Here is a 103,136-nt window from a genome sequence, read left to right as displayed (position 1 = left end):
ATCAACACACCGAACAATGACACCAATTCTTTCAGAAGGAACAGAAGTGGGTGGCAGATGCATGAAAAGACAACAAGGAATGAAATTGTTTCCCCAGTAAGAACAGATATCGCAACAATCATGACTTTATCTCAAGCCCTTGCAAAGAAAGATGGAATAAATTCTCTGTATTGTATTGTACAGACTGTGGTAGAAAAATGAAAATAGGGAGGTGGACGTGACTCACTCTGTCCTGTTAAAAAGAAACCACACTAGCCGTATGCCTTCTGCATTTGTCAGATTTGTATGCAAATCAGTGCAGATATATATTGGTATCAGATAAGGCATTAGCTGCGTATTGCTGTAGGAAGGATGCAATGCTATTCAGCAGCCAAGAAGTTAAATTCCTCCACTGTAACCAATTTCTCGAGAAGAGAGAAGCTGTTTTGGCTAAACAGGGCATCAGACGACAGAAGATGGAGAAACATCTAATTATACTGTGTGTCCACAAGCAGCTCAACAATGTGGCTTATTTAGTTTACTTTATCATTCCATCTCGCCTGTCATGTCAGTATGTTCCTTGCGTTCACTTGCAATCAAGAACTGGTAGAAAGAAACAGTTGCAGAAACATTTTTGTCTCTCTGTAACCACAGACTTAACCAGCTTCCTCTGCTGTTGCCATCAACAGTGTGCATGTGTCTGTGATGCAAGACAGACCGTTGAGTGATGATGGTTACTGCACACATGCACAACTGCTGTTAAGGTAAAACACCTACATTTATTTGTATTTATTAACAAAACGCTTCGAATGCTTAGGAGTTGTGCTATTTGCTTTGGATTATATGTTTGAAGAATGTATCAATAGTTCATGTTTAACAGTTTTTAAATGTTTTCCTTTGTTACATATGGCAAATTTACATCTCATTTATACATCAAAACATTGTATTTATGCATATGCAAGATATATAGCTACATAATCAGCACCATAAAAAGCTATTTTGTCTGAGAATCTTTTCATTCACATATTTTAGAGAATGTAAAAGGTCTGGCTGTCAAGTTTCACATACATTTAAAGCATAACTCCCGCCCAACTGCTCTCTCTTTCTCTCGCTCTCTCTCTCTCTCTCTCTCTCTCTCAGCCTCTAAACAGCTCCTTTTTCTGCAAACTTCATTTGCTCTTGCAGCTGCAGGAAGTTGAGCAAATCAGCCCACAAGTGAGCCACAGAAATATACACAGGTAATCAATTGTCTAAATGTTTTGTTTCCTTTTAGAATTGTATTATTGTCAGAATAATGTTTAATTTAGTATGTGTTTAATGTGTTTCACCTTAAATCTTTTAAGGTTGTGTATGCAAGGTGCTTGTTGATGACTAACAGGTTAAAAAAGGCTTGTGCAGTTGCTGTTTTTAAAAGATGTCCTTGGCATTTCTGGTTCATGGTTTGCAAGATCCTAAAATTATGCAGTCTATTATGCAGCTGGTACTTCTGGTTTCAGTTGAAGCATTAGTCAATGCCAGTCTATTAAAAAAAAAAAATCTTCCTTTTCAAACACTTGCATTATCTTGCATACTATCTTTATCATTTTTAAATCTTGTCTTATCATTCCTTGCTGTTTTAACACTGCTTGACAGTCTTTAGGTCGTCAATGTTTGCCAACATCTGGCAACAATCTAATGTTTATAATCTCACATTTAGTCATATGTAGTGCTGCAAGTACTTAATTTCTAATTCTCGAATGATCTGTGATTAACATAGGCCTTACAAAAATAGGATAACTGCTCCTTGCCACAACCACGGTATAACATATCTCATTTACTACAGTTTTTACCATAAAGAACTTTTAGCAAGTAGATATGTACAGAGGAAATTAATGAACAAAGATGAAGGGTAGACAGATAGAGCGGATGGAATAAAAGCTGCTCGGATAAACTGCTGAGATATTTCTTCGCATTTGCATAACCTAACCCCTAATGCCAAGATTGAAAGGTGTGTTAATTGTTTCAAAGTGATATGTTAGTTATAACGTCATACTGGTTAATTGTCAGACTTGGTGCAGAAACTCATTTGTGACCCTGCACCACAAAACCAGTGATAAGTCGCACGCGTATATTTGTGGCAATAGCCAACAAAACATTGCATGGGTCAAAATTATACATTTTTCTTTTATGCCAAAAATCATTAGGATATTAAGTACAGATCATGTGCCATTAAAATATTTTGTAAATTTCCTACCGTAAATATATAAAGAATTTATTATTAGTAGTAATATGCATTGCTAAGGACTTCATTTGGGCAATTTTAAAGCGATTTTCTCAATATTTCGATTTTTTTGCACCCTCAGATTCCAAATTTTCAAATAGTTGTATCTCGGCCCAATATTGTCCTATCCTTACAAACCATACATCAATGGAAAGCTTATTTATGCCAATATAGAAATCTCAATGTTTTAAAAAATGTACCCTTATGACTGGTTTTGTGGTCCAGGGTCACATTTGAATATATTAAACACAACTGGGGAGTTTGTCAAGGTGGTGAAGCCCTGATAATATATATAATTTTTTTTTTAATAATTATTCATTTTAATTATTCTGTTGTCCAGTTAACATGTACATATGTTGGACAAGGCTGCGCTACAATCGTATTCCTGTTGGTCCAACTTCACAAAAACCAGACAGGTGCGATTTCAGTTGGACGAATGCATTTGCATTTAAAAGAAAACAAATTTTAATCTGACTGAAATTTACATTTTAAAATTCACTTGTCTATTTCATACAAAAGTCAGTCCTTCATTCATCCAATATCTGAACCATGTTCAGAATGCTATGACTCCAGTACCAGAGGATTGTCACAAACATTACCTAAACCCTTTAACACCTACTGAGTCACCAAGAAACCATGGACAAGGAATGTTCTCATTAGACATGAAGGGTGTACATGTTGACAGGTGTGCATATATGTACGAGAGACAAAGAAACTGAGACACAGATAGATGGAAGGAGAAAAAGAGAGAGGCAGACAGAAAGAGACGGGGGAGGAGAGAGAGGTAGGGAAATGAGAGAGGAAGGTACAACAATCAAAGGGGGTGGAAAAGGGTAAGCATGTCAAACCAGTCAGGCAAGTTCTTATTACAGTAGAAAAGCATCATAGAAAAATGACAGACTGCAAGGAGTGAGAGAGAGCTTCAAGGCACAAGGGAAGATGGGGAGGACCTGTTCTCTCAAACTTCTAAGGGACACAGAAGTCCTTTAAGGTACGTTTCTTCTGTTTGAAGAGCTAAAACTCAACATGTGTGGTTAGATAATGTGACAGGTAAATTGTGAGTCCATTGTTCAAGCGTGTGCCATGGGAGAACAGGTGTTTCTGTAAAATGACACTGACCTGTTTTTTCTTGGAAAGTCTGTAATGTTACAGTCATATGGGACCGGTAACCTTATTTTGCATTTATATCTGTGAAATACAAGGCACTTGTATATGAGCAACTTTATAACAACCTTTCCTATATTTGTTTTCAATCAGTTCAGGTTTATTTTCATATGCGCTCCTGGAAGGTGTGCGTCACACCTCCTCCTCCACCCACTCTGTCTCTGCTTGCTGTTTGCTCATGTCTTTTATTTTAAACATAACTACAGAACTCTTGACCTATATATATGTTCAGTTTAAGATAACAAAAGCAATCTTTACAACAGAATAAGGTGGGGCAAACAAATCTTGAATGGAGCATAACAAAACCTTGATTTAAGTTTCAGCTGTTGATTCAAGATTGTCTTGAAAGAGTTTAAACTGATTTGTATACAGATTTCTATATCGGTGTCTGATGATTGCATGTGACTATTATCAGATGTAACTGGAGTGTCTGAATGAATTTAAATGTTGTGCTTTGAATGAACGTGGGTGTGTAAGAGAGGCAGGGTGCAGAGTTCCTGCTAGACTAATTAACATAATTCACAGATTTGAGATACAGTAATTCATATTTTTTTATATTCCATGTTGTTTATTCATCCTCACCTAATCTAATTCCTTATTAATGCAGAAATTCGAAATTTGTGAAAATAAAAATGCTAAACTTGCATGAACTTAAATTTGTATTTTAATAAGTATTTTGTATTTAAAATACGCATAAATACATGCATCTGAAATACTGCCCATCCTTGTTTACTCACACACATCCATTGTAATGCATCCTCAGAAAGAATTATGTCATTTTAACTATGTGTGCACTGTGTAACTCTACGCACTGTGTAGCATATGTAGTGTTAGACAAGATTGTAGTCTGGTGTGTTTGACCTGTTATTTGACTGCATATCAGGTTTTGTAAAAGAGCTGAAGAGTGTGACAAGTAACATCAAGAATGTAGTAAGAGTAAACATGCAACAAAATGCACATACACTGGTTTACTGATTTTTAAACCAGACAAACCCTAGGAATGTTTGATTTTACAGAGTGAAGAATACAAGTAAGGTGTTTGTCCAGAGTTTCAAGATGTTTACATATGAGGGTATAGATGCTGTATGGCTGGAAAAGATTTATGGACTCTCGTTGTAATAAATACAGAGTTTCAGTATGTTGAAATACTGAGGTACTAAAATGACCCTGGGCAGGTGACTTGAAAATGCACTTTACGCATGTAGACTTTGTTGAGTGGGAGTTGGTATATCTTAGTGGTTAAAGGTCTTTGTTGCATGTTCAGACCATACAGGGTTGTTATCCATTCAGAACTAAATTGAGACTGCCTTTTACATTCCAATTAAATTCCTGAATTTTAATCAATGTAGCAAACAAGATGAATTAGAATTTGAATCTAAAGTACAATTAATTTATTTAACTTAATTTGTTTAAAGCTAACCTTCACATGTGGTGTTTGCCTTTACATGACAGAACAAGATAAGGAGCAGAGAGCACTAAGACCCATTACTAGCTCTTTTTGGATCCAGAAAAAGTGAAGCATCTGTCAGAAGAGCAACAAGCTGAAGCCAAAGTTAGCAGGTCTCCTCCGCCACCCTGGATTACAAACACATTTTTCCAGCTTTTATAACGATGGTAGGAAAATACAGCCCTTCTTGATTACTTCACAAATGCTGCCATTCTGAGAAAAAAGGAATAAACAATTTTGAACAAGCTGCTGAAAATATGTTTGCAACCAGCCTTCCATTCATACTGTAATGAATATACTGTGTGCCATTCAGAGACATTTTAAAGCATGAGTTTGCATACTGGAACTTTTGTACGTCAGTTTCCTGAATCAGACACAACTGGCGCCATAACTGAAGGTGCAGAATCATCCAATGGAACAGCGGCACAAAGTCATAGTCAGCCATCTGTAAAGCCTTTTGGCTCTGCAGCTGCTAGATTCAAAATCCGCTCTGCAAAAACACTTCAGCTAAAGTATGAGCCGACTACTAAGGACCTCAGGATGATAAGTGACATTTTTGAGGGTGGAAAAGTAGAAGACTCAAGCCAGAAAAGTGATCCTAGTACCTGTACCAACACTGACATTACTGACAAAAAGACAGGTAAACGTTTAGATAATGGCACACGTAAGGACTCAGCTCTTTCCATCGATTCTGAGAAGGGTGATGTGAGTGCTAAGCAGTCAAATACTCAAGAAGAAGAGAATCAGACAGCAAGTGACAGGAGCAGAGGAGAGGATTTGAGGAGATACCAGTTAAATAAAAGCAAAAGCTTAGACGGGAGAGGAACGAGTAGTAGAGCAGTACATGGGAACAGAACTGGGATGACTAGTGGGACCAAAGACTTGGATCATTTGGAGAGAACTGGAGCAAACAACAAGATAACTTCATACACACAAGAGAATCAACCCAGTAGTGTTTCATGGAGGATTCAGGCTTACAGTGGAGCCAGTCAGAACACTGACAGAAAGGTTTACCCTATCTCTGGATCTACATCTGTGAGAATGAACCGTGTAAATTTTGCTCTGGAACAGGCAAGCAGTGGCCAGTCACTTCCAACAAGATTGAAGCCAAGACTTAGTCAAGGTAGTATTGGAGAAGGTAGCAGTCTCTGGGCACAGCAACAAGGTGAATCAAGCCTTGATCAGACGGACAACAGAGTGGGATCGTGGGCCAGAGAGCAAGGACCTTCCAATACTGAGGAAGTAACTGGAAACCAAACAATAATGGAAAGAATTGAGAAACTGTTTGGGGCAGATGTAAAATCTGATGCACACTCAAAAAATTCAATCGGATTAAAACGCAACAATACTCTAAGTCCTGATAAATTATTTCCTAAATCTATGGACACTGTGGACTCAACTCTAAGTCACAGAAAATACACTACTGACTCTGTGTTTGGAACTTCTTCAGATTCTCCTGACAGCCAACGAGGCAAACATTCTTACAATGTAGAAAAAGCTAGAACATTGCCGAGAGGATTTTCAAATACATACATTAGTCCGAAACAAGAACCCTCTACCAACAGGGAGAACAACAATGACCAAAGGGACAATTCCTCTGGATTAAGTTTTTCAGTGTCATCAAAGCCTGCATGGAGTACAGAAATATCCTCTGTTAAAAAAGTTAAATCACTTCTGCCTGAAGACAATGAGGAGACCAGTAGAAGGTTTGTAGGGTATCCAAAGTACTCTATTCAGTCCTTAGAAAGGACCAGGAGCAGGGTGTTATCAACTGCTCAATACAATGCTCGCAGGAACCAGTCTGCATTTTTGGATAATAGTTCAAGCACTTCCAGCCAGGGTGTCGAACATTTATTAACCACTTCTGGAGGAATCCAGGAGGAAATTGTGAAAGTCAAACAATCAGATGAAGAGAGTACAATAAGATTGGACATAAATGAAAACAAATATCTTGGTGATTTGAAAGATGGGATCACCAAGCCCAAGTACCCACTAGCCTCAAAAGGTGCATCACACAATGAAATCCATAAAGAGGAAGATCAAGTTTTAACTGATAAAACTGAAGGAAAGAGAGGAGAAGGTGTACTAGAAAAAATGCGCGTACCATCCTTCGATTCAGTGAAGAATACAATCAGCATGTTTGAATCTTTGGCTCAACAAGGCAAAAGCACACCAGAGATTCATCTTACCAGGAGGACCTTATCTGTACAAGAGCACCCCAAACCCATGGCTCTTGTAAAGAAGAGTAATTCAGATAAAAATCTACATTTTGGAAGGGTTGTGGGAAACACAGGAAGCCTAAGAGCAGATTTATTTAACAAAAGTGATTCCAATGAGGAGACTGAAGGCACTATAGATACAAGTAGAACTCCTCATTCAAATTCCATAGTCAAAGTAAGACCAACATTAGAACGTCAAGAGACATACAAAAAGAGTGTTGAGCTTGTTCCGGCAATCAAACAAATGAATGAATCAAGAACTGACCAAGTTATCAACAGGAGGGATGAAGATGAATTGACAACAGCGAATAAAAAACACACGGATGAACCAGATTCTGCCATTACTGCAACCTCAGGGCTCAGAAACATAGGGGCAGTGGAAGGAAAAGCAGGAATCCCATCAATCTCTCAACAGTCGAATGTTAAAAGTTTATCAAAGCAACAGACAATTAATGTAAAAATAGATCATGATGACGATGATGATGACAACGTTGAAAACACACCGACTAACTCTCCTGATACAGCCCCAATCACAGTTAGCATGCAGAAGCAGATTAACCCTGGAGCCATAACTGTCAATGGTACCCATCCCAAACTGCTGCCCAATCTTTCTCAAAGCTTTACTTCTGTCCAAACAATCTATTCCTCACTCAACAATTCTAACAATAACAACTATGAAACAACAAGGAAAGATTGCTCCATATTGACTTCTAGTAAGGCCAGGTGGAGCTCTGATGAAGAAGACGATGAAGAGGAAGAAACTGAATCCGAAGAAGACTCTGACTCAGGAGAGTCATCTGTGACCATCACAAGCAACATGAGCCAATCAGATCGCAGAAGTTTTTCTCTAAGGTAATTGATATGAAAAATAATAAAGTGATACAACTGATTCAGCATGTAAAAAAAGAAAGAAAGACATTTAGACTAAAATAGAGTGTCAGCTTATTTCACAAGCACAAACCAGAGGGTTACCCTGTTTATGGCTATACCTTACCTTGCATTTCTTCATGCTCCTGCCACCCTATGCTGTACTGTACCTCCTTTCTTTTCCTCTAAAATATTTTTCATGCCCCCACTTCACACCCCTATTCTCTTTCTATATATTTACCCCTTACAGTCTTGTGGACCTATGTAATTATGGTGGGGTGGACTATAAACAGTCAGATGGCAGTTTGTCCGAGGATGGTGAAGATTTACCACCCACACGCTCTGCGTCCTTGAGCTCAGACATCTCAGCCTTCTCTTCTGTGACTTTGCTGAGCACTGGTGAACTGGATCGCTTACTGGACGATGTCCGGGGCTTGGGAGATGACACCCTGCAGGTAAAGCAAGTCACATAACTTTGTCCTGAAGCCTAAAATTTGACAATGAAAGACACTTAACCTGTCATGTCATGTAAATTGTAAGTATTTTGGAAAAAAAGAGACCATTTCCTTTTGCTAACTTGTACCTCTGACGTATGGCAGAAGTATGAAGACGTGCAAGTGGTTGTGTTACACAAGGAGGTGGGGAGTGGCTTAGGATTTACCTTGGCAGGTGGAGTGGATCAGAATAAACCAGTCACAGTGAGTATCACCAAATGCTGAACATGCTTTCTAACTAATAGAAACAGATACTGATGGTCAAACACAAAACAAGCTGAAAAGAAACTAATCTATTGTACATCTAAAAAAATGGCAGAAGAAGTTACTTCAACTCTGCATTTTATCGAAATACCAAGTTTAATTACTTTAATAACTGGTAAATGCCCATCTTTAGGATTAAATCCTATATATGTAACTTAAGTACACCATATTTCATTTTATACTTCAACACAGTGTAATTGTACAATGCAATACAAGTTTTTGGCTTTAACTGGAACGGGGTGTTTCACCCCCATCTCATCTCTTAGGTCCACAGAGTAATCCCAGGTGGAGTAGCAGCACAAGAAGGCTCTATCTTCGAGGGTGCTCGGGTGTTGTCGATCAATGGCACTGCCCTGCAGAACTCTACCCACTGGGAGGCTCTGCGTACATTGAGAAAAGCAAGGGGGCAGGGCATGGCAGTGGTTGTTCTTCAGAGTGGAAACGGCAGAAAAGAGTCCACTGAAAAACCAGGAATCACAGGTGGGTGACGGACAGATGAGGGGGGGGATCTGAAGGAAAGCATTTTATTACACTCTAAAAATGCTGGGTTGTTTCAACCCAAGTTTGGGTCAAATATGGACAAACCCAACTGTTGGGTTCAAAATGGGTTGGGTTTAAATTAAATTTTTAATCCAAAGGTTGGGTTTGTCCATATTTGACCCAAATTTGGATTAAAAGAACCAAGCATTTTTAGAGTGTATGTATGTGGTTGTCACTATGAGTGTGAAATAATCTGGAAATCAATCAAGATTTGACTGTATTAAATTGTTTGATGATAACACTGATTAAGTTGCCTTACCTTGTATACGGGTGAGACAAAAATGTGTGACAAAAGTCTCTTGTGCAATCCCATAATTTGTGTGTGTATGCCCCCTACAGGCAGGAGAGTCTGTGTGACTCTGAAAAAGTCCAGCTCAGATCTTGGTTTTAGTCTGGAAGGAGGGGTAGGCTCCAGCTCAGGAGACAAACCCCTCACTGTACAAAAAATCTTCCGTGGTAAGACCACTTTTTCTCCATTTAAAGCAATCATATTCTACACAACTATTTGCTAATGCAGATTATGCAAGAAAGTCTGGGGGGAAACAAAAAAATGGTTAATCTGATTCTACCGATTACAAATGTAAGGGCAAACTGACGCTTACATCACACCTTCTTGCTACTGGCATCCCTCCTGCACTTTAGCATAAGAGGGCAATTCTGAGTCTCATTCCAAGCTCTTTCATAACAAGCAATTATGTCAATTACTTGTTTCCAGGTGGACCAGTCAGTGAAGTTTTTCCTGGGGATGAGTTGTTGGAGGTGCAAGGTCAGAGTTTGGTGGGTATGATGCGGCTTGAGGCTTGGAACCTCATAAAGAAACTGCCCCCTGGTCCAGTGGAGGTCTTACTACACCGTCCTCACCAGCCACGCTGAAGACCTTTACTTTCCTTTTTGCACCTTACTTCTCAAAGCGCTCCGCAATTCAGTCATAATTTAAACACTGGTATATTTTTCGCTCTAAGGATTTTTGCTGTTACAGGTTCTGTGAAGTTGTATTTTTGCAAATGTTCAGTTCTGCAATCATGAAGTATCATTTATCATAGTGTTTGAAGTGTTTTTTTTTTCTTGTGTGTGTGTTTTTTTTAGATAACTATGAATTAATACTGCCAAAATAAGGGCATAAAAGCACTGGAACATTCTTTTAAATATCACTTATTTTATGCACTCACAGTTTGCAACTATTGATATGTTTTGTACAATCAGTCTTTATCAGAAGCCAATATATTTTAGTTTTTTATGCTACATGTATATTCGTATATGTTGTCTGTACTGCACAGATCCGTCCCAATTAAACTTTTGTAATATTAAAGACAAAAGCAGCAACTGCATTTTTTTTTCATAAGTGATATTTATGATGGCATTTACATAACATTTTAATGCACTTCTCTTTTTCATTAGTTTTGTTAGGTTTTATTTTTTACATATGATAACAGTAACAGCATATCTATTAAGAAATTGCATATTTTACAACCAATATTAAGGAAGCTAATTGTAGAGACTAATTGCAGTTCTCTTTAAAGATCCTGAAGTTAACAGCTTAATCTCTCAATCACAGGTTCCCTCCTTAAGGCCCTTTCACACCAAAGCTAAAACGAAAAAGTGAAATGAATTGGGATGATTAATTCTGTCATCATACTCACATTGTTCCAAACCTGTATGAATTTCAATCTTCTACTGAACACAAAATAAGATATTTTTAAGAATATGGCTATTGGCTAAGCAAACAGTTGATGGACCCCATTGACTTTGAAATATCCTATTACACTCTCCATTTCCACTCATGCAATCTTTAATCCAAACCAAGCAGAAAAGGGTTAAGGTACATTTACCCATCCATCCTGTAAGAATATACTTAATACTTTCAATCATAACTACTTAATTTCAATCTTTTCAATCAATGCTTGGATGAAACAGCAATATTATTACCAATGGTAATATTTAATGTGATTAAATGAGTTTAAACGAGCATGCTGGCTTTGGAAAAGAAATTCGACAGATATTTGAGCTACGTAATTGCAGAATTACCTAATAAATATGCAATCTAATCTTCATGTCAAAATGATTTGTTTATCTGGATGTACAGAAAAACACGATAAGTGTTTTACAGCAGCAGCTCATAGACCATTGAATCTTTCTTTTGCCTTCTTCTATATCTTTGTCCTGCTTGATTATTAATGATTTATACAGGGGTCATGGTCTAGATCAGACAAGCTGTGATGTGGATTTTGCCTGCCTGATGTGGGATGTTTGTACCCTGCGAGGATATTTAACACAGGGTTTAAAGGTTAGCTGAGCTAATAGACACAGACTGAGATCAGAGATCTTTGAGCAGCAGGGCAGCAGCAAGTTTTGCACAAATCCTGCATGCCAAAAATACTAAAAATGAATCCGGTAAAAAAGATAGTTAAGAGGATGAAGGTGAAAAATGAACTGGCGCGGCAGGTTATGGGAGAGATCTTGGGCACTTTTGTACTTCTGGTAAGTTTTTGCATAGTTTTCACTACTAAACAAACTGAGCATACCGTAGTTATTGATTTATAGATATTGTTTATATTGTTTGCACATGTTTTTCATTAATGAAACATTTAAGATGATTTAATTTTTGTCATTTAAAACTCATTATCACTATGAAAATATATATTTTTTTTAATATGATAAAATTTGTTAATGCATTAAGTATCATGAGATAAGGAATAACATGGGTTAATGTTAATTTATAAAAAACGCTATATTTTTTGTTGCTAATTCATGTTTGTGCACATTATGTTAAATAAAATTAATTTATAAAAATGTAAAGATGTAATACTATGTAAAAAATTAACGTGAACCTAGATTAATAAATGCTGTAAAAAAATATTACTCATAGTAAGTTAATGCATTAACTAATTTAAACAAAGCTTTACTTATTATATACTTATTTGCAAAGATTTCCTTGATAATATTAATATATAATTTAAGAATTAAATTAAGAATTCATAAATCTAAATACTGGGGTTATAAGAGTGATATTTACATAAATAAGAAGATGTGCAACCTTTTAGAGGGGTTTATGTCGAAAATGATTATGCTAGCATATGTGTTACACCAGAAGATAAGGATAAGTTTTACAATGAACGAATGAAAGGTTATGTTAGCCTGATGTTCTGTGAGCATGTGCTTTTGGTTATATGAATGTGTTTATGAATGTGTTTATCTGTGCAATTTAGCAGCTTTTTATCTTAAGTAATAAGCAGTCCATTTTATAATATTCCAGTGCAGGGTCAATTTAAGACTACTATCAGGGTTAGTAATAGCAATATTACACAAGAATGTTACAAAATTAATGAATATTACTACAGCTGCAGGTAATCACGCTCATGCCAACAATCAGACCAACAGCATGATTGTGACTGGGGGTGATATTTTTTTATTTAAAAGTTTGTGAAGAAGTTAAAATTTAGTAATTTGCCCTGTTAGTAATTTATTTAGTTATTCTCCACTAACAAAAATGGTTCCAAAAAGCCAAAGCATCAGTCTTTGCATGTATAGCCTAACAGTGGAACAACGAGAGCATAAAAATATCCCTGTGCTTTTATGCTAAATGTCAATGCTCTCATACAATCATAGGACCATAACAACTGTAACTGCTGTATACCCTACTAAAATTATTAATATGTAATCTGTGTTTCTCTGTTGTAGCTGTTTGGTTGTGCTGCAGCGGCTCAGGTGAAAACCAGCAGAGAAACTAAGGGGCAGTTTCTGTCTGTTAATATGGCCTTCTCTGTAGGTGTCATGTCTGCCATGTACCTCTGTAGGGCGGTGTCAGGTAAAATGGTTATAGATTGGGCTGTTTTGGGGCAGAAAGCCTTTATAATATTACTCTTTTTGTTGGATCGACATGCACTGACGTTTTATTATATATTTTTTCCTCTCTCTATTCCTCCCTAAGGAGCACATCTAAACCCAGCTGTGTCTATGAGTTTCTGTGTATTGGGAGATCTAGCATGGATAAAGCTGCTACCCTATTCTCTCGCTCAAATATTGGGGGCTTACCTGGGCTCTGGGCTTGCCTATGTCATCTACCATGGTAAGAAGAAAGAGAGAAATAAAGACACCCTTTCTTTACAGTTACATGTATCTTAAGAGTAATTCACCATTCTATTTGTGTTCGGTTTTGATGTTCTTTTTTTTCCCTTTTTTCTCAACCCTGGTCTCCTCCAGATGCGATCATGGAGTACAGTGGTGGAATTCTGACCGTATTTGGTCCAAATGAAACTGCCAGTATCTTTGCCACTTACCCAACAGATGGGGTGTCAGTGCAGACCAACTTCCTCGATCAGGTGAGAAAAAGGCAATGGCAGATTATACAAGAGCTCTGTGGTTAATTCAAGGCCAGTATAAATACCACTTATATAATAAATCAGTGTAGTTGAATCTAATTTGATCTAATACAAGTTGCTCTAATGCAATATAATGTTATGTAACATAATAATAAAAAGTTTGAAGCTATTTTCAAACATTAATCAATTATCAGTTTATCTTGCCAGCATTCTGGGTCTTCTGACTAAACCATAACCTGTCTCTTGTTTTGGTGTAGGTGGTTGGCACAGCCATGCTGATGTTGTGCATTCTACCTCTGAATGATAAGAGAAATGCTCCTGCTCCCGAAGCATTGCTTCCACCCATTGTAGCAGCTGTTGTGCTTGGGATATCCATGTCAATGTCAGCTAACTGTGGAGCAGCCATAAACCCTGCCCGTGACCTTGGTCCACGACTGTTCTCGTTTACAGCAGGCTGGGGCTCAGAAGTCTTTACGTACGTACTCAGATCAGCCTAATAAGTCTATTAACATCAGATTAAGGGCTTTGTTATCTCTGCCCTTATACCTCCTACCTTTTAACTTATCTCTCCTCTGATAAAACAAATACTGGGTATTTCCCTTACTTAACTCCAGTGTTCCAATCAAATTATCTCAGCACATTGCCACACTGGCATTTGCACTGAAGTGTGTAACCAGTGCTTCACTTCTGTATACATGGTCATTTTCATTCCCTTTTTTTTTTCTGACCCACACAGGTGCTATAACTACTTCTTCTGGATTCCATTAGTGGCTCCTATGGTGGGGGGCGTGCTGGGGTCCTTCATTTATCTGGTCTTCATTCAGTGGCATCTGCCTGAGCTCGAGGATGAATCTGAGTCTGAAGAGTGTAAAGATCAAACAAAGGCCATGGAGCACAACAACAAAAAAGACGAGTTATACCTTAAAATGTCTTCTATTTAAAAGCCAGGGGACCATTGAACCTGTTCCCCTCTTCTCACTGTTATTTCCGGACTGTTTTTTACTGTAAATAAAAATGACTGTAAATGCAACAACATAAAAACTGAGGGAAAATGTATTCGAGGTGGACTATTTATTTATAATTTCCAACCCCTCCTAAAATATTAAACTTCTTTCAACTATATGTAGAAAATCACTATCACCTCGACTGTTTCATACAGTAGATGGAAATAAAAAATGTGTTTATAGTATGTACAGTATATTAGTTATATGTATCTCTTGTTGGAAGATGGTGGCATCTAGATTTGTTTGATGTCTAATGCTCTCTCACATGCAAGTGAAGTAATATGTTGCAAATAAATGTTGTGTCTATAATACATTGGGATGTGTGTGTGTGTGTGTGTGTGTGTGTGTGTGTGTGTGTGTGTGTGTGTGTGTGTGTGTGTGTGTGTGTGTGTGTGTGTGTGTGTGTGTGTGTGTGTGTGTGTGTGTGTGTGTGTGTGTGTGTGTGTGTGTGTGTGTGTGCATATTTGCTGTGCATATTTGTGTGTATGCCATGTGGTGTATGTTAACAAGTTCACAAACAAAAAGTAAAAAAAAAAAGAGTGGACCTGTTTGAACCCCTTATTGAGCAAATATTTATCCGACTTTTAAACTTTTGAGGAAAAAATATATTGATTATATGTTTTCAGAAGGCCACTTTACTGGCATGGAATATCCCCTATTAAGAGAAATTATTTAATCTTGCAATAAATGAAAGACAACTGTTCAAAAGTAGTGTCAATAATAACTGCAACCATAACACAAGAATACAAGGATGTTAAATTAATATATAACAAATTTTCTGTCATAAAGGGTTCTGGTGATATTACTGATCAGATTAGAGCTTTTTAGGTCCTGTTTGGTTTGATCTGAGAAGAGACACTATGAGAAGGTGCACATCCTTGAACTTTTCCTTTGTGTTTTGAGGTCACTCATTCAACACATTAAAGGGTTAGTTCACCCAAAAATGAAAATTCTGTCATTAATTACTCACCCTCATGTCATTCGACACCCGTAAGACCTCCGTTCATATTCGTAACACAAATTAAGATATTTTTGTTGAAAGCTGATGGCTGAGAAAGGCTTCAGATAGGCATAAAAGGCACTTAAAACGTTGTTACAAAGTCCATCTCACCACAGTGACTCTACAATAATTTTACAATGCGACGACAATAGTTTTTATGCGCAAAAAAAAAATCAAAATAACCAACTTGTTATTGTCTTCCGTGTGTGCCTCCACGACGCATGCGCAAGAATATGACGCAGATCCGGCGTTCGGACACATGACCCAGAAGCGATTTGTTTACAAGCAGAGGAAGAAGCGCGTGTCTAAGCTGTTGGATTCTACATTGATCGTGCTTTAGGTCTCGGCGTAGTGCTCAAAATGGGGCTTAAGTGTGCATTTCAAGGATTCCCGAACGCTGGAGCTACGTCATATTCTCGCGCATGCGTCGTGGAGGCATACACGGAAGACAATAACAAGTTGAATAAAGTCGTTATTTAGATTTTTTTTTTCGCACAAAAACTATTGTCGTCGCATCGTAAAATTATTGTAGAGCCACTGTGGTGAGATGGACTTTGTAACGACGTTTTAAGTGCCTTTTATGGGTCTTGGGAGTGTAAATGTACTGAATGCCAATGGAGGCCTATCTGAAGCCTTTCTCAGCCATCAGCTTTCAACAAAAATATCTTCATTTGTGTTCCGAATATGAACGGAGGTCTTACGGGTGTCGAACGACATGAGGGTGAGTAATTAATGACAGAATTTTCATTTTTGGGTGAACTAACCCTTTAAAGGGTTAGTGTGGCGGAGGGGGCGTGGTTTCGCGAGGTCTGCAGCAGGAGAGAGAGGGCGGAGCCAAGTGGTGAGTAAGTAGGTCAAGTGCAGATCACAAACACCTGTGTCTCATTGCAGTAATTGGCGTGGAGAGACCGCATAAAAGCCGCTGCGGGACGAGGGAAAGGGAGAGAGAGACACATGGAAACTGGGACTTGAGAGACGACGACATATGCAGAGAGGACCTGCCCAAACCGACGATTGATCCAGAGAAAGAGTTTATGTGAACGTTTATGTTGTGCGATGTGCACACCCTTTTGAGTATTGAGCAAAACGAAATAAAAGAGAACTCACGAGTCCCAGTACGCCGACCCCGTCTTCTTCCTTCCCACACCCACACGAACCTCACTACAGTTAGTTCACCCAAAAATGAAAATTCTGTCATTAATTACTCACCCTCATGTCGTTCGACACCCGTAAGACCTCCGTTCATCTTCGGAACACAAATGAAGATATTTTTGTTGAAAGCTGATGGCTGAGAAAGGCTTCAGATAGGCCTCCATTGGCATTCAGTACATTTACACTCACAAGACCCATAAAAGGCAAAACTATCACCATTCATACGGATCCGCGAAAATGATTAAAAATGCTGTATTATGCTTTCAGGCCAGTAGTTGGCGATGTCACTTTGTAAAGAAACACTACACGCCTAGACTGAACATGTAATATATGTTTATTCATTGTTTCATCAATTAGAGCACACCTGTTTGCTTTTCATTTTGTTAAATTGTGTTTATAATGCTCTCAGTTTTCTCAGTTCTTTGTCTAGTGTTGGTTGTGCTATGTACTCTGTTTCGTTTGTTTAATCATTGTAGAAGCTCATCTTTTGTTTTGTAATTTGAAAAGTAAAGTTATTGTTGCTAAACTTAACTGCTGTGTCTCTCCTCATCTCCTTCTTAATCTGGAACTTAACTGAACGTGAGACCAAACAGTAAGGAGTATGGGTTATTACCCAGCAGTTTGCCTTATTCAAGAGGACAGCAGTATGGATTATTACCCAGCAGTTTGCCTTACTCAAGAGGACAGGATGATGGATTTACTCCAAGAAGGACATCCTCTGAGGATTATGTGAGGGAATTCCTGGACCTGTGTCAGCAAGTGCCCTGGAATGATGACACACTCAAGAGCTGTTTTTAGAGTAGGCTCGACGAGCACCTCTTATTGATGCCTGTGGGGAACTCCAGCTGCACGCTGCAGCAGTACATCGATCATCATGTGGTTGGTGGGTTCTCCCATGATGAGAGGGGTGGTTGAAGAGGATTGTTACATCTCCACGACCATTCCAGGATCCATCAACCTAGAGTTTGTCCTCATCCCAAAGCCCACACCCATAGCAGCTAAAGAACCAGAGCTCACCACAGACCCAGTGCCAGAGCTGATGCCCGCCTGGCAACCCAGAGCGAGAGCCAATGCCTGTAACGTGTGTGAGCTGGTTTCAAAAAACGCCCCAGTGGGAGTACTGGTGGAGCTGGATGATGAGGTGTGTGGTCAACCCCTTCCTCCAGCATTTGAATTATGTTTGTCACAGTTCAGAGAGATTAATTAAATGATCACTTTCTGTGCACAGGGCACAGGCCCTTCCTTCCAACATTCAAATACCCTTCATTTCCATTGTTTTTGGCCAGACCCAAGTCTTCCTCTTCTTCATCCCGTCCAGTCCAGTCCGTTTCCTAATCATTTTCGTCGCAAATGGTACTTTCCATCTTTAAGTATCCTTCATTGCGGTGGGTGGGTCCTACCCAGTTCAAAGCTTTCGTTGCCATGAATGATGTGCCCATCTAACCTCACTCTCCCACCTCCTCTGCCCAAGTCAGCCAGTCCTTCGGCCCTGTCTTCGCTGACTCTCTTCAGTCCACCTTGGGCTGACTCCAGTGCTCCACCTCAGACCTCCAGGCCCATAGCTCCACTTCAGCCTGTCAAGCAGTCGACTCTGCCTTGGCTCCTCCCTCCCTCAGCTCCACCCGGGACCGTTGTCCCCTCGGCTTCACCGTGTTTCCTTGTCCCACCGGCTCCACTTTGGTCTGACATCACTCTGTCTGCACCACAGACTTCCTAGCCTTCCGCTGCGCTTCGGCTCTCCACCCCTGTCCTGCTCCGCCTTCCCTCATGCTCCTCCAGGGTCCTTGGTCGCTCCACCTTGATCCCTGGCTCCAACTTGGCCGCTCATCACTGCGACTCCGCACTGCCCTCCAGGAACTCAGTTGTTGCATGGTCCTTCCAGTCTTTCGGCTCCACCCAGCTCTCCAGATCTCTCTGCTCCACCACTCGTTGTCGGACTGCTAACTCTGCCTTGGCTCCTCCCACCATTGGTTCCACTTTGGGCCTTTGTTGTAACCGTGCTCTGGATTTCCACGTGCCTTTATGTCCTCCCTGGCTCCACCCACCGTCTGATTTACCCTGGTGGCCTCTTCTGCTACCTGGCCTGACATTCCCCCCTAAAAGACTGTTTTTCTGTTTCCTCATTAGTCTGTTGGCATCAGGAGCCACCTTCTGGAGGGCGGAGTAATGTCACGTTTAGTCTGTTACTCATCATTAGTCGTCATGGTTATTCATTGTTTCATCAATTAGAGCACCCCTGTTTGCACTTCAGTTTATGTTGTGTTTATATTGTGTTTTCTCAGTTCTTTGTCTAGTGTTTTGCTTGTTTAATCATTGTGGATGCTCTTCTTTTGTTTTGTATTTTGAAAAGTAAAGTTGTTGCTAAACTAAACTGCTGTGCCTCTCCTCATCTCGTTCTTAATCTGGAACGTGACAATAATATATAAAAAAAAGCTTCCATATGCTTTATAATATTGTACTCACATCTGACTTTATATTACACTTATATTCCATACAGTTTACACTGTACCATAGTTTTTTTTAACCATATCACATAAATATTCTACCACTTTAAATGTTTTACTGGATCCATTGAGGATTACCTTATAATTATTGTGTTTGTACTGATTTTCTTCTTTTACTTCTCAATTTTGTACATATGGAACAAATCATTCTGAGCAAACATGCTTAGTTTCATGAATTTATGATGTGTGGGAGGCTGAAAGATGAATGCTGTGATATTATGTTCCCCATCTCTATCTTTTAAGCCTAATATTTTGTTTTCTATCGGTTTCCATCCCTCTGAATGGCAATAAATGCATTGATTTAGTTCATTTGTATAACTATGGTGTACTGACAGTATTTTATATAATAAGTGTACATGGAAATGTTATATAATTAGTGTACATAGAAATTAGTGAATAGTGTACATAGGATTGTGAATTTCTGAGCCTGGTTTCTCCCAAGGTTTTTCCCCCCTCCATTCCTTGCCACTGACAACTCTGGCTTGAGTTGGGGACAATAATATTTAACAATTTTATTGATTTGACAGCACTGACACTACTGGATGAGAACTACATAAGCTGGACGATGACATTTCTGTTTTTCTGCAGAACTGCTTTAATGATTAAATGAACTAATTTAATAACTGATTATCTTAACAATGGAACTGAATCAATGACACTATTTTCTTTTAGAGTTGCTGTTAGAGTTGATTACTAGTCATCAACGCCAATTTCGTTTTATTTTTATGTTTATTATATTTGTGGTTTCAAATTGTTTCGCCACCCTGAATGAAGAATCAAAGTTTGACCAGCAGAGGGCGCACACGACAAACCAAAACAATGAGCACATGGTAAAAGTCGGCACTGCCCCCATGCTGCACTGTGTGAACAAAGTTGCAGAATAATGCTGCATTCATTTAAAACTCTATGATAAACATTATTTAAAACCATACTAAATAACAGAATTAAGATGCGTGTAGTCGTCAGCAATTAATGTTTGACCAAACTTACTGAAATAAATCGAACATAACCAAATTGTATTCAGTTTTGTTTTTCGCTTTTACAGAAGACATTTGAACAGTGCAAGACTGAAAGTGGGAAAGGGCAGAAGCAGATGCAAACACCGCCCCTCCACCCACGCCTCCCTCATCCTATTACTATGAGCAGCTGCTGGCCTATCGAGTCCGATTCACTTTCACCTTTCAAGGATGTTTTGATCGTCAAGGATCGCGTGCATCCGATAAATAACCTATGTTGCCTTAACCCGACGGGATACCTGTAGAGAAGGAACAACAGAGATGTCTGGAATCAGCATTACTTACAGGAGGAGCTTATAAAGGTAATGTGGTCTTTGCTTGTATTAAAAGCTTTACTTTTAGTTCAGTATAAGGCTCTACATGCTAACAGCTTGATTTGTGAGAAAACAGTTAGCAAATTATTGCATAAATATAACCTCTTCTTTTTTTTAAACTGTCAAAATAGCTTTGTGAAACTCACTCAGTGGCGTTCTGCGCATTGTAACATCCTGCTTTAACATTTTATCTATTTTGTTGTCTATTTCGCATCTATACCACACAGCCACAACAATGTAAGCTAGTTAACAATATGGCCAACTAATGAATGCGATAAACTAATTATTTGCACAGATGAACGTATGCCAAGTTACGCCATGCGTTTTGAAGAGCGTTAAGCAGTCATTTATGAATGTCAGTTCACATGTGGTCGCATCTGAAACTGTGAAATATTTTTGAGCTGGGCATGTCTCAAACTTCAAATGTTACATTGGCAAATATAATGTTGATATACAAGTTATGATAAATTGTAATTATGTCCATCTTAGTTATGCCTTGAACAGCATGGAAACATATAACCATTGGTTGACGCAGACTAATTTGTAGGTTAGCCTATATAATAGGCTTTCTTTATATATAACTTTTTATAAGAACATCACCCAACATTACATTATGTAACCACTGCTTAAAAGTGTATTAGGCTAGAAGTAAAAAAAATAGTTAAGAGTAAGAAATAGGCCTTCCATGGACATTTAAGTTCTGTGTTTAGTTGCCATAGTTGCTATCTTTATCTCCACAGCCCCCTTCAGGAAAACCCAGTTGAAAACCCTGAGTTAAAACCTAAATGATTTGCTGTGTGTTAATATTAGACTGTTTATTTAGACTATACCAGAATGTTTCTTGTGGGTTCAGAATTTTCAGATTAGGTATTAGCAAGTAACTTGTAAACTTAATTGAACCAAGGATTTAAGCTAGTTCTTGAAATTCCTTTGAGGGTAAAATTCTGACTGACAGCCAAGAAATGTTTTGTTGTGCTTAGAGAACCAACAATGTTATAATTCCCTAGACAAGGAAAGCATATCAACAGTAGGGGCATGGCCAATTATATAGGCCTATATATAACTGTAATGATTAGTAATATAATTAAATGCATTTGGCCACATCTGTTTGTGTATATATGAATAGAGAGTGAGAGAGCAGACCCATCATTTTCTGTAGTCAATATCATTATTGTGGTTCTGGTTTAATGGTGATTTCCTGTTTGACCTTTTGAGGCAGTAAGCATGAAAAATGGAGATAGAAATGAAACAGATTGAAAGCCAATGAGGGTAGAAGAGCTATTGGAAAATAAACTAGATTAACATGTACAGGAACAAAATACAAAGGATGTAAAATTTGCTACACATAATTTATGGATCATAAAACTCAAAAGTGGACTTTTTTCAGCCTTACATGACACAATGTAAATAATTAAGAGTGTGTTTTCCTTTCGTTTAAAATGGAAGAGCCCCTCTCTGATTATTCAATCTGGTTTGCATTGGTTGACAGACTGTGTATTCTTTATGCATGCATGTAACATACGTGAGAGACTCCGTGCTGCATGATGCTTATTAGAGATGCTGAGTCAAATGACCTCCTTTACACCACTGCAGTCTGTTGTCAATCTAAGATGTGTACTTCTCTGACTGTGTTTATATTCAACATGGCTTCCAGATCTGGGATATTTAGTGTCAAAAGCAGCCTGTTTACTGGGTCTGTTCTTAAGTAGCTTTGTGCATATCAGTGCGTGCCCTTGCGTGTGTGTGTCTGTGTTGTTGGTCATTGGTTTTGACCTGCTGGTGTGTAAGCCTCCCAGTTAGATACAGTTAGACTGTAATCATAGCTGACACACATGTGTACCAGCTTGTCTGTCCGTGTGAGTGTGTGTGCAATATTCCATCTCACCCGAGTTAACCTTTAGTAACTTTATACTGTGCATTCTTGCATCTTTGGATTCTATTGTCTCTGGATGTTATTTTTGTGAGAATATTTTTTACCTGCAGCAGCATATAATTTTTTCCTTCATTTGTTCGGTTTTCAACCCAGAGATGGCCTCCTCCTACCCAACCCTACCCACGCTCTCGAACAGTCTGCTTTGATTGTCTACATAAAATGAAATCATATCTTTATTGTGGGTATTCAAAGCAACAGATCATTGTCAGTAATGTTCTGAGGGCAGCTCAGAGACAGAAAAATATCCCTCCGATGACTCTGCATGATGACCTCTGTTGGTTAAGGAAATATAAAAGTCAATATTTGCGAGCCAGTTGTGATGACTGAATTCCTTCAGGGAAAGTCAAAATGCCCTAATGTGCGTACTGGGTATGATCATGGACAAAAGCACTGAAACCAACGCATTGCTGTGTTGTTTGAGAAAAGGCATGTTACTAAACCATAGGGATGTGATTTTCAAATTATGGCCAATACTGACAAGCCACTAATTATTTTCACGTTATGGATGATATTATAAATCTACACTGCTTCGTAAAAGGAAGGGAAAATAAAAAAAATTAAAACAGTATGAATGATAAATATTGCTTTGGGGACCTTATATAGAAAAGTGAATACTGTTTGAATTTGGGAACATAACTTTTCATAAAAAAGGAAGGACCTCTGCAATGCTGGTAAGATTTAGTGCTTTTAAAGTGTTAAATCTTTGCCATAATTAATTGGTGCTAGTGATTCAAAATCTTAAAATTGGCAGAACAATTTCAATATCCAATATTGGCAGAGACAGTAAATAAGAAAAGCAGATAACGGCTGTATAATGATCATTCATATTAAACCAAGGTTTTTTTTTTAAATACAGTATTTGATCTTTAACTGTCTAATTATGTGATATAACACAGCATAGTATAGCACTACTTTCTGTTACTGTATCTGTTAAGGTTTCAGTTGTATCATATATATTCATGGAACCTGTTCTTTCATCATTTGTTTTATTGTATTCATAGTCAACAGAATCACACTAATATAGAAAAGAGCATTTCAACCTCCCATTGTATAAAATGTCTGAACATTTGAGTGAGGTGCTGCCTGCCTCTATATTCCTTGTGCATCAGGCATAGGAGACAGAATGCAGACAGCATGTGGCGTCTTCAGAGAGAAATTTATTGGTAACCAGACCCACAGACATCAATGTGTTTCTGGAACAAACCTAACCAGACCACTTCTATCACTTCACCATCAGCATTAGCATTTAGTCTTAATCTTAGTGATGTTTCCTGCTTGTTCTATAACTAATGTGTATGTGTAACAACCTTAAACAGTTGTCTTATTCATTATCTTAATATTATCATGATTAAAAAATAGATGGACAAAATGTTTTCTAGGTTTCACAAAAGTTAAGCATTGAGATTACGGCGACAGGTTCATTAGCAGTGGCTTAGTTTTAGCTGACTGATCTGCATACTGTCGTTGTCAAGGATTAAATATCGTTGAATTTCCTGAGTGAGCGTAAACTGTTGGTACGTCCCCTGTTTTACCCTTGAAATCCTGTTGACATTGTGGTTCTCTCTTTCTCTCTCTCCTCTCTCTCTCTCTTTCTCTCATTGTGTGTGTGTGTTTGCATGTCAGTGTAGATTTTCCCATGGGACGGAGCAGCGAAATATCAGAGGTGTGGAAATGTTCAGAAAGAGACCTCCCCCAGGTAAACAATTAGCTACTGTCCCTAAACACACACACACACACACACACACACACACACACACACACACACACACACACACACACACACACACACACACACACACACACACACACACACACACACACACACACACACTTTTAAATTGAATGACCATTCTGTGCTCTGAATTTCAAATACACACAGTCTTCACTCTCATGGCACTTTGTAACCATTTAATTCGGTGAATTGGTGACTAATTCGTATGAATTCGTACAACATCATTTGTATATACAATCTGCTTATGCCCCACTATTGGTTTCATTAGGAGCGGACCTTCATGCTTACTTTTTTTCTTAAAACCGCACGCTTCTATACAAACGGAAGCTCAAATATACTGTGTAATATACGAGAATGAACCTCATTGGTTTATGCGGAAGTTCAAACGTGCTGTGTAATATACGAGAATGAACCTCATTGGTTCTTGCGGAAGCTCAAACGTGCTGTGTAACATAAGAATGAACCTCATTGGTTCTTGCGGAAGCTCAAACGTGCTGCGTAACACGAGAATGAACCTCATTGGTTCTTGTGGAAGCTCAAACATACTGCGAAACACATGAGATACCCCTTTTCCACCAGAATGAACCGGGTGCTAGTTCAGGGCCAGTGCTAGTGCCAGTTCTGAGTTGGTTCAACTGACGAGTCTTCTAAGATCCGGTTTGCGTTTCCACAGGTTAGAGAGCCGCCACAGAGCCAGGTCTTACGTCACTGTATACATCTCATCTTTCTCAGCAATGCTAGCGAGGCAGCGGGAAACACAAACACACCAGGCTTGTTCGAGATGCATCGGCGCTGCGCAAACTGATCAGTGTATGATATCAAAACACAGCATGAGCGATTCAAAAGCATAAGGAGTCATGTGCTCTCGCTGTACTCTGATGTCACACGGTGATCGGTCTGCACAGCGCAGATGCATCTCGGACAAGCCTTCCATCAACAATGGTAAACATTGCATTACTATTGATGCACATGGCTTTACGATCCTACATCGGCATCAAAACAGCAAATCCAACGCATTCGTGCAGCTCACGTGATTTGTATAGACGGAGATTACAATCAAGCAGCTATTAGCTCCATTAGCTGCTATTTCAAAAATGGTGGTCACAAGTTTGTGTTCATCTTGTTGGTCACGGTAACCCGCCTCCAGCCCCTGACGCAAATGGTTCTTATTTCTAGACCAGCCATGTTTTGGTGCTACTTAAGAACCACTTTTCCAGGTTCGGAGCTGGTGCTTTGGGTGTGGAAAGACAAAGAACCGATTTGAAACTAGGCTCTGGCTCCGAACCAGCACCAGTACTGCCTTGGTGGAAAAGGGGTAAGAATGAACCTCATTGGTTCTTGTGGAAGCTCAAACGTACTGTGTAACACAAGAATGAACCTAATTGGTTCTTGCGGAAGCTCAAATGTGCTGTGTAAAAGTAACACATGAGAATGAACTTCATTGGTTCTTGCGGAAGCTCAAATGTGCTGTGTAACAGTACAGGCCCGGTTCTACGGGGGTGCTAAGCACCCTTAAACGCAAGCAAAAGCACCCTCAGTTGATGCTGTAATAATGTGATGCGAAACAGATTTGGCAGATTTGCACATTTGTTTCCTCTGGAGAGCGTCAAATGCATCTATTTACAGCGTGTTTTTGCAGCGGTGAGTAATGTAGCCACTGATTGCAATCACAGATATAGTTATTGATCTCTTGAACGCGATCAGAATCTCACCGCTCAAAACGGCAGCGTTTTTGGGCTATGCAGTGCTGAGTTAATGCAGGCTCGCGTAACCTCTCATTAACAAGACACGATGTAGGTAAGAAATTTATTGTTGACAACTTAATTTTTATAACGGAGCTTTGTGAGATCGCGATGAACTGACAAAGCAACAGCATTTTAGTAATCATAGCGATCTTGGCTCACTTTCGAGGCTACAGTCTGTAACATTCATTGAATAAAACTATTATTGCTAGGAGGACCGACGGCCAATCGCATGCTGCAAAGTTTAGGAAGTGACATCTAAATATAAATGCCACTCTGCACAAGACTGAAATATCCTCCTGAGACCCAGAATAGAGGTTTTAATTCTATTTTAGCGAATTTGACAACATGCACAGTTTTAAGTCTGGATATTCTTATGAAATATGAGACATTCTTATGAAAATATTATTATTAATATTATTATTATTACTCTGTCTTTTTACATTTAAATATTGTCCCAAAACACATTCATATGCAAATTATATACACTGTGTAGATGCATTGCATAGAATGTGAATGGCATATGGCCATGTTTACACACATATTGCATAGTAAATGGTATATCAAATTATTATTTTAAATCTTTCATAACATTGAGAATCATCTTTATACAAAGTTTGGATAAAAAATGCTTGAAGCATAAAAATTGACTGGTGAATGAAAAAAAAAATCCCATTGTTTTTGTCTATTCATGTCTTTTCATTTTCTCAATAAATAGATCTGGTGTCCTCTACAGAGCAGATGATATAGCATATAACATAGGATTTTTTTTATATCCATTTGTTTTTTTATGCTCCAAAAAATGTGATGACCTAAAAAAAAATCTAAATTCACAAAACCTTTTTTTCTGGTTCTCAGGAAGATGATGTGTTAAAATACCAGTAACGCATTAAAGCAATGTAAAGGCAGACTAATAGATTAATAGACAATTTGTAGCAAAATATTTGTGAAATTTCAATTATTGGTCAAAGTGAATAGTAAATAAATAATCATACATTTCTCACTGTACACTGCTGTGGTGGAGCACATTTACTAGAGCACCCTCAGTAATTTCAGAAGCACCCTCAGGGATTTGATTCTGGAACCGGGCCTGTAACAGTAACGCATGAGAAGCTTAAATGTGCTGTGTAATATACGAGGATTAGGGTTGGGAATCGTGAGAAATTTTCCGGTTCCGGTTCTGGTTCCGGTTCCGCCTAACGATTCCGGTTCCGATTCCGGTTCCATTAAAATTTTTAAACAAATAGTGGTAAAGGAAAAAGGCACAATACGCAACTCAAACAATCCATTTTGTGTTTATTACTTGCTCTAAAATTAATTTACAGGTTGGCAATGTCAAACAAAAATATATATATATATGTACATATATTACAGTATTAATTAAGCCATTCTTGCAACACTTTTTTGTTCAAATGAACACCTCTGAAATTGTCTTATTACATTTTATCTCTCTGTCTCTGAATAAAACCAAGTTATAAATTATATTTATTAGTTATATTTATTAATCAGTTGTATATTAATTTAATAGTAATTCAGTTATTCATTGAACTTGTAAATAATAAATTGAAATTCAGCATTACAAAGGTAATTGTGCAAAGGTAATATATATATATAGGCCTTTCACTATAAATCTGGTATAAGCCCTGTGGCACTCTGTGCTGTAGCAAATGTTTTGTCAAATTGCTAGTGGAGCCTCCTTTGCATGTTATTAACTTTTCACATGTGTTACATTTTGCATCATTATCATTCATTCTTTGGAAATGAATCCATACTTGTGACTTTCTCTTCGCCATGCTGGTGGTCAACGAGAAAATATCTGACGCAAAACCGTAAATGTGTAGCGCGAGGCCTTTCAGTGCTGAACTGCGTTGCACTCCTGGAAGCGGCAGGCAACGTAATTAATATTCATGATGAGGTGAGCCAGGGTTGCCAGGTTTTCACAACAAAACCCGCACAATTGCTACTCAAAACTAGCCCCAAACAAGCCCAATCGCGTTTCAGGGGGGCTTCTCCGGTAAAATTCGCATTTCTGGGGCTAAATATCACATAATTGGGGTCTCTTCAACCCGCGGACATGAAACACAGCCCGCGGCAACAGTGTTTAAGTAGCCCAATTCCGCGGGAAAACCACGGACTTGGCAACACTGGCTGTCACTCGCTATTAAAGGATACGCTTCCAGCGCTTCGCACACACATTGCACCAGAACCGTTTTCGGAACCGAAACTTAGGAATTTCGCGCGGTTCTGGTATTTTTCAAAAATCAGTTTCGGTTCTGCATAAGAACCGGTTCTCGGTTCCCAACCCTAACGAGGATGGAACTCATTGGTTCTTGCGGAAGCTCAAACGTGCTGCATAACACAAGAATGAACCTCATTGGTTCTTGCGGAAGCAAAACAAGCGCCCCATTTTTGAGAATTCTTTGAAAACGATATACCCAAATGAAAATGTCTGCAGCTCTTAAACCCTATGGTCTATATTCATAAACCTGGTCTTATTTTAAACTAGACACTTGAAATATTGCTACCCAAGAGTCATAATAACTCAAAGTAATATGGGAACAGAGTAATATACATGTAAATATACATGTAAGTGGCTCACTTTTTTTTTTTTTTTTCACTTAGGGAAAAAAATATTATAATTTAATGTTAAGAGCCTGAAAATAACTTAAATATAAAACTGAATGTCTAATCATGTCATGATTCAAATATGAGGATGATTCTCTCAGTAATGTGGCTTCTGTGAGCTTTTATGTCAAGAAAAGTCTAGGCGTCCTTTCAAAAAGGCCATTTATTTCAGAACATTTGCTATTGTAAAGAGTAGTTTTTCATTCAAATAAATCTGCAATAAACTGCAATAAACTACTAATTATAATGGATAAACAGTTACTGAAAAACTAAAGCAACTATTTACAGAGATTACAAAGTGTAAAAAACTCATTTAGCTGATAATAAGTGTCAGTAAGAGCAGCCAGCGCACAAACAGTATTCACCAAAGCCTACTTACGTAAACTGCGCAAGATAATGCCTTTTGATTGGTTACTAAGTCCATCAATCAAACCTTTGTTGGAAAGGCATTGGCTGGGCACCGAGTGCCTTTATCCAACGAAAACCATGGGCGCAATGATTGACAGCTCACCAAGCCTGTAAGGCACTTCCTCTATATGATGCATCCCAGGAGAGACTCTGATTGAAGGAGAGAGACGAGGGTTGAACCATTTCACGTGGGTGAAACTATTCTAGCAGGGGGAGTTTGCCAGACACGGAATAGAATCGATATTTCATTGAAAATGGACATGATTGATTACGCTAACTCAAAATTCTCTTGCAAACAACGGAGGATTTTTAGTTTTTTCCCTATTTTTTCGTTGTTTTGGACTAAAAAGTGGGATGCATTTTGAACAGTGGACTCTTACACAGAGATATATGCGGGTGTTTATTGGATTCGTCCGATCTGATCTGAACGACAGGAGATGAAAGATGAGTATCGCTAATATTATGCTAATGTTTACATGGACGGTCCTTTAGCGCTTCATTTAACCCTTTCCTCTCTGGTGTATTTATTGCAAAAACAAGTTCAGAACATGAATCTTGAGTGTTTTAGCTTTCAAATGATGCAGTTTGTGATAGTTGATTGAATATTTTGTATAAAACAAAAGTAAATAAAAGTACACACACGCCCACTCACGTCAACCGCCCCGCCCACGATCCGATGCGGGTTAAGAAGTTAAAGGGATAGTTCAGCAAAAAATGAAAATTCTGTCATCATTTACTCACCCTCAAGTTGTTCCAAACCTGTATAAGTTTCTTTCTTCTGCTGAACCCAAAAGAAGATATTTTGAAGAATGTTTGTAACCAAGCAGTTAGATCAACCATTGACTACCATAGTATTTTTTCCCCCTACTATGGTAGTCTATAGCCGCGTTTCCACCGAAATTACCCGGAACAATTTGTTACAGGAACTTTTTTTCCCCCAGACCTGCTACTGTTTGCGTTTCCACCGTGGTCTAAAGTACCGTAAAGATTAGGCAAATTAGTCCGGTGATGTAGGACTGCGCGCGGCTGCTCCTCCCAGTCAGCGACGGACAGTAATCATTTTTGCGCGACACTGTCTGCAACAATAACAAGTGTTGAGGAGATGCAAGCAGCGCTGCTTTTGCTTGTTATGTATTGGTTTACTAAAGAGGTCATTAACAAAACTGCGGAAAAGAGACAAGCACTGATACTAAAGCGTATGCTGGACGCTCGTAAAGCTAGATTTAAAATAAGACAACGTATGTTATTATCAGCTATTACGGACATTGGCCGTGCGATTGCTGAGACAAACGCGCGCCATCGGACAGAAAGAGAAGACTGATATTTACTGAACGCAGAACGAACCTTGCAAAAGACTTTTAAAAATGCCGGTTGAAATAAAATGCTGCGTTAGCTCAACCAATCAGCATGTTCAGCCCCCAAGTCCCACCCCCGAAAGTGCTGTGTAACACAAGAATGAACCTAATTGGTTCTTGCAGAAGCTCAAATGTGCTGCGTAACACAAGAATGAACCTCATTGGTTCTTGCAGAAGCTCAAACGTGCTGCGTAACACGAGTATTAACTTCATTGGTTCTTGCGGAAGCTCAAACATGCTGTGTAACACGAGAATGAACCTCATTGGTTCTTGCGGAAGCTCAAAGTGCTGTGTAACACAAGAATGAACCTCATTGGTTCTTGCAGAAGCCCAAACATGCTGCGTTACACAAGAATGAACCTCATTGGTTCTTGCACGTCAAGTGAACATGCTTGAACTGGTGTGAGTTGATGAATGTTTATATTTGAATAAAAGTCTATTTCATATGGATTCGTTTTTCGATCTCTTTATAAACTTTTTAAAGCAAGTGTTAGTTGCATCGCTGTCTATGGAGAGGTCATAAAGCTCTCAGATTTCATCAAAAAGAGATTAATTTGTGTTCCGAAGATGAACGAAAGTCTTATGGGTTTGGAATGACATGAGGGTGAGTAATTAATGAAAGAGTTAGTAAGTTTAAGAGGCATGGCAAATTTCAGATATAGCATGAACATTGTTTTTTGTGTGTGAATGGTTAGCCATGAGAGTGATAGGCCTTTTGTACCAAAGCTTGGATCTTATTTTCACTGTGGTGCAGCACAACATCAAAAGTTAAACACATACACGTGAGTTGGGAGGGTTCCTTCCTTGGCACGAGACTCCCCCTCTCTCCACACACTCTGAGATACACAGGCATGGCACGTGCACAGACACCTGACTGGTCCAGATGTCTTCCGCAGTGCCACCCCTTCTTAACCCCTCTTTGCCTTGGTATGACACTGCCTATTTTTCAGGAGCCATTTTGGCTCTGAATCGTATTACTGTATTTATATTCCATTGCCAGAGGAGCCAGTATGCTCGCTGGCTCATCGTGTCTTACATCGTTCACAGCTCTGCAGTGTAAGTTGCCCCGGCAACCTCATCAGCGAGTTCCTATTGGCCACATCCTTGGCCAATAGATCGGCTTTCTGATTATGTCATATAAAAACAACGTCGTAGTTCTAGTGGCGCCGCTCAGTGTTTTGGTGAGAGTGTGTTATGTCGTCGTCTGCGTCAGCCCAGTCAAAAGTCGATATTTTAGAGTTTTTTAGTTCTATGTCAATTAACGTTTGCTTATTTAGGAATGTTAAGCCATAGTAATAGATTAGACTCTAACATTTAAGAAAAAAAAAATATTATACAAGCATATCTGAAACGCAGAAAGTTACTGCGTGTACAATAACAGTCGTATATTTTTTTTTTTGCGAAAGTGTAATCGATTGTAAGATGACTCTGCGGCAAATGAAAAGGTAGAGGGAGCGAGCTGAAGTTTACCGCCGCGTCTGTAATTTGATGTCTTCCACTCACCACTCGTCATTCGGCGCCGGTCTGCAGCAGCCGCGCGCACGTTTCTCCGTCGCTCCGCTGGTGTGAAGTCCTACTGCTGTGTGCGCAGAGCTATGTAAATGAAACAACGGTGGGACAACATGACTATCCCGAAAGACATCCCAGAGAAGTGGTTTCCAATCATTCTCCCTCTAAAGAGGAAGAAAGAGGGATTAACCAACACGACAAAAATAAGAAACGGAGCAGGTACATTTGATTTGCGTTGTGATTTGTTTACCACAGGCGATCTGAATGAAGTCTAGCTGGTGATTTTTATTTTATTTTATTATCATTCTAAAGTAGCTATATGATATTCATAGTGGAATAGAGGTCATTTAAACTTTCAATCAATAATGTAACATTTATTTTTATTCTTATTTTTTATCAGTTTCATCCTCCTTGAACACTTCCCTGTCATGTAAATAAAAAGACTTTGTTTTCTCCCATAAGCGTGTTTATTCATTCATTATTTCACCCTAATGATTGTCTCACAAAATCACACAAATATCCAGTGAACACTGTGTGCGTGTGGAAGTTTGTGTGCTTGTATGTCTCATGACCTTGTGATCATATCCATCATGTTTTCCCCAGTCAACACTCACTAATATCGCAGTCTATTTACTGCATCTCAATCCATTTTAAATGGGAAACAGTCTGTATAGTCAGGCTTTAGAAGGGCTTGTTATTGAGATGATTGCATAACCTAATTTCTACGTTGAAAGTTAATATCTTAACTCGACTTAGAATCTTTCTCACCTGCATTTTTTCCCCATGCCTCATCATAGCAGTTGATTTCACAGTATGTTAAATGAGTGTGTAAACTGCTTATCAACATGTGGTCTGAATTTTTTTTTTCCCTCTCATTTAAATTAATTTATGTAATGAACACAGTCAACAACATTTGATTTGATTTGTTTTTGCAACAAACACAGTATATATTTCACTAAAGGTAGTAATTGTTAGAGCTGTTTTGGTAAACTTTAGTTAGTGAAATTATCTAACTGGATGGTGAAATGTATTTAGTTGTTGTAGTTTAGAGTTGAGCTGGACCTCTCAGATTCTGTGAAGTAGACCACAACTGAACAAGCATTGGTGCTTGTTTGGGGATTTTAAGTTCTTGACTTGATGTCCTTTTTGAGGTCTGGGGGATTTTTATACCTATGTTTGTGGAGCCATTTCCGTTTAGTATGTGGAGTCGTTTGTGGCGCATTGTTTTTTTACCTGTACAGAAGGCTCGAAATGATTGTGAATTTTCTCATCTCTTTGTTTCTGGTTAATTTATGTCAGACTTTTCTCATGACAAGATATGTTATGATTTCTGTCATGCCATATCACAGTGTTTGTCCCAATATAGACTCTCTCATTATCAGTCGCTAGAAAGATAGCGCCATTTGAAAACTCCCAGAATGAATCATACAGACAACAGGTATACAAGATCAGCAGTTTCATTTCAAATCAAGAAGAGGCCCACAAAATCACCTTTGCTGTCTTATTTGTAGTTGTTGTCAATCTTCAAATAATCCAAATGTGATTAGACAATGTGTTCCTGTTTCAGTTATTTAGGGGGGGTTTCCGCCAGCCTCATGTTCATCTTGAGTACCTATAGAGTAGTATTGCATCCTTCATATCTCCGAAGAGCCTTTAGTTTTATCATATTCATAAAAGACAGATACACTGTACAGATTCTTTCCGAAAATAGCCGAAACACCCACCTTTGACACACACACACACACACACACACACACACACACACACACTCACACATCGCTTTATCACATTATTTTCTCTCACAGCCTGCGGTTTCAACTCATGACTGGGAACAAACAAACACACTTGCAGAACTTCATTGCTGTTCCATAAAAACAAATGGCATCCTTTCCTTAACGCTGGGTTATTTGGGAAGCTGAACAAGGTTATCTTTCCCTCACAACCAGAAACACACTTCTTTTGTGACATTGTTGATTTTGAACCAGATTGAAGCTCGTTGACGGGTGCATGTGTTCATCCGGGAGAAGTGCTCATACAAGGAATTCCACCCAATTTGACATCATACATGGCCATACTTGAAAAAAACTTTCCAAAACTTGTTTGAAATTTAGTGTATTTGGAACAGAAATACTCCTTCATACATCCAACTCATTTTTTTGAAATGTTGGCCATGTTTAGCATGAGAATCCAACTTTTTAACTGTAAATAAGTCAGAATGCATGAAATGGCATTATACAACCCCCCCCCCCCCCCAACCACCACCACCACCCCTCTTTATAGGAACTAACCTTAAGTTGACCTTTTAAGGCCAAGAAATATCCGGTAGACAAGCCAAAGCTGCATAAAGAAATGTCTTGTAGTGGACTTTTCCACTTTGGGTAAGAATAGTTATTGCCTTAGTAATTACAGTAACCCTGTTCCTGGCCTTTTCAGTGGTTGATTTCTGAACACTGGATTTGTTAAGTGAATGTCTCCCAGCAGTCTATTCTTTCTGACACAACAGTGATCATCTCCTGCATGACTATCATATCTCTGTAGTGCATTTAACATTGCCATGATCATCATTACTTCCCATTAGAGGTAGAATTTAAAGGTTTAAGGGAGATAAATGTCTTTTTGTCATCTCTGTAGATAATGTATTCCATAAAATTGGATGTAACTGTATTTTATATGGCAGTGTTAGGTATAAGTGACCTCTGAATGTATTGCATATTTATTATAGCGAGTAATATCCTGGAGAATAAAAGGCTTAAAGGGAATTCACAACTAGCAAGATTGGCTTTTAATAAAACTTGGCTGTCTCTGCATTAGAAATGTGGAAAATTGACTAGAGAAAGCAGAGAATCATGGCATTCTCTGTTGTTCCGACAAAAATGCGGAAAAGCCCTGGAAGTGTGGAAAGTCTGCAGTTTTCATCATTCAGCAGACTTTCACTGACAAATTAAAGGGTGATATCTTGGTGCAGGGAAAATGGCGAAAGAGTACATTGTTCATTTACATATGCTACGGAAAATAAACAAACATCCTTAAAATGATATTTCTTCTGCAGTAAAATACTTTCAATCAGCTAGACTTACTTGCACACAGTACACACTCATTTTTTATGATGTACTGAAAACTCAGTTTGTTGATGCCTTATTTATTTGTATATTTTGACTAAACATTCTGTGTTTTCTCCAGTGTGTTTGAGTACAAACTTCTCTGGTTTGTTATAAGTGCAGTTGTCCAAGTTCTTAATATATTTTTTACACATGCACACGTCTAAAATAGCCTTCAAGAAACGTGTTTTTGCCTTTTTTTGCCATACTGAATGCATTTATATGGAGTGAAATGTTCTTAGTTGCAGTCAGTGGGTGTTAAGCCTGTCCTTATGTGAACCCCTGTAATTCCTTTACTCTGAGAGTCTGCTAACATACTCATAGACAGTCATATTGGTGGTTTGGGTGGATGGATTTGGTCAGTACAGCGAAGGTAAGAAGGAATAGGTTGGCGCGAGATGGAGGGTGTTTTTTTCGGTATGGATAGACGAGCCTGCCAGCTGGGCATCTGAATGCACATGGCGAAGAGGAGAGAGGGCAAAAGCAAGCAAATGATGCATAGAGACTGAGATGAAGTGAAGGTTCATGTGAAGGTCATGTGCATATTTTATCTGATGAATGAATGCCTCATGATGGCTCAGCATATGTTTTTGGCATTAGTGTGCAACATTCCCTCAACATACAGAACAATACAGGGCCTTCTCCTTTAAGGAAGATGTTTAGAAGTAAATAAAGAGTATACAAACAACTCTTTAGGCAACAAATGCAACCATTTACATGAATGCATTAGTGAGTGTTTTGCCTCTGTTAAGGATGGAGTCATGTATTTGGCTCGTTCCTCTGCTGTCTGTGCAAAAAGGTTGGAGCACAGTAGCAATTAGCTCACCCACTATGAGGCTAATTTGAGCCTGTGGCTTGTCTCTTTTAGACGTTAAATAAGACAAATGCTTTGAAATAGTGGAGACAACGGGCACTTCAATTGTGCTTTAGTGCTACTTTGACACATTGATTAAATGTGTGCTGTTTTTGTGACCTGACTGAAATTCCTTTTGATTGGAAGGAATTGATTGTGTTATTTTATAGGCATGGAGTAATGGCTGCTGAAAATTCAGCTTTGCTATAAATTGAAAACAATTGTAATAATAATTTACAATTACTTTGCTTTAAAATTGTAATAACATTTCACAATGTTACTGTTTTACTGCATTTACCATCAAATAAATGCAGCCTTGGTGAGCATAAGAGATTTAAATAAAACATAAAACAAATGAAGACATTTTAAAAAATAGTATTATTCCAAACTTTTGACTGGTAGTGTGAGTGTGTGTATCTACTATAGTGAAGCAGTTTTGTGAAAACGATTATGCTAAAATAATACTGGTAAAAATGAGCATCATGTCAATCACAGTGTCAATGAAGCTTTCCATGACTTTCAGAATAGTCCATCTATGCACCACTAGCTTACACGAGACACATGTACTGCAACATTGCACATCCATAACTTGCTGGTCTGTTTGAATTTGCACAGATTTGTGAGCTAGCAAAGCGGATGTCCTTGGCAGTTGTGCTGAATCACAGCAATAACTGCTTCTTCTCTGTCAACGACTGTTTTTTGAGAAACATCACACAAGCAGCGCTTCACTGCGTCTTTTGCTTGTCCTTGGCAGTATTAGTAAGGGCGCTGTGTTAAAAGTGCTTAATGGCCCAGTTTGCTGAGGTGCTGTCCGGATGGAACCAGACCCTCCGACTGCCAGAGCCATTATGTCATCGGCAGCCAATAGGCAATGCACTCTCAGACTCTGGCAACAGCAGTGTGGTTTTCCATTAGGACTGATAACAGAGATGCAGAGAGTACAACAGATAGCCACGTGCAAGGGAAAAGAAAGATGTGACCTTGAGGAAGAGGGGAGAAAGCTAAAAGATAGGGGATGAGGACAGAATGAGGGAGTGATGGGAAAGGAACGAGACAGTGTACGGACAGCTGAGAGGACAGATACAGATTTTTTTCTTTTTCAAAGGCAGGATGTAGGGAATTTAATGAATGCTAAGTCACCCTTCAAAGTTATTATTGTTAGTATATGATATTGCCATAGCTCACACTCTATAATTGGAGTTATTCCATGGTGGACATCAAAATGCTATACATTTTTAGAAAAATTATCATGAAATACCATTTTATAATGTTTATTTGTTGGAGTATACAGCTTATGTCATGGCGAGACCTGATAACCAAGAGAGTTTACTGAATAATACTAACTCAATACTAGCCTGGATGCCAGCTGAACTTAGCCCCGCCCACAACATTTGAGGTCGGGAAGTTCGGTCTGGACTTGATCCGTTGTGGAGCAACTATGCTCGAACCATAGCTGTTTGGGACCAATCAAATTGTCAGGTGGGGGGCTTTATACGATGATGGACAGATGATCTACAGTAACGTAATCATCCACGTCACCAAAGAGCAATTCGATTTGTTTGCTGTATTGTCGAGCTCTAATCCTAAACAGATAACTTGTTTGTATATGCATTCACCTTTACTATTTCTCTCAGAAATGATGATCGTGTTGGTAAGTACTCCGTGTATCCTTAAATTATTTTTACAACATCGTTTACACTCATCTCCTTTTACTTCTTCCAGCGTGCGTGCAGTTTTTCTGTTGACATCTATGCGTCGCTCAACACGTCACTTACTCCGTTGCTCTGATTGGTTGTCGGTCTATCCAATTGAGTGCAGAGGCATTTTCTTTCCTGGTTCGGTTGAAACACGCCCCATAATCACAGCCCAATGGAGCAGTTTCAGACTCATATTCTGACTAGAATCTAAGTTTGATGACGTCATGCTAACGCAATACAGCATTGAGTATAAGGACTAAACCTCCAACTCATGACATATGGAAAACAATATGTTCACAAGCAATAGATCAAACTTATAAATGATGAAAATAAATGTGTTAAGGCCCGTTCACAGCAAGAATAAGTGTAAAGATGCGTGTAACAATAACTATATTAGTATCCACACCAATAATAATGCAATAACACGCATTATAATTCTGTTTATTATAAGTATGCACTGCAGTTATGTTGTCTGCTGCTTTAAACAGTGATGGATCATGAAAACGAGGATCGTTACGTGACATTTTCTGATTATGTTAACGCAGCATTTTTGTATCTGAGGGCTGATTGGTTAGTGTTAGACAGCATACAGTGCAGACGGCGCAATAAAGTGAATCTATGGATTTGAAAGCATGCATTTATGAATTATTTTGATCATGAAAATACAGTTAAAGATAGGGAATGCTTTTCTCCGAGTGGATAGCTTGAAAGCATGAGATCCCACCCTCCCTTCAGAGCGTCTCCAAAGCCACGCCTTCTTCAAGTCACATGACACAGCAAAGTTTGAAAAGCGTCACGAGACGTGAGATGGCGTTAAACTACCTCATGTCTCAAAACACATAACAATGAACATAAACAACTTAAAGAGCTCTGACCGGTACCACCTGACTACTGCAGATTCATTTCGGCGTTGTCAATTAAATGCATACATTCGCATACATTCGGTTACATTACAGGTTTCTATCCCTTCCGAATTACAGTATTGGCGTGATTGCAGCATAAGCTCATTGTTTTGGTTCAGGAGGAACTTTAAAAAGTGGCTGCTGTTTCAGTTGGTGCTTGGTGACTGACGTCTACATGGCATGAAACGTGCAGTTGAAGTTTGATGTCTATGTGAGTGCAGAATTATGAAAATACATATATTGACAGGATGGATGAACATTTTATGATGTTTTATTAAAAAAGTTCAGGAGGAACACATTCAAATTGCCTATGCAATCAGTACAAGAAGGGGCCTATGTATAGATATACACAGCCGACTCACCTATGTTCCTCAACAGTTTTCTGCATCCCAGTTTTTCTGCATACCACCCCGTCTCCTCACACTAACCTGGTGTCCGCCATGATGGACACTCCCCGCCAGCTCGTTTTTAGGTCAGTAGGCTATTCAAAAGTTGACAAAAATGCCCATCCCCGATTTAAACGATTATTAAAACTCTATGGTTATTGCTATCATTATAGTTATCATCCTTGTGTGAATGGGCCTTTAATATGTACACATGGTGCATTATTGACCTTCATGACCATAGGAATGGTATTTATGAACTTGGATTGTTCATAAAAATGAAAATTTATAATTTACGCACCGTCATGTCATGGGGTCCAAGCAACATCAGAACCTTTTGACTTTTATTGTGTGGACCAAAAAAAAAACTTTTTTCAAAATATCTTCTTTTGTGCTCCACGGAACAATGAAAGTCATACAGGGTGTACAGCATGAGTAAATGATGACAGAATTTTCAGTCTCTTTAAAAGGGTTCGTTCACCCAAAAATGTCTCCAGTGGTTTAAGCTCAATTTTATAAAGCGTCGCAAGAGCTTTGTGCAAAACAAATTCATTTACCACTTAATTTACTAAATGATCTCCAACATGTGTTCACGCTACAATGTCTTCTCTCGCTTCGACACAGCACATAGGTGCCGTGGTGCTCTCGTGAAACTGCGTTGGAGATTAATTTTTGTTAATAAAGTGTTATATTGTGTATTTTTTTTTGTGCAAACAAAGCATTCAGGTCGCTTCATAGAACTGAAGTTAAATCACTGGAGTCACATGGATTACTTTTATGATATCTTTACTACCTGTCTGTGGAAATAAAATGTATGGATTGTGATACTGACCTTGTGTTTGCCATGTGAATAGCCCCGATGCTAACATTGCGTTAAAAATTTAATAAACAAACAAACAAACTACATATTTGGGGCTTGAAAGTGGTAGTTGCGTAGGCTGTCAATGGAGGGACAGAAAGCTCTCAGATTTCATTAAAAAGATCTTCATTTGTGTTCCGAAGATGAACCAAAGTCTTATGGGTTTGGAATGACATGCAAGGTGAACTAACCCCTTACATATTAGTAGCCTGACCTATTTAGCTTCAAGATATAGACACATATTGAATACAAAGGAGTACTTTTAAGGGTACTGTCCCAGTGACAAGGTAAATGTGCAGCTTTTGCTGACGGTGTAGATAATTTTTTTGTTTGTGTTTGTGGCAGCATAAGGTTGTTTTAATGTGTGTGCATATTACTGTTGTTGGCTATGTGGGCAGTGCAAACAAAGCGGCCAGAGTTGTTTTAACACAGGAAACCACAGACATTGAGAGTCTTGGTGACTGAGCAGAGGACCAGAGCAGGTGTGAGGGGCTCAGTGCAGGAGGAAACTGGCTACAGACTGGCTATATCTGTTTGCATGCATGGGTTTATGGGTTTGACCTTTTGATGCAAACATACAGTAAATGATGCAGATGCAGCTCTCGGCCATTCAGCAGACCTCTTTCTCTCGCTGTCAAGCAGGGAGTAAATGAGGTCAGTCTTTTTTTTTTTTTTTCAAAGAAGATTCTCATCTATATTACAGCAGCACAGGGTGAAATCAGACCAACCAAATGCTTCGATGTATCTTTATCTGCAAGTTACTTGCAAACTATCAAAGTAAAAGGTTTTGTTGAGAGTGAAGAAGAGATGTGAGATAAGAGTTTCAGTGCCTTTTGTCTTGAGATGAGAGGTTTGATGGAGATGTTTTGCTCAACACTGCCTTGGTCTGTCAGCTCTAGCCAGCAAAAACTAGACCGTTTGGTAATTCATGATGGTCTATGATCTTTTTAGCACACTAGAGCAAGGAACATGTCTCCTCCACTAAGTCACCCATGGATAATATGATGTGATGACACACACACACACACACACACACTTTCTGTCTCTCACATACAGACAATCTGTCACATGGAGTGGCCATTACCTAGCACAAAAAAACTGTGCAGCTGTGAGCACAGGATGTATATCAGATGCATAGTGAAGTGAATACGACAAAGACATTTCCATGTCCCCACATACAGTTTCTGTCAAAAATAGGAGAGAAAAAGAAAAAGGGCTTTTCTCAGAAACAAACTGGTATGATTGTTTACTACACACTACTGTGTTTTTGTATTGTATATCTCAGTCTGGCTGGAAACAGGTGTTAAGAGCTTAATGTGAGCTTCTGAAACTGTGAGTCTCGCTTTCAACAGAAGTGAAAACAACCGGTTTATTATGACTATATGAATAACCGCAGTCTATTCTGTCACAGGTAGTCCCGTTTTCAGCCTCATCATGCAGAAATTAATGTCACAGACACTGCAGTTAGCCATTGGTTCATTCTTCTTGTTGATTTGCACTTGACTTAGCAACCACAGCTCAGTCTCACTTGATGGAAGTTGGTGTTTAGCATTGACACGACCCTCTGACCATATAGTTTGTCTCATGAGGAACTGAAAATTACTGTATGCCATTGTCATTCGATGATATATTTGAGTGTGTGACTTTTATAGCTGTGGTAATGATCAATGAACTTCTTTTCACACAGAAGAACTGACCTTTCCCTCAGCAAACATAAAGTGCATTTTGCGTGTTGATTGTTGTCCATGGAACACACAATCACACACATTCACAACTTTAAAATGTTCTATTTCTATTTCATTTCTTTTTAAGGATTTCAGAAGATTCAGATGAGGGACATTAGCAAAATTTGTTTCGACCCTGCTAACAAATACAGTTGCAGATACAAATACAGTTGCAGTAAACAGATACAGTTGCAAGAAAAAGTATGTGAACCGCTTGCAGAATCTGTGAAAATTTTAATTATTTTTTAATTTAGTACTGTCCTATTTAGATAGATATTTTACTTTAAAAATGTTTTGTCATATAGTCCACAAGGCTGGATTTATTAAAATAACCCCGTTCAAACGTTTATGAACCATTGATTCTCAATACTGTGTGTCGTTACCTGGGTGATCCATGGCTGTTTTTGTGTTTTGTGATGGTTGTTCTTGAGTCCATTGTTTGTCCTGAGCAGTTAAACTGCCCAATGTTCTTCAGAAATATCCTTCAGATTTTGAGAATCAATGGTTCATAAACTTTTGAATGGGTCATTTTAATAAATTTGGCTATTTTTTTTGTCTTGTGGACTATATATAAACTTTTTTATGTAAAATATCTTATTCAGGACAGCACTAAATAAAAAATAACACCTTTTTTATGATTCAGATTCTGCATGCGGTTAACATACTTTTTCTTGTAACTGTATATTATAGGAACGTTTTTCAAATGTTCTATTTCGGATGTGTGAACAGTGATTTAAAATGTTGTAAAAACATGAAAATTTCCAGTTTCCTTAATGAGTGGAACATTATTTTAAGGTTAGCATAATGTTCCTTCAACATTCTTTTAACTTATTTTTTATCAATATTCTAGGAGTGTTGAGTTGTAACATTGCATGAAAGAAAAGCATGACCAGTTTGGTTAATATAACGTTATAAAAAGGTTAGTATGAGGTCCCTGAAATGTTCTTAAACTGCATTTTTATTAACATTCCAGGGACATTGGACACTTTTGTAATGTCTACTTTAAATTTTATCTTTCATCAGACTTTTTTTATTTTTTATTTTAGATATTTCAGCTAGGCCTGTCGCGATTGGTCGATACAATCGACTGCGTCGACGCTGTTAATTAGTCGACGTCAATATTTTTAGTCGACTGGTTAAGGGTACGATATTAAATTGTATTAGTACCGGTACTTTAAAAATGACAGCACTCTAAGAGCAGTATTTCTTCATTTGCGTCGATGTGTGACAGCAGGAGTGAGGACGTGTGTGAGCCCTGCTTCCACCGTTCACTAAACATTGGAAGCAGAACAGTCAATTATATACACGCAACTCAGGAAAAAGAAACCATCAGAAGTGCGGCGCGGCCGGGACGTGCTCGCCTGCGCTGCCGGACTCTGACCTGAGGCGCCCGCTACCGCGCAGGCGCGCACACGCCCTTCACTCAGACAGATCGCGACGCCAGTATCGCGGATTATTGGGTTTGAAATGTAAAAAAGATGTAAAAATACATGTCCTGGCTAGTATTCGGGTAAACGCAGTCGGATATGTCTTTAGTGAACGTATATCGGGTGTTACATTGAATTTGGTCCGTGCAGCTCTTAAAGGGCCGGACCTAATATTCTGTGTGAAGCAGGGCAGGGCAGGAACATGACGGCCAAGTGAGTTTTTAGGGGGTTTTAACCCTAAAACAATGATAAAACAATGAATAGTAAGTTCTGTCACATTATTCAATTACTTTTCCTGTTTTTTTGCCATGGTATCAATTCAGTATCAGTATTGAGGTATTTTAGTTTGGTATTGTATCGAAGTCATAACTTTGGTATCGTGACAACACTATTCTATATAAAAAGTACCTTTTTACATTTTTACTCTTTTAGTTTTACATTTTGTCAAGGGCTTGTTTACATTTATACTTTTTTATAGTACACTACTGAAGGCCAGCATTGCAAGTTAAATTAAATGTTTTTAAGTAAAATTGTTGAAAATTATTGTGATAAATTAGTCGATAGATTAATCGATATCAAAATAGTCGTTAGTGGCAGCCCTAATTTCAGCCTGTTTTTACATCTCATGTTTTGTTATCTTCACAGAGGAGGAAAGGAAAGTCAGAGCCAATGATAGAGAGTACAATGAGAAGTTCCAGTATGCTGTAAGTCACACGTTCAACCTGTACAGCTTAAATATGACTTAAGTGTACCTTTATCTTCTACCTATCCCACCCCCTTCATCTCTTTCCCTGTCTGCAGAACAACTGCATCATGACCTCAAAGTACAACATCATCACCTTCCTACCAGTCAACCTGTTCGAGCAGTTCCAGGAAGTTGCTAATACTTACTTCCTGTTTCTTCTCATACTACAGGTATATACTCCAAGTAAATGTTTATTATGATTGCTGATTATGTGCAGATAAATCAGTGAGGTCATTTTCAAAGGTCTATTCATGGCTGTGACTATGACAATATATTCCTCTAGACCTAAAGGCACATGGACACCCATTAACACTCATCTTCTCACTAATCACTATTGCTAGATGTGCGTTAAGTCTGTTAAAAATGCCTAAAAATAATTGTGTGTATGTTTTTGTCTCAGTTGATTCCCCAGATTTCCTCATTGTCCTGGTTCACCACCATTGTGCCTTTAGTGCTGGTGCTGAGCATCACTGCAGTCAAAGATGCCACCGATGACTATGTGAGTCTCACACACACGCATACTGTAACTTACTGTAACTGCCAAACTCCCCTCCTCAAATATTGTAACGCTCATAACATAACCTTAAACAACCACAACTACCAGACGGAAAAACAGTCAGACGCACACATTTCACACACATCTCTGTTTCTCTCACAGTTTCGTCACAAGAGTGACAAACAGGTGAATAACCGTCAGTCTCAGGTCCTCATCGGTGGCATGTGAGTCTTATATTAATATACACACTTCCTTTTACATTGTGTTTACAAGAAAATCTACTAAGATTTTCTTGTAAATGTGTCTGAGCTGTTGCGCACATGGTAGTTAATGTTCACAACATAAAAAAGTTTGTATTTTATATTGTAATTTTTAAATTAATATAACGTTTATTCACAAAAATACTATGTATATACACTGATCAGGCATAACATTATGACCACTGGACCCTAATATTGTGTTGGTCCCCTTTTGCTGCCAAAACAGCCCTGACCCATAGAGGCATGGACTCCACTAGACCCCTAAAGGTGTGCTGTGGTATCTGGCACCAAAATATTAGCAGTAGATCCTTTAAGTTCTGTAATTTGCGAGGTGGGGCCTCCATGGATCTGACTTGTTTGTTCAGCACATTCCACAGATGTTCGATTGGATTGAGATCTGGGGAATCTGGAGGCCAAGTCAACACCTCAAACTTGTTGTTGTGCTCCTCAAACCATTCCTGACCCATTTTTGCATTGTGTCCTGCTGAAAGAGGCCACAGCCACCTGGGCATACGGTTTCCATGAAAGGGTGTACATAGTCTGCAACAATGCTTAGGTATGTGGTATGTGTCAAAGTAACATCAACATGGATGGCAGGACCCAGGGTTTCCCAGCAGAACATTGCCCAAAGCATCACACTGCCTACGCCGGCTTGCCTTCTTCCCATAGTGCATCCTGGTACCATGTGTTCCCCAGGTAAGCAACATTCACGTGATGTACAAGAAAACGTGAATCATCAAACCAGGCCACCTTCTTTCATTTCTCCATGGTCCAGTTCTGATACTCACGTGCCCACTGTTGGCGCTTTCAACGGTGGCTATGCAGCCCCATGCGCAACAAACTGCGATGCACTGTGTATTCTGACACCTTTCTATCAGAACCAGCATTAACTTCTTGAGAAATTTGATCTACAGTAGCTCGTCTGTTTGATCGGACCGCACGGGCCAGCCTTCGCTCCCCACTTGCATCAGTAAGCTTTGGCCGCCCATGACCCTGTCGCCTGTTCACCACTGTTCCTTCCTTGGACCACTTTTGGTAGATACTGACCCCTGCAGACCGGAGACACCACACAAGAGATGCTCTGATCCAGTCGTCTAGCCATGACAATTTGGCTCTTGTCAAACTCGCTCAAATCCTTACGCTTGCCATTTTTCCTGCTTCTAACACATGGGGCCCTATCTTGCACCCAGCGCAATTGACTTTGTACACCGACGCATGTGTCATTCCTATTTTGCACCCGCGCAAAGCGCGCTTTTCCCTCCACAGAAGCACGTCGCTAAACTAGTGAATGAACTTGCGCTACCTGGGCGGTTCAGCGCAAAAAAGGAGGCGTGTTCCGGCGCAAACAATCCCTGGTGCTATTTTGCTGTTCCATTAAACAATTGCGCCACTGACCAGAAAAAACCTAGTCTAAAGTCAGTGGCGCGTTGCGCGTTGTTCATTATGCTATTTTAAGGGCGCATGCTTGACCATAATGTATAGCGTGCACAACGCGCATACACTTTGCTCATGTAATCTACACAGATGCAACAGTTATTTTTGCAAATCATAAATTGTTACACTAAAAAAATATTAACACATGAGATGACGGAAATCATTGTGGTGTGCCACGAAGATGTGAAAAAATAGGCATAAATCTAGCTTACAAATGATTCAGGCTAATTGTAATAATTAAGGATAAGACCTGTTTGCCCAATAGTGGCAAGACATATATGTATTTAAGGACATCTGACAAATTGGTTTGTCCGTCAAGAACCAGGAAAAAAAAATCGACTGAAAAACTGAAAAAACTGAAAGACTGAAAAAAAAAAAGACTGTGAAATCACCTTTACCATAATGTACAACATTACAACTTCACTTCTCTGTCTTTCACTGCTCTTACTAGCACATCAGTCTCCTCGGCTGTGAACCGCTCCTGGTGTGCGCCTGGTAAATACGCCATAATAATAGCAATCCATAATGGAACTTGCGCACCTGCTTTTAAAGGGAATGTTGGATGACGCTCGGATTGGTTTATTCACGTTACGCCCAAACCACACCTATGAATAATGAAGCTACTTCAGACCAACCCATTTTAGATTTGCGCCGGGCGCAAGAGCCATTTATCCCGCCGGGAAAATAGCAACAGCGCCGAGACCCGCCCACAAAGTTACTTGCGCTTCACGCTTTGACACTTGCGTTTCAGATCGTTAAAATAGGGCCCATCATCTTTTAGGACAAAATGTTCACTTGCTGCCTAATATATCCCACCCACTAACAGGTGCCGTGATGAAGAGATAATCAGTGTTATTCACTTCACCTCATAATGTTATGCCTGATCGGTGTATGTGTATATATAAAAATGATGTTATAATAACATTACAACAATTATATAGCATTTTTCCAACAATCACAAAGCACTTTTTTCACTTTCTCAGTCTTCAGAAGGAGAAATGGTTGAATGTCAGAGTGGGTGACATCATCAAACTGGAGAACAATCAGTTTGTGGCAGTGAGTTTTCCTCATTAGTCCTTCATGACAATAATTAATTAAACATGGTTCATTAAAATAAAAAGACACTTTACTAGCTCAGCAGTCCCAGATGCATGTCTGATGTATGCACTTGCTCTTGAATACTGCACTGTGATATTGATCCAGTAGCCAAGGCCTGATTTGCTGATTATTCCCCTGGTTATGTAACTCTGTCTACCTGGGATACATGTCAGCTTGGATCTCTTGTTAATATGCTAATTTCAGTTTTGATCTCACTGTATGCCAGTGTTATTTTAGTATTATTTATATACTATTGTAGTTGTTATTTATATTTTTAATGGGCTTTTATTTGTATACTTCTACAAAGTTTTAATTGTATCTAGTTTTTTCTTTATTAGTTTATTTATTTTTTATTTTCTTTCCAGTTAGTAGTTTTAGTTTTTCAATTTCAACTAAATGGAAATTAGAAATGTTGCCTTGGCTACTAGATGGAATAATTGGATTTGGAATTTTTTAAATAGTTTTAGCTAACTATAATAACCCTACTGTATACTGTTTATGTGTTGCAGGCTGATCTGCTCCTGTTGTCTAGCAGTGAACCACATAGCCTCTGTTACATTGAAACTGCAGAACTGGATGGGTAATCCTGCGCTTATTTCTTGAATTTGTCCTGTTGATTTCATGATTTCATATTTCCAGTGCGGCTCAATACAAAAAAATTTCTTTGTTAATGTTTTCAATTATCTTGCCACAGCGAGACGAACATGAAGGTGCGCCAGTCTCTGTCTGTTACCTCAGAGCTAGGAAATCCTAATAACCTGGCCCAGTTTGATGGTATGTCATTTGGTATGTGCTCAGGCTAAATGTGAGAGTTAGTGAGAGTGGAAATGGGAAAGAATTGGTACGAGAAATAGAGAGAGAGAGAGAGAGAGAGAGAGAGAGAGAGAGAGAGAGAGAGAGAGATGAGCAATCCTCTGAACTGATAAATGAGAGAATATGTCTGTACTGTATGTTTCAGATTTGCAGAAGTACATGGAACAAGAATAGAAAGGCAATAAAAGGAATTGCATATTTTCAGAGGGGTCATTCCAGTATGAACTGCACTCACTGATTTATTTGCATGTACTGCCTGTGTTGTTTTAGCACAGATTTACTAAAGGAATTATGCAAATCAGGTAACAGCACAAACCAATCCAAAAGAAATTTGTGCTGAATGGTTCAAGCTTGATTGTGACAGATGCAGCAGACTGCAGGGATCGGGCAAACTTTACTATATAGCACCAATGCACCATCATTTGATGAACAGCTACCATGAAAAAAAAAGTATAATAAAATAAAATAAATTATAAATGTGCTAAAAATGCTAAAGTGCCACAGTGGTTTTCCCTCGCTGTGAGTTAGTGTACTGGAAAAAGAGAGAGAGTCAAAGTGTGAAGAAAGCAGTGAATGTGGTGGACAGATTCTCAGCACCATTTCTTTAACAGCCATCACAGTTTTCTGCTACACACACACTCACACACACATTCACGCCATCAAGAGTGTGTCAGCACAGACCACCCACGCTTCCTGTTTTTAAAGAACAAAAAAATGTAAAGCTCACAATGCCCAAGGCCCAGGATGCTGAACAGTTGGTCATGACACATATTACATAAAATGGTACTGTTTCAATGTGTACCTTATGTGTGACCTCATTTTTCTTCTTATCTCTCACGCGCTGTTTGTATCTGCAGGAGAAGTGGTGTGTGAGCCTCCCAACAACAAACTTGACCGTTTCTGTGGGACTCTGTATTGGAAAGACTGTAAATACCCTCTCAGCAACCAGAACATGCTGCTCCGAGGCTGCGTACTGCGCAACACGGAGAGCTGCTATGGCCTCGTTATATTCGCAGGTTGGTGTGTGTGTGTGTGTGTGTGTGTGTGTGTGTCTGTCTGTGTGAATGTGTGTGTGATTTTAGTTTTCATTTTAACCTGTCATAATGGTGCATCTCAGGTCCTGACTCCAAGCTGATGCAGAACAGCGGACGGACTAAGTTCAAGCGGACCAGTATAGACAGATTGATGAATACACTGGTTCTCTGGGTGAGAAACTGTTTACAAACACACACTTTCCTACAACCCTCTGCTGAATGTGGAAAGATTTGAGTACCAAAATGTGTAGACAGCACGTACTCTGCAAATGAATGTTTGAATGTAAATAAATAGGCACACAACTCAAAATGAATCCTGTTTTCGTGTACATGATTTCCCCCTCCTCAGATTTTTGGGTTCCTTGTGTGTATGGGAGTGATATTGGCCATAGGAAATGCCATTTGGGAAAAAGAAGTGGGTGCTCTGTTCCAAAGTTTCCTACCCTGGGACCCTCCAGTGGACAACTTCCTGTTCTCTGCCTTCCTCTCCTTCTGGTCCTATGTCATCATCCTCAACACAGTTGTGCCCATCTCTCTCTATGTCAGGTGAGAGAGAGCAAGATGTAGAGAGATGAAGGATGTAATGCTGGGAGAAATTTGTGAATAATCTGGAAATGGCCTGAAACACTAAAAAATGCTTTAAACAAATGGTCAGTGAAAGGTGGTGATTAAGCCTTACATTTATTAAAGCTGTTTTATTCTCTTCTTATCTTATATGAGGTTTCTCAACTTTGTGAAATTTGTATGATTTTGTCATTTTCTAGTGATTAATAGAGCTAAGCATTACATTTTTCGTCATTCAAATTAGTTATAAAAAATGTTTTACTAGTTATTTGTTGTTGTCAGGGTAATAATCAGGGTTATTATCGATAACTAAAACTATTAAAAACAATTTTGTTAACTGAAATAAAGCTGAAATAAAATATAAATATTAGACCAAAAATTTGGCAACAAACTGAAATAAGTTTAAGTTGAAGCATTAAAATTAAAATTAAAATTAAAATTAAACTGAAATAAAAATAAATGAAACCTAAACAGTAATGCATTACTAAAAAGGAAACTAAAAGTAAAAAAAAATAACATAAAAAGCTAATTAAAAACATTAATACAAACTATAATAGTAACACTAAAACAACACTTGAGTTGTATGATTTTAGTTATTGTATACTGTCTAGAAGGTCAAGACCTCTGTGACAGGCCAAAATCTGAATTTTATGGGGGGATTTTTATGTTAGATGATACTTTATCTGTTGCTCTTGCTTTTTAAAAAGACTTGAGAGACCAAAGTGTATCATATTCATGAAAAAGGCCTACTAAATCTTATTTGTCTAGATTTTTTTTGTATTAGCTTTAGTTCATTCTATGCTGAATACATGCTTTATGCATTCTGTTTATTTTATTTAGAATTCTTTTTGTTGTGTTCATGTTTCCTCAGATTTTCCTTAACAGGTAAGAGATAGACCCTATAGACTGCCCCTTTTTTCTCTCTCTGACATAACAACAGTCTCCCGTATAACATAGTCCATATAACACAACTAAAGTCCTGATCCGTACCCTTCTGAACCAGCTCTCTGAATGAGCGCTAACTCTGCTGTGTGGTCCAGTGAATGTAACCCACCTCTGACTGGTGCAGACTTGTACAGGAAGAACTGCAGCGTGGCACTGAGCAGCACCATGGCATAGCACACACTTACTCATAGTCTGTTTGTGCATTTTTTAAATGAAAGATTTGTAAAGCCTCTATACATTTAACATGATTAATCTTGCTTTTAATGGCAGACTGTTGTGCTATTGTCTGTCTCAGCTGCACACTTAATAACCTATGTCTGTAAAACAGGAAATCTGTGTGGATTTTTGTGTGTCTGTTATGTTTTGCTGTGAGTTTACCATGTGTCCGAGGTCTGCAGTCATTTTGAGTGTTTTTACAGGAAACCATGTCACATTTGCATTGTGATAACTCTTCGTCTGTTTCTCTTTCCATCTGTTTGAATCTCTTAGTGTGGAGGTGATTCGTCTGGGTCACAGTTACTTCATTAATTGGGACCGGCGGATGTTCTGCAGCCGTAGTAACACCGCAGCAGAGGCCCGGACCACCACACTAAATGAAGAGCTGGGACAGGTGGAGTACATCTTCAGTGACAAGACAGGAACCCTCACCCAGAACATCATGACCTTCAACAAGTGCTCCATCAACGGTCATGCATATGGTGAGGAACACACAATGCTGACAGTTTTATCAGAGGTATAATATGCAAACAGCTGGTCATTATCTTGTATCATCTTGAATGGGTTTATATTGTGATTATGACCAGCTGACTGTATGTTACCCTGCTTTTACACAGCTGCTTACCAGATAAGTAAGTAAATGGACATGAAATGAACAGATAAAAAAAGTGCTCAGTGAAAGTTTTACCTACCTTCAAATAAAACGTTGATCATCAGGAGGTCAAAAAATTCAACTCTAAGTAATCATAAAAATGTGTTATTGAAAATTAAAATATAAATAATAAAAAATAAAACAATAAATAATATTAAATTAAACGCTCAAATAAAAACGGTGCTAAGATGGTTTAGCAGGGTTGCAGATTTGCAACAAAAAGGATTGTGTATATTTTAAAATCGGATTTGTATGATATTGTAATTTAATCATGGGCGTCGGAACCATTGTATGTGGGTGGGACAAGACCCACCCACTTTTTATGATCAATGATATTGGACCCACTCACTTTTATCATCTCTAATTCATGTCTGTTTACCTACCCCTAACCAATAAACACTTATTATTAAACACATGTTAGACGCTTTATTTCCACTTTTCAAATATTTTCTTCATTTTTATTGAAAATAAATGCCTTTCCGATCTGATATGTGATGGGAAAAGGGAGTGGAGTGAGTTCGGCAAAAGGTGGATTCGAAACTCGGTTCGATTTGTGTCAAAACATGATGGCATGCGTCTTACCCCTACACTATTGCTGCTCTCAATGATATGGTGATTTCCATACTCCAGTAAAAATTTTCTGAGAGAGGACCCAGCCACATTTTTTTTTTTGCTTCCGACGCCCATTAATTTAATGGTTATAAACATTTAATTAAACAATAAATAGACTACTACTCCTAATAATAATAGTAGTAATAATAATAATAATAATAATAATAAAAGTTGTTTTAAAATAAATAAAATTACAATAAACAATTATCAATAAATAATACAAAATTAATAATTAATAAAAATTAAGGAAAAAACCCTGGAAAAAACTGAATCAACCTCAAATATGAGCAAGATCAGACAAAGAAGTGAAGAAGCACAGAGCTTAATATACACAAGCAAACGAATCAGTGAAAATGAGGTACATGTGCATAGAACAGGCACTTAATCACCATAGGAACTAACTCAAAACATTGAAAACAAACCAAAACACGTGTAAAAAGCAATACAAATCAAACACAGACAAGATTACACGTGACCCGGAACTCGGATATCCCTTACGGTAGCCACAAACACAGATATGTTGTATTGTATTAGATTTGAATTACAAATCTCATTTCAGTCTGTCTCTTGTTTCACAGGTGAGGTGATGAATATTCTGGGTACTCCGCAAAAGGTTGGTGCAATCCAGATTCACTTAGTGGAATTAAAGAAGATGTCGTTGCTGAAATATAGCTGCATAGAAAGGGCTAACATAGTCTGTTTTTCTCAGAGGGTCCAGCCCCTGGACTTCAGTGCTTGGAACCCCTTAGCAGACCGGGGCTTCTGTTTCTACGACCAGTCTCTGCTAGAGGCAGTGATGGTGGGAGAACCAGCAGTGCATGAATTCTTCCGGGTCTTGTCTCTCTGCCACACCGTCATGAGCGAGGAGAAGAGCGAGGGTAAGGATCTGGAACAGTCTTTAAGGGAGGATTATCTGCCTGACTCAGAGAGTTATTACATCCAATGGACGAGTTTAAACTAAAGATTAAAAAAGGAAGCTGTTGCCTTTAATATTGTTAGGATGGAGCAATGGATTGTAAAATGATTATAATATCTCATTATCTGTTCTCTTTCATGATGTCCTCTTTGCTTATTCTCGGTCTTTCACTTCCTAAAGGAGAGCTGCTGTATAAGGCTCAATCTCCAGATGAGGGGGCATTAGTAACAGCTGCCCGTAACTTCGGCTTTGTGTTCCGCTCTCGCACCCCCAGCACAGTCACCACACAAGAGCTCGGCAAAGCGGTCACATACACGCTCCTCGCCATCCTGGACTTCAATAACATCCGCAAAAGAATGTCTGTTATAGGTAACACAAGCACACACTCTCATTCCTGCATTTTACATAACAAAAATCATTTGACTGAGTTTGTAAAAAGCACATTATGCAATGTATCACAAAAATGAAAGAGCTGCCACATAGAATCATTTTAAAAGGGAAGTTTTGTCAGATTTTACTAACTCTTGAGCCCAAACTATAGCTAAGTACTTACATAAACACTTTTTATTTTATTTTACAGTTTTTAAACATTGTTTAGACTGTAATGGCAGATGGTTTAGTACTGTGCAAGAATGAAAGAGCCAGTAAAATTCCCTTGGGACTGAGAAATCTGGATACAGCATAAATACTGCCCTGCCAAGCATCATAAATAAGTGGAACATTTGCACTAAATTCAATACAGAAAGTGTTGTGCGTGCCCTATACACTCTCATAATGCTAAAATATGGCCCTTATGTTTGGGTAAGTGGTGCTTACACTGTAGCAGGCATTTTATTTTTGTTTGCATATTGTCATTTATGTCCATTTGGGCTGTTTTTATATGGAGAAGTGAGAGATTAATTGAATGCACTGCAGAATTTTCTCCTAATCAATTTAGTTAACCATTTTGTTTCCGCATTGGCCAACATATAACCTATAACACTGGCCAAAATATGGTATACCCTACGTTATGGGGACAAAATTTCTACACAAAGATAGGCAATATACAAAATCTTCGTCCTTGTGGGGACATTTTTGGTCGCCATGAGGTAAACGGCTTATAAATCATATTAAGTGATGTTTTTTGAAAGTTTTCTGTGATGGATAGGTTTTTAGGAGTGGGGTTAGGGGATATAATATACAGTTTGTACAGTATAAAAAGCATCATGTCCCATTAAATATGGAAACTATGTGTGCGTATGTGTGTGCACTGGTTTGATCTACATTATGATAGGGCTGTCAACGAATATTCTAAATTCGAATATATATTCGAATAGTTTTTAAAAAACGAATTTCGAAGGTGAAAATTAATATTCGAATAAATAAAAAAATGTGGGGAAAAAAACGCCCGCGGTAGTAGAGGCGTGGCTGTCTGCTTTGCGAGTGAAGCCTTGTGTACTTTGGCCCGTCTCCAGAGCGCGAGCCCCCCACTGACTGCGCACGCTCCTCCCAAAACGGACGAGGCGTTTATATTTGACGCGCACGCCGTTGTGCTTTTCTTTGAAACGACAGATGGCGACTCGGAGTAATTGTTCTATAAACTATCAGGAAAAGCGTCGAGAAGAAGTGGGCTAATGTACACAGGTGACGATATTTATTTTAGTACACTTCACCGAAAACCACACTACAAAAGAATCATGTAAAACAGATCAAAATAAACCTTGATATTACTTGTGACATGAGAACAAAATGTATGTAGAAATGTAACTTTAACTTATACAACTCAATTTATGATATCTAAATGTTTCCTAATTTCACTAAACACTTTAGTGAGTTTTCACTTAGTTTCGTGAACTTTTCTTTATTAAACGGGCTTTTTTATGCTTTTGTAGGCTCGTTTTGTAAATATAAGCAACTAATTTGTATGTGCAAACTGGACCAGCCTTACTTTGCATCGCCTCCTCAAGCTCTTTGTCTGCAACACGCGAGGCCATAACGGAGAAATTAATTTTGTTCATTTGTAAGGACATGAGAGCGATCAGTGTCGTGGATGGGGCAGGCTTCAGGGAGTTCTGTCAAGCAATGGAACCGAGGTACTGACTGAATAGATATTGCATGAATGAAGGATAAATGCACTGCTTCCACTGGTTTGATTATTTACCGTTTCATGTCAAGGAAAAGTTCCATGTTTACCACAGCACAGCTCGCTCGGAGCGTTCAATAATATGCTGTAAAACTTATATTAATATTTGTTTCAATCACTGAATGAAGCCTGCTATATTTGGGACAAGAGTCGCGACCTTAAATTGCTTGCACAAAACTCTTGATCAGTCTCAAAATGTGTGTGTGTTCATTTAAACCGTTATGCGCAGAGAGGGTGAGGGCGAGAGAGAGTGAGGTCTGCGGTCTTTAGCCATTAGTGATTTACTTGTTTTTGTGTAGGTAATACGTTGTCAAATATGTTTAAACTTAAATAGACTACCTATATAAGTAGTTATGTGTCTTTGTATTCATTTGTCCTGTTATTGACGTAATGCGCGTCATTGATAAAATGCGCAACCAGATGTTCGAATAGTTCGAATATTCGTGCTTTTTTTAGAGGGAATATTCAAACGTCATTTTTGAGCAATTTTGACAGCCCTACATTATGAGGACGCAAAGCCCTTATATTGTGGTGTGTATTCAGGTTTCAGGCCACATCTCCTACATTATGAGGGTGTCCTTGTAATTCAAAACGCAAAATAAACATACTAAACGATTTTTTATTAAAAATGTAAGATAGAATATACAGTTTGTACAGTATAAAAACCATTACGCCTATGGAATGGCCCCGTAAACCACCTACGTGTGTGTGTGTGTGTGTGTGTGTGTGTGTGTCTCAGTGAGGAATCCAGAGGGCCGTATTCGTCTGTACTGTAAGGGGGCAGATACTGTGCTTTTTGAGAGACTTCATTCTAGCAACCATGAAGTAATGAATATCACTTCAGACCATCTCAACGTGAGTGTTTGCATTTTCGTATTTGTTTATTTCGTGTTTTCTTGTTAGCTTACCTTGACTGTTTGTATCCAATATCAAGTCCTAAAATAACTCAAGGAGAAGCCAACTGTCTGCGGCTGTTTTTACCAGTTAAACAACAGAGCCCTCTTGTGGATGTTTTAATATGGAAAGTCGTTGCACTGTTACTAATATTAAATGAGCTATTGTTGTGATTTTAGTTTTTTTGTCTAGCAAACAAACAACATTTGGAATATCAAAATTTAAATAAAAAAGTATGTATAAATAAAATGAGGTTGCAAATAACAGGGTTGAATATTCAGCCTAATTTAGGCTATGACTAAGTAGGGGTTAGCAGGTTTGGGACCATATGATTGTTTGTAGTATTATGAACTTATATTTATCATAACATTTATTATAGAAAAAAATATATAATTTTTTTGGGGGGGTAACAGTTGAAAAGTTTCTATTTTTGTAACAAATAGTAAAGAATGCTGTAAAATCAAGCACTCAAATCCTGTATAATTCTATTTATCAAAGAATAATGAAAAACATATCACGGTTTCCATAAATATATAAAGCAGCACAACTGTTTCCAACATTGATATTAATAAGAAATGTTTCTTGAGCAACATATATTAGAATTAATTCTGAAGGATCATGTGACACTTAAGACTGAAGTAATGTAAAGAAAGAAAACAATTATTTTATATTTTAATAATATTCACAATATTTACTGTATTTTTGATCAAATAAATGCAGCCTTGGTGAACATAAGAGACTTCTATCAAAACAAAAAAAGGTAGTGTTTCAAAAAAATCAAAAAAAGTTTTTAATTGTTGATGATAGTTTATCTAATATACCGTATCTACTGGTTCTCACAACAAAAGCTAATTAAAAACATGCATTCAACTTAATTATAAAGTGACATTCATCTTGAGCTGATATGGGAGGTTTGTGTATGTGTGTTTATTTAGGAGTATGCAGGTGACGGGTTACGGACGCTTGCAGTGGCCTATCGGGATCTGTCTGAGGAGCAGTGGGAGGAGTGGTCCGAGCGTTTCCGTGGCGCTGATAAGGCCACAGACTGCAGGGACGACCGGCTGGCTGCTGCCTATGAGATGATCGAACAGGACATGATGGTATGTTTGTGAGTCCAATTCTTTTTGTTTTGTTTTACATAAAAAAAATGTTTGATGCATAATGTCAAATATTAAATACTTGTTATAGTTGTTGGGGGCCACGGCTATAGAAGATAAACTGCAAGAGGGCGTTCCTGAAACCATTGCCATTCTCTCACTGGCAAACATCAAGGTCTGGGTGCTCACTGGAGACAAACAGGGTAAGAACTGCATCGGATTCGAATGGCTTGCGGATCATTTACTTAACATAATTGCAACTTGAATTAGTATTTTTCTCCCTTTGTGATAGAGACTGCAGTGAATATTGGTTATTCCTGTAAGATGCTGACGGATGACATGACGGAGATCTTCATTGTAAATGGACACACTGTCCAAAGTGTACGTGAAGAACTGAGGTACCCGAACCGTCCATCCATCCATAAATCCATGAAATATGAGAGATGCAAAATTTTCACTGAAGGCATTTTTATTTTTATTTTAGGAAAGCAAGAGATCGAATGCTGGACTCAGCACGCACCAGAGATGGAGGGAAAGAAGTTGAAGCTCAGGGATTGGGTGGGGCGTGTGCCTTTGGAAATGGATGTGGAGGTGGTGGTGCTGCTAACTGGATACCTGATGAGAGTAAATGCCCCCCTCCTCAGGCTCCGCCCTCCTCATTATTGGAGTCAATCAGTGGAGAGTTTGCCCTCGTCATCAGTGGACACAGTTTGGTAGGTAGGAGTAGTATTCAGGAATGTAATAGGACGGAATGAGCTATAAGTGTTTTAGGGTACGTTTACAAGACAACAAGGTACTAAAACAGAAAAAAGTTTGGGTTTTTTTCCACAGGGACCTGCGAAAATGCAAATTACGGTTAGCCATTTAAATTAAAAGATGAAAGTTGTGATTAGGGCTGTCACGATATCAGTTTTTTCACACCACGGTTATTGTGGCCAAAAAAATTCACAATATCGATATATCGCGATATCTATAGAACCTTGGGGGAGAAAGTTATCAAATTAATTGGTAACACTTTACAATAAGGTTGTATTAGTTGACATTAGTTAATGCATTAGTTAACGAACTAACCATGAACAACAGCTGTTCAGCATTAGTTAATCTTCTTTGTTAATGTTAGTTATTATAGAGCTGTTTATGGTTTGTTCATGTTAGTTCACAGTGCATTTTAGCAAGATTTTAATAATGCATTAGTAAATGTTGAAATTAACATTAACAAAGATGAATAAGTGCAGTTCCCATTCAGTCGGTCACTCTCGACGCCACGTCGGAGTACCGACGAATAGGAATCTCGTTCGCGAGAGCCAATCTACTTCGAGTGTAACTAAACGAGCCAATGCACATTGGCATGCAATGATTGCACCAGGTGCTCATGCCACGCCGTGCGGGTATAAATGAGACACAGGTGATTGCATCAAATCAACCTTTTGCCGAGTGGTGAATGGTTTGTCCTAAAATCACTATCTACAAAGCGTGTGTTAACATTATAACGAGTCAAGCTCTTCGGTGTGTAGTGATAGTATAGATGTATATACAGAAACTAACCACTAGGTGTCAGTATTATTATACTTACCGGCAGAATATACAGAGAGTGAGTGAGACGACCACATGTGTTGTTGCTGTTCCTGCTCGTGACCTGAAAGTGAATTAAAAGATAAGTTTAATTACAAACAGTTTCTTCATTGAAATAAGAAACATTACACGGTCGACCTCTCCTCGTTTGGTGTTGGAGTGACGGCACTGCAGCGGGGTTGATTTCTCTCTTTCATTTTCTATTTTGAGCAAAAACAAAAGGCTGTTCTCACAGCTGGTTCGGTGCGCTATTAACGGCTAATTTTACGGCTGGTAAGAGATCGCCTTCTATGAGAGAGAGAGCGCGCACGTCAGGCTGCACTTTTTCCCTGTCTGTGTCGCCGTGACTATTCCCCTGTGTGCTTCAGCACCGCGGAGAGCAGTTTCCCTAAAAGAGCTACACAGATAGAGCTTGCGTCTTTTTAAAGATGACATTCTATCTGTGTGTTTCTGGATGCGGTTGTTTCCTGTCCTCACTGACGGCCACGAACACTGTTTCACATGTCTGGGCGCATGCTGAGACTGTGTTCGTGGGTGGTCATGTTTTCTAATGAGAACATGACCACGTCGGCACGCCGGTCGCGACTCATCTTTCTCCGGGAAGCTTGAGTCCCCTTTGTTGTTGGCCAGCCGCCGCTCGTGTGTAAAAGCACAGCCGCGGGTCTGCTCGACACTCTGGGAGACCGCGGAGATCAGCGAGAGTTGCCGTCGGGAAACCCGAACGGACCTCTCGTTTCTCTGCGTGCCGTGTGCCGTTGAGTGCTAGGCTGTAGCGCGGGTTGTCACGGCAACCCAGCGCTCGCTCTGCGCTCTAGGTGCGCTGTCCCCTTGCCTATTTCTCGTTGTAGCGCCCTCCCTGGCAACAGGAGAGGTCTATTTCAGTGAAATAGCTGGGGTGACCTGAGGAGAGGAGGGCTTCTCCTTCGGGGAACCAACCCCCTAGGGCCCCTCCCCCTCTAGCGCACTGCAAGCTGTGCAGCTCTGAGTGGAATTGCTGGTCCTTCTTATGGGGGAACCTAGCATTCCATTCAGTGCTCCAGCTGAGGATCAGATGTCAATCGCTGCATCGGAGAGAGGGCTGTTGTGCTCTGGGAAAGAGGATGATGCTGAGCCCACTGTAATGGTGTGTGCTTCGCTGAATCGGATTCAGAGTTAACAGCCATGCTTCCCGGGATCACTCCTGGATGTGCATGGAAAACTTGGCAGTGTGGCACTTCTTTGGATATGGAAAGCCAAAAGGGCCAAAACTGCATAAGTTTTTCCTCTCTCACTACCCTCAACGGTGGGGTGGCTGTGCGCAGACCACCCCTGCCTGCACAGGGTAGTTCTGAGTTGAGGTTGAGCTGTGCATGTTGACTAACCGTGATCATGTCATGGCGCAGGCCCTCGGCCAGACGATGTCCACCTCAGTGGTCCAGAAAAACCTCCTGGCTTGCCTTGCTGAGATGTGAGTGGTCGTCAAAGTACGCTTTCTCGATGCTCCCATCTCACAAGGTGGCCTTGGGCGACACTGTTGAGAACTGGGCCCAGCAGTTCTTCGCAGTCGGTAGCAGGCTGAGGCAATCAAGAGCCTCCCCCGACGTACCATCAGAGTGCCTCCTGGGCCGCCTCTCAGTCTGCTCGTCGCCAAAGGCGTCGTCCCCTGCAAAAAAACAAACAAAAAAAAACACTTGGCACAGCCTGCTCTACTGTGTCCTGCAGGGGATGACGCTACCTGTCTCTGCTGCTGTTTAAGCGGTCGGTGAAACATCACCTCTGAGACGGGTGACCGGGAGATGGGCGGGGCTGCTCTTCCCCGGAGGAGGGCCGGGTAGAAAATCTTGAGTCAAAATCCGTTCTGCCGCTGGTGTCACAACCAGTGGTACCCAAATTCTCAAAAAAAAAAAAAAAAAAAGAGCAGTTCTTCCCATCTCTGGGTCCCAAGGGGGTTCGGAGAGCTGTGGACGGTCAAACGGCGGACCACACTCATCCTCCTCCTTCGCCAGTGGACAGTAGTGGACGGTTCGAGGACGCAACCTAGCCTTCTCACGTACCCTCTGCCCTCTCGTGGAATCAGGTAAGTGTGCACCGCACACTCACAACCGCGCTGCGGGCCGCCTCCACGAGACAGCCGCCCCAGCCAGGTACCTGCATTCCACCTCGCTGCCCCACGGTGGGTATGCCGGTGGTCCCTATTGTCCCGCTTGCACGGACTCTGCGAGCCTGGCTAGAGCTCCCCAGTCCGTCTCGCTGGCTCATTCGGACCATCAGGCTCGGCTATGCGATTCAGTTCGCCCGGCGCCCCCCCCCCCAGATTCAAGGGCGTCCGCTTCACCTCGGTGAATGCCGCAGATGCCCATGCCCTGCGTGCGGAGATCGCTGTCCTACTGGCGAAGGACGCGATATAGCCGGTCCCTCCAGCCGATATGAAGACCGGCTTCTACAGCCCGTACTTCATTGTACCCAAGAAAACCGGTGGGTTACGACCAATCTTGGACCTGCGAGTCCTGAATCGGAGCCTCCACAAGCTACCGTTCAAGATGCTCACGCAGAAATGCATTTTCGAATGCATCCGTCCCCAAGATTGGTTTGCAGCGATCGACCTGAAGGACGCGTACTATCATGTCTCGATTCTTTCTCGACACAGGCCGTTTCTGCGCTTTGTGTTCGAGGGTCGAGCATATCAGTACAGAGTCCTGCCCTTCGGGCTGTCCCTGTCCCCCCGTGTCTTCACGAAAGTCACGGAGGGGGCCCTTGTGCCCCTGAGAGAACAGGGCGTTCGCATCCTCAACTATCTCGACGACTGGCTCATTCTAGCACAGTCAAGCCAGGGATCAGTTGTGCGAACACAGGGACCTGGTGCTCAGACACCTCAGCCAGTTGGGTCTTCGGGTCAACTGGGAAAAGAGCAAACTCGCCCCCGTGCAGAGGATCTCTTTTCTCGGTGTGGATTCGGTCGAACGGACAGCGTGCCTCCCAGAGGAGCGTGTCCAGTCGATGCTGAACTGCTTGAACACGTTTCAAGGCAGGATGGCGGTTCCACTGAAACAATTTCAGAGGCTCCTGGGGCATATGGCAGCCACTGCGGCAGTAACACCGCTCGGCCTGCTTCATATGAGACCGCTTCAGCATTGGCTACTCGGCCGAGTCCCGGCGTGGCAACGCGGCACTCTCCGGGTGAGCATCACACCGGCCTGCCGCCAGTCTTTCAGTCCATGGTCAGACCCCTCGTTCCTTCGGGCCGGAGTGCCCCCGGAACAGGTGTCCAGGCACGCTGTGGTTTTCACGGATGCCTCTGCCATGGGCTGGGGAGCCACGTACAACGGGCATGCAGTGTCAGGGGTTTGGACGGGCCCGCACCTGCATTGGCATATCAATTGCCTCGAGTTGCTAGCGGTGCATCTTGCTCTGGGCCGCCTCAAAGCGCGGTTACGGGGCAAAGATGTACTGGTCCGCACGGACAACACTGCGACCGTTGCGTATATCAACCGACAAGGTGGTCTGTGCTCCCGTCGCATGTCGCAACTCGCCCGCCATCTCCTCTGGAGTCAGAAGTGTCTGAGGTCGCTTCGGGCCATTCATGTCCCTGGTGTGCACAACCGTGTGGCCGACGAGCTTTCACGAGCTGCGCTCCTAGGCGAGTGGCGACTCCACCCCCCTGGTGGTTCAGCTGATTTGGAGACCGTTCGGGGTGGCACAGGTCGACCTGTTTGCCTCCCCAGAAACGTTCCACTGCCAGTGGTTCTATTCGCTGACCGAGGATACACTCGGCACGGATGCCCTTGCGCACAGCTGGCCCCAGGGGCTGCGCAAATGCGTTTTCCCCAGTGAGCCTACTTGCACAGACACTGTGCAAGGTCAGGGAGGACGAGGAGCAGGTCCTGCTGGTGGCGCTGTACTGGCCCAACCGGACCTGGTTCCCAGAACTTATGCTCCTCGCGACAGCCCCTCCTTGGCCGATTCCTCTGAGGAAGGACCTTCTGACTCAGAGACGGGGCACCCTTTGGCACCCGCGTTCAGACCTGTGGAAGCTTCATGTCTGGCCCCTGGACGGGACGCGGAGGTTCTAGGTGACTTACCCCAAGAGGTAGTTAACACCATCACTTCGGCACGAGCACCGTCTACAAGACAGGCTTACGCCTTGAAGTGGGACCTGTTCGTCGAGTGGTGTTCTTCTCACGGAGAAGACCCCTGAAGATGTTCGATCGCGTCTGTGCTTTTCCTTCCTGCAACAGGGGTTGGAGCGTAGGCCCTCCACCCTCAAGGTTTATGTTGCTGCAATATCTGCCTATCATGACCATGTAGAAGGTAAGACGGTTGGGAAGCACGACCCGGTCGTCAGGTTCCTTAGGGGGGCGAGACGGTAAAATCCTCCTCGCCCTCCCTCCATACCCTCTTGGGATCTTGCTCTGGTGCTCAGAGCCCTTCAAGAATGCCCCGTTTGAGCCTTTGCAGTCAGCAGAGCTAAAGATTCTGTCTATGAAAACTTTGCTGTTGGCTGCATTGGCCTCCATCAAGAGGGTAGGGGACCTGCAGGCATTTTCGGTCGATGAATCGTGCCTAGAGTTCGGGCCGGGTGATACCCACGTGGTGTTGAGACCCCGGCCTGGCTATGTGCCCAAGGTTCCTACCACTCCCTTCAGGGACCAGGTGGTGAACCTGCAAGTGCTGCCCCCAGAGGAGGCAGACCCAGCCCTAGCTTTGCTCTGTCCCGTCCACGCTCTGCGGGTTTACGTGGATAGTACTCAAAGCTTCAGAACCTCAGATCAGCTCTTTGTCTGTCACGGAGGCCAGCAGAAGGGAAAGGCTGTCTCCAAGCAGAGGATGGCCCACTGGATAGTGGATGCCATCACCTTGGCTTACCAAGCACAAGGTGTGCCCTGTCCGCTCAGGGTGCGAGCACACTCTACTAGAAGTGTTGTATCCTCCTGGGCGCTGGCATGTGGCGCCTCGCTGTCAGACATCTGTAGAGCTGCGGGCTGGGCGACACCCAACACGTTCGCTAGATTCTATAGCCTACGTGTAGAGCCGGTCTCCTCCTGTGTTCTCACCTCAAACGGGTAGAAGCACTGAGAGGCCCCGTCTCTTGTCGGCTTGCTGCGCTACGGCGCTTATATTCTCCAGAAGCAAACTCTGTGAGTCCTCCACCGCCCTCGGTGCCGGACGTGGCGGAACGTCTGGCATCAGGCCCCTTGCCGCTGAATCCTTGAGAACCGGTATTGGGCTCGGGTTATATGAGTGACCCTACGGGGATCCCATATATCTTTCCACGGTCGCTCCTACGGGAAGCCTGTGTCTTTCTCTTGGGAGAGCCTTCCCGTCAATGGGACTGAGCCCCCTCTCTCCGTTGCGGGCTACGGCTCAGCATTGTACTCCACATAACTCCTTCGGGGTACGATGTGGGCTCCGCAGCGTTCCCTTCACTAGGGCACGCTTCCCAGTGTTATCCAATAAATCACTGAGCGGGTCTTGCGGAACGGCAGTGATGGACTTCCCGGTGTGAGCCCCGTCTCATCAGGTAAGAGAGCTCAGGTGGCTCACACAGGGCACTGGAAGGGGGCAGAGGCCATGGCGCTTTGGTAGGGATTCCTATTCGTCGGTACTCCGACGTGGCGTCGAGAGTGACCGACTGAATGGGAACGTCTCGGTTACGTATGTAACCCTCGTTCCCTGAAGGAGGGAACGGAGACGCCACGTCCCGTCGCCATGTCTTCTGTACCCTGCTGGGGTGCCTGTCTACCTACTCGGCTCCTCAGCAAAAGGCTGATTTGATGCAATCACCTGTGTCTCATTTATACCCGCACGGTGTGGCATGAGCACCTGGTGCAATCATTGCATGCCAATGTGCATTGGCTCGTTTAGTTACACTCGAAGTAGATTGGCTCTCGTGAGCGAGATTCCTATTCGTCGGTACTCCGACGTGGCGTCTCCGTTCCCTCCTTCAGGGAACGAGGGTTACATACGTAACCGAGACGTTCATTATTGAGTCATGTCAACTAATGTAACTAATGTTAATTAAGGAACCTTATTGTAAAGTGTTACCAATTAATTTTTACTTTGTTTATTTAGTTTTATTTTTTACCCAACAAACATAATTGGATAATGATAAACAGGGTAATACTCTGTTACTGATAAATTGTCTTTGAAGCTCCCTATGAAATAACAAGAGAGAAAATACTGTCAAGTTCAACAGTATGATGATGATGAATAAATATTAACATAAATGTTATTGGCCATGACTAGATTGCTTGCAAATACAAATGCAAGAATAGACATTTAAAGAAACTATGAGACCGCGACCGTCAACTGGCTCTGACTGGTGACTCTGACTGCCACCTCTGACTGCCACGTTCCTTCAGCGCAGCTGCAAGAGTTAGGCTATGGCCTTTTTACACCTGCTCACTTCATTCTTTTTTTCTGATCATATATCTATCATATTGTGAAGAGATCAGGATTAAATGTCTTCCGAAATTCTTTCGAGGCGGATTTAAATCCGATCACTCAGATGATCCACCGCTCCCACCACGCGCTGCGCGAGTGCTGAGAGGCACTACAAGAAGATGCAAGAAAAGACGCAAACGGCCGCCAGTGAAACTGAAAGTAGCCAAAGGCTCAGAATCAGATGCTCAAAAACACAATAATCTCCATTAAAACGAATGAGACTAAATGCTCTACCAGTGCTTAGGTCGCTCGTTCTCCTATTACGGCCTTTGAACTTGAAATGAGCCGATAAATAAAATTCAACTCTTTTGTTGTGGTGAACTGAATTTGCATAGCCTATAGAGTGGAAATTGAAGATTGGATTTATATTCATTTTGTGGAGAGGTATAAGGTAAGACAATGCATGTTTTTATTTTTATAGTTTAGATTGTGTAGCCCGTTTCGTTTGCAGGCGCCGTTGCATGCGAGCCTGCCTCAGCTTGTCAAAAATGCGTTTTTACTGTGGTGGTGATAGTAAACATATAAACTTACATTGTGATATGCTTGAAGTGTTTTATATATATGGATTTTATTATAGGCAAGACAAGTCAAGTGTTGATTTGAGAGGATAAATTGATCAAACATGCGGTTAACTCGCTGTCGGCCGCTGGCCGCTTGGTCATTAGGAAAAAAACTAAAACTTTAATTTAACTAACGAAAACTGCCCCAAACATTTTTTCTAAATTAACTTAATAAAGAAACGAAACGAAATATAACAAATTTGACATTAAAAACAAAGCTGAACTATTTTTATGGCTGCAACAGTGTGTAATAGAGAGGGAGGAAACAACACGGCTACAGTCAGACTCGGGACACCGGAGTATTTACGCGTCATGTTATCATACCAGTCCTGTTCATTGTTCATGGTTATCGCCAATACCGGTATATTGCCACACCCTAAATTAGCACGATGTCGATATTTCGTGTTTTGAATATCACGGTTATCGTCAATACCGGTATATTGCGACACCCCTAGTTGTGATATTAATGTTGTACACTAGATCTTTTAAGCCTAATGTTTTTCCTATCAGTTTCCATCCCTTTGAATGAAAATGCATTGATCTAGTTAATTTCTATAACTATGGTTTACTGAAAGTATAGTTTTATATAATTAATGTAGAACAAAGTGTATTTAACTTTTATAGACCCCAAATTGCTATACATGATTAAAATATTGCTGTCCATTTAAAATGAAGATACAATTTTATTTGCCTTTTGAAGAAAACACATTTTAAGAATTCTATAAAGACCCTTATATACTGTTGTGGTATGAATTGAAAAAGAAACATACAGACAGCACCTTCTCATATAACCTGACACCAGCTTATAAGCACACGCAGCACAATAATTATTCCAGTTATGTATTTTTTTCTAACATGCTGTCTTAAGTAAAATGACAGCTTGTTCTGTGTAGTATTGCTGCATTCCAGTATTATAATTTCTACAAAAATATTACATGATTTTTTTATTACAGTGTTTACTTGGTCATGGGCCATTTGAAACCACAGAGCAGAGTCCTGCACGGGTTTGGGTACCTGCAGGTACCCGAAGGGTGACCAGCAAATATTGCTGAAACGGGTGAAAAACATCCTAACTGTGTCGGGTGCGGGTCCGGTCAGACAAGGGAGAAACACGGGTCTAAACACGGGTTTAAAACAGTCACGTGTTAATGTAAAAATATATGCATGTATATTGTAGATGTGTTCCTAAAAAATATATGCATATTTTTAGGAACACATCTACCAAAATATGCCTTGCCTGTATTTCAAGTTGATAAAATAATTTCAAATCCATATCAGTTTATTTGTGCCCACTCGGCACGCGTGCGCCCTCCCAGGAGAATCACAACCGCGCCTGCGCGATCTGCCTGCACTGCAGTGCAGTCGTCGAGATGGATCCTGAGGAGTTGAAGAAAAGAATAGCCAGTGGAGATTGTAAAGTTGTCGACAATACGTCACCAAAGTCCAGTGTGTGGGAGAAATTTGAAGTTATCGCAGATGAAGAAAACAATATTGTGAAAGACTTTGCTGCGTGCAAAACCTGCCTTAAAGTTTTCGTATATTGGATAGCCGCAAATGTGGAACTTCATCGCTGAGGAAGCACGCAGATAACTGTGGTAACAAACCAAGCACAAGCAGTTCTATCGAACAGTATTTTTCCAAAGGGGACAGAACTGAAGGTGCCTCGTACAGATGATAAGGACACATAACCATGTTCTTCATGATGTACCCTTTTGACAGCTTCGGCTGAAGTTCTTCTGTCCTTCTGTTACAGTTTTTTTACAATCGCTATCACAATTTTTTCAATACTTTTAACAATTTTCCTTTGTTGCTTTTACACAAAATGCATACAGTTAACACAAATTTAAAATGCTTGAACTTCTTTTACACACAAGCTCAACCAAGACCAAAACAATGGATTTTTACTGCCAAATTGACCAATGCTTTAACACTGTATGTCAGAAGAGATAACACCATGTTCTAAACCTAACCTTATAGGCTAAAGTCAAGGTAAACGGCTGTTTATATTTTCAATTGAAAAACAACTATATCTCCCGTATTTTATTTCATTGTTACTGAGAAACAGCTGATTGAAGTTATGCAGAGAACATAAGAAAACATGTGTTAGGCTGTGTTAGGGAAAATTAGTGTTGAAGTTTAGTTTACAATGTGTGGTTTTGAGCATGAAATTAACCGTTTTGGCAATTGTGTTATGTTGGTGTGTTAAGAGTTTAGGAAAATTGTTAAAAGTATTGAAAAAATTGTCATAACGATCGTAAAAAACTGTAATGGTCATGTAATAACTTCTGTATGCTGGCAATAAACATTTTTGTAAGTGTGTCTATAATGTGATATGCTAAACTGATTTTATTTCGGGTGCGGGTCGGGGGGCGGGTGTCGGTTCTATTCTAAACGGGTCGGGTGCGGATTTTAATTAGTGCTGCTGTCGGAAAACAGGTCGGATGCGGTTTTAAGCACTGCGGGTGCGGGCGGGTGCGGATTTACAAAAACGGACTCATGCAGGACTCTGCCACAGAGACACCCCCCCCCCCACACACACACACACACACACACACACACACACACACACATAACAAATCCCAATTTAACCCCTGATTAAAACCACTATGTTATGCATGTCAGGCCAGTACGCTGTTGTTGTGTAAATGAATCGCCAAAACGCATAAAAAGTTTTCTGTTTTTAGATTAAAAAAAAACTGTTGTGTTAACCACCTCTTGAACAGGAGATTCATTCATGTTCTTCAGTTTACTTAAAGAGTTATGAGTTTAATTCAGTGTTAGTATTATTAATATACTATTATAGTATTTATTATTTGGAAGTTTTTTTATATATTTTTATTTACATTTTATTTAAAAATCAAATAAATGATATTCATTTCAGTTGAGGCAGAAGAGATAGTTTTAAGCTGGTCTGACCAAGTTGGTGTTTTACTGGTTTAGCTGGACCAGCAAACCGGCTTAGGCTGTTTTAAGCCATTTTTTCAACAGGAATATTAAGAAATATTTTCTTGTCTTTCTGGATCAGGCTCATGCATTGGAAGCCGATATGGAGCGTGAGTTTTTGGAGACGGCGTGTGCTTGTCGAGCAGTGATCTGCTGCAGAGTGACTCCTCTTCAGAAAGCTCTGGTGGTGGAGCTGGTTAAACGGCATAAGAAGGCGGTCACACTCGCCATCGGAGATGGAGCCAATGATGTCAGCATGATAAAGAGTAAGAGAAAAAGAGATGCAAACAGCATTGTTCAGCACTTGTTGTCTTCGCCATGACATTGACACTTTCTTTTTGACAGCTGATTTGTTTTTGATTTGCAAATATTATGGTTCTCTGAGTCAAATTACTAGGATTGGTTGAGGCTATAAATAACAAATGTTCTGTATACATTACAAATCAATGTTGACATTGTTACTGTAACTGTCACCATCAAAATCTCAATAATATAATATAATGTAATTGTGTTATTAATTTAAATACACTACTATTCAAAAGTTTGGGGTTGGTAAGATTCTTTATAATGTTTTTGAAAGTAGTCTCATATGCTCACCAAGGCTGAATTTTTAATCAAAAACGAAGTAAAAACAGTAATATTATGACAAATAATAAAAAAAATATGTAATACATATTTTATTTAATACAATTTAAAATGGAAATTATTGCTGTGATGGCAAAGCTGAATTGTCAGAAATCATTCATATATGCTGATTTGCTGCTCAAGAAACATTTCATATTATTATCAATATTGAAAACAGTTGCACTGCGTAATATTTTTGTGGAAACCGTGATACTTTTCTTCAGGATTATTTGATGAATAGTAAGAACAGCATTTATTTGATAAAGAAATTTTTGTAACCATTTAAAAAATATTGACTGTCTTTATTGATCAATTTATTGATTAAGGTTTTCATTTCTTTTAAAAAAAAAAAAACTCTCACTGACCTCAAACTTTAGAACTTTAGTGTATATATTATTGTTATTATTAGTATAATCTTGAGATTGGGTTTATTCAGTTTATTTTGAAGATAATTAGCAAAGATTAAATAATTAGTTTCCTATTAATTGCTTAATTCCTTAAGTTTAATTGCATTTACTTAGACTCATATTACAGATAAAGTACAGTGTATGCTTTAATTTGACATAATCTTGTTTTGTGGTCATTCTTGCAACCATGAGTGTATGGAATCTAATTTAACATTTTTAGTAAGTACAAACCAGTCAAGAAGTTTGAAGTTCCTTTTTTTAGATTATGCAAAGGTGCCCGGAGAAACCAGATTAGTGATGTTCGTTCCTTTGTTTCGTTTGTTGTTGTATGTGGTTGTGTTACTTCCCTCGACTGAGAAAAAACATCTCCGAACTTTGTCCTTGGGCTCTCACGGTGTCACAACTATATTTCAAAAGGCTTCTGTGAACATGGATAACGAGATGTGGAGGATGTGGTTTATGTCTAAATCTCTTTGCACCATCCTGTTCTATCCCTACTCAATATATTTACACACACACACACACACACACGCACGCACACGTTCTTGCAATGTTCCATCTTCTGTTTGTTTGATGCTGTGGGTGTGGTTGTGTTCAGGGGATTCTGCTGGTGGGTAGCTGTCAAGTGTCAATGAAAAAGATTTGTTCTTCACACTAGTACCATTGTCAATCAGTCTTTTGATGACTGTCCCCCTGGTTTTAATGTTATTTAGAGTGATTCATATCACTTTGGACTGTCCCAAATGTATGGTTTTAGTAAAAGGGAGATTCAGGTATTAGTTTATCTGCTTTAACCCAACATTTGGAGTGTTACTTGAACCTGACCTTCAGAGAGCTTATACCCAAGAGCAGGGATTTTCAAACTGGGCTCAGGGGACCTCAAGTGGATGGAAACATGAGGGGGGAAAAAACGATACACTGTATTTGTAGGGGTGTCAGAATTAACATTGTAACTTGAGATATTCAGTATATTTTAGGAAATCATTGTTTTACTCAACTTTACTGAATTAGATAATAGCCTATTACTGATTCAAAATACTGGTTAAAATCTTTCTGCGGCAAGCAGGGCAGAGAGCCGTGGGAACGGAGCAAGGCCATGGTACGAGTGTTAAAGGGATAGTTCACCCAAAAATGTAAATTTTATCATCATTACAAGTTGTTCCAAACCTGTTTGAGTTTCTTTGTTCTGCTGAACACAGAAGATATTTTGAAGAATGTTTATAACCAAGCAGATCGAAGCAACCATTGACTACCATAGTATGGAAAAAATACTTTGGTAGTCAATGGTTGCTTGGATCTGCTTGGTTACAAACTTTCTTCAAAATATCATATTTTCTTGTGTTTAGCAGAACAAAGAAACTCATACAGGTTTGGAACAACTTGAGGGTGAGTAAATGATGACAGAATTTTCATTTTTGGGTGAATTATCCCTTTAATGAGGATTCATGTCGGCAGACTCTGCTCAGCTCTGCTGATTGGCACAGCCCTGCTTGCCACAGTAAATTGAACTTACAGTATATATGTATATTGCTGCCTTAATTTCTACTTTAAGCAGGGAGTCTGCAGTAAGAGGTTTATATTGAAATCAGGGTTATATTGAACTCCCAAATTACCAGCTAAATCCAACTGCAAAACCCTCAAGTAAGATATAAAATTGAACGGCATTATCTGAATTAGTGTGTTTTTCTCCTTCTGTAGCGGCTCACATTGGCGTGGGCATCAGCGGTCAGGAGGGGATCCAGGCCGTGCTGGCATCCGACTACTCATTTTCCCAGTTCCGCTTCCTGCAGCGACTTTTGCTGGTACACGGACGCTGGTCCTATCTGCGTATGTGCCGTTTTCTCTGTTACTTCTTCTACAAGAACTTCGCCTTCACTATGGTCCACTTCTGGTTCGGGTTCTTCTGTGGGTTCTCAGCACAGGTGAGAGATTCATTCTGAGGCTCAAAAAAAGTTATTTATGAGGTGATGTCTTAACCTCTGTTTACTGTGATTTCTTTGATTTAGACTGTCTACGACCAATACTTCATCACTCTCTACAATATCGTATACACATCGCTACCAGTGTTAGCCATGGGCATCTTCGATCAGGTAAGAAAAAGAAAACATACTTCAAATACTCGTTTTTGTTTACATTTTATAAGAAACTCCACTGCAAACACTTGTCTATTTCAGGATGTTCCTGAACAGAGGAGTCTGGAGTATCCAAAGCTATATGAGCCGGGCCAGCTGAACTTGCTGTTTAACAAGCGAGAGTTCTTTATCTGTATCGCACAAGGGATCTACACTTCTGTGGTTCTGTTCTTCATTCCGTACGGTGTTCTCTCTTACGCCACACAGAGCAATGGAGTCCCACTGGCAGACTACCAAACTTTTGCAGTAACAACAGCTACAGCCCTTGTCATCGTTGTCAGCGTCCAAGTGAGTCTATGAGGAAAGCTGTTCAAGATTAAACATTAGCACTTAAGTAGGGCTTCTGAATGTATAGATGGTTTAGTGGTTCTCATTTTGTTATTTATTTTTTAAGGTTGTGTACTGTGACAAGACATTTTGTATCTATTCTGAATGGCTCAAGCTATTTGTTACTTGTTTTTAGATTGCTCTGGACACAGGTTATTGGACGGCTATAAATCACTTCTTTATATGGGGCTCTTTGGGTACCTACTTCACTATCCTCTTCGCTATGCACTCCAGCATCCTGTTCAGCATCTTCCCCAAGCAGTTCCATTTCCTTGGTGAGTCAGCACTCTTTGGCCCAACAGAAATCTTGAACAGAAACCCACATTTGATAATATCTAAACAGTATGTGTCACAAGCATAACTCATCAGCCAATACATCTGGAAATGCAGATAGCATTACTCTATATTCAGGTTTTTAAATGACAAAATAACTGTTGATGGATACACTACCATTCAAAAGTTTGGGGTCATAAAAAAACTTTTTGTTGTTGAAAAAAAATTATACTTTTTTTTCTGCAAGAACACATTCGTGATAAATAAACTAAGTGATAGTATTTGTAATAGTATTATTTATAATAAGAAATGTTTCTTGAGCACCAAATCAGCATATTAGAATGATTTCTGAAAGATCATGTGACACTGAAGACTGGAATAATAATGCTGAAAATTCAGCTTTATCATCACAGGAATTAATTGAGAAAAAAATAGTGTTGTCAAAATTAGCGTGCTAATGCATGCAATTATTATATTTTCAGTTCACAGAAAGATGCACACCAGAATTTAGTTCTCTTTCGCACTTGAACGAGCAATAACACACAGGATTATGCCAAAATGACCCTCTGCTTTGCAGAGTATTCTCATAAGATCAGTCTTAAAGAGTTAAATAACGTCTTAAATAAACTTGTGAAAAAAAATGAGATGTCTGTGACAGCATGTCAGATCTGTGTTAGCAGCCTAATAAATCAGTTGCTGTGATGTCTGTCATTAATGTTAATCAAAGAACAAAGGCAACAGAGAAAATTGTAGCTTTAATAAGGATTCATCTATATTTAATGTATTATTCCCTAAATTAAAATTCCCTGATCATTTACACACCCCATCTCATCCAAGATGTTCATGTCTTTCTTTCTTCTGTCGAAAAGAAATAAAGTTTTTTTGAGGAAAACATTTTTTCTCCATATAATGTATTTCAATGGTAACCAACGGGTTAAAGGTCCAAATCAATGCAGTTTCAAAGGGCTTTGAATGGCTTCAGATCCCAGCTGAGGAATAGGGTCTTAGCGAAACCATCAGTCATTTTCAACAAAAAAAAATAGACATTTATATACTTTTAACCTCAAATGCACAACTTCTGTGTTCTTCACGGCGTATGACGTCATCACGACGGTCACGCATGATGTAGGTGGAAGTACTCACCCAGTGCCGAAAAACGTTTGTTTTTTCACTGGGACGGTACTTCCACATACGCCATGGCCGTGACCTTTCTGACGTGATAACGTCATATGTCATGAAGTAGAACAACACAGAAGTCGCACATTTGAGGTTAAAAAGTATGTAAGTTAATTTTTTTTTGAAAATGGCTTCGCTAGATCCGACCCTTTTCCTCAGCCGGGATTGTGCAGAGCCCTTTGAAGCCCTTTAAAACTGCATTGATTTGGACCTTTAACCCATTGGTTGCCTTTGAAATACATTATATGGAAAACTTTTCCTCAAAAAAACTTAATTACTTTTCGACTGAAGTAAGAAAGACATGAACATCTTGGATGAGATGGGGATGAGTAAGGCCTCGATCAGACAGAACGCGTTTTTCAGGTTCGAAAACGCGAGGCACACTGCACTGCCTTTTATTGGTCGACGTTTTTCAATTTAGAATTATTTTTCTTTTTTCTTTTTTTTCTTATGTTGCTAGGAAACCCCCGAGTCAGCTGTAGCGGTCACCACAACGTAAGGCCCACCTCTCCCTTCATTCGATTTTGACAATAGAAAAAAAACGCGATGATGTCGGGCGCGGTTTTTTTTCAACTTCAGGCTTCATAACGCAAGGCTCAGCAGGCGGTTAAAAAGCGAGGCGCCAGGGCGCACAAACAGTTCGCATAACACTCTGCCAACAGAAATCTATTCAAAAAAGGCGCCTCTCACTGCAAAAAGGTGTTCTGTCTGATCGGGGCCTAAATTATCAGGAAATTTTCATTTTGAAGTGAACTAATCCTTTAAGTTCACTTGAATTTATTTTTTAAAGCTATAAATGTTGAAATTGATATAGCTTTCAATTATGCTGTAATGTTGAATGTCTATCATTAATGTTTAAAAAAAAATCTATTTCATAGAGACGTCAGTGATATCATTCATTCATAAAAAGATGCCATTACAACAAATATTTTTTTTTGTCTTTAAGTTACATTAATTTGGAAAGTAACTCTGAAATTATTACAATATAAAAATATTAAAAACTCAAATGTTTGTAATCGCATTTAAATCACGGTTAATTACAGAAAAAATATTTTAATCGATTGACGGCACTAAATAAATATATAATTAATTTACAATGACAAGTAGATATACTGAAAATACTGGCTTTAAAATATGCATGGATTTTTAATTGTGTGATGTTTAAATTATATATTGTTTGTATTTTATCTTGTTCAAAATGTGCGTGTGCATTTGGTATGTGTAGCTTATTTTGTTTTTGTCTGCATACCATGTGCTAATTAACCACAGGAAGTGCCCAAAACACACTCGGACAGCCAGTGGTTTGGTTAACTATTGCTCTGGCTACCGTCATCTGCATTGCTCCAGTCCTTGCTTTCCGCTTTCTCAAACTGGACCTTAAACCTCAGCTCTCAGATACCGTAAGTATGCGGTTTGTCTGGCCACCATCTTTGAATTTGTTATTATTCCACATTTTAAGTTTATATTCAACCAAACATTTATTATTAATATATCACAGCAAAGATCCTACACAATACTTAATATTATTATATTTAATAAATGTTTATTTATTTATAGTTTATTTAATAGGGACAGATACAGTAAACATAGATTATCTTCTTTAAGCAATCCCATGCCAGTATCAAAGGCTAATTCGCAACACCTGTCCCTAGAAGGGCTTTTTGTATTAAGATATTACACTAAATGTAAATGAAAAAAAGAGAAACAATACATTGAACACAAACAAAGGTCAGAATTTTTTTTTTATAAAATAAAATTAAAAAATATTCGAATTAACACGTTTTGACATGTGTGATCACCAGAGATGTATAGTAACGAAGTAGAACTACTTCACTACTGTACTTAAGTACTAAAAGGCAGTATCTGTACTTTACTAGAGTATTATTTTTTTTCTCCCACTTCCACTTTTACTTCAGTACATATTTTCAATGAGTTTAATACTTTTACTCCGATATTTTTTTATGTGCTGCATCGTTACTCGTTACAATTATAAAAATGTTACGAATCATTCCATTCCGAGAGAGAGAGAGAGAGAGAGAGAGCGAGAGAGAGAGAGAGAGAGAGCGCGAGCCCCGCGCGCGCATTCACTGTCTTTAAAACAGCGTCTTGCGCTCAAATTGCTCTCTAATTGTTCACATAGTTAATGAGCACTGTGAAGTAACATATACAAACAATGAACAGCTGTATTTTTATTAACTAAGATTAACAAAGATTAATAAATACAGTAACAAATTTATTGATCATGGTTAGTTCATGTTAGTTATTAGTCTAATACATTAACTAATGTAATGTTAACAAATCAAACCATATTGTAAAGTGTTAAAAACAAATAATTTACTCAGAACACCTCTTGAAATGAGAATATAAGTGTGCTTACCCCATTTTTTTTTTTTAGTAAGAGTGGTTAGTAAGATTTAATCTTAATGAACTACAGTATTTTCAGGTTATTTATATGGCAATGTGTAGAAAAATTACCTACCAACATTGTGATTGTCCTTTAGGTTGATCATTTGAAATAATAAAAACAATATGATGTTCAAACTTTTGACTACTTTCTTTAATAACACAATACTTGTACTTTTACTTTCAGTACTTGAGTAGTACATTTTAAAATAAACTACTTGCAATACTTAAGTACAAAAAATGTTGAATACTTTAGTACTTCTACTTAAGTGTGGTGCTTAAAGAGCACTTCAACTTCTACTCAAGTCACTTTTTTGATAAGGAAAGTCTGTGTCTCTAGTACTTTATACATCTCTGGTGATCACACATGGTCACACTGTTCTTGCTGTATGAGCCAGGATTTTGTCAGTTTTTTTTAAAGTAGACAGTTTAGTAAGTCTTTATCTCCGCATGTAGAGAGTTCCATTGGATGGCTCCTTTCACAGAAAAAAACAGTCTGAGCAAAAGATGTTCTACAAAATGGAACTTTACAGTCTCCACATGTTGCTGCTCTCGTGGATCTAAAATTTTGCAGTCTGTTTACAAAAAAACAAAGTGGCTCTGGGGCAAGTCTATTCAAGCATTTAAACACAAGCTTTATATAGATAAAATTACAAAAATTCATAAAGTTTAAGATTTTGTGTTTAATAAATATAGGACAGTGATGAAATCGTATGGGCTTTTTATCTAAAATTTTAAAAAGCACGATTATAAAGCCGTTCAAGAGTGGTTTGGTTCGTCTGAGTCCAGACAGTGGTGCAGTACGACAGCGGTTACATAATCATTGTGTTTAAAAAAACATACGCACATTCAAATGTTAAGCAATTTCTGATAGTCCTGAAAGTATTCATACTGGCCTTCGTTTTTAATGATAGCTTTTTAATGTGACTTTTAAAATTTAGCTGAGAGTCTAATATAACTCCTAAATATTTATCTTGTTTGACTTGTTCAATGATTTCGCCTTTCATTTCAATGTTTCATTTGTTTGCTGTTGGTGTCTTTTTGTATCCATATTAATTTAAAGGTAGGGTAGGTAGGATTTGGTTAAAAAACTTTTGTTCCAAATTTGTTTAAATTTTCTTTATATATCAATACATAATTAAAATGTAAGTACTCTGAAAAAGAAAGTATGAAAATTGAGTGTCTGTAGACCTCTCATGACTGTTTTAAAGACAGCTCATTATTTCCATTCACTCCACCTTCTCCCTTCTGGGCTCTTTCCAAAGCCACGCCCCCAAAACACATGAACGCGCCACGCCGACCGCTCAGCTCATGCATTATTATTATTTAACTGAGACGAGCGGAGAAGGAGCGGAGTGCATGTAGTGACATGTCAGAATCACATGTAATAAAAAAATCTAACTTTATCATTATGAATATAAACAAATAAGATGTCTTTTAGTAGGCTACTCACTCTCAAGCTAGAATAACGATACTGGTAAAGTTCAAAATACACACACAACACAGTGTCTACGACACACACAGATACAAGATAAAAACATTGGTAGAGTATATAAAAACAAACCAAGGGCCGAAATAAACGTGCAGGTAAAGTTCCCGGTGAACATGGTAAAAGAGTTTTACAGTCTATGGTTTAGACAGAGGGTAGTAGCTAAAGCTAACTTAGTTCTAAAAAAAGTTCCTGGATGCGGTGTACTAGCTTTTACACATGCATTTTGTTATCTAAAGTTACATTTTGCGAAATTCAACACAACAGCGATCAACTTGAGCTAAGCATATTGAGTATTTATCATCTCTACTAATGGCTCGCTAGGTGTATAACATTGTAACTTTATGCTAAGTAATGTTATGTTAGCTATATTAGGCAGCTACGTGTGCTAGTGATACATGCTTCATGAAAACATAAACCAAAAAAATGTATAATCAAAATGAAAGATTACCTGTCCAGCAGAAATACAGGTTTTCACAACAAAATCCGCTCAATTGCTACTCAAAACTAGCCCAAAACAAGCCCAGTCATGTTTCTCCGGTAAAAATCGCGTTTGGGGGGTAAAATATGTGTCTTTTTGGCAGGGCTGCCTGCTAAAATTCGAAAATCCCAGGGCAAAACATCACATAATTGGGGTCGCTTCAACCCGCAGACATAAAAACAGCCCGCGGCAACAGTGTTTGAAGTAGCCCGACTTGGTTGGCAACAGTGGGGTGCGCGCATGTGGGCAGATCCTGAGCAAAAGCGGTGATAGCCATGGTAGCGAGAGAGAGTGACAGGCGCCCAAGCCAATCACTTGATTCGGCCCGAACGAAAATAATGAGCGGTGTTTATTGCAGATTAAAACGTCTAGAGTCACTCGATTTTTATACTCTCTTTTTCAGAGTACTTAAATTTTAATTATGTATTGACATATAAAGACAGTTTAAACAAATTTGGACAAAAGTGTTTTAGATCATACTTACCTACCCCACCTTTAATATTCCCTTTAGCATCAGCTAACATTTTCATGTCGTAATTTGATTATGAGTTGCGCAGTTCTTTCACTACTTGATTTCATATCTAGTTTTAAGAGGTTTTGAGAGCAAAATCTCTTTTTTTTTATTAACTGTCGCACTGCATCACTCACCCATGGGAGCTGTATTTTTCTTTGTGGCATTTTACATTGTGTTAAAAAACGTGTCCAAGATATCACTCATTACAGTAGTGAATAAATCACAACAATCATTCGATTATTTTGAAAAATGTCATCGCAGTTAGTGTTTATCAATTCATTTTCAAGTTTAGGTAGATTTTTGGGAGAAATTATTAGCTTTGATACCTTTTGATTATTTGTATATTCTTTCAAACGTTTTTTCGTCAGTTTTCTAGAAATTAAGATCATATTATGGTCTGAGAGCCCACAAACTAAATTGTACATTTTTAAACTCTTTGCGGTTTATTTGTAAAAATTAAATCAATTGCTGTTTGAGTTTTTTTAGTTATATGGGTTCTCTAGTTTCTGTGATCATTGAGTAAATCCCTAGTAAGTTTTATTGATTGTGTTTCTTTGTATGTGGTTATTTGCATTGTTGTTAGTTAGAGTGAAAGAGTGTTTTTTAATGTTAATGTTTAATATTAATATAAAAATATATGTTAATAAACACAAATATAAAGCTTAAATATAAAGGATAAAAAAAAGAAATGCTCCTCAGTATTGATCATTGCAATTATTTCTAATTGTTGGATAGTTATGTTTGGTTGATTTATTGCATATTCTGATTCATAGCATAGATCATATATGTTTCACATCAGTAGGTTTGACACATTTTGTAGTTTCTGGTTATCCCCTCACACTCATCCTCGCCCCTTATTACATTCTCACTCTCTTTCTGCAGGTGCGCTACACTCAACTTGTGCTGCAGAAAAAGCGGAAGCCTGGTGGGCGTGCGGGTCGTGGAGTGGGCAGTTCAGGAGTAGCCGGTGGCAGTGCTCTTGGCCGCTTGGGGAGAGGTGGATCTCGACGCTCCGGTTATGCATTTGCGCATCAGGAGGGCTTTGGCGAGCTGATCACTTCGGGGAAAAATATGCGTCTGAGTTCACTGGGTCTCGCTTCTTTCGCTTCCCGCCACAGCAGCAGTTGGATCGATACCCTTCGTAGGAAAAAACACACAAACAGCCCTGGTGTGCAGAACACCCCGCCCACCGGAGATGACAGTGCCACCTCCTCTCAAGCCCCACCCCTTTCCACATCTTCCTCAGTAAATTGTCGTCAAGACACAGTGGCAGGCGAGGCAGGGCAGCAATTCAATGAATTCGTCATCACTCACAGCCCTGATGATATCGCGCTCAGCGTGCTCAGGTGTGCAGACAGAGAGACGGGAGCATGTAGTACTGGGACAGTGCAGGTAAATATACATCTGAAAACAAGTTCAAGCACAAATTGTATACATATACACCACATGCAGGCCAACATACACAAATATAAGACATTATACAACATGGGACAGAGGGTTGAATCTGAAGGTGTGTCCGATATTTTGTGGATTGATAAAAATAAAAGAAATTCCCCCAAGGAGAAAACGGCAGGAAGCAGAACTATTAAAAACACTTTCATTTCTCACTTTTTGCACGTAGTAGTGGTCTCAGCTATATCTGCAGTGAGTTCCTCAATAATTAGGATAACGCTTTTAGTTTATATGGTTCATTATTTGTTTGAGTTTGTCAGGTTCATTATTTGTTTGAGTTTGTCAGTGAGATTTTTTTGTTTAAAAGCAATTAATACTTTTATTTAGCACGCACGCATGACAATGATCAAAAGTGACATTAAAGACTTTTACACTGTTACCAAAATATTCTATTTTAAAATAATGTTGTATTTTTGAACTTTCTATTCATTAAATAATCCTGAAAAAAATTATCACAACATGTTAAGCAGTACAACATTGATAATAATAAAAAATTATAAATATGTCTTGAGCACTAAATCAACATTTGTGAAGGATCATTTTGACATTGAAGACTGAAAATTCAACTTTGACATTACAGGAATAAAATACATTTTAAAATATATTAAAATGTAAAAAATAGATTAAGTTTTTGGCTTTAAATTGTAGTAGTATTTGCTATAATAATATAATATTATGCTGTTTAACAGTTTTTGAACAAATAAGTGCAGCCTTGTTGAGCACAAGAGACTTGAGCACAACATTTTAAAAAATCTTACTGAACCCAAATTTTTAGTGTGTGTGTGTGTGTACATGTTTTTTCTATCCCTGAATGCACACTGACTCATAGGGACTTGTGTCACCGTGGGGACCTAAAATGAGGTCCCCATGAGGAAACTAGCTAATAAATCATACAGAATTAGTTTTTTTGAAAATGTAAAAATGCAGAAAGTTTTGTGTGATGGATAGGTTTAGGGGTAGGGTGCAAGGGGATAGAATATACAGTTGAATGTACAGTTTAAAAACAATTACGACTATGGAGAGTCTCCACAAAGATACTGAACCAGACGTGTGTGTGTGTGTGTGTGTGTGTGTGTGTGTGTGTGTGTGTGTGTGTGTGTGTGTGTGTGTGTGTGTGTGTGTGTGTGTGTGTGTGTGTGTGTGTGTGTGTGTGTGTGTGTGTGTGTGTGTGTGTGTGTGTGTGTGTGTGTGTGTGTGTGTGTGTGTGTGTGTGTGTGTTACAAATAATTATTAAAACACCATATGCGAATTATTAACTTTATTAGGGCTGTGGTGTAGAGTAGACTATGTAAATATTTAAAAATCAGAAAGCCTAGCTGTTCTCTTTACTTTGCATGTTTTACAATGTTTGTTTTTTGGACATGTAGCTCGCCTCACACAGTGGAAGAGTTTATTTAAATTCTCATCTAAAAATGCTTAGCTTGACTATGAGATGGGACCAAGCAGCTGTTGTTGACATGCCATTGGACAAAAAAAGCATATAATAAATGCTGATCATGTATTTGTGGTTGCAAAGGGGAGCCAAACAAAACTTGCTGAATGATTTCTGAAATGGTAGACAACACTAGTAACAAATAGTAGTTAGTTGTGGTCTCCCCGATCCATTTTTTAGGCAGGAAGGTGTATGGTTTAGTAGCTTTAGTTAATTAATAGTAATGTGATTCTATATGAAAAAAAAAGACTGGTTAGAAAACAGCAGTTAAGAAAGTTTTTTGTTGTTTGCACCAGCTCTGCAATCCGGCACTCCATGGACTGAAGAAATGAACGTACTGTGGATATTAAAATTGTATCCACACAAATTGTAATTTCTTCTGTTCAGTCCATTGAAGTCATACGTGAGTAAAAACACACCAAAGAGCTGCTTTATAGTAGAAAATGAAGTTCCACATCAAAAAATAGTCCCAGATGACACCTACCTATTACGTAATTGGCGTGGACCATTGGTAGTTTAAAGGTGTTTACTAAATGGAGCAAACTTTTCCAGAAAGTTTGCTTTGGCAAGCTGTTTTGAAATCCTGAAACAAACTCCAAACAAACTTGATTTTGTTCACAATGTCACACTAGTTTATTCTTTGATTTTGCTTGAAGTATATCAGGGCCTTAAAGGAACACTCCACTGTTTTTAGAAATAGGGTTTATTCAACTTCTTTCCTACATTTAGATATGTGGGCAAATGCATTTTTGTCTCAGTGCATGCATTGTTTTAGTTTGGCAGGGTCGCCACTAGCTTAGCTTAGCATAATGAATGGAATCCTATGTTTCCAGCTTGATTCATGTTGCCAGCTTGCACGTCCCGAGTAAAAGTGATAAAAAATTTAAAAAAAACCCCACCTAATTACTTCTTGTGGCCTGCGTATTCACAACGAGTACAAATAGCAATGCAGATTAAGACTAGACGATTTCCTAGGCAGATATTAACTTGTGACTATATTATGGGGAAGCACAGGCGAAGCACTGCTACTTGGGCGCAGAGATATCACTGGGATTTCATGTGTTACGTGATATCTCTGCGCCCAAGTAGCAGTGCTTCACATGCTAGCTGGCAACGTAGGATTCCATTCATTATGCTAAGCTAAGCTAGCGGCGACCCTAAATGTAGGAAAGATGTTGAATAAGCCCTATTTCTAAAAACGGTGGAGTGTTCCTTTAAGAGGCACATTTACTCTAGTGCATTTTATGTAGATAATATGACCATATTTTTATTAGACCTCTTATTGATTCTTTCTTCTAGGAAGCAGCGTTTGTGTGGAAGGGATCTGGAGCTCGTATCAGTGGTGCCAACAGCCCTGGACCTCCTCCCATTGCAGAAGAAACTTCCAGTGGCGAGTGATAGATAGACTAGACCAACTGGAATCCTTCATGTGGATGCTCATGTTTCTGTCTGAGGACATGGCCAGAGAAGACAGCGCCCCAGACAGTTTTGGAGTAAACACACTTAAAATGCATATGGAAATGGATGCAGATTCAGTAGACAAACTGTGTACACAGACGACACAAAGGGTTTCACCCCTCACATTTCCTGTATTGTTCCCATTCTCAGATTTCTTGTCAGTGAGAAGGACAAATGTGCTGTTATTTGAGTTGTTTATGACTGAGTTTTTCATTCTAGCCAAGTTATCAGACAACAAACCGCTAAATAACATTGCCATTCTGATATTACATCACACCTGACTACCAGCTATAGCTGATGTCAATTGTTCTCATTTACTAAATTACATTTTACGTTACACTTAAATATTAATTATTTTTCATTTAAAACATTTCTCTCATATTTTACCTTAAATATATCAAAACATATTACAATATATTAATGCATTACACACAGGGCTTGACATTAACACCCGCCAACCCACCAAATGCGGGTGTATTTCAACAGTGGCGTGTAACACAGTCACTCTTACTATCCACTTCGGCGGGTTGAATTTTATAGGCCTATATAATATATACATTTTTCAAATGTAGTCTTTTAAAAAAGGCATCTGAAATAAACTAAGTGCAATGTAGTGTTATCAAAAATATCGATTTTTTTTTATTTTTTTTATGCATATCGATACTGAAATATCAGAAACGCTTCTAATACTCATTTTCCACAGAATAGATACACGTTACCAGCTGCGCTTTCTCTCTCTCTTATCTCTCTGACAGAGAGTTGACACACAAACCTGCTTCCCCTCACTCACTCGTTTTATTTGCTCCAGATGAATATTGCTGGTGTTACAGGGCTTGAAATTCAGCATGGGATTACGCGGATTGTGCATAATTTTACTCATTCCCAAAGTGTGCGCACATAAAGCCACCTCTCAGTACTAAATTGAGTTATTTTTCGCTGCTTATTGCGCTTAAACAGTCAAAGTGTGGAAACAGTTAGTTATGTTTTAAGTGAATGTAAACAGTTGAGAAAGATGCATGTGTAACAGTATTATGGATCCGTGCATCAGGTCTTAAAGTGACAGCAGCCTAATATACCTGCTGCCAAATTATGAGATAATATTGAAAATATCTATATGGCAGTTTTTCCCCATGGTATCGATGTCAAAATTGTGGACAGTGAAAATGCTAGTAACTTATGAAAACCACTAGCTACAGTGGCTGGAGAGCAAAAACAGTTATTGTCAAGCCCTGATTACACATATAACAGTTTCAAGTAAAGGTTATACACGTATTACTGATAACTAAATGGCCCACAGCTATATCAGATTTAAGGTTTTTGTATTCAAATTGAGTAGTTCTGTATATTTTTCATTTGAAATCTCAGTCAGGTCAATGATTGTCTTTATCTCTATATATTAAGGGTGGTTACATTTTTTTCTTCCTTTTTTAATCTCACAGTGACTTTCTCTCTTGTGGTCTCATACTGTTAGGACAATTTTGTCAGCATATTGTTTTGCTGAGTCAAATACTTCAGCTTTTTGTTTGTTGCTCAAAGGTTTGTAAATCTACTTCAAATTGGGCGTGCTGATAGAAAAGGCTGCAGATTTTCTGTTTTCCCCACTGTTGAAAATAGCACTAAGATGTGTGCGGTTCTGTGTGATAATACACTACAGTTCTCAGTGAGAACGTGACTCTGCTGGATGAACCCATTCTTCCTCGTCCATTTCTTTGCACCATATTGGTGCTCCAACCCTGTCTACTTGACTAGAAGTCCAATTCAATCCCAAAATCTGCTGGACCCTTGAGGGTCTAGCCATTTGCCCAATGGTGGTGCATTGATCCAGTGGACTGTGATAACAAATATGTTTGGACTTTTTTTTAAGTTGTATTAAAATAATTCACATAAGAGTTACCAAATGGATTCCACCTTGACCATTCTGGTCTATATGTGGCCTTTACCAGTGTTTGAATTTAGGTAAATGGGCTAATAAGAATGTAAACACAATGGTGTGTGTATTTTATTATGAGATAGACCAAGAAAGTTGATAAAGATGTTTAAAAAAAAATTAATGAGCTCCATACTTGTCCTGTTCCCTGTATAAGTTAGACCTAGCTCTCATACTGTTAAATGGGAAACAATTATATATGCCTTAAAAGCTAAATGTGTGTGTTCATTTTTTTTATGTCTCTTTCTATCCACACATTACAGTATTTACATACAGTATAATGCAATTATAGGTTACAAGTCTAATACCTAATATAATGCCCAGCAAGCAATAGTCGTCATTTCACCGTCTTGGTTAACTATAGACCCGATATAGTCCAGCTTTTAGTAACCCACTTCTAGCCAAAATAACCTTTAATTTGGTTACATGTTGTTTTTGCCAAAATAACTTGCGAGATGTATGATATTCCATTATGTAAGCAAAGTCAACAGCGATTACAAGGTGTTTGGTTTCATTTCTTTCACATGTTCATGTTCTAGGCTATGGTTAGATGTCTATATCATTTTTTACTGAGTTGACAGCCCAAATATTGCCTTGTTTTAGCCTAGACATGAGGGCTATGTTTGGACGGCCATTAGACGTCTTTTAAACGCAAATTGCTTGTTGGGTCTCTTTCGGTGTCTGTTAGCCAAATTAATGGAATGGTCCACATGACCTGTGAAGTAAACAGTAGATAGCCCTGCTATTGTGAATGAGCCTAGTGAAAAATAGATTGATTAAATTATTTTAATGAAGTACTTTGTGTCTAACTGTTTAATTGATAAATAATTTCTAATGGAATAGTTCACCACGAAAAAAAAAAGAATTGTCATAATTTTCTCATCATGTTCCAAACTTGAATGACTTTCATTTGTGGAAAACAAAAGGAGAAATTTTGACTCTTGGTCTGAATTGCTCCCTTTTTCCCGTGCAATTAATGTGAACTGAAGATGTCACACTTTAAAAAAAGGACACAAAAACGCCATTAAAGTAGACCATATTGGTCATATAATTTAATGGTACTCCGTTCTCACAAGAGAAATATGCCCTTTTGGTGAATAATGTGTTCTTTTGAGTCGGATCTTTTCAATGAATCAGTTCATACAGTTCACAAGACTTGTTTGAATGATTCAGGCACGAATTGGGCTGATTCGGTTCTAGAGTTCGTCTCACTCACAATGATCCAGGCGCAGCATTAAATGGTTCGCTGGAGGGATTATTATTCAATTATCAATTAATAGCGAATATTAACTTCTCTGACGGTTTTATACAGACAGTCAACATGAGGGTGGATAAATGAGGGAACTTATCATTAATATAATGTAAAATAATTGATGTATAGCTCCTCAGATGTAGGTTTGTAGATAGTTTATTTCGACCTAATATTCTGATGACCATCTTCAACATAGTAGATCTTGGGTCATGTATGTCTCTGTAGTAGGCTATAACCCTGACCGCAAACAGAAATAATTTGTTTCTCGGTATTTGCCTTGTCAAATAGGAACTTGTTTGTCTTTGTGGTTCGCAGTGTCGCAAGAGCGGATTTGTTAGTAACAGTCTAATGTGCGGGAGGAGAGGAAGGGGCAGCAGTCTTCAGCTTCTCTCACAAACAAACGAGCTCCGGGTCGTAATCTTATCTTGAAGCAACTGACAGTATTTTTGTCAAATGAATAGTTAATGCTTGTCCTAGATCTGTGCAGTGCTTAAAATAAGAACGTAACAGTTTTAGGTTAATCGCACGCCTGTATAACTCTTACATTTTTTAAAAAGGCTTTTTTTTAGGTTGATGTGAGGAAAATGTAAATGATCATCTCGTTAAACTTGCTGCACGGGTTGGCATTATGACCCGTTATACCCATATTGCATATTTTGGTGGCTGACTATTTTTTGGAAGTAAAAACTATAATAATGTGGACCCGATCTACACTCATGTTACTTTTCGGTGCATTGGCTGCGATTAAAGTTCAATCTGCCCAAGAAGATGAGCTGTGTCCTCGACAAGGTAATTCATCATTTCATTTCAAAATACACTCTTTTAGTTGTAGCCTAACCCAAATCAGTTACGTTACTTGTATTGCAGTATATTTTAACTGACTGAATGAATTACCTCTCTCATGTTGTTATTAAGTTGTAGTGATTCATCTCTGACTCATGTTAATGGTTAGCCTATGTTGACCACTTGTGGTAAAGAAGCTATTAATATTAATACATCACGCCACGGGACTTTTAAACAGTTAATTATGAGCTGTAAATAAATAAACCCATTAAGCCCTCTGGAGAACATAGTAAAGCAAAAATGTGTGTATGTTTCCTAAATACCAGGCAGGGGTTAGGCTACATCATTTTAATTAAAACGGGTAGAATCACTTTATTTTATTATTATTATTATTATTATTATTAAAATATGAAATTCACATTTAAACTGTCTTCCTAATTTTTTAGTTTTCCTTCATCAAATATATATATAAAAAACAGCATTAAAAATAAAATGAGTTAGGCCTATCACGTTTAATTTTAATATCGTGGAAATTATTTACATCTATATTTTACTGTTTATAAATTATTTATATCAGTATTTGACAAAATCATTTATATCTAAATTTACATTTTCCAAAAATGATGACTGTGGCATAATTTCCACCACATCTCTTGACAACGGCTACTTGTTTGCCAAAATGTTCTTAATGAAAATAAATTTTAACTGCATCCTCTCTTAAGTTTTCTCCTTTAACTTGCACCTCAAAAAGTATGTTTTTGCTTTGCTGTATAATTTCTTCCATTATCATGGTTTAGCCCCTAATTAAAGCTAGAGTTAACTAGTTTGCTAAATATACAACATGAAAAGCATGCTTGAAATAAAGTAAACGTGGTGTGCGAGGGGAAAAAAGGGATAAATTATTATCATTTTCACTTATGATGAAAATTTTGGTCACACTTTAGTTTAAAGTCCAATTCTCACTATTAACTTACTATTAACTACAACTTTTGCCTTAACAACCCCATAATTACTGCTTATTAATAGTTAGTAAGGTAGCTGTTAAGTTTAGGTATTGGGTAGGATAAGGGATGTAGAATATTAAGGTCATGCAGAATAAGGCATTAATGTGTGCTTTAGGTATTAATAAACAGCCAATATCCTAGTATGCATGCTAATAAGCAACTTGTTGATAGTGAGAATTGGATCCTAAACTAAAGTATTAAAAAAAAAAAAAAAAATTTTAATCAAATTGGACATTGTTAGTGGACAAATTAAATAAGCAAGTGAAAGTTTATTTTCTACAGTCCCGAGAACCAAAATTCATACACAAATGAAAAAAATTCATAGGCATCAATGTGCATTTAAATGGGTATTTCTCTGGTAATGAATTAGCAAGTGTTTGTGTATGACACATACAAATTAAGCATAGTATGGACATAGATTTCATAGGCTTTCAGCAATTCTTTATTGTTTAAAAGTGCCATGAACTTGGAGAAACAAACATTTTACATTTATTGTCTTTCAAGAAAAAAAAAGTACAATACATATAGTGATCCCCTTTAGTCCTTTTATAAGCATTCTGGTGTTGTATTGCCTTGAATCATGTCCAACTGGTGCAACGAGTGATTGTGAAGAAGAATCTGGGGAATTTGAATAAAAGGAAGTGAAAGCAAAAGTACCTCTGTTGCATAATTTTGTTCCATATTTAACCAACGCAATGAACTTTGGGTATAATGTACTGTATATACACTCACCCATGTGTGAATATCATGTACTCAGACTAGACAACAGTACACGTGACAAAGCCCAGCTGTGCAAAGAACATTCTGTAAAGGATTATTAATGTGATTATCTAACTGCTGAATGCTCTTGTTTAAAATCTTCCTCAGAGCCGCTTCCTGGAGTTTTGGTCTTGAAGTTAGGAAGCAATGTTGTGCTTGGCTGCAGAGGCGATGTCACTGTGGACGATGTGCCATTGACTTCAACCAGTGTCAAGAATAAAAAATACAGAAACAAGCAGAGAGAAGACATCACTGTCAACTGGACGTCCCAAAGAGTCCATGCTAATGCTACACAAATAACCAGTATGAAGGGAGATGCTACAGATGGAACATACCAAAAGACTGATTCTGGAATGTATACCAAAAATGAAGAGGACACAACGGTCACTGATAAACCCCCTGTAACCATCAGAAAGGAACAAAGCACTTCTAGACGTGTTTTGCGTGCTGTCAGTCAAACTGCTGGACATGAAGAAGAGAACTTTGGTATCACCATGGGGACAGATCCTGATCAAGATGATTATGAGGACTATGATTATGAAGAGGAAGGGTCCAGGGTGACACGAGGCATCAAAAAGCGAACACGCTGGACTCTCAATGGACGACAAGTCCATGTTGGAGTGGAAAGGGGTGGGATTTTAAGACGTCCACATCTCAGCTGGGCAGATGCTGGGAATTACAGCTGCTACAGAGGAGAGAGACTCATTTCCACATTTAAAATCAGCGTAGGGGGTGAGGACTTTCTTTTGCAAACATATTGATAAATGAGTTACAGATATACAGTACGCAGGAGAAATTTACATTCTTCTGTTATTTTCACAGTGCCCCCAGAGAGACCCACTGTCTTTTGCTACAGGAGGTTTCACACCAATAAGGTCCGCTGTGATTGGACGTCCAAACATCCAGTAATGCCACGGCCGCTGTGTTACTTACTACGTATTAGAGGGTGAGCATGTGTCATTTGCATGAGACAGACATCATTTATTTCCGTAATGAGAACTTTAGGAATATATGACATACTGCCATGTCATTCCAAACCGGTATGCCTGTACTTTTATTATTATTATTATTTTAATTTTAATAAGACACAGAACAAAGAATAGACAGAACTCAGGGTTTAAATACAGCCAATATCCTAATATGCACACTAATAAGCAAATCAAGTGTATAGCGTCAGTTCTGGCAGGTCACGTTAGTCAAACTCGCATCAGCTTTCTGTCAGCTGATCACGTCTACCTATAGGAATACAACGTCTATCACAGCATACACACACACACACACACACACATACACATGTATGTGTATATATATGTTTCTCCAGAGCTCATTTACCCTCCTCTTGTCAGTCAGGATTTGGTATTCTGATTCCCCTTGAATCAGACTACATTCCTGAATTGTTTTGTACATTTAATATCAACATTAATGATATCTGCAATACATTATGTTGGTTCTGTTCTGTTACCCTAAGGGGGGTTATCGCTGCTTTCCTGCTCTTATCCATGCTAGGCTGCATGGATGCGCAGGGAGTTCTTGCCCAGAACAGAACCATACCACCAATCCAAACTATATGCTAATAGTCAATCAATCATCTTTGACGATAGTGGTCCTGACAGAACTAGTTAATAGTAAGGATTGTACCCTAAACAACATTTTTAACCGTAATGTTATTGTGCATTGATTACAAAAAAAAAGTTATCATTTTGTCAAATTATGCAAAATCTGTGAAAATATTAACTGTGCATCTCAGATACATTCAATGCTACCCATGATGAAACAAAAGTGTCTGTCTGTCTGTCTGTAATTTCTACCATAAAACAGAACTCAGGCTTTAAATAGAGGGTATGCACGTGACATCACCGTCGGCCAGAGTGACTGCAGTTACGCCCACTGAGTGGCAAAAAGAATGAGAGGCAACATTGGTTTTCAGCGTGAATGCCGCGAAAAACACAAAACCAGGCCCGTCGCTGGTCGGGTGGGCTTGGCCCCCCCATGGACATCCCTCTGCCAAACATTCCCCCCCAACCAACCCCTGATCGAGGAAGCCAGACTTAATACTAGCGTTTTACACTCAAACCACTGCTGCTTCTGCTACTGGTTGCTTTTAGAGGGAAAAGCTGCCCATAACTGCTGGTCTAGGATCTGGGGGGTATTCCAGAAAGCAAGGTTAACTTACCGTAACATATACCTTGAACTCTCGGTTGATGTATGTTAACCGTGAACAGACAAGACATTCTCAACAGAGCGACGATTCGATGATTCACCATGGAAACAGACGCTAAGAAAAAGCGTGCCATTCTACTTCCTCTTTTTTTTTTGTTTAATGGCGATTTACATAACCTACTTAGTGCACATCGCCACCTGTGGTTATGCAATCATCTTTTCGTTTAATAAGTAATCTTTAAAAAATATATTTTTTGTTTGATGCTAATTAATTGAATGCAGATCCATGTGTGAGATGACAATAAATAAATAATACATATATTTTAATTTAATTAACATCTAAACTTATTTTTTTATTTATGTTTTATTCTAATTCTTTAGAATTAATATATAATATTGTATATTATATAACTGAAACAAATTTGGTTATATTAATAACTATATTAATTATATAAAACACATCTGAATACCTCTTAAGCTCTGTTAAATTAACATCATCTGATCTCTTTTGTTTCTCTTCCTTCTTCTCTCTGTCCCTCCAAAGATTGTTTGGTAACATCACCCGTGTGCCTTGTTCATTCTCCAAGTCCCGCTGTTGGTGTGCTTTCTCCGTGGAGGAGGGTGACAAGGCTCTCCATGTGGCAAAAATGTGTGTGTCTAACACAGCAGGCAGTGCCATGAGCCCTGATCTCCGTTTCATGCTACACGACATCAGTGAGCGCTTGTGTGATTTTCTGTCCTGTAGGATGTGTTGTTTAGTTACTTTTAAAAGCATACAACCAATTTGTTGGTAAAAGTGAAAATCTCTTTTTTTTCTCTCTGCAGTTAAGCCAGATCCCCCGACCAGAGTGGTGGTGAGACCGGTCGAGGGCCAGAAGCATATGCTTAAAGTATCCTGGTCTTATCCCAGTTCCTGGAAGCGTGGCTTCTATTACCTGCATTTCCAGCTGAGATACCGACCACAGCGTGAAGAGCTGGTAAAGATGGAGGGCTTGTATATACTTATACAGTATATAGATGAAAAGATGTAATGGCTTACCTTGAGTCTGTGTCTGTATTTATGAGTGCTTGTATTTGTATTTGTATTTAGTACCAGACAGTGTTTATAGATGAGCAGATAGAAAGACTACAGTGGACGATTTGTGATGCTCTGCCTCACACTCGGTATGAAGTGCAGCTTCAGGCCAAGGATGAGTATGACGGTGTCTGGAGTGACTGGACTGATACTGTCTTTGCAGCCACTTGGTCAGGTAACAAAATACATGGTCATTTATAATACTGTCTGTCTGTCTATAAAAACATTATACAAACCTGTGATCCACTTTACAGATTTTCAAAACAGTCTTAACATTCTCTAAACTATAATTTAAATTGTTACAACTGTTTGCTGGAACATCAGAACTCTATAGTCAGCAAAATGTAGTTACTCACCCAAAACATTTCATTCATGCTTCAAAACCTAGGGTAAATGTACCTATTAAGCTCAAGTACCCATTAAGCACACTACTATCTTTGAGCTCAGATTATAAAAAGAAAATAATTTATCATCTTGATGTTTTAACCAATTGACGTGTTTGTTACTATATACCTCCTGTAATTTCAAGCTAATCAGTCCATTGCACACTGAGATATGGGTATTCATGTGTTCACACTGTCTGGTGGCCATTTTGAAAGCTGTCTGAAAACTAGTAGCCCCTTAAATGTGCATTTTTTAGATGTTTATGCCTTAATTTTGGATAAGTATAACTTCTTACTGCAAAATTAAGAGATTAAAGGAACACTCCACTTTTTTGGGACTTTAGCTTAAAGGGTTAGTTCACCCAAAAATGAAAATTCTTTCATTAATTACTCACCCTCATGTCGTTCGACACCCGTAAGACCTCCGTTCATCTTTGGAACACAAATGAAGATATTTTTGTTGAAAGCTGATGGCTGAGAAAGGCTTCAGATAGGCCTCCATTGGCATTCAGTACATTTACACTCACAAGACCCATAAAAGGCACTTAAAACGTCGTTACAAAGTCCATCTCAACACAGTGACTCTACAATAATTTTACAAAGCGACGACAATAGTTTTTGTGCGCAAAAAAAATCAAAATAACGACTTTATTCAACCTCTTCTTGTCTTCCGTGTGTGCCTCCACGACGCATGCGCGAGAATATGACGTAGCGCCGGCGTTCGGGAATCCATGGAATGCACACTTTTTAGTCCCATTTGAGCACTACGCCGAGACCTAAAGCACAATCAATGTAGAATCCAACAGCTTCGATACGCGCGTCTTCCTCTCCTTGTAAACAAATCGCTTCTGGGTCATCAGGGTTTTTCCTACATTGAAAATTTTTTGGCGGCTGCCAAAACTAATTTTTGTCCCGCCAAAGCCTTATTTGATCAGTTATTGTGATTTATGAGTGATGTAGAACAGATGACTGCTGCACTTGAGTTAACTGAGTGACAGAGAGAACGACCAGTGAGCTCCTACCCCGCTCGCACACTCTCTGTCTTCAAAATAAGCATTCTTAGCTTTCTAATGTTTCACATATTACGTTAATCAAAATCAAAAGGTCGGAAGACCGAATCCATGTTGCATGTGGCGCTATCAGACGTGGCGCTATCAGACGTCTTCCTTTAATTACCGCTGGGTGTGAAATGCGCTCAAAAAACATTGACTGATTCTCTGACCAGCTGACATAAAGCATACTTTAAATAAACAGGAAACAAATCCTATCCGGTTATGAAGTGTTTTCTGTGTGTTGAAAAATCTTTCGCGATGTTCTAAAGACGGGATTCACACACAACGCGTCTGCTAATGTCCGATTTGCGACCTAATGACTCCTTTGAACCGAATCATTTTAACGACTGGTTAGAGCAACTGATCTGTCCTACACTGAACTCACGAATCAGTTTAATCATTTACTCAGAACAACACCTGAAATGAGAACACAAGTGTGCTTACCCAATTTAGCAAGAGTGGATAGTAAGAATTATTTTTAATTATCAACAGTCTTTCAGCTTATTTATGTGGACAATGTGTAGTAAAATAAATAGCCTAAAATCATTTAGTTTAGACTGGAGTGAGGTGAACCCAGAACAAATTTGTTGTTAGCTAGCTGATTGTATATGGCAGAAAACTGTATATGGCAGAAAATTAGGCTATTTGTTCATTTTTTTTAATACTATTTTTTAATATTGATATGATTACCAAAACAATTATCAGTAAATAGTGTAAAAATGAGGAACAAAAACAAACATCAAGGTATCAAAATAAGATAAGCAAAAGTTACAAACTTTCTTTGAATTTATTTCAAATTTATTGTCAGTATTGCGCTTGCAGATCAAGTGGGTAGGGTATTTTTTTTTACCGTGCGTGTGTGTGTGTATGGATGACCATGTCTGTCAGCCACCACCGAAGACCATTTTTGACCCAGGAAAAACCCTGGTCATGTGTCCGAACGCCGGATCTGCGTCATATTCTCGCGCATGCGTCGTGGAGGCCTACACGGAAGACAAGAACAAGTTGGATAAAGGCGTTATTTTGATTTTTTTTTGCGCACAAAAACTATTGTCGTCGCATCATAAAATTATTGTAGAGCCACTGTGGTGAGATGGACTTTGTAACAACGTTTTAAGTGCCTTTTATGGGTCTTGTGAGTGTAAATGTACTGAATGCCAATGGAGGCCTATCTGAAGCCTTTCTCAGCCATCAGCTTTCAACAAAAATATCTTCATTTGTGTTCCGAAGATGAACGGAGGTCTTACGGGTGTCGAACGACATGAGGGTGAGTAATTAATGACATAATTTTCATTTTTGGGTGAACTAACCCTTTAAGTACTTCCTTTATGTTTTTAGATGACTAGCCTCCTGTAACAGTGTCATTAGCTTGACATAATGTACCGTTAGTGACACTATTACATGAATAGGGTGGTCACTACTGTATTGCAGTTGTTCCTGTGCTCCATGTATCCCCTGTAATGTTAGTATTGTGTTGTCACGAACGCGCTCTGACTGTCACAGTAACAAATGAGTGGTGCCAGAGGTAATTCGGCGTCTTGTCTATCAGCTTCCAAAGTTTGTAACTCCTTGTCTGTGTATTCTGGCTCAAAACGATATGGTTCTGGATTTTGGTTTGATACAAAGTAAAAATCCTCTGACAATTCCTCAAAGTCAGCCATGCAACAGTCACGTTCGCTACTATCTTCCTAGTCACGTTGGTTTTGTTGACAGACGTAACAGCGGGGCTTCTCTGGTCCTGCGAGCAAATCACTCCGCACTCCGCAGAAGTAGAGCAGTGCTGCACCTTCTGAGAATATAGTCCCCAGTGTGTATACGTTTATAATATGGCTGTGTCTCATGTAACCTTGTTATTTGTACACGCTGTGACTATACACATCACAACATGTAAATAGGAAAATGTTGGTGTTATGTTGTCACTTATTGAGCAGTAGGCTAGCTGGAGCCATATACCTCCAGTCTTTGTGCTAAGCTAGGCTAACGGTGGGTGCATCAGACAGAGTTATGGGATGCACGGAGATGAGAATGGTATGTATGGACTTATCTAACTCTGGGGGATACAGTGAATAAGCTAAAGTCCCAAAAAAGTGGAGTGTTCCTTTAATGTTTAAACTTATGCATATTATAACCTGGAACCTGGATGTGGGAAATAATTACTGTTAGATCCAAAAGATAGCAACACAGCATAGGCGCTGCTGAACATAGCTGTATAAGATTGTGTGCTACACTAATATATTACTTCACAGGCATTACTTGCTTGTACTTTTATTATTTTATATGTATTTGAATCCATTGTATTATACAATTACAGTTTATGGATGTTCTGTGGTTATAGACTGCTGTCATTTTAATTTTTTTCATATTATTGTACGTGTGCTTAAAGGTGCACTACTATGAAAACCACATCTTCAGTGTGACATCAATAAGAAAAAGTATAATTTCATAGATATTTTCAATAATAGCTGTTCATATTAAAATGTGTATAAATTCAATACATGACCTAGATTATTTATTTAGCAAAATTGTCCTTTTAAATTTAATTTAATAATATTTATTGATACAAAAAAATGTTTGCTGTTCCAATAAAGCTCAGTGTGCTCCCTTTAAGTCTATGTAAATACTTCATAAACAGACTTTAAATATTAACTGGTTGTCACTTCAAGTTAATCTTTATGAAATTATTCTTTTAAAATGTTGTTTAAAATAAACAAGAATTTTCCCAAAAAAACATGTTGTGAGCTTAATGGCAACAGGGGTGTGCTTAAAGGGTACAAACATGTACCCATTAAGCACAGCCAGACTTTTTACATGTAATGATGAATATCTTAATTGAAATGCTTTTGTCATTTAAAATTAAATGAAATATTATTGTGTGAGATTAATATTTTATTTTAACATAACTTCTTTTACTGAAACCAATACCCTGTGTGCTAAAATGTCTCAATGTAGACTTTGGTGAGCTTAATAGGTACTTAATAGGTTACTCTAGTAGTTATTGTGTCAATAAATTGGCCAATGCCACTAAAATAAAAAGTGTTTTTGTCATCGTGTGAGCCACACTGGTCAAAATGTTTAGATGTTTTTCCACCATGGAAATATTTGTTATATACAAATTTGTTATTGTTTTTGTTGACACTAACAGCTTTCTATTCTATACAATAATGTCAGTTTTGTCTAGCTGAATGCTCTTGTGAGCTTTTTACTGTAAATTCAGACAGGTAATTCAGACTGGGAAAAGTCAATACTTTAGTACACAAAAAAAAAAATTAAATGAACATTTGTATTTATACAGTACATTTATTTTTTGAAGACATTTCACATGTAAGCTTAAAATTCACAGTTGTTTGTTCACTTTTACACATGTCTTTCTCTAACACATACATATCATCTTACATATCTTCCTATTGCTCTTCCATGACAGGAATTTTCAGCTTGCATGCAAAACAAATCTACAAAAATATATGTACTGTATAAATACAAACTAGCAAGTACAAATATGTACAAATAAGTACTGATGTAGCTGCTGCTGTTCAGGGATGTGATGTTCCTCCATGTTAAAAAATGGTGGTGATTGTGCTGTCAGCAAACTCCATATATATATAATTTTGCACACAATTAAATAATGTTTATAAGGTGTGAAGAGTTTGACAGTTTCACTGAGATTCAACTCATCAGTTTTGATCAACAAGCCATGTGCATTTAGTCATTGTGACATAGTCACTAACTCTTTTGCACACGTGCCAAAACTAATGCAATTATCTTAAATCAATAATGAATTCTAATCTGATGTGTGAACAAGAAATTAATTGTTCAGAGATCTGGAAAAAAAAAGTCTCATTCGAGAATTGAGCCAAAACGTTTGAGAAGAACTGTAATCAAACCTGATTGAATCCATGCTTCAGTGGGAGTCTTTGGCACAAACCTGTACTATTGATTTTAAGAGAGCAAAGATCAGTGTTCATCGGACAAAAGGCTCTAAACACATACTTTTGGGTCCCATCCAGATGGTGTGCTGCACTGGGAGACTAGGAGAGCACTATTTACACTGTTTGCATTGGGGAAAGCATCTGATTGTCGATTGGACATTGAGCTTTCATTCAATTGGGCAAGCTCTCAAGAAGGACAGGACTTTACAACAAACATCCAAAATTGCAAATGACATTTTTAACTGCCAGTGTTCATAATTAAAAACTTAAGTTGAAGACCCATTTCGTTGAAGTCTTTCACATCACATTAAGTGTATTATTTATAACTACCTCTTGGTATTTGTAAATATTGAAAAAATACAGCCTCTATAATCCATATATGTATGCATTATCATTGTCTTGTTTTGTAGTGTAAAATATGCAAGAACAAAACAAAATACACGATGAAATTAATCAAAGAATATAATTTACCAGACTGCATTTTTTTCTCCAAAATATTAATCAATAATTCTCTAAAAATAAGTATTTGTATACATATTTTATACAGTTTTGCTGTAGGAGGAGCAAAACAATAGCCTGACAAGCCAGACCCACATCAAGATGTTGGGTCTGGGAACTCACCATTGGCTGGGCTCAATCCGACTCTATACACGATGTAATTGGCCTGACTAGAGTTTGGTTTTTCCAGCTCGCAAGCCAACGGAGAGTTGCTAGACTACCCTGGCTGCACATTAGATTTCTAGGCTAGCAAAACAACAGTTTTAAGTTTGAAACAACCATTCGTTTTTGCCCTTTAAAAAAATTACTTTTGTACATTTGAATGTTTTTTTTGTGTTTCTTTGTAGCTCCTGAGACGACTACTAGCATTACCTTGGTAAGTTCATTCAACACAATACCTCACACAAACGCACATAAATTCATCTGACCATATTTAAGCCTTATGTTTATTATCTCTTCCATCTTTCAGGAACCCTTTGAGATGTTTCCTGAAGGTTCTGGGGGATCTGGAGAAGTGCCTGATGGTGAGTCTGAGCGAGAAAACAAGGGTAACATCTCATTGTTCTCCAAGTACTCTTACTCACACATCTGGTAATTCTATAATGAAACTAGAAAGAAAATTAATTTGGTACCTTGCTGGAAAATCAAAACAGGAAATGGTCACCATAACATGTCTGGAGTTTAACAATGTGCTGTAGTTTCCATATCTTTCAGCCTTCTGTGACATTTCACCTCTGTCCTCATTCTCTCAGGATCAGTGGTAATAGTTGGAGCTGGTGATAATGGATATGCTACTGTGTGGCTGTATGTGTCATGTATTTTTGGGCTGTGTTTTCTTGTAGCCCTCACCATGTTCAAAGTCATTTTCTTCAGGTAAAACTCTTCCCTATCTCATCCATCTTTTAATATCCATTTAGCGATTTCTTAGCTCTGAAAATGTCTCTTTAGAAGTCAGTTATCAAATAAAATATTTTTCTTTCTCCATTCAAATCTAATTTTTTATCCATTTTCATTCTATTGTTGTGTCTTCTCAGGAATGGGCTGCATTTCATGTCTAAAATAGGAAAACAGACTTTGCCCTTTACATTCCTCCTACCTTCATCTCGCCCTTTTCCTGCTCCTGTTGCCTCTGACTCTGAGCAGCTTCCAGAGGAGGGAAAGTCCCTGATGTCGCCTCCCAAGCAGAGCCAGCAACACTTCCTCCCTGTTCAGCAAGAGGAGGAGGGCATTCATCTGCATAACATGGATTATTTCCTGTCTCAAGGGACTGAGGGTGTGCTATGGAAGATAGACAGACACGAGTAAACAGATGAAACCTCACATGCACTGTGATTGGCTAAGGATCACACACTGTCTTTATAGTATATGGTTCAATAACAGTTGGGTCTTGATATTTTGACTACTATCAGAACTATTTGTAAATAAGTTGACCATGACAGTCTCACATGTGCAGCTAAAGCACTTTTTATAAGTCGCTCTGATTGTCTGCTTAATGCCTTACAGGAATGTTACAGGTTTCTGTATTTTATTCAACACACACACACACACACAAATATTTTGACTCATCTATTGTTGAAGAAAAGAAATCAAGATTATGGTGAGTAACTTACAATGAAAGTGCATGGGATATTTTAAAGCGAACATGTGAAGCTTATAATTTTATAAAAGCATTTAGATGAATTCTTCTGTTGGAACTTGTGTGTTATTTGAGCTGTAAAGTTGTTCATTTCTATGGTAATTTAGGGTTTTATGCATTACATTGTCAAAATATATCCAAAACAAAGGTGTAACATTGTATATAACTTTACACAGAAATGGTTAGCAAGTAATTTGTTCACACCAATACACATTGTTTTCATCTCGTTTCTGCACTGATACAGCGTGGATTTTAACAGGCTGGCCCCATTAACTTCTATTGTAAATGCTTCAATGTAAAACTAATTTTTTTAAAGAAAGCAAATTGCATTTTTGTGACAATCAACATTATGCCACGGCCTGGAATAATCCTTTATATGTAAATAAGTGTTTACCTAGTAATAAAAACAAATAGAACATTGGAAATCACCTGTTGTAAGTTGTGGATTATTGTGCATATTAACCACATGTTGTAACATTTTGTCCTAGATGAAGATGATAGACGAAGTCATTCAAATAGAAACGTTGTTTATTAATCAAAGATACTCAGGTAATCTAATAGTCATGAGCAACAAATGAGACAGCATGTAAAAAACAGAAAAAAAACAATACCAGACAATGAATAGGAACTAAGAGGAACTTAAATACACAGTGATGATGAACCAAATTAACAAATATCCATGGTAACTAACAAATGACTGGCAGGAACAAAGAAATACAGTAAACAGGTGACTAGGAGTACGTTTACACGACAACGATACGCTTAAAACGGAGAAGTTTTTCCTTTGAGTTTTCCCGCGTAGGCTTACAGACGACATTGTCAAAAAGTTCCCCATTCTCACGGATCCGCGAAAACGACTAAAACTGTATTCTGCTGCTCGGCCATTAAATGGTGATAAATAAACTGAACATGTAATAGCATACCTGAAAACGAGTCGCTTTTCATCAAAATCTGTCATTTGTGTAAATGGTGTAGATTCGATGAGTTTTTTTCGGGGTTGGTTGGGGTGTTTGTGAAGTTGAAAGCATTTGTTAACTTCACAATCTTCTTTTTTTCCTTTCGGCTGTTCCCTTCAGGGGTCGCCACAGCGAATCATCTGCCTCCATCTAGCCCTATCCCCTGCATCCTCTTCTCTCAGACCGACTACCTTCATGTCCTCCTTCACTACATCCATAAACCTCCTCTTTGGTCTTCCTCTCGACCTCCTGCCTGGTAGCTCTAACCTCAGCATTCTTTTACCAATATATTCACTTTCCCTCCTCTGAACATGTCCAAACCATCTCAACCTGGCCTCTCTAACTTTGTCTCCCAAACATCTCACATGTGCTGTCCCTCTGATGTACTCATTCCTGATCCTATCCATCCTCGTCACTCCCAAAGAGAACCTCAACATCTTCAGCTCTGCTACCTCTAGCTCTTCCTCCTGTCTTTTCTTCAGTGCAACTGTCTCCAAACCATACAACATCGCTTGTCTCAATACTGTCCTGTACACCTTTCCTTTCATTCTTGCTGGTACTCTTTTATCACACAACAGACCTCACACTTTTCTCCACCCATTCCAACCTGCCTGCACACGCTTTTTCACCTCTTTTCCACAGTCCCCATTGCTCTGGACTGTTGACCCTAAGTACTTAAAATCCTGCACCTTCTTTACCTCTTCTCCCTGTAACCTCACTGTTCCACTTGGTTCCCTCTCATTCACACACATGTATTCTGTCTTGCTGCGACTAACCTTCATTCCTCTTCTCTCCAGAGCAAACCTCCACCTCTCTAGACTTTCCTCCACCTGCTCCCTGCTGTCACTACAGATCACGATGTCATCCGCAAACGTCCATGGAGATTCCTGTCTGACCTCATCTGTCAGCCTGTCCATCACCACTGCAAACAAGAAGGGGCTCAGAGCCGATCCTTGATGCAGTCCCACCTTCACCGTGAAGTCCTCTGTCTCACCTAAGGCACATCTTACCACGGTTCTACTGCTCTCATACATATCCTGCACCATTCTAACATACTTCTCTGCCACTCCAGACCTCCTCATACAATACCACAGCTCCTCTCTTGGCACCCTGTCATATGCTTTCTCTAAATCTACAAAGACACAATGCAGCACTTTCTGACCCTCTCTGTACTTCTCCATAAACATTCTCAAAGCAAATAATGCATCTGTGGTGCTCTTTCTTGGCATGAAACCATACTGCTGCTCACAAATGTTCACTTCTCCCCTTAGCCTTGCTTCCACTACTCTTTCCCACAACTTCATTGTATGGCTCATCAGCTTAATACCTCTGTAACTTCCACAACTCTGCACATCTCCCTTGTTCTTAAAAATCGGCACCAAAACACTTCTCCTCCATTCCTCAGGTATCCTCTCACTCTCTAAGACCTTGTTGCACAACCTAGTTAAAAACTCTACTGCCATCTCTCCTAGACACTTGATTGGTAACAGACCTAATTTGATTGGTAACAGACCTATAGCATGTCTTATTATATTATTATTATAACTGAATTTATTGATCAAATGTAAGAATTTGACATGAAAGATGGTGCATACATTTAATAAGTTTAAAAAAATGTAATATATAAAGTAAATAAATTTTAAAATTTAAGTAGTGTAAAAGCTGATATAACTGAGAATTTTGCTTCAGAATAAATATATTTACACCACCAAACGGTTACGGTTTTTAATTGTGACAGTAGCAAACCCACAAGAGTGCTCAGGTGTTAATATCCAAAGTCTTTCAGCACCAGTTCAGACTGGGATATGCACTTAAAAAAAAAAAAAAACAGAAGTCTCGTGCTGAATATGTTCACTTTTCCCCAGGATTCTTTGATGAATAGAAGGTTCAAAAGAACAGCATTTAACTGAAATAGAAAGCTTTCAAAGAATCCTAAAAGCATTGTACACAACTGAACAAAAACATTGTTTTCAACACTGATACTAATCATAAATGTTTGTTGAGCATCAAATCCTCATGAGAATGATTTGTGAATGATCATGTGACACTGAAGACTGGAGTAATGATGATAAATTCAGCTTTGATCACAGGAATAAATTGCACTTTACTAGCCTATATATATTCAGAAAACCTCTGTTTTACACTGGAATAATATTTCACAATATTACTATTTTTACTGTATTTTTTATCAAATAAATGCAGCCTTGGTGAGCAGAAGAGAGTTATTTTAAAAACAAGAAATGTTGATTTCTTTCAAACATTAAATTTGGCGGAAATAACATTTCCTTTTTTGCATTACATTCAACTATGTAGAAAGAACCTTTTTATTTTCTAAATAAAAACTTCCAAAATGTACACAACTTAAAATTCCAAGGGGACGATATAGCACTTGCAGAAAAGCATTTCTGAGAAACCGGAATCTATGCTGTACTCAGTCATGTGCAGCACATGCAGCACGTCAGACAAGATTTACATTTACATTTACATTTATGCATTTGGCAGACGCTTTTATCCAAAGCGACTTACAGTGCCCTTATTACAGGGACAATCCCCCTGGAGCAACGTGGAGTAAAGTGCCTTGCTCAAGGACACACTGGTGGTGACCGCTGGGATCGAACCAGCAACCTTCTGCATATCAGTTCCATGGTTTACCCCACTGGACCACACATCTCACACAAGATATTGGCACTAAACCATATAACATTCTCAAATCCCTCCAGTCATAAAAAGGTTACCTGTCAACTGACAAGTAGCTCAGTTTCAGTCTCGCACTTTGGACTTTGAACCCTGGCTAATCATCATAAAATAACATCCAGCAACAAGACATATTTCATGTGCTCTTGGGGGCCCCCTAGTGGCCCTAAGAAGCCGCTTAGTTCGCTTATGCCCTGGGCCGGCTCTGCATGTGCTCTTGGGGGCCCCCTGGTGGCCAAGGGGGCCATAAGCAGCCGCTTAGTTCGCTTATGCCTTGGGCCGGCTCTGCACACATGTCTAGTACAATTATGTGGTTTTGTTTCAATAATACTGTGTATACTTTTTTCTTGATATACACTGAGTGGACAGACTCCACTCGACCTGGTCACCTCCTGTTTGAACGGTTACCATCAGGACGGCGACTCCGGAACACAGGAACAGTTTCTTCCCACAGGCCACAGGTTAGTTAGGTGTCTTGCTCATGGACACCTCGACACTTGGTCAGGTGGAACCAGGGATGGAACCACCAACCTTCCGGTTTGTAGACAACCAACATGAACCACTGAGCCACTGCCACCCTAGGAGTCTTATCTAGTCTTATCTATCCACCCTAACATTCAAACGTCTTGTAAAAAAAAAAAAAAGTGGCAAGTCTTATGTTACCTGCCTATACACTCTTA

General features: G+C 39.0%; 4 protein-coding genes across 7 annotated transcripts; all 4 read left to right on the top strand.

Annotated features, from left to right (window-relative positions):
- The first annotated feature begins 690 nt into the window (after window positions 1-690).
- On the top strand, window positions 691-11,277 carry LOC307138252 (uncharacterized protein). Of its 2 annotated transcripts, XM_079836462.1 has the most exons (8): window positions 691-743; window positions 1,120-1,217; window positions 4,856-7,921; window positions 8,187-8,391; window positions 8,536-8,634; window positions 8,961-9,174; window positions 9,574-9,690; window positions 9,950-11,277. In XM_079836462.1, the coding sequence occupies exons 3-8, from the start codon at window positions 5,178-5,180 to the stop codon at window positions 10,105-10,107; spliced, it is 3,537 nt and encodes a 1,178-aa protein (XP_079692588.1). In that variant the 5' UTR covers window positions 691-743; window positions 1,120-1,217; window positions 4,856-5,177; the 3' UTR covers window positions 10,108-11,277. The 2 variants fall into 2 exon arrangements, with proteins under 2 accessions (XP_079692588.1, XP_079692589.1); XM_079836463.1 differs by lacking the exons at window positions 691-743; window positions 1,120-1,217 and adding an exon at window positions 3,108-3,230.
- Window positions 11,278-11,507: 230 nt separating this feature from the next.
- On the top strand, window positions 11,508-15,261 carry aqp10a (aquaporin 10a). Its single transcript, XM_079836776.1, has 6 exons — window positions 11,508-11,712; window positions 12,913-13,039; window positions 13,163-13,300; window positions 13,435-13,553; window positions 13,811-14,028; window positions 14,290-15,261. The coding sequence occupies exons 1-6, from the start codon at window positions 11,599-11,601 to the stop codon at window positions 14,492-14,494; spliced, it is 921 nt and encodes a 306-aa protein (XP_079692902.1). The 5' UTR covers window positions 11,508-11,598; the 3' UTR covers window positions 14,495-15,261.
- A 5,070-nt stretch (window positions 15,262-20,331) lies between these two features.
- Window positions 20,332-85,074, top strand: atp8b2 (ATPase phospholipid transporting 8B2). Of its 3 annotated transcripts, XM_079836882.1 has the most exons (29): window positions 20,332-20,531; window positions 24,105-24,172; window positions 43,436-43,494; window positions 43,592-43,705; window positions 43,936-44,034; window positions 44,194-44,255; window positions 46,709-46,781; window positions 47,333-47,403; window positions 47,518-47,597; window positions 48,494-48,652; window positions 48,754-48,842; window positions 49,020-49,216; window positions 50,669-50,877; window positions 52,238-52,272; window positions 52,369-52,537; window positions 52,756-52,944; window positions 55,437-55,552; window positions 56,527-56,691; window positions 56,780-56,891; window positions 56,981-57,086; window positions 57,173-57,401; window positions 68,266-68,449; window positions 70,913-71,136; window positions 71,221-71,304; window positions 71,389-71,634; window positions 71,810-71,948; window positions 74,392-74,522; window positions 78,892-79,401; window positions 82,193-85,074. In XM_079836882.1, the coding sequence occupies exons 2-29, from the start codon at window positions 24,148-24,150 to the stop codon at window positions 82,289-82,291; spliced, it is 3,975 nt and encodes a 1,324-aa protein (XP_079693008.1). In that variant the 5' UTR covers window positions 20,332-20,531; window positions 24,105-24,147; the 3' UTR covers window positions 82,292-85,074. The 3 variants fall into 3 exon arrangements, with proteins under 3 accessions (XP_079693008.1, XP_079693006.1, XP_079693007.1); XM_079836880.1 differs by lacking the exons at window positions 20,332-20,531; window positions 24,105-24,172 and adding an exon at window positions 31,507-32,066; XM_079836881.1 differs by lacking the exons at window positions 20,332-20,531; window positions 24,105-24,172; window positions 82,193-85,074 and adding exons at window positions 31,507-32,066; window positions 81,190-81,297.
- Window positions 85,075-85,488: 414 nt separating this feature from the next.
- On the top strand, window positions 85,489-99,233 carry il6r (interleukin 6 receptor). The gene is made up of 10 exons (XM_079836883.1): window positions 85,489-86,319; window positions 88,185-88,808; window positions 88,899-89,022; window positions 90,781-90,950; window positions 91,062-91,213; window positions 91,327-91,486; window positions 97,518-97,546; window positions 97,640-97,694; window positions 97,923-98,043; window positions 98,205-99,233. Exons 1-10 carry the CDS (start codon window positions 86,226-86,228, stop codon window positions 98,473-98,475), a joined length of 1,800 nt encoding a protein of 599 aa, XP_079693009.1. The 5' UTR covers window positions 85,489-86,225; the 3' UTR covers window positions 98,476-99,233.
- Window positions 99,234-103,136: the final 3,903 nt, after the last annotated feature.

Source organism: Gobio gobio, assembly GCF_949357685.1.
Source record: "Gobio gobio genome assembly, chromosome: 15".
Taxonomy (NCBI): domain Eukaryota; kingdom Metazoa; phylum Chordata; class Actinopteri; order Cypriniformes; family Gobionidae; genus Gobio; species Gobio gobio.
This window is presented reverse-complemented; position numbering and strand designations above follow the sequence as displayed.

Excerpts from the sequence above, each read along its gene's own strand:
- LOC307138252 (XM_079836462.1), top strand. The coding sequence starts at position 5,178 with ATGAGTTTGCATACTGGAACTTTTGTACGTCAGTTTCCTGAATCAGAC. Across the intron at positions 7,922-8,186 it reads CGCAGAAGTTTTTCTCTAAG|TCTTGTGGACCTATGTAATT; the intron begins GTAATTGATATG and ends TACCCCTTACAG. Across the intron at positions 8,392-8,535 it reads TGGGAGATGACACCCTGCAG|AAGTATGAAGACGTGCAAGT; the intron begins GTAAAGCAAGTC and ends GACGTATGGCAG.
- aqp10a (XM_079836776.1), top strand. The coding sequence starts at position 11,599 with ATGCCAAAAATACTAAAAATGAATCCGGTAAAAAAGATAGTTAAGAGG. Across the intron at positions 13,301-13,434 it reads TGCCTATGTCATCTACCATG|ATGCGATCATGGAGTACAGT; the intron begins GTAAGAAGAAAG and ends GGTCTCCTCCAG. Across the intron at positions 14,029-14,289 it reads TGGGGCTCAGAAGTCTTTAC|GTGCTATAACTACTTCTTCT; the intron begins GTACGTACTCAG and ends TGACCCACACAG.
- atp8b2 (XM_079836880.1), top strand. The coding sequence starts at position 31,940 with ATGAAACAACGGTGGGACAACATGACTATCCCGAAAGACATCCCAGAG. Across the intron at positions 47,598-48,493 it reads TAACCTGGCCCAGTTTGATG|GAGAAGTGGTGTGTGAGCCT; the intron begins GTATGTCATTTG and ends TTGTATCTGCAG. Across the intron at positions 79,402-82,192 it reads GTAGTACTGGGACAGTGCAG|GAAGCAGCGTTTGTGTGGAA; the intron begins GTAAATATACAT and ends TCTTTCTTCTAG.
- il6r (XM_079836883.1), top strand. The coding sequence starts at position 86,226 with ATGTGGACCCGATCTACACTCATGTTACTTTTCGGTGCATTGGCTGCG. Across the intron at positions 86,320-88,184 it reads TGAGCTGTGTCCTCGACAAG|AGCCGCTTCCTGGAGTTTTG; the intron begins GTAATTCATCAT and ends AATCTTCCTCAG. Across the intron at positions 89,023-90,780 it reads TACTTACTACGTATTAGAGG|ATTGTTTGGTAACATCACCC; the intron begins GTGAGCATGTGT and ends GTCCCTCCAAAG.